We start from the raw sequence: 126,044 nt of genomic DNA, 5'->3' as shown, positions 1-126,044 counted from the left end.
TACACAATAGCCAGCTTTTAAGTTTGGGTTTCAAAGTGAGGAGGGTTGAGTTCTTTGAGATTATCTGGAAGGGCATTATACATGCGAAGCGCTAAGCTAGGATAGCAGTTCTCCTTCTTACTAAGCCTACAAAAAGGTACATCCAGATGGTGCTTCTGTCCTGGTGTTGTAGGTATGGAGTTCGTTTCTTTCAGCAAAGTCTGAGATGTTAAGTTTTAAATTGGTCAGGCAGGAAAGGATGAACCGACCATAGACTGTGAGAGTGCACAGAGCCAATCAGGGTCAAAACTCCCATGAGATTGATATGGGTTGCTACTAAATGAAAGGAGTAGCGTTGCCCTGGTAAACCTGTGATGCCACCTCTCAAATCTGGGCCCATTACTGTACACAGAGATATATACGAAACTAAGGACCAAACCTAAACCAATTTGTCAGATTGAAGAGGCACATTTACCTCCTTAAGAATGAATTACCTTTGTCTTAACCAGTTTGATATAAACTACCAGGAAATCTTCCCCTGCTGATAGAATAAAAGCGAGGGTCTTAAGCCCTATGACCCACATGGAACTTGAAAACTTTTAAGAAAGCTAAGTTATGCTAATCAAATTTATAACTCTGAAATATATTCTATATTATTTAAACAATCTGGGAAAACAATAAACAGTGTTGTCGTTCATTAAAAAAACAACACACACTCACCACAATTCTAATAACTATCTTTCAAATGGAAATTTGATTGAAAATGCCATTATTTAGTAGTGGAACAGTTTAAATAAACCACTTAGGGGACGCCATAGCAAGAAACACCATTGATCTCAATACAGAGCTTTACAAGGAGGACTATTATTTAACTTCTCTTGATTGGGACCTCAAACATTACGTGAACTTCAGCACATTAAGGACCCACCTTTTAGTACGAGGAGCGTTCAGAAACTTGATTAAAAGCTTGAGTATAAAAAAATTCGGCAGGTCTCTCGTTTAATTGTGAATTAGTGAGCCACTAACAAAAATTGTGTAATTAATTTTTTTTTTTACTGAGCCAGACAAGGTTATACAAACAAAGCCATTCATTCCAAGTATCAATCTCCAAAGCTGGTATGTTCTCAATATTGTTTGAGAGTTTTCGTGAGAAGGGACTGACTCTTAACGTGTTTCCAAAATTTCACATTATTGAGGCGAGTACGAGTAAGATAATTTGCTGCCAAAGTAGGCCATTTACCAAGCAATGACCCGACTTACTTAAATGTTTTAGCCATTGAAAGCTCGCCACGAAAATGTCAAAACTTTGAGATTTGTGTTAGCTACCTTAATTTTTGTTAGCAAGCATCATTTGGTTAAAAGAGCCCTCAGGACAAGCAATTTGGGAGATTTGCGGCAAGCCAGGGAAGACACTTACGTGGACTTTCACTTCACCTGAATATATCCATGGCCTACTCTTTATTTTTTGAATTATCTAATATGAATAAGGCCCGCTATACAAAAGGAAAACAATAGGGCACCAAGATAAACAATTGATTAAACTAGGTATTAGACCGTACTCTGAAACCATGAACAGGTAATTTTAATCGTTCGCAAGAATATTACACGGCCTTAATCTTTTTTAAAAGTTTACTTTCCAAATCGCCAATACGTCAGGAATAGGTACTGTATATGGGAAAATTTTCTCTACATTATTTTTAATGTTTTCAAATTGATAAAGCAGAAATATAATGTTGAATAAGCATTTAGTTTTCTTCGAATCACACTGTAAACATTTATTGGCACTTTCTCTATATAACTGCATTTTTTATAAGTAGAGTTTTCAATTTTGTTTGGGTAATGTTGAACCAAGTACAACAACCGCTGATTCATATCTATACAACGCAGTGTTCCGATTTATCCATTGTGTTCATTCCAGCTTCAATAAACTATCAGGTTAGTTTCCTTTTAAACACTTCTTCCCATAAACAAGGACATAGTCAATAATATGTGACTAAACAACAACCCTACGTAAACATTTATTAAATGTAAACAACACATGTTTCAGATCTTGACTATAGGCTAATTAATGGCTGCATTATAAAAAGCGGCCACCACCACATTGAGTATAAAAAACATTCTAATTTATAATTATTTATTGCCAGCTTTTTTTAATCTATCGAATAACAATATTGTTTCAATTTAATTCAACCAAAACAAAATCATTTGTACTGTATGGTATTTGAGTAATGGCAGCAAGTTACAATGGCAATGTACATGTGTTATCTGTGCCACAAGCTGTCAGTCATGCTTATCCTTTAAAATTACTAAATGTTACAGTTTTGTTTGTTATATTTTAAAAATACACAGTCAAATCGTTTTTCATTCATCAATTATTACTTTTTTATACATAAAACAAGCTGAATTATACTATAATTTTAAATACCTACAACATAATTCGGTTTGACATTTTCATTTCATTAGTTACAATAATCATGAATATTGATGGATCAATTGTAGTGGTGGCCACTCATTACACTAAAGCATTTATAATTGATTAATAATTTAAGAAATATAACTGTTCCAGTAAAAGAAAAGAAAATTCTATCATTTACTTTTATATTTTGGGGGATTTATACCAGATGATCTACATTATTCCTTGGTGTTCTACTTATGAAAATAAAGAAGTATATGAAGGTAATGTTTTCTCAGGATCATCTATTTCAATACATACAAGCCTAGTTCCTAATTAGACACTTGTTCTTATCGTCATTTATTGCCCACATACATCCTACAAACCCTTACACATCATTACGCTCTTGCTTTATTAGAAATAAAAATGTCATCGGGTGTTATTATCTCGTTGTGTGCGCTTAAGTGACTGGCTTAATGTTACAGTTCCTTTAACATGCAAAAATCTTGGTGTATTTTTGGCTTGATACTGATTATTTTATCTGTAAGGTCCGTTTTAAACTTTACTTTACAGAATGATTACTCATGAGAGCTGTTTAAAATTTACTATATGGGAAAACTATTAATCAAACAGAGAAACAAAGTGTGCCAAGTGTGGTAAAGAATAAAGAACGTAAAATGTAAAAAAAGAGGTTGTTATTACTGCTTAAGGCAACACAACAACCAGCTGTCTCTGACATTCTGTCGGATGGCAATGCCATCTTAAAAAAAAGGTGTTTTTTTAATCTGTGTTGATGTAAGGACCAGGTAGTAGTGCTATTTGACACTTTCCTATAGCTTTATCATCTTTTCAAAACTGCATTAGTAATTTTGTAGCAAAAATTAATTATAATTGGTTGTTCATTTTACTGCTTTGTTATTTGTTTAGAAACTAGGCTACTTTTTGTTTTGTTATTCTAATTATTATTTTATAGTTGTTTTATTTAAAAAGGGTAATTTTGTGTAAATATCTCTAATTATGATTACATACAATACACTTTTTTTTTATTTTGTTAGTCACAAATTAAATTAATTATATATTTCAGTGAAGTATATATCAGTTTTAGTACATTCTCGTGTATAGTAGCTCAAACATCTGATTTGAATTCACTAATATTACAACTAACTTATACTTATTAAGCTATCTATTTACACGACTTAATTAATGACCTGTGTGAAGCCGAAATTGAACTCATCAGAGAGGGAAAATAGAAACAAAGGTAGAAATAACTATAGTCACTGGCAGATGAATAACATAATAAATTAATTTGACTTTATTTGAGTTTTGAGGCTATTCCATATTGGTTATTTCAAGCTATTGGTAACTTTTCAATTTCCATTGTTTTGAATGCGACCTCGGAGTGGCCTACCTCACTCATTGATTTTAAAGGAATGCGCGAGCGTTTGCACTAGCACTTATAAGGTTCTTACGTTAATATTAATCCTATACGTTTAATGTTTTTAACGCACCTCTTTTCGTAAAATATGTCCATAAACATTCACTCCAGGGGATAATTTCGTCCAGAAGTGAACACGAATTATCCCTGATTAACCCACTTCCTCTCGCACAACCAATCGAACAAACCGATGATTCAAACACTGATCCTAAACCTACACGTCTCGCCAGGACGGGACTCTGAAACTAAAACAAAACGGTTGGCTTCGGTGAACGGGCACACAGAACGCAAAAAACAAAATCACGCTCCAAACAAAACTATGCCGTGCCAGACCACAAATTCAAACACCTGGAGGGGGGTAATTGTTATACTACACAATCTGTACACCCATATGGTTGTTGTACCAATAATTATTAACAAAAAACAATCTCCCCGAAAAAAGTACTCCGAAAGGAGGAAAAATGTGTATTCATTATTTTTTTTCAGTTATTATAAAGATGTTGTATACCCTTCTATTAACAAATATTAGCTATAGTAAAAATACATATAAAAAAAAAATGTTAGGGACTTGGTTCAACAAACAGTAATTAAATAACGTTTAAAATTAACTATATTTTGAAGAAACAAAAAACATTTTGTTGGGGAATACAGAAAACTAGAAATAAATATTGAATTTGTTAATGAAATAAATATTTATGAATTGAACTATGATGACTTAATGAAAACGTTAAAAGGCTACTATTTAAAAGTTGGCCTGCAGTATTTTGATATGAGGTTGATAATTAGTTAAGAATACTTATTATTTTTGCAATACAATGTGTTATTGTACTTCATTAAAATTGAATTATAAGTGGTTACTAAGTGGTTTATTTACATTTTGCCATAAATTACGTAATATCACTGGTTGTGGGGGGGGGGGGGGGTGGGGGGGGGGGGGGGTGGGGGGGGGGGGGGGTGGGGGGGGGGGGGGGTGGGGGGGGGGGGGGGTGGGGGGGGGGGGGGGTGGATTTTTGTACAAAAAAACATTACGTTTTTAAATTTAAAAAAGACTTTCTGGTTGAAAATATTTATGCATGAGCATTTGTGTAGAAAGAGAAAGAACTCAGCTTTAAAAAAATCTCACGATCTTCTTATAATTGGTTAAAAAATTATAGTTATTTGAAAATCATTAAAACAGGTGGCAGTGAAAGTGTTAATCAACATAAATATGACGAAATAAAATAAAAAAGTAATGAAAATTAAAAAATAGCATTTTTATAAACGTATGCACTTGCCATTGAAGTAACCATTTCTATTTCTGGCAATCTTGGCTAATTAAAATAAAAATGACAAACAGTAATAAATAAACCACCCCATCGAGTGATAAGACTTAACTAACGCTCAGCCCACAGTGGCATAAAAATAAAATGAAAGCTAGAGTGCAGAGGCAATGCTTACAGCATCAATCTCGTTCAAGGCCTTCCACCGTTCCTGAGGTGCTGGCACGTTCTCCACCGTCTGTATCGTCCGCTTGAGCCATGAGGTCCAGACGCGCAGCCCAGGGATATCTTGCTGCTGGATATAAGCGGAGAGTGCGGCAGCATACTGCTGGCCCCGGTGCGAGAGATTAGAATCTCCCCCGATACGCCCTTCCAGATTCTGCTCACTCTCCCCATGCTGGACAATACAACATCTCGATTACTTTGTTGATTGATCATTAAATTTCATCCAAGTTGAATTACAATTATTGATTTGATGAATTTATTTATTGTACTTCTTCAATTGTACTGCAGGGTCAAATAATTTAAAATATATACAATTTTACCAATACTTTAAATTTTTTTGGGAGATGTTAGACTTTCCTTTGTGGATGATTGAATAAACCAGATAGAATTTGGAGTTCAAAAAAATCTTCAATCTTCCTGAGAAAACTCAAAACTGGAAAGGATGTTTGCAAAGATCTACTCTAATGCCCTTTCTTTTCATTATTGATAGCCCAAGGAATATTTGCAACTCAAATTTAACTCTCTTTATGGATGAGAAAACAGCTTTGAAGCTTTCAGAAATGGAACCATTAAAAAATCATACAGATGATTATTAAAGCAACAATAAAATCTTATAAATCTCATTTTATGTATATAAAGTAGAACCTTGAAATATATCAAACCTCACACATTAAATTCCTTGATAAAGCATTAAATTCAACCAGAAATTTATTTGAAAGACAAATATACATCATAACTTCAAATAGTGTTTGGCTATTTAATATACGTAACTATCTCATAATTGCAGTTTATAATGTGCAGGCACTTTGAAAACTTTCATCTTTCGCAGCGCCGCCTGGTGGCGAGTTACATCAATAGGCATAGCTTATAAAACCTTCTCCATGGAAAAAATACATACAAAATTTCATAATGATCGGTCGAATAGTTTCTGAGTCTATCAATGTCATATGTACAAACACATTGTTTTATACATGTGGAAGATTAGCAAATATACATTTTTGTATTACACTAGTTATTATTTCTTACTGCATATTTCCCGATAAAGTATTAATAATCAAGCCTACATTATTACTGTGGTAGTTGTGGATCTCTTTATATCGAACAAAGTCTGCTAATTTAACCTTGATATAAGAATCACACAACAAAAATTGTAAGCCTCTATATATCAAAATTTTGTATTTCCCCTTGAAGTTTGACATACCGAGGTTCCACCTATAACACATATTAAGACAACATCCAAATCTACAGGACTAGGAGTGTTTTAGCAGTGCTAGAATTGTTGTAACAACAGATATTTTATATAAACTAGGAATTCTATTGAAAGTCAATACCGTGCAAGAACCAGGCTTGTATTGATATGTCTTATACTATGATCATGTAGCTGATCAAACTTAGTCAGGCAGGTGGTAAAACTCATTAATCAGGTAGGTGGTAAAACTCATTAATCAGGTAGGTGGCCTACTCACCCTAGTCAGGTAGGTGGCCTACTCACCCTAGTCAGGTAGGTGGCCTACTCACCCTAGTCAGGTAGATGGTCCGGGGTACTATGTGGATGTTCATCAAGTAATAAACTATCCGGCTCTGGATGTGACCCTCGTGTTTGTGTACCACCACCTTCTCGCCCGTGTTGTAGATCTTCATGAAGCTCAGTCCAGGCTCCAGGCGCTCCTCCAGCGGCTCGTAGCGTTCCTGGTAGTGCTCAATGCGCTGGAGAAAGTCCTGGAGAGCTTTGTCCGTGTTCATGTTCTTGTAGTCGGGACTGTTCACTTTCACCTCCTGTACAACAGACACAATATGAAAAATTAGATGTCGTCATGAATATGAATGAAGGAAGAGTGACATAATTGTAATTGTTGAGTTATGCAGTCTTGTTATCACTAGGATCAATCGTTTCTTGGCAATATAATTTTATTAATTAATTGCATAACTGCATGATAATTAAATGCAATTATTTTCATAAGTACATTCCATCCTTTAAAACTTCAAATTGTATGTATCATTGGAATGGTTAGACTGGACATCAATGATCCTGATTTCAATCCACAAACACTTCTAAAAATTCTACTCCTAACTAGTATAGGATTATAAGATTCAAGATCTTTATTGGTCTTTAAAAAAAACATTCAATAGTGCAATGGACTTCGTCAAGTTACTAAAATATTCTAAACTAAAAACACTAAACTAAAACTAAAAACAAACTACTCAGATTCTACCTACTCAATCCAGCCTACCAGCAAATATATAGATCTATACAATTAATAACAATAATAACCAAACAACCAACAGATCTATATAAATTAACAATAATAAATAACTATTAACACATTTAACATGGATAAAATTTTAAAAGTCAACAATATTTAAAACTAAATAAATAATAAATAACTGAATAAATAAATAAATTGAGAGACAAAATCTAAAAAATTATTCATTTATGTATATACAGATAAGTTAATAAATTAAAACACATACTATATCACGAATAAATAAAACAAATACAAACAATACAAACAAACAATTACGGTTTATAATTTAACAAATCAATGGGACACACAACGAATATTAATTTTAAAAGCATAAACATGTAATATCGCTGCTTAAGAAATCTGAGGAACTGAGTAATAAATATTATTCTTGAACCAGTGTTCTCTAATACTCTCTTAAAATTGTTTTAAAGGTACAATCCATGCATTTTGTGGTAATTTGTTAAACAGTTTAATTTTCATAAAAAATATGGCTACCTCTAGTTTTTTCTAATCTTACTTGAGGAAGATCTAAAAAATACTTCCTCCTCGTATTATACCCATGTACTTGTTCCCTAATTGTAAAGCTGGGGAGGACTTCTTTTACACTTACTAAACAACAGTAAATATAAAGATTTGGCAGTGTCATAATTTTATACTCTCTAAATAGAGGAACACAAGTTTCTCTGTCTGATACATTTTTTATTGACCTAATCGCTTTTTTTGCCATATGAATGCTCTTTTGTGCACTAGTACTGTTTCCCCATAAAGTTACACCATATCTTAATTGCGATTGAAAAAGAGCATTATAAACTAATAACAATGTTTCAATAGATACATAATTTCTTAACTTTCCTTAGAAGATAAACTATTCTAGATAGTTTTTTACAAAGGTAATCAATATATGATAGGCCCAATCCAACTTACTGTCCAAACAAAATACCTAATAACTTATGCAGTTGAAGTACTCTCTTCTAATAATAGATTGTTTAAAGAAAAAACTATTTTCTCCGTCTTATTACTATTTACAACAAGTGAGTTTGCTTCAAACCATTCTAATGCCATTTTTAATGTTTGATTTTCTTTGTCCATTAATTCATCTAAATGTTTTGTGCTGTTAATCAGAGTAGTATCGTCAGCATATAACACTGACTTACATGTCACATTGAATGAAAAAATCATTGACTGCCATTACAAATAAAAAAGGACCTAAGATCGAGCCTTGAGGCACACCTCTGGTAATATTCTTAAAGCTAGATTTATTCATTACGTTGTACAACCATCTGTTTTTCTGTCATTCAGATATGACCTTAGTAAATTAAGCTCATTATTTCTAATTCCATAACTGTGAAACTTATCCACTAAAATTTTGTGATCTATACAATCAAAGGCTTTAGTTAAGTCCAATTAACATAGCAGATGTTGTCATACGCTCTTCAAAACATCATTAGAATATTATCAATTACAGTCTCTACTGCTTTGATTGTACTTCCCCCTGGAATAAAACCCAAATTGTTCTTGACAGTATACATTATTTTGGACAAAGTAAAAATGAAGTTGCTGTTTAATGTTTAATTCAAATATTTTACCAAGTATAGGTATTAAGGAGATTGGGCGGTAACTTGAGGGATTTGATTTGTCCCCTTTTTTGTAATATTGGACACACTCTAGTTAGCTTTAATGCCTTTGGAAAAATCCCTTGCTCCAACATCTTATTAAAATAACCATGTAAGAGGTGTTACTATTCCTTCAATAACATTTTTTATGGTTTTATTCGAGAATCCATATATATCTACACTACTTGAATTACTTAATCTAGGAGACACAGTTTAAAACTTCTTCTGCTTTAATCTCATGCCAATTAAAAGTTAGGTTTGTATCAATATTTTTTATGTATAATATTACTTATTAAACTAGGTTTAAAGCTTTATTATCAGGTACATTTTTACTCTTATTAAGATTTAAACTACTCACAATATTAACAAAATAATCATTAAAGGTACTAGAATCTATTAATACACTCTGAACTCTGGGCTGTTGAATTAGACTCTTTTTTAATTATCTCCCAAGCAGCTTTACACTTATTACTAGAGTTTTCTATGTAACATTCATTCTCCAACCGTTTGGCTTGATCTATTCGTATTTTAAACAATCTTTTTGCTTTGATATAATCTTTTTTGTAGTCTGGTTCCTGGGCTGTACCTTTGCTTAATTTTATATCTATCGTAGTAGGGCTAAATTTGTACTCATTGATTTGTTTCAGCTCAGGTGTGAGCCATTTTAATTTTACCTTCTTTTGCTTATCCTTAACCTTAACATCTTTAACTTTACAATTTTTCTCAAAAGAAATCGTCAAGTTACATTTCTATTCTTCTAGTTAGGAGTAGAATTTTTAGAAGTGTTTGTGGATTGGAAATCAGGATCATTGATGTCCAGTCTAACCATTCCATTGATACATACAATTTGAAGTTTTAAGGGATGGAAATGTACTTATGAAAATAATTGCATTTAATTATCATGCAGTTATGCAATTAATTAATAAAATTATCTTGCCAAGAAACGATTGATCCTAGTGATAACAAGACTGCATAACTCAACAATTACAATTATGTCACGCATTACATTTCATTTCTATATGTCACACACGATCTGGTTTGAGCATTAGCAAATATTTTTACATTGGCCTTAGAGCAACCATGATGGCAACGAGAAAATAGGACTAATCCACAGATTCCAATCCTATAGTCCTACAGACTTAAGTTGAGATTGAGATGTAACAAAATTAAATACTGGCAATTGTTCAGTGGCTGAGCTTTAGCAAAGCCTATCACTTGGGGGACTGGAAAATTTTCATATTTGTCTGTCTGTCTGTCAAAAAATATCTCGAAAGATTAACTAAACTATAAACCAGGAATTGTGCATTACATTTCATTTCTATATGTCACACACGATCTGGTTGAGCATTAGCAAATATTTTTACATTGGCCTTAGAGCAACCATGATGGCAACGAGAAAATAGCAGAATAAATAATATTGTGAACAAACTTGTTTTGTGGTATGCTTTATGATTGAGTAATCCAATAAAAACTGGTTGTCCATGTAAAAAACATTGTGATGTTTTGAATATAAAATACTGAAACACACACAAAAGGTCACAGAATATTGACAGTTGCTTTTGATTTTTTTTTTTGTTTTTCTTACTAAAAAATTTGAAAATATTACTAAAAAAAATTAAAAAGATTTGGAGCAACAATAAAATCTTATAAATATCATTTTATTTACTGCATATACAGTGGAACCTTGAAATATATCAAACCTCAATACGTCAAATTCCTTAATAAAGCAACCAACACTTGTTGAAGCAACAAACACTACTGTAGAGCAACCAAATAGAATAAAATTTCTTCAAAAATTGACCAATTTATCTGCATCCAAACTCATTCTATTGATATTTTAGTACACACATGCATTGTTGCCAAAATCAATTCAAACATTCAGTCCTAGAGAGGCTAGGTTAATTGCTTCCTCAATGGGTTAATCATTATCTGGTAAAGTTTCCAGCAGTCTGGTGAGTCTGCTCTCAGGAAAGTTCTTCTGACATTCGTTCCTCCCAGAACACTCTTTATCACACTAAATGATCTTCTGTCAATCCATTGTCTCCACTCTAACCTTCTCAAGCCTTCTCTCTATCCTTATCATCCTTACGTTTCTGTAGTTACTATGCTGTTCGAATTAATTGGGACAAATGAAAAAAAACCAATTTTTTCCTAAAACATTAGTTTTTAATCATTAGATACCTTATTTAGATTGAACAATCAATACATTAGTATGAAGTATGTCCTCCTTTAGCAGAAATGACCTCACCTACACGTCTTGGCATTGACTCCACTAGTTTAGCACACATGTTCTTGACTTCATCATCGTGAAACCAAACTTGTATAGCACTTGTTATCATTTTTTCTTTTGTAGTGCAATCCATCTTAGCTAAACGTTTCTTGAGAATATGCCATAAGTTCTCAATCGGATTTAGGTCGGGTGAGTTACCAGGCCAATCAAGCACTTTTACTTTGTTTTCCCGCATAAAAGTCTTGACCAATTTTGAATTGTGGCAAGGGGGCTAAGTCATGTTGAAATGTTCCCATCAAATGTTTCCATAAATGGAACTATCCGACTGCGTAGTATGTCGATGTATTTGGCTGAATTCATCATCCCATTGATGGGAACTAAGCTCCCAGTACCATTTGTGGTAAAAAAACCCCAAAACATCTGTTTAGAAGGATGTTTAACAGTCTGTTGGATATGACCTTCTCGCAAAGGTTCACCTTCACTCCGCCTAACAACACTTGATAGATATCCCTGCACAAATAAATGTGATTCATCACTGAAAATAACTTTTTTCCAGTCAGTCATCTACAGTCCATGATCGGTATTTCTTAGCCCATACTAAACGTTTTTTGCATCATTTTCTTAGTAAGAAATTGTTTTTTCTTCGGTTTTCTTGCCTTTCGACCAACTTCCAGAAGTCTTTTCCTTACAGTTGAAGTACTCACTTCAATACCAGAATCCAACAAATCCCTTCGAAGGTCTGTGCTTGTCTTTCTTGGATTTATTTTGCTATTTCTTATTAGAATTTTGTCAGTTCTTGGAGTTGTTTTACGTTTGCGCCCACATTTTCCTTTTCTTTTTGGAGACAATGATCCGGAATCTTGATATGTTTTTTAAAATTCTGGAAACACTAGATTTTCCCACACCAACTGCTGTAGCTATATCTCTCACAGTCATAGACGTGTGTTCATTAAGAGCAACAACTTTAGCACGCTTCCTAGGTGTTATATCCATCTTTGAAGAAGCACGTAATAAACGGAACACAGTACCACAACCACCGACCGCCACAAAGAAAGGCTCACAACTGAAGGAATGGACACTCCAAAACCAGTCAAACAAGTTTTTTACAGTCAAGGTCAACCCAGCACACTACTTCTATGCAGTTATAACCGGTTTGAAGCGGTCTGGGACATCACCAGTTATCACAAACTAACAAAGACCAGAAAAACATGTTTGTCCCAATTAATTCGAACAGCATAGTATATTAATAAAATGAAGAAGGATACTCACCATTATGTTCGTCTCGATGATAGAGGGATCATCACAGACTGACTCGACAAAGAACAACTTGAAACCCATCTTCTTGACGACAATGTCCTCGATCATGTTCCGTCGCTCCATAGTGGAGTTGGTTGCGTCAAACACCTGCAAGAAACATACCATGTAACAAACCTAGGGGTTGTGTAGCGTAAGTTACAAATGTTAAGTTTTCACTAATTATTAAGAGAAGTACAAAAAAAATTGACACACTTAAACTGAACTTTTCGTGCCAGGCCAAAACTGAAGTCATTTTCAAGAATACCGGAGATTTTTCACCCACAACTACTGAAGGAAGGTCTGGCAACCTATTTATGCCCTTTCGCAGTACTTACTAAAATAATGTAGCTAAAATTACAGATATTGAGATATTTCCTAATTTTTACTCTTTACTTTGCAGCAGAAAAATAATTTTTTTTCATAAAAACTACAAAACAGATATCTACTCAAGGAATACATTTTTTCCCAGTTTCAAATAACAAATAGCACTTTGAAGAAAATACTTCACTATTAAACATAAAACATAACACCGCTTGAAAGTGAAAATTAAACTGAAAACAAGCATAAACAATTTTTTTTTAATTTTTAAAACTGTAAAATTACGTTGATTTTAGAAAGCTACATATCCACTTGTTTTTGTAGTTTTACACTAAATGTTGTATATACACTAGATAAGTTGTATATGCGGACATTAACATTTCTCTGTAGTTTTTCAAACACCTGTATATACTGTAATTACTCTTTTAAGATTTATTCTAAAAAAAATGAAACAATATAGAAAATAATTGATAGAATTAAACTGAATATTCTCAATTCACCCTTTGGGTGCTTTGATGATGATAGTACTTACCTGGTTTTTTATTTTAACTCTAACAAGGTTAGAAAACTAAATTTTAATTTATAGAATACGTTCATAATATATTTATCGTAAGAAATACAAGTCATTTAATTAAAACAATGACAAAATTAACTGAATTGCAATTTTCTTTTATTGTTTTTAACAATGAGTAAGAAATACAAATGGTGCAATGATTTGAAAATGTGCTCTCAAATTAAAGAGCCTATAGAAGTCACAAAACAATGGTGTCTCATTGGAATGGAGACTGATTGGAATAGCGTCAAAAAGAGTGACGTGTTCAGTTGAAAGAGTGGAACTCACAATCACTTAAAGAAATCCGTTTAATATATTCTTTTTAATAAGTCTGATTTCAGTCATCAGAACAAACACACTATGGACAGGGTGTAAGAGAAATATGGATTTACTTTCTCACACTAAAAACTATTTGGCATGATGTCTACCAGCTGTGATACAGTTGATAGGGAAGGTCCACTTGATATCAATGATGACCACATAATTGACTAAATTGCATCCTAGTATAGCTAAAGTATACAAATCTGTTCTGTCATTGAACAATATTACACTATCTAACACATCCTAGTTGGCGTGATGTCTACCAGCTGTGATACAGTTGATAGGGAAGGTCCACTTAATATCAATGATGACCACTTAATTGACTAAATTGCATCCTAGTATAGCTAAAGTATAACAAATCTGTTCTGTCATTGAACAATATTACACTATCTAACACATCCTAGTTGGCGTGATGTCTACCAGCTGTGATACAGTTGATAGGGAAGGTCCACTTAATATCAATGATGACCACTTAATTGACTAAATTGCATCCTAGTATAGCTAAAATATAACAATCTGTTCTGTCATTGTACAATATTACACTATCTAACACATCCTAGTTGGCGTGATGTCTACCAGCTGTAATACAGTTGATAGGGAAGGTCCACTTAATATCAATGATGACCACTTAATTGACTAAATTGCATCCTAGTATAGCTGAAATATAACAATCTGTTCTGTCATTGTACAATATTACACTATCTCATACATCCTAGTTGGCGTGATGTCTACCACCTGCAATACAGTTGATAGGGAAGGTCCACTTAATATCAATGATGACCACTTAATTGACTAAATTGCATCCTAGTATAGCTAAAATATAACAATCTGTTCTGTCATTGTACAATATTACACTATCTCATACATCCTAGTTGGCGTGGTGTCCACCAACTGCGATACAGTTGATAGGGAAGGTCCACTTAATATCAATGATGACCACTTAATTGACTAAATTGCATCCTAGTACAACTAAAATATACAAATCTGTTCTACAATTGAACAATATTACACTATCTAACACATCCTAGTTGGCGTGATGTCTACCGCCTGTAATACAGTTGATGGAAGAATGTCCACTGATTCGCAAGATGGGCACTTAGGTTGATAACCGTTGGCAGTTTACAACTGTAATACAGTTGATAGAGAAGCTCCTCTCAATCCCAATGATGGCCACTTAATTGACTAAATTGCATCCTAGTACAACTAAAATATACAAATTGGTTCAGTTGTTTAACAAATTGCACCATTACACTATCTAACACAGCCTAGTTGGCGTGATGTCTACCAGCTTGATGGAGAAGGTCCGACTTACACTGATGGCAACTTAATTGACTTCATTGGTCTCTGTAAGTATAAAATGTACATACTTGCTCTGTGGCTGATAATAACCATAGCATTACGCTTATCTCGCAGCATTTCTCAGAAGAAGTTATATCTTGAATGTTAATTGTTGTCCGGTTAAACCAATCCAAGACCAGGAATAAGATCTGATGGGGAAGGTAATTAGTAAATACTTTTGAGTACTATAAGTACAAAGATTGAAGGGCACATGTTCGCTCCTCGAATGTCAAAGTTTTAGTATTTAGATCTTGGTTGAATGAGGCAGTTTTATACAAACTTCTCTAGAGTGGCAAGCGCTAGAGACTTTCACCATGGATGGAGGACATATGGTTAGAGGTGAGACGGTATTTCAGTAATCATTACTTTGTAAAAGCATTTTTTTTTTTTTTTTTTTTTTTTTTTTTTTTTTTTTTTTTTTTTTTTTTTTTGTTCTCTTAGGACAAGAAGCTTATAAATTGCACTTAGTCCGCCTCCTATCGAGATCCATGAGGAAGAATTAGGGCACTACATCTCAAAGTCATCCCGGAAGAAGGGAGGCCAGCTGTGAACCAGCCTCTCCAGTCAAAGTAGGCAGGGGGTGGCACACCCTTGTTGAGGTTAACAAGAGCCTCTGAGGTAAGGGAACAAACCCCACCAACTCCAACAGCCATCCTCCACAGTAGGCTAGACCTATCGAATTGCCAATGAACCCCAGAATCTCAACATTTGCGATTAGTGATGTGCCGCTACTGGACATCCATAAGGTTGCCCAGATTGAAGTGGCACATCGGTTTTTGCTGTGCCCAGTGGTGGGTTCAACTGGTAGGTATAAACCAGCCAGAAGTGATCCCTGCTGGGTACTTTGTAACAGTTACTTTTCTTCAGTATCTGTAACAGTTACTGAGAACCAAAAATACTGATGACAGATACTTTGTATCAGTACTCCATACGGTTACAAAATACAGATATTTTCTCGTACTGATTACATTAATAGTCCTGAAGTACTCATATCTTCACTGATACCGAATACTGAAATAATTATCTCAGACTGACAAATACAAAATAAGTACCGCGATCTTAACACTCCAACTGGAAAATATTGCTACTTTACAATGTAAATGTAATGCCACTTACCTACCCCGATGTCATTAATATATTGTTATAAAGAAAACTCAACAGTTTATATAATACATCGAGTTAAAAGTGTTTAATTATGAAAACTATGATTACATATTTTAGGTTTTTACTTCAAATGAGAGTTCATTTAATTTTTTCATAATACAAAACTGTGTTAATGTACCAAAAATACAACAAAGAAAATTAAAATTACTTATAAAATAGAATTTTATTTTCATAACCTTAAAGAATGCCCAGCATAACAGTCCATTGGACTCTATTCAAAGAAGCAGAGGTTCAATTTATCGTACAATTTTCATTAATTACATCTCAATAAGTATAAACTTTCTAATAATAATAAATTACGTTTATACATTTTTACATAATTGCGTTGTACTTATGAATACTATTAATTACATCAAAGCATTTACAACACTGTGTGTTTATTAGGGAAAATACTCAGTATTTAAAACGTTACCAGTACAGAAATACTGATTTCAAGTATCCAGTATTTGTAACCAGTATTTTTACTCAGTATCAGTATCATGTGTATGTACCAGGTAAGAGTATCAGAAGTAACGGTTACATATATGTACTGATTTAGCCCATCTCTATAAACAAAGAAAACTCAAGTACAGTTACACTTGTAAGATGGATTTAAATGAGAATGTTAAAATTAAGGCAAGTAAAGTAACTCACCGCCACTTCCCCGCCATTCTCAAGCCAGGTGCAGACGTCGTTGAGTGCGTTTCGCGCACACTGGGTGCGGATGGCCATGGCCTCCTCATTGTCCTGTCGGAAGAACTCATGGCTCTTGTAGGCGGTGGTGGCATGTCTACGGTACTCCCCAAGGTTGAAAACTGCAGCAGATATCAATTATGAAAATGATTGATTACAAAAGTAAATCCAAATAGAGATGTGGTTGTCTTGCATGCAGAAAAACTTATGATTTATGAGCTGGCAAATAATCACCTTAAAATAGGACTTTCTACAGCCACTGGATTAACCAAATGGGTGTTATTTTGGATGAAAAAATATGCTGTCCAAAGCAGAATTTAAACTAGATTAATATATATTAGATGTAATATATTTTATTCAGAATCCATTACAAAAACAAGTTAGTGGTGAAAAAATTCATCATTGTTGAAATTTAAGGATAAACAAAGTAAAAAGAACATTGTAAAACTGCAGTAAAATCATTTTTATAGCCAAACTGTAATCTAAATCATGTATACCTTTGATAATAAAATGTAGTAGTACTACTAAACGAATAATATGAGCAAGTTTTTGAAATAAAATGGTAAAGCAAACTCTTAAGCATGCAGCAGAATATTTTTGCAGCATCTTTTTGGGAATTGTGATTATTTTTCTGTCCCCTTGAATATCACTTGACTGAAAGACAGGTAAATATGACCTATTCAAACTTTATTAATATTATAATTCTTTTAACCTTTTCACCTTTCATTGGCAATAATAACTTTAAGTGAATGGTTTCTGTTGTATTGTTATAAAAACAACTCTCTCAGCTTAATTATCAGATTGAGAATATTTCTACTTTTATTATTGAAGGTATACAAGACAACCTTGCTCCTGTGCTTGTTTTGTTGTTTAGGTGAAGTTTATTGGCAACTGAATTTCCTTCCATTTGGAGGACAGAATAATTTAAATATTCCACAGAGGTATAATTGTGGAGAACTGTGTAAAATTTTACTGATAAGAGGTTTGCCACATTATCTATCTGCATTATATTCCTGAGAGGTGCAAAATATTACCATAAACTTTGTAATTTTAGTAATACAAAGCAACAAGTTCAAGTTTATACCATCATTCTCATCTTTAGAAGGCCATTGAAAAACTTAAAGAACACCCAAAAAAGCTTTTGGTTTTATCCTGCCTTATTTGCCAGTTTTAATTCAAGCTTTTAAAAAGGACATAAAACAAAATTAAATACAATAGAAATGTTTTTAATTATGCTATACAATTTTTAGATATTATATTAATACTACTCTGTAAACAACTAAGTTTAATATTATAATTAATTTATTCCATTCCATTATTTTCACCATTCAATACATTTTCAGTATTTATTATTCTTATTGATATTATTATTAATAATGATTTTTAAGTGTATTTACAATTATTTTCATTATTTATTATACTTTTAATATTATTACTTTTGTTGCTAGTCTGTATTTTGACAGCAATATTGATCAATTGTTTTTCTGAAATTATTTTCAATTTAACATGTACAGAATACTTTGGCTGTGTATATTTTAAGACTTTTGTTACTAATTTAGGAATGCCTCAAGGCTCCAATTTGAGACCTATACATATTTTTTTATTAATTATCCCGACTGTGTCTAACCTTTCTTGTGTGAAGGATTCACAATATACTGCCAAGTAAAGAGTTACTGACATAACATTTCCTGAACTGTGACATTAAGGTTTATAAAATAATATTATGTCAGCCTGCCTACTGCGATTGACTTGCTATCTACAATTCTGCATCGTCATGATGTTCCATCAGTTAATACGGCTCTAAGACTAATTCAAATTCAGGGTATGTAATCCAGCATGATAACATGAACTAAAAGGACATAGCTCCTTCAAGGCAATCAACTACTTTGCTGCTGCCAAGTTTTATTTTCATACCGTCAGGTATTTACGTAAGGTCAGGAAATAGAAATGGAATCAATCTTCTGAGTCTAAGTGAACTTATTATACATCCAAACATGCATTGTGTAGAAGTATGATTGTTGGCCATTCAGTCTTATAATCACTAATGATAACAATTTACAAAGCTGTAAGTAACAGATAGTCTAAGAGCTAGTGGTCGGCTACCTGTATGTATTTGACGAGACCTGGGTTTTTGTACAGTGAGGCCCCTGTACCCCCTGTACATGAGATGGGGAGTCACTAAGCTCCAGGTGGCCGACTTGGCGGGCTCTCAGGTATTTTTTTGGCCAAGTATTTGATGACGTCTGCCGTTTTATAATTTGAAAATATATTATTATTATCGGAAAATAACAATGGCAGACCATTATCGCGCGGATTTCATTGCGGCAGACAATTTTGAAAGTGCTCAAAAAAATAAAATTTTGAAAGTAATTGACGAGCTCTGCCATTGATATATTTTATTTATTAGGGTCTTAAAAACTTATATTGATCATGGCAGATGTCTATATAGCGGACATACTTTAGTAAAAACGAAAATCTTAGCTACTCCCTGATTAAAAATATTGATAAAAAAAAATTGTAATGGGTAAAAGATCATCAAATTGTTGAAATACCCTTTGGGGCAACAATTTTTTTTGTTGGATGTCAAAATTTGAATTTTATCGCCAAATTTCTTGCGAAGTTTTTCTTCCAAATAAAATGCGTTATATTGATGCTGGGTCTGAGCTTTCACTTAATTCTTTAAATATTTCAAGATACTCTTTCTGCAAATAACTCAGAAAATGACAACGTCCTCGTTTTATCACATCATCTTCAACTAAATGACATATTTCTTTATAAACAGTTTCATGTTCTTCTCGGGAGATGTGCCATGCAGTACGAACACGACTTTTCACGAGTGATATATTTTGATATCTAAAATTTTTCCGACAAATTTCATGGTAATGTACTTCAGATGAGAGAACACTTTCTATTTTTGTTAAAGTTTCTTGGTAAATTGTAGTATCTGGCTTAAAGTTTAATAGGATACTCTTTTTAAATTGATCCTTGTCTGAAGTCCGTAATGGGTCAATTTCATATCGAAATTGTTTTTTTTTTGTTACAAAAAAAACACAAATTTGAGTTTGCAGAAGCTACAGTATCGGAAGTTACAGTATCGGAAGCTGCAGTATTCGAAAATTGAACATTCGATGATTTTGCTGGATCTAAAGATGACCCCTCCTCCAACGAAAGTTCAGCTTCACGTCGATTTCTTTTTCTGCTTCTTTTGTCTCAAGAATGTTTGCATTGTTTTCAAGGGAATCATGTACACGTGTATCCTCAATTATCGAACTATCAGCTGATGTAGATGTCTGTTCAATTGCAGACAAAGACTTTTTGAGACTGTGATAGAACCTTTTTTTCAACATCTGTCGTCAAATACTGCCTTTTTAATGCTGTAAAATGTCTTATAACAACTACTGTGATATGCTGAATCATAAGTTTCGTCCGGTAAAATAATTTCTTTATATTTTAATATGTGGAATTTTCTTAACCTCAAAATCCTTTTACATTTTGATATAGTATCTGATAATGAAATCCGCGCGATAATGGTCTGCCATTGTTATTTTCCGATAATAGTAATAATATATTTTCAAATTACAAAACGGCAGACGTCATCAAATACTTATGAAATTGGCCAAAAATTGATACCTGTCTTACCTGAGAGCCCGCCAAGTCAGCCACCTGGAGCTTAGTGACTCCCCATCTCATGTACAGGGGGTACAGGGGCCTCAGTGTACAAAAACCCAGGTCTCGTCAAATACATACAGGTAGCCGACCACTAGCTCTTAGACTAAGAGCTTTAAGAGTAAAAGTAAACTTGATCGAGAGCTCAGTGTGATCTTTCCAAGTTGATAAAAATAGATTCTGGTTTAACAATAAAAAATATTGAGGACAAAGTTAGATTGCAGTCAGTTATTAATACTGACTGAGTCATAGGTATTTAAAGTAATAATTGGGTCATCTTGAAATCTAGTCCACAGAAAACCAGCTGAAGGTAAAGATATGAAATTTGACAGTATGTATTAAAGTGTAATAGACAATTCAAATGTTGTCTACAAAGAATTAATTTATGACCACCATAATAATTTCTCTTCACTTTTTTGCAGAAAATTTTGAAAAAAAATTTGAATTTGATTCACAGGTGGTATTTGATTTACATCTAATTACAGACCTATCGCACTATTGCCAGTTTTTGGATTCCACAAATGCAAATATAGCTTGGACCGATCATATAAGAACTGTAAAAGAGAAGTTAACACTTAGGCATAACTCTCTGCAGGGACAGGCAGGCAGCAGGGTCAGAAGCAATTCAGATCACTGTGTGACAAAATGTGCACTGAAAGGGTTAAACCATTGACTTCTGAGTAAAATACGACTAAACATGTACGCAAGATACTAACCTTTAGTGTTGATCCCTATCCAGTTGAGATATCTAGAGAGTTTGGTTGCGATGTAAGTCTTGCCTCTGGCTGGTAGACCAACCATACAGATAACGTGAGGGCTGTTGACATAGTTGGCTCTCTCCCCTGCAACACCATGTCCACATGTACCATCTCTATTTGTGAATACATGAAGAACATGTTCACTCGTCAGTGTTCCTTTAAATGTGTGTCTAATACATTAAATCAATTTTACTCAATAGTAAACAGATACAGTTGTGGAAGAACAAGAAATGCATTCATTATCACATACATTTAAACTCACAAGAAGAATTTAGGCTATTTCATTTTTTATACATATTACAAAACAGTAGTATTCCAAAAGAACATGTAAATCTGAGTATAATCAATTTTAATAAGTAAAGTAAAGAAAATTAGTTATTTACGCTTAACATAGAAAAAGCTTGAAATATTATTAATTTGTAGCAGTTATGAGCACGACAGATGTTTTTATTAAAATTCAAAGTAGGGGTAATTCTATGTTGTCCGGGTCTGTTAAATGTTTAGAAAACAGTGCTTTTAAATTCAAGATGAAATTGTAAGTAATTTTATCCTCTTGGAGAAGTTTGTAATTGTTTAAACATGGGGGAGGGATTAATTATTGTATGGTACCACCCTCTTGTCAAGACTTTTGTTTAAATGTGAGGATGCATTCTATCTAGCAAGGACGCATTAATTATAAACTCTCATGGTACCCACTTGAGCGCTCTTGTCCTTTTGGAAGACTTTTGTTTTAATTAGTGAGGATGCATTCTATCTAGCTTGTCTGGTCAAGGACGCATACTCAGGTATTCAATACAAATAATAAAACTCTCATGGCAGGATCAGATTCACCACTTGAGCGCTCTAGGTGTCCTTTTGGAAACCCGAAGTATGAGTGCTGTTAGCAATGAGCATGCAGTACTCACAACACTAATTGAAAAATCGCATGAGCCATGAAATTGTCATCTGGGTAGCTTTTAGAACATGTTCAGTTAATCCAGAGAGAACTTCTACAAGCTATGGTCAATGTTGGATGGAGTTGCAGAAATCTTCACAGTAGGCCTTCTTAAAAATCTTTGACAGACAAAAACAGCCATAATCATTTGCAAATCTTTTTGACAACCAGGATAAAGGACTAAAGGAAATTAAGTTTGTTTAATAATTTTACACCGGAAACGTTCTTTGTGACAACCAAGCAATAGATTCCAAGAAATTTTCAGATTTTCAAGGTTTCCCACATATAAAAAGGTGAAATTAAATATGTAATGCCGGAAAATTTACCTTCTGAGATGGCTTTAGTGGCTAGAGTGCCGGACAGATAATAAAAAGTAATGCCAGTTCGGTATTTACACAGGACAAACACTCTGGTATTATATATTTTTCATCCTTATCTTAATTTAATTTCAATAAACATTGAATCACAAAAAGTACTTGCTCCGCAGGGACTCGAACCCGGATCTCTCACTTGCCGGGTGAATGTCCTACCATTACACCACAGAGCCCTCACTTTTTACGATTCAATTATTTAGTATTTGGCTTTTTCTTTCACATATGAGTTTAAATAACCAAACTAACATATAATCAGAAGACCAAATACCTGTCTAATGACTTTTATTTATATTAATTAAATTTGTATAAGTGGCAATAGCCTAATTTAATTTAATTTCAAAAAACATTGAATCACAAAAAGTGAATCACATTGAATCATCCTTATCTTATTTACACTAGTGTGCCAAATGAAGGAAAAGTTAAAAAAATTATGGTTTTTTTCCATTCTTGAAAGGATCTCCGACAAGTTTAGGTCTATTATTGTTCCAAATGCTTATACAGTAATATTATAATTTAGCTTACATCTATCAATAGAGAAATTGTGACGACACAAAAAAGGCAAAAACAACACTAAAACACAAAAAATTCCCAATCCCAAAAAAACAAAATTATTAACATGTAAAAATTTATATAGGTTAACATAAAATACTTGTTTCTGCTGATACAAATAATATACGAGATATAGCTTACTGAACTGTCTGACTAAATAACATAACACATCAATAAAAACATTACCAATTCTTATGAAATTAAAACAAATCATACAACTAATTTTTAATAGTAATACTCAAATATACAAAAAATTTTATTTGAAAACTGAATTAGGGTTGAGTAAATAATAAGCAATATTGACAATATCAATAATACTACAATACAACTTCAAAACTTCATTAGGGTACGGATGTTTTACAGTAATAAGCATAATTTCTGCGAGCATATTACCAATAATAACCTGTCCTCAAAAAGTAATGTAAAAAATTAGTTTTTGTTATTTGAGGTGTTTACTTTTTGCTACATAATGAAACATTTCTGTTTATAACAAGTATTTTTCAAATTGTATTCAACTATTTTAAAATAAACTATAATTTTGTACACAATAGTGTAATTTAAACGAATGAATTTGGTATTAGTTTCGATTATTGCTATGTTTGTGTTAAAATTTATATCTGTTCCAGTTATTGTGTGTTTTATTATGACGGTTAATGTAGGAGGTACAGGAAAGCACAACCATGCTGTTCAAGATAAACAAACGATATTGAAGTATTTCTATTAGTATAATTAAGTATGATTCATTTCATTTCAGTAATTAACGTTAGTATTATCTTTAAATTGAAACTTTAACCGAATAAACGATTGTTCTTTTGTATAAAGTTTGTTATTAACGGTGGATGATTTGAAAGGATAGTAGGATTTCAGAGATTTGTCATCGTTATACGATACAAAACGTTTAACAGTACATTTCGAGGATTGAAATCTATCCTCTTCTTCAGGCGTAACTAACACTAACACGTTTTGTAACATATAACGATGGCAAATGGCTGAAGTCCTACTATCCTAAACAATTGTCACATCCAAATATTAAAATGTGCAGAAACCATGCCAGAAAAAATGTGGGTAAAGCAGTGGAAGAGGACTTTATTACAGAGTATACAATACAGGCAGAGACATAATACACTGTTTGCCAAAATCATCACAAAGTTACGCTATATTCTGCAGTTCGACTCACAAACACCGAGCAGAACTTTGGAAGAGAGCATTCTTGGGTCTAAAACAAGAAAAAGTTCTGTAAGGATTCTTCCCTTACTTCACATTAAAGTAAAGTAAAACTGAACAGTAACCAAAAATTACCAGCCAAAACGCTTGAACGCCAAGGAAGCGTTTCCATTAAAATCTACTTAACCATTTCACAAATGAAAATAAAAAAACTGGAGTGAGGGCGTTTATAAAAAAGTTAACAAATTTAAATGTCTCTGGTGTCTTTAAACAGGGTAGGAAGACATGGTTGAATTATGTAGCTTAAAATTTACAGATAAAAATCAGACAAAAAGTAACTTTAAAGTAAGGACTATTAGCTTGGAGTTCTTGATACTGGTTTAATTTAACACCAAAAGTTATAAAACTAAATAAAAATTTTGCAATTAAGTGAAGATGGTTATGAAGCTTTTCATTCTGCTTTAAAAAAGTTTACTGATTTACAAATATTTTTGTATACATTTCTTTAATCTTAAGCATGGGTGATTCCTAGTGTAAGTAAATGAACGCTTGACAAATATATGAAACCAATTTAAATATAAATAAATGACAGCAAAGAACAAATCATTTCTGCAACATAAAAAAAACCGTTACAAATAACAAAATTAACTTAATATTTGTGGTAAAATTAAAAATAACCAACCCAACATTGAGACATAGTTTCAAAAATCAATAATGCTGGGCATTTCTCCATTAAAAGAAGAACTTGAAGTACACTCAAGTTCAATTAGCCCAGATCAGACATTAAAATTATGATTTTCTTCAAAAAGAGTAGTTCAAGTTCCTTGGTAAAACACATGTACTGTGTTAACCTAATTTTATTTTCAATTATGTCCTAATTTTTCCTGACAATTTTCTATTCTGCCTAGGAGAGCAAACATTTCACCAACTCGTCTTTCATTGTTTATCTGGATCTACATTATCTGTCCAACAGTTTGCCAATGTTGTGACATTGAGTAAATGTGTAGATGAGTAACAGGTGATAATTCACACTGGAAACCGGAAATTGCACTCAAAAGCAGTATTTTAGACACAAGTCAAAGAAGATAGGGGCCACCTTGAAAAGTACAGGCAATGAGCTGAATGAAGAAACTGGAAATTAACTATGGTGATAGCTGGGAGAAAGGGGTTCTATTCTCTCACAGTTCTGAAAGAGAACTAATAACCCATTACAAACGCCAGACAAAAAAGAAACACTCATAACCTCTACATTGTAACAGTGAGGGATATTTTTTCAACAGTCACGTATATGATGGTTATACTGTTTCAACTGTGTACATTTCTTACATTGATGTTTTTTGAATGACTAATAAACTGAATCTTATAGTATATATCATCCTTATCATGTGCTAAATATTTGCTTTATACAGTGTTATTCCAAGATTCTTAAAAATTTCTTATGCCAAGATTCTTGGCCATTTTCAACTCGTTTGCATTAAATTTAAATCAACCAAAACATAAGAAAGAAGCAAACAAAATTTTAAATTATATTCTTTGGACTCTTTAATGTCACCGTTCGTAAAATAGCCTTTCTAGAATGCTTTGTGATGTAGAAAGTCAATGCATTGTGTATGAAGTATTGGGATACAATGGCAAACAATGGCCTATATTACTAGAGATCAATATGGCTATTAATCACAGGATGCTAACTTTTTGAGAATTTGATGTTGTTTGAAGCAATATTAATCATTGGTCGGTTGAGTTTAAGATAATCACGGTACAGCTCCACCACTTTAAACTCACCTGTACAGGTAGATATGTATTATTGGCAGTTTCGGTTTACCATCTGTTGACTGAAGATGACTCTCTATTGTTAGAACATCTTTAGAGTACAGATGCTGTGTGAACTGATAAACTTAGACGTTAGACTAAGGAGTACCTAAAATTCATCTTTCTTTTTTTATATGTACCAAAATGTCCAGAGAAAATTTTACTACTTGCTAGTACTCACCTATTCGCACGGAGACCTGTCTTTGGAAATTCTTCCTAGGCATTTTACTTCCTTCCGTTGTCTTCATAAGTCACTGATAAAATACTTCACACTCCTTTTATCACTGAAAGTCTGTTCCCTGGGCCCATATATAAATGTTTGCAGCAGAGCTGTTACAATCCTGATGTATCTTCAGAATTATTTCTGATATGTCTTTAAAATATTTCCTGGCTAATATTTCCGATCCTGAATGTCAAAGAGAAAATTTAAGGACGTCACTAGGAAACTGTACGATCATCAGCAAATTTAAACTGATTCCGTTTTTACTGACTTTATCTAGTATTCACATGTTTCGTACGATAGATCTACATTATTATTATCACCTCATTATCAATAAAATTCCTTTTGTTTTAATCTTGTTAAACTATTGTTATTAATTTTTTATCTAGTTATAAATGCATGCTTCGAAAGAAATTAAAACTATGTATAAACATGTTGCTTACGTTGAAGATATCAATTAATTAACTATACTAAGTTATTGGGCAAAATGTTACACATAAAATCCGCCTTGAAAGTTTCAAAACTTTAAAAGAAATACAAATGTTTTCTGATCTCATTGGGTTCAATACTAAAATGTTTAAAACATTAAAAAAAGTATTAGTATGGAATTAGGTTATAAAAGATATCCAAAACATCTATAGTTGAGAAACCTTTGTATCAGGTAACCCGTACAAAAAATTAACAAGTGACTTTTTACTGATGGGTTTCAAGTTTGTAGCTAAACATATATAAGCCAGTTTTAAATTTTTATTTAATTTAAAAGAGACGTTTCTAATAAACACTACTATGCCTGTAGATTTGAAAGTACCCTGTACACTGATACATTTTAAATACTAAAACGATAACGGTTAAGTTAATTCGTTTGAGCTTCTACATATATACAAGAGGTCAGATAACTTTTCTAATGGTGGTATTTGTGTACTTCCAATACCCCCCCCCCCTCGCCTTTTAACCTGTGATTTACACTATATTATATCCTTATGGATAAAAAGTTTTGCAAATTAACACTTTGAGCAAACTTAATGTAGCTATCTATCCCATATTAAACTACCTCAGTGTTTAATTTCACAATTAAACTTTAAGCTATGTAGCTATAATTCTTTCACAGAACCAAACTCTGAAAGTGTCACTTGAATCAGTACGGACAATTTTAGTGAGGTTTGAGAGCCTCGAGAAACTTCTTTAATTGTATGTATGTCAGAACAGGCAGTAATTTAAGGCGATAACGAACGATAGATAAGTGGTCGTAATTTTTACAACCGCAATATTCTTTAACCACCATTACTCAAATTACAGACAATGCAGGCTCACTTTCAACCTATGTACGTTACACCCTATCTTGTTTTAGTGATTGTAATTTCTCATGTCAAATACCTCCTATTTAACAACATAAATTGGTATCGTATAAAAAGATACCTTTATACATCGAAACAAGTTTTAATAATTTGCTGGGTGATTTGATATCTCTTCTGGCACAGTTGGGGGGGAAGGGGGGCTCAAGTTAACTGTGAATATTTTAAGAATTACAGCAGTTAACATGTTCACAAGCTAATTTCACATGTTGCATAAGCCCATATATATACATTTTTGAAAAATGGTGATATTTGGATTCTCTGGATCATGATCAGAGAAAATTCAAAAATTCTCGTGGGTATTCCATCACAAAGGCTATTGCAAATAGCAGATTTCCATGAAATTTATCTAATAACAAAATTCAAACATGTTCTTCTTACTGTACTTTATTGTAATCAATAAAATTATTTATTCTTTCAAAAGATAATTTCCAAAGACCAATATTTAAAAGTTGTTATTTCAAGCTTTGTGCATCCTGTATTTGCTTTAGATAAACTGTTGTGACACTATTCACTAGAATACAAGGACGTAGCCAGCGAGGGGTCCAGGTGGTCCGAATCCCCCCACCCAAAATTTTCAAATTACTTTTTTAGTAAATGATTATTAATATTATTTAAATAATTCAGTATTATTGACATAGACAGCTGAAAGATCGTTCTCAACAAAGAAACGGGTCAAGAACTTTTTAAGGAACAAGATAGGGCCTTACTCTCTGTCCACTACAGGAAAATATCAGTAGTTGTCTGGGATCCCACCCCCAAAAATGTTTCCTGGCTATGTTCTTGCTACAATAAAATCTACATGATCTATATGCTCAGTGGATGTTTTTTATTTAAATGCTAAATTATATAAAATGTTTAATAAATTTATATTTTAGGTTCTGTGTTTATATATTTATTTTTCATTCTTAAGTTAGTAAGTCTGCATTACAAACTGCCTATGCTCATATGTGTGTATTTAAAATAAATTTAAATCTTTTATTAAATTTGAATGTTTGGAGCATATTTCACAAGAACTATTACTTCTTTTAATGGAACTGTAATTATTTCTGAAATACACCACATGTGTGAATGACAACGCTCAAAATGTAAATTCAACAAAAGATCTCTAAAACACACGTTTAATTGGTGACAGTTATGTTAGGAGACAATATGGCAGCGGAAGGTTTTCAAAAGAGAATCGATAATGATAATGAGTGACTTCACTTCGAACTCCTCCTTGTTAACCGTTTGACCTTTACATCACCCTCCATCCACCCACCAACACGACAATAGTCAAATCATCCTCTTCACACATCTTTTAGAGGCCTCTCCTTCACCCGTTATCATTGTTGTATACAACTTCAAACTTTTCACTATTTAAACACTTTTAATTAACTTTGAAGTAAAGCACCTATCCTAAATTGCTTTGTACCACCCAATTGACAGAAAATTTTAAACTGTTTATGGTATTTTATTACAGTATAATTTTAGAACATTTTCACAAAATGGTGGATTAGACACTTAAACTATTGTTGCAGAAGAGAAATTTTCTCAAAGGCCTTTAAAAATCTAAAGTACCCGTATCTTCAGTTGTGAATCCAACAGTTTTATTAAAATATTTATTTCATGACTTAAGTGATTCATCTCCTGCAATAAAAGTCCAATAAGGAAGAGTTCCTCCTTCAATGAAAACGTAAAACAGTCTTATAACTTTTATTTTGATTTATTTATATGACATACACTACGTAAACAAGTTTAGAACATAAAACCAAATTATTTCCTTTACAATTAATTATCTCCTCCAGAAAACAACCTATGTGGAACAGATGGGAAATCTTATTTTGGTATCCCCAGTTCAAATTGAGCATTATTTAATGATCTCTAAACAATGTCACCTGCTATCAAATTTAAATATATTTTGCAAAAGTTATTCCAAATGTATAAGTAATATTTGTTTTATGTGCTGTAGATCAATAAAGAACTGAGAATTTATTAAAAAAAGTATCTAAAGGTAATATAAATGATGTTTCTTTAAAAATATTTTTTATCATCAGATCACCCAGGTGGCAAAATGATTAACATTTTCAAAGATTTCCACTTGAGATAAAAAGGCCCATCTGTCTATGTTAATGGTTCTAAAAAATTCAACCCCACTTTATAGAAATCTCTAGTAACATGGCACCAGTAAATTGCAATGTAGGAGTCGTACGCTTTAATCTACTAGTTGTATGCTTTAATCTAAAAAAACATCTGAAAATGTGGAACCAGTGAGTGGACATACAATGCTTATTATTTTTAAAATCTCAGGCGTTATCAAAAAACTTTACAACCGTACCGTATAGTATGTGCAAAATTCTTGGTACTTCAGTGAAATATAATTTACCATACGTAAAACATATCTGCTGGTATAGAACCTATAGTATACGATGTATAGTAAACAAAAATCTGGTAGTATGGCACCAGTAAAACACAATGCATACATGTATATATAATCCTTGGTAGAATGAAACCATGATATGGTGAAATACAATGTATAATACATAAAGAGAAAATAATGTTTGTGCCATAATTTGAAAGTGTTGTAAATTTTTGAAGAGTCTACAAGAAAAATTATGATTTCCAGAAATTATGTAGGCACATGGAAGCTCTGTAATAATGATCTTGTTAAGTGGAAGACTTGAGCCTCTGATAACTCTTATCACCTCTTATCAGTGAGAGACAGGAACTAAACAACCAGGATTGACACAACAAATGGAATGTCAAGATAAGCTTGTTTGTTCCAGTTGTTAAACAATACTTGAGCAAGGGGTAATTTGTCAGAACATGTAGGCTACTCACATACCACAGGGATTCAAGACACGACCTAAATGGGATAAAATTTTAGTCTGTTTCCGAACAGTCAGATTTACCAATAAGATCACTACACCTAGGCCTATCTGCATAAGGACCTGGCCTAAGGACTGCAAACTTGGAGGTTTTTTAATGCTAATGCCATAAGTAGACAGATACTAAAGATTTTTTTATTCGTTTAGTCATTCAAAGAATTATAGATTTTCTTAGTGCTTTTTCCTAGTGAATCTAATATTGGTTACGGATTTCTTCTTTTTGCCACCCTTTGGTAGACAAAAAATTTTTACGAACTCAAAATAAACTTTTTAGGGGAGGGGGCACAAATTTGTTGGGGGCCTAGGTCCCACTGTGCACAAGTGCTTAAAAAACAGTCTTGAAAAATAATAAATAATTCCTCCAAAATAAATCCTGTTGCTATCCTGAGAGCATGATTTAAGAAGTACATCTTTAAAATGAGACATCTTCTCTATACCTCAACGACCAATAATATGAGAGTGAAAAGCTAATATCAAGATGGCCGCCGGTAAATTATGGACGGCCTTTATGGATAGTATGTGACGTAAGCAGTCTTTGACCTTGAAAGAGAACCACATCCGCATAGCTCGGACAGAGAAGATTGAAATTACAAAAGCCTACGTGTATTGCACTGTACTGTACAATGTGATATCAAGGACGCTTCCGGGTGGGATATAGAGGATGACGCCCATTCCTCCCCCCCCCGCGGGAAATTTTGATTTCTAATAGTTGTGTACCTGTAGCTGACAATCCCGTTTGCTAAGATAGTTTCCTTGATAATAATAAAACCCAAAAAATGTGCTGATTGTTGAAGGTTATCACAGAAGAGGGAGATACTTAATTTAATCTCCATGGAACAACCGCTAATAACGCAATCCAGAGGAGATGCCTGTCAATTTACGTAATCTTTCGCAACACTAGAGAATTCTGCCGCCTGGCCCTAGTGAGACTGGCTGCTTTGTTGTCACCCCTGAAATGAAATTCTAGTTACATCCCTGGTGTACTATTCCTGAACGAGACAATCGTTATTGTCATCGTTAACGTTGTTTCCTACCGCGCGCCGAAGTTGGGTGCATTGTGGGCACCAGAGAGGACTAAAGTATGGGATAATAACGAACCGTCATCGTTTTATTACGTGGCCATATCCTTTTCCCGTTCGCAGGGACGTAGCCAGCGAGAGGGTCCGAGGGGTCAGGAACCCCCCCCCAAACAAATTTTCAATTTTTTTCAATTACTTTTTAATAAACCATAATTATTATGTAAATAATTTAGTATTACTGACGTATATATGCCGGTTATTCAATCATTCAATCATGTTCTTATTAGTTACGGTACTGTAATCAATAAAACTATTTCTTCTTCCAAAGAATACTTCCCATGAGCATTATTTAAAAGATTGCTATTACAATATATACGCATCCTGTATTTACTTTGGATAAACTGTCGTGACACTATTCACTATAATACATGGACGTAGCCAGCGAGGGAGTTCAAGGGGTCAGAGCCCCCCAATCTTCATTTTTTTTCAATTGCTTTTTTAGCCAACGATTATTAGTATTTCAGTATTACTGACATGTACTGCTGAAAGATCGTTCTCAACAAAGAAACGGGTCAAGAACTGTTTAAGGAACAAAATAGGGCCTTACTCTTTGTCCAATACGGGAAAATAGTTGTCTGGACCCCCCCCCCCCCCCAAATAAAATTGTTCGCAGCAACAAATGTCGACCTAAAGGTCTTACTTGGACAGTCAGCACGATGTGTAAACTACGAGAATCGCCACAAGTGGGAGGTGGCACGCGTGGCGACACTACCGGCTCCCGACACGTGCGGATAACGATGACGTGTCAACTTTACCGCACTCGAGAGCAGACCGCTGTGAACGTGGGCTTTGGCAAGACGTTACATCACAGCCCGCCCGCACCAGCGATCCGTCTGCCAGGGTCAAGGACTGGCTACATTTCAAACCAAAAATAGATTTCCCTTCGAATGGGAGTCTTCGTTTTTGTGAAACTTAAACTCCGATAAAATACAGCTTAATCTAAATTCAAATACCATTTCGTTCGTCTGATGGAAACACCTCTTTCGGCAAATTGACGACTTGTACACTTCAACATCAACACACGGTTTAACAATATTGCGCCTTACAGTGGCGTAGCACAACTATCACTTGTCTTTGGGGGGGAAGGCGAATCTTACGAGGGGAGTATGGGTAGTACGAAATAAATTTTAATACATCTAAATTCGTACTATTTAGTTAGGCCTGGTTCACGGCCCTGAATATTCACTATCACCCCCTTCCACCCCCGTAAATACGCCACTGATCCCTTGCATCCGCCCATGTGCTTGGGGCGCGGACCTCCGAGCCCGATGGTAGCGGGATAATTGGAAGAGCCCTTAAATCGTTAATGAGGTACGGCCCTGTTACACACACAATGTACACAGCAAGGCACATTATGGAGGTATGTAGGAAGCAAGGATGGAAAGGGAAGAGTCGCGCCCTATTTTTACTACCTTCTTCCTTCTCCGTTAATCCCGGAGGCTCGGAGAATCCTAAAATAGGCTACTACCAGGAAAACGGCAACGCAGAACAACATCTCTGGAAATACCACGTTACAATACTCCATCCGTAGACGCACACATTAATTTTATAAACATGCACTTGCTTCCCCACAGTACAAGGACGTAGCCATCGAGGGGCTCCAAGGGGTCCAGACACCCCCTCCCCCAAATTTTCAATTTCTTCAATGAATTTTTTAGTAAACTATAATTATTATTTAAATAATCCAGTATTACTGACATGTACTGCTGAAAGATCGTTCTCAACAAAGAAACGGGTCAAGAACTTTTTAGGGAACATAATATCAGTTGTCTGGACCCCGCGCCCTAAATGTTTTTCCTGGCTACGTTCTTATCGTAGTATAGTTTTACCACTCTCTTACAACAAAATATAGTAAAAACTAACTATATTTTACATTATTTCGTTACAAGGCGAGTACTATTCGACAGAAGAGCAATCGATCTACCAATTTAAGTCGGTTTCGAATCATTACACTTTATTCTTAGCCGAATGGTTAGGAAAACGTCTATATATCGAGTAAAGTGGTTTTATAACTAATTGGTAAAAATTAGAAGTGTGAGTTTGACTATGTCCGTTCCAACCACTGGTAATTAATGACAATAAATGTATTTCATTTCATTTTGAGCTTTTTCTTTACCGAATTGTTTTATTTCTTCAGATGAACAGCATCAGACATCCATACAACTAAGAGGAAAATGAACTGGGGCTAAACTCATAATTCACACTATGAAAACCCCTGACTAAAACAGAATCTAACCAGAAGTATGACACTCAGGATCTTACTTATAAAACCAAGATAAATCCAAAAAAATGTATATAACATGCGCGTATGGCCTTTATACAAAATGTAGGCCTACTGCAAAAAGCAACATACTTTGTAGAACTCTAATTAACAAAAAAAATATATAAATTTATTTCAGAAGGAAGCCGACACACTGGGTGGATTAGGACGTATAAAATAACCTTCAAAAATAGGGACCGGGGAACATTCTTCCCCGAGAAATTGTTGAACTGTAAGACCCCATAAATGGGGATTAGCTTAAAACAAACTACTATAGGTGCAGTTTTAATGTTTGTCTGTCAAAATTGGGGGGGGGGGCTTGAGCCTTCTAATATACACTCATGTCAGGAGATGTAAAGACACACATTTTGGAAAATGTTTCGGTTGAAAATGTAAATAAGTGTATTTATTACTCCTTAAATCGAGTATTTTTAGGAGGGCCTAATCATGTTTAATATAGTTTTACAATACACTACTATAATTACTAATATTACGCAAGGACGCAAGTGGCCAGCAAGGGGCTCAAACCCCCCCCCCCCCAGAAATTGTTAATTTTTAAAATTACTTTTGTAGTAAACGATTATTATTATTTAAATAATTCAGTATTACTGACAAGTACTGCTGAAAGATCGTTCTCAACAAAGAAACTGTTAAAGATTTTCAAGGAACAAAATGAGGCCTTACTCTCTGTCCACTACGGGAAAATATCAGTTGTCTGGACCCGCCAAATTTGTTTTCTGGCTACGTTCTTACTATTACAGTTAATAATTATATTATCGGGCTTAGTATGCATTTTACGAGTACAACAGATTCATGGAGACCACAATGGGCCCGCCACTTAATGGATAATAATTAGCTTCATTAAACTAAGAAAATCGTCTTTAGAAATGTTAAAAACGCAATACAAATAAATAGTACAGTAGGATTTATCGGAAACATCTGTTGGAAAACAGCGTAGATGCAGCTAACTATTAGGTTTAGTTAAGTATTCTTGATAAAACCTCATTTTTTACTATAGAACCTACTACACCAATGACAAAACGTTAATTTTACGAATACTTCTATAATTCTGCCTATTTACTAATGTGAACCTTGGACATCAAATGCAAACCGCCTGCCACCCAAAATCAAGGTCAGAGGTGAGCGGTGCTATATTTAGAGTTGCTCCTATTGCAGCACAACTGTGGACCGGCAACACACCGCGGGTCCAGCCAGATATACGTGACGCTAGCCGCCGCGCACAAACACAGACACAACCACCGCACAACTGGGCTAGACCATGGACACGGACAGAATGTACACGACACAGCAGACTCGCACAACCACGAACACAGTGACGGTAGACTCAGTGGCGGTCGCTCGCGCATGCGTCTACCTCCCGCCGTCAATACAGACTACCGTAACAAGGCGACCACCGCGCGTTCATATATCTCTCGCGCCGCGCCGCACCTTGTACTCTGCAACTGTTCTGGGAACGAATCCAAAAACGATTCGGTTCCCTGGAAACCACCAGAGGCCGCTGATAAGATCTGCGATAAAATGTGGGTTCCACGTTATCATTCAGATAAGACAATGTTTATCGAGGGTTTGCTGATGAAAACAAACAAATGCAAAGTAATGGTAATTTTACAAACATATTTAGGATGTTTGTAAATTTAATTTAAAATACAAAATCAAAATAAAACAGAATTAAAATCGTTAGAACTTTTTTATTGTGTAATATATTAAAATGTTTATTTAAAATGTATTAAAACTTATAATAATAAAAATATTATCTTATTACAAATCATGTACGATTAAATCACACCCAATCTCAAGGACGTAACCAGCGAGGGAGTCCATGGGGTCCGCACCCCCCCCCCAAATTTTTAATTTATTCAATTACTTTTTTTGACGATTATTATTATTTAAATAATCCAGTATTACTGACATTTACTGCTGAAAGATCGTTCTCCACAAACAAACGGGCTAAGAACGTTTTAAGGAACAAAATGGGGCCTTACTCTCTGTCCACTACGGGAAAATATTAGTTCCCCCACCCAAAATTTTTCCAGACTATGTTCTTGCCTAATCTCATAGGCTAGACTAATAAATACAAATATAAAAAAAGCTCATGCAGACTTCATCGTGGTTTTATATTGATTGTACACAAGTCTTTAAAAAAGTAATTAATATTATAATTATTTTTAGTTGAGAACTTTTATTATTGGTCGTAGCGTTATATTTTATGTACTTTATACTTCATGTTTTGATGAAGAACATAACAATTTGAGATTTTTATCAACACCCTCTTGAAACACATAAATGTTGAAAATTGGGTGCGTAATAAATATTTTTTAGAATGAGACATCTTCCCGAGTCCTACGACTAAAAATAAGGTTATAAAAGTGCATGAAGTTTAACAGTGTTCTTATGGGTAAAAAAACAACTCAAATCATCGATACTACAGCAACTTCAAATATGACCTTTCTTTCTTCTTTTCAGCATGTAGTAGTAAAACGTTTAATTAATATATCTACGATAGCCTTCAGTATTTTTTATCTAAAAAATTACACATTAGTATTTTAACACCGAAAGAACCTACACAACCTACTATAGTATACCATTTTAATAGTCCAAGAATAAAAAATACAGCTAAAGCAGCCTAATAAGGAAATGCATACGAAGAGTAAAAGAAAAAACACATTGTAGAAGTTTAGGGGAAAAATTATACAGATTACCTATTAAAATCACTAACAATTCTCAAGTCCACTCTTGAAATCACGTGTCATCGACAGGAGATGACTGTTTTTAAAGATATTTCCAGTTCAAAGTGTGTATAGAATAGGCACTCGTGAAATTAACCGTGAAAGGATGAGGTTATACGAATACTATTATCTATTTCCTGTATTAAATACGACATAAAACTTAAAATGTTCTCATCACATCCATGTAAGACAAACAAATATCACTCACTCACTGATTCACTGGTCGTTATTTCTCAAGAACGGACTTAAAACTTGGCATGGTGGTTTCACTGAAGTTCTATATGTACAAGAAAAAGCACAAAATGTTATTTATGCATACTAAACAGGTCAAATGTCAAAATTACATTTTTCACTAAACCTCAAACAAAAGAGAGGTGGAAAACAAACTGCTTACAAGAATTATTTTATGCCACTGGAAGTTCACTACCCATGGCACTATATAAACGTCATTTGTTTACGAGAAACCTTTTGTATGAATGGCTGAAATGAGTGAATTTTGAATGAATGAGTCATTCTTACACCAAACAATTACATGGCGTCAAGCATCAACAATTCTTTGGCCAACTTCCAACTGAGATATTGAAATATCAATCGGCGGACAGAAGACACAGTTTACTAGACATTAACAGCCTCTCCACTTCAAATCGATCTGGAATTCCAATCACAATTTCCAATTTTGAAATTCGGTTTTGTGATCTGATTCCTCAAAAGTTTTTCAATTGAAACATGTTTATAACTATTCTAGCAATCACTGGTCCTTCAGTCAACTTCATGATACGACTTCTGATCGATTGAAGAAGAAGAAGAAGAAGAAGAAGAAGAAGAAGACCTCTCCTCACAGTGGCAATTCCAAAATTCTATTTCAAAGAGGCCCAAATTATTAACTTATATTTTATATGGGAAGGGGGTACTTCTCCAGTTTCTTTTTCAAACATTATTGGCTGAGCTTTAGTATAATAAAGATCCATGATGGAAATGAGAACCCAAACTTATGTATCCGGAGTCTTTATGCCCATAAAACTTACTTAACAAAACAACTTCTTCCAGCATTATATCCCGGTCACGTTAATAACGTGCACGAAGAAGCTATGTCCGCAATCCTTATCTGGACGCGTGCGATGAAAAACGTGAACCAACAAACATATTTACTTTCCATAATCTTATCTGAGAGGCGGAATTCTTTGAAAGTACCTCCGTATCGGAGGCCTAGTTGTAAGGAAAATTCCTAAAGTGAACTCACGCAAGATATATCGACCATACAGGCAATGAATAATGCTAGATTGATAAAAATTTGTCGCGATAGCGATAAACCTATCGTTATTAAGGTTGCCCAATTCTGGTTCCACAGAGTTTAAACTTTATAAAAGGTGTTTGTACTTTGTGATAATCGATGTCTGACCAATTGAATTCTTTAAAAATACAGTACCTCCGTAACGGGCCCTAGCTGTAAGGAACATTCCTAAACTTAACACATCCCAGTTATATCAACCAGAAAGGCAACGAATAATGCTAGATCGATTAAAATTATCGCCATAGCGATAAACATTGTTATTGTTATTAAGGTTGCCCAATACTGGTTCCACAAAGTTTAAACTTTATAAAAGGTGTTTGTACTTTGTGATAATCGATGTCTTATCTGACCAATTGAATTCTTTAAAAATACAGTACCTCCGTAACGGGCCCTAGCTGTAAGGAAAATTCCTCAACTTAAAACATCCCAGATATATCAACCAGAAAGGCAACGAACAATGCTAGATTTATTAAAATTATCGCGATAGCAATAAACTAATTGTTATTAAGGTTGCCCAATTCTGGTTCCACAAAGTTTAAATTGTATAAAAGTTTCTTACAGTTTGTAATGTTTGTAATAATTAAAGCCTTATCTGACCAATTGAATTGTTTGAAAATACAGCATCCCCTTATCGGGCTCTAGATGTAAGGAAAACTCCTAAACTTAACACACCCGAGATATATCAACCAAAAAGGCAACGAACAATGCTAGATTTATTAAAATTATCGCGATAGCGATAAACTTATCGTTATTCCAACTCTGTTCCACACAGTTTAAACTTGGGATTTCGAGAAGGGTTTTCAAAGGAAGTTAAGATATTTTCTAAATCTTGACTTGAACGAGTCTAGAGTGACTTGTCCAGTTCACCACGAACACAGCACGTATAGAGCAACCCGATCTACTGGAAATTATGTGTGAAAGTGTCCTAGATTGTAGAAGACGTCCAAGTCCGTTATGAATAACATTAAAAACGGGCTCAAAACGGAAATGAGAGTCGATAATGATGCTGTAATTGGTATATTAGACATTAAAAAAATATTAAAAACACATTTTAGAGTAAAATCATTGAAATCTTAGAGACACGAAAAAGAAAATTTATGTTCTTATAATATCTTCCGAAATACTATGGAAAATAAAACGAGTGAACGGTTGTTATAAATTTAAAATTTTCATTGTTTCAAAGTGAAATACGAGATATGAGTACACTGCACCAAGTGGTCGCATGCACAATTTTAAACCATTTCATTAGGCTACATGTATCACTATGTGACATTTTAAAATTTCATATCATTTTACTCTGTTTCTTTACTAATTTACTGCGACTTCTCGTTGATATTATGGCTGTCAGTAAGGCCATTTTAAAAGTGTTTAGTAACGCTCAACCAAATTCTATGCCATGACCATGATCAAACTAGATGTTATCTGAATAGCAATAAAGCATCATACAAAATTCCAATTTTATCAGAGTGGAGAGAGTTACGCGGTTACTGTTAGGTGACTTCGCGGTACTCTAGGACGTAATGAAGCACCGAATGAAGCAACAGTTCGCAGACTCATGAAAAAGTTTCAAGAAACGGGTTCAACAGTCGACCTCAAAAGTTCTGGACGTCGTCGTTGTGCCCGAACTGAACAGAACATTGAGGTGGTTCGTGACAGTGTGGCTGTTAGCCCAGCGAAATCAATACGTCGTCGTTCTTAACAATTGGGTTTAAGATGTTCTTCTGTATGGAGAATCCTTCGGTACGATCTCAAATATCACCCCTATAAAATTCAGCTGACGCAACAATTGAAAGTGGCAGATCATCAGAAGAGACGACAGTTTGTTGATTGGGTATTGAGAAATTCGCAGGAGGAAGCAAACTTCGCAATGAATATCATCTTCAGTGATGAATCGCACTTCCAATTGGATTTGTTAATAAACAGAACTGCCGTATCTGGGGTTCAGAAAACCCTCGCATGATTAACGAAAAGGAAATGTATCCACAACGAGTGCCAGTGGCTTTTGGTCGGGTGGCGTCTGTGCTCAGGAAGGGCAAGCTGTGATAGTGAATGGAGACCGATACCGTACGATGATTAGAGAGTTTTTGTGGCCTCATTTGGATAACATAGACATTGACCATTTGTGGTTTCAGCAGGATGGTGCCACATGCCACGCTGCCCGTGAAACAATTGTGTTGCTCCGTGACCGCTTTCAGGATCGCGTCATTTCTCGTAATTCCGACCATCAATGGCCACCAGAGTCGTGTGACTTAACACCTTGCGACTTTCATATTTGGGGTTATCTAAAGTCATTAGTTTATGCCAATAAACCCCGAACCATTAATGAGTTGAAGGAGGAAATTCGACGAGTTGTCGGCCAAATTGAAGTGGAAACTTGTCGTGCAGTCATGGCTAATTTCATGGACAGAGTTGTTGCGTGCCAGCGTAACAGAGGAGGAAACATGCATGACATTATTCTTCATACATGAAATCGGAAGTTTAGATGAACATATTTATGTATTTGATTTCAGATTTTCATTAAAATAAATCTCTTAATTTGATATATCAAAACCGGCGCTCTTTTTGAATCACCTTTTAGTACACGACACAAATTCACTCAGAATCAGCTACAAAAACAATGTGCGAGTACAAATACAAAATTTTGAGCACGACCAATCATTTATCTTTCGTTGTACACACTAACTCCTTTTAATATTAAGAGATCAAAAATACAAAACTATTTTCAAAATGAACATAAATTCAAAACTTTGCGTTCAAGAACGATGCGAGAGACGGTCTTTGGCGAAAACTTGCAGTTGAGTATCACACCACACTTACCAAACACTTTCTCTACCTATTTATAAGAGAGAAAGTGAATGAACATAAACGACATAGTCGTCAATGAGTAAGAGCACTAAAATGAACAGTATATGTGGTGAAATCTCTGAGTACAGAATATTTCTTTGAAAGACTAAGACTTTATTGTTGCACTCTTTATTTCATGAACTGAGAACATCCTTGTCAGCACCACAACATGATTAAAATATTCGCTTTTGTCCACATATTGCACTTTTTGCTTTTTTTAACTCTAGGGACAACATATTGTACAATGTTAAAATATGTGTTTTTATTCTCTTAAAACCATATCATTAAACTTATTCCCTTCGATTTAAATTATACCACCTGCATTAGTATGTAAATGTCTTATAAAAACGATTCTTGGCATATTTGATCAGCATAGGTTACAAATTTAGACTGCTTTAAACATTAATAGTGTATACTGAATCAGCATACTATGTGTTTGGTAATTATTGAAAAATGTACGGCTGTTATCACAGATGAAAGCGTTTTACAGTTCCAATCCCCTAAAAATAGGCGCAAGATAATATTTTTGGAAACGTTAAATTGTTTTTCTCGAATGCACCCACTGATTATATACACAAATCTTGAGTCGCTATTCTAAACAGCCTGTCGGGTTTCATTGCCAATTAAGCCTTTCCCCATGTCTTTCTTATAAAAACATTAGACAGTGCTTTGACTCTCTTAAAAAATTAAGATATTTTTCTGTTACGAACACTACACGCGTATCATTACATGTCGAGTGCAGGATCGAGTATCAGGGGGTGTAAAAAAGACCCCCGAAAAAATATTTAGAAAAAGTTCACTTTTATGCATGTTTTGAAATCTTGATCATATTAAAATTTCTTAACTTGTAACACACTCCTTTTTGCTGTACATAAAATAATGTTTTTTCAAACTTCTAGAGAGGGGGGGGGTAGGATACATTCCGATATCCCCCTTCCAGCTTCATCACTGGTTTAAAGGTTAGCGTGTATAGAAGTACCTAATCTGTTTACATCAGTAGGTGGTGATACAGTCAACACTACCGCTTTACTAAAATAGACGGCTCTTGTCTTTTCATAAGTGTTGATTTTCACAAAGAAACTGACATAACATCCCGCTGGGACCGCGGAAATTTCTTATTTCCAAAAAGTAAGTCCGCAGCGTAGGGTCAGGGTCGGGTTTACAAATATTTTGAAGACTGTTAGACCTTCGGTGTATAGTTTTCCCACTGCCTCAAGAGCCCTACAGAGTCACAAGGAGACCCTTGCACCCAAACGCGCACAAACCGACACACGCGCAGCCCGGTCTACCTCTCATCACGATAAAGAGATTAACGAAATGTTAATCTAACAATGAAAACGATTAATGTATCTGTTTAATATTAAACATAAATGATAAAAATTTTTAATGTACTATTATTTTTAGACACGAACATGACTCCAGATTTCAGGAGTCAAGTCTGCAACAACATCAGACTCCAGATTCTTCACGTAAGAGGAAGATGAACTGGAGCTAAATTCAACATTCATATCGAATCAGCTCTTCCCACCATAGCTGCGTTATGTGTAGAAGACTCGGTTGCTCCATCGCGCTTTGGGATTGTTGTCAGTCAACATCGCAGTGCACTCAATTGTGCACCTGATGAGACAATGAAAATTACCTCTTCACCTAGACTGCACTACTTTTTGTAGTGTGGGTGTCTCTGATGTCGAAACGATGCGGGGGGTTCCTTTTCAGCCCCGACTATTTTTGGATCCCTCCAGACGAACATGACTCCAGATTGAGGAGTCAAGTCTGCAACAGCGTCAGATTCCAGATGCTTCGCGTAAGAAGAAGGTGAATTGGGGCTAAATTCAACATTCACATGTAATATTGTATCGTCTTGTAATTTTTAAACATATATTTGCTTCATTAACAGGTGTTCATTAAAAAACTCTAAGTAACTGATATTATAAAGTTTAGTTGATCATTGACTCATTACTCGTACGTCAAGAATGTCGTAGGCATTTCGAGTTTGGACTCTATTTTCATGAAATAATAAAATACACAATTACAAAAATTACAAGAATATTAACCTAACATTAAAAATGTAAAAAAACAGCAGTTTTGCAGACCAAAGCCTAGTAGGAGTGTCAATTATAATTCACAGAATGTTTCATAAGAAAAACAAAATACACCGCCATATCGGAAAATGGCAGCAGTTTTTAAAAGTGTGATGTAGGCCTATATGTATTTGAATTTCTCAAAAAAACAAGGAAAGTCCCCCCCCCCATTAAAATAAAAACCCAATTTGTATAATGTACCGTTCCCACCCGTCCAAAATAACGTGGGATACATACCTTGAATAGACCGACATGGCTGGAAGACACTCCTTCATATTTTGTGGGAAAACATCAGCTCGCTTTGCTCGACTGTTTTTCAACCTTCAGTAGAGCAAAGTTTGTTCATACTTAGATAATGGCTGACAATATTGGTTCTGAAGTGACGTACGCAATTCATTCAAGGAATGGTGTAGTTTAAGACGTTTTCATTCTGAGATTTCCAAATAAACCATGAGATGACCACGGAAAAAAGGTTATTCGGTAAAAGTTGTGCATTTATAAAATCAAAAACTCTTAATATGTTTTGTGTATTCTTTATATTAACTAACTCAACGAAAAATTATCAAGTGAAATACATTGACGTAACGACGAAAGTAACGTTAATTGTTAAGATAAGTTTGACATTTACATTAACTACCTCAGCAGATAAAAGATATTTACACAAAAATGACGCTCAGCCAAATTTCACGGTTGGACGTGCACCATCATAGAATTTATTCTTGTCTATGTAGAAATAGAGATCATGCAAAATTTTAAGTCTACGGATGAAATCTTGCCACATGATACACTCATTTTTTTCGCTAAGTTAGGTTTCATAGCCTATGAGGGAACTGCAACGCAAAAGAATAAAGAACATCTTGCGTCCGATTTTTAACATTACATTTCCAATCTATTATTCTTTTTCCTTTTTACTTTTCGAATAAAAATGTCGCATGTTAAAATATCATATGATTACTAATCTACCTATTCTACTATCTCTACTTCATCATCATGATTACACATAAGACCATCGTACTCAGTGTATTCTATATACAAGAAATCAAGCTTCATGCGAAATTTCAAGCCTATCATATCGTACATACAGTCAGACAGAAACGAAAATTTACCAGCCTCTGGAGTGATAGGCTTCGTTAACGCTCAGCCAATCAATGTAGTAACACAGAGTACACTAAGTGTACTTTTCGCATGAACAACTGCAGATCTAAAAGATTAATATTACCGGAGAAATGTGTACTAAAACACACGACACTACAAGTACCTTACCTAATACAGGAAATGGTTTCGGAAAATCCCGAACGCCATCTCTTGACTAGCCGACGACATGTGGAACAGGATACACAAGTCTGTCAATGTATTCTCCACCAACAGTAGTCCTCTAGATGTTGAATTTCACTATTAACAAACATACAGCAATATATTCTAGATAACACTGGGTTGGGTGCCGGGTCTTGAGGGCATTCATGAAAATGAAAAAAACAGACATCCTCGCCAAAAAGGGAGCGGAGTCCATAACTGTGGGGCCTCAGCCAGGTTGCGGGATAGCCTTCTCCAACAGCAAAGCTCTTGTTAAAGATTGGGAAAAGAGGATAACAAACATTAATTGGAGTAGAGCTTCAGGTTAAAACTATCCAAAATGTTTATCTCTCCTTACGCAAAAAGGGTGGGCAGCTCTCTTGGATCGGAGTAAGGAGGATATGACTGATATTAGGGATGTTGACAGGACATGGTCCCCTAAGGAAACCGCTTATGAGGGTGGGCCTTAGCCAGACTGACGAATGTAGACTCTGAGGAGAAGAGGAGGAATCAGCAGACCATATTTGGTTAGATTGTCCTGCCAATTTAGAAATTCGAAAAAGATTCCTGGGAACATTCTCCTCAGTCCCAAGGTTATCAGAGAACAGGCGCCCTCAAATGTGATACGATTCTGCAAAAGCCTCGGACTTTGAGGACACAAATTTAAGTAAGGGAGGCGCAAAGGTCCTTTAAGGACTGAGCGCGGAGACAAACCGTCAGTCGAAATGGAGCTGTCGGACGACGAGGACATTGTGCTTGACAATGGCGTTTTGAAATGTTTAGTATTAAGTACAGAAAAAGTTAGAGAAGAGTGGGCGAATAAAACTTTGTGGGCCGAGAAGATGACAGGGAGTATGCTCTATTTTTCCAGACGTGCTTCGGCAACCAGATAAACGTTATGAATATTTTAGGATGACGCCAGCCAGATACATTCTATTACATCTTGGAAAGAATAACTTCAAGGATGCACCCAATATAGGTCTCCTTTCTTGTACTGCACCAATACGTAGTTCAGCCTCCAGACAAGTTCCAAGCAACTACGAAAAATCAATTTAGAACAACAAACAACGTATATGGTGCACTGCCACTGCCCATAAACCAACTGAACAATGGCAAGCTCGGAGGTAAAAAGAAATTGATTTGTTTCCTGGTCAGGAGCAGGTAAGCTTGTGCCTGTTTGCACTTGCGAGTGGTGTCTACTGTAACGAGCACCGCCATGTTGTTTTCGACGGTTCCCTCCAAATTTTGTTTCTACAGGCAAGCTTGCGCCACCAGTCCATAGCACCAGTGTAGCGGGTACAACGGTTATCGCAAGATAACCAGATCAAGCAACTTCGAGCGTGGCTGCTACTTGGATGAGTGACCGCTGAGCAATCCTGTCCTTGCAAGCAGCCTGCCTGCCCGGTGATGGTTCGGAGGTCACCTTTAAGCTGTTCGTCTCCAGTTTAAGTGTTAGAGAGGACTTCTTAGGTCTATCCTGAACTGATAAAATAAGAAATATTTACTTTACTTTACTAGTTTACTTACCCAAGCGTGCTTCTAATGTATACGTGCCCACGTTTTAGTGACAACAAACCCTCGAGATAGTGGCTTCGCAAAAACTCATCGAAACAGTATGCCGCATGTTATATGATTACGGCAAAACTTGTACATAGTGTCACCACATCCTTACGTAAGATTACAAAAACGGCCGACTTCCACTCTTCTATCACAGTGTTACATTTTTTTTTATTCTGGTGTATTTTCAGTACATTCCAGTATGTGCCTGACCTCAAGTTGTTTACGACAACTCCGTCGTGAAGCCAGAGTAAGGCCAAGGACCGTACAGCAATTAAAAGGATTAATTGAAGTCACTCGATGTGCACGTGTCTAGTCTGGCCGCCATTATTGCTACGATCCAATCTTGTGGCTTCCCGCCATTCCGGTACAAAGTTCGTTCCAGTCATTCGATAAACAGTTCATTGTCATCCATCCGGTGTTTTCTATAATGACGTTCTCGTTTGGGCGCTTCATACTGATCGTTGTCAAACTGCGATACATTGTAATTTAGGCACGGTTTGATAAGTGGAGCACTCAAAGGGTTAACCTGAATAATAAATCAAGTGATAATGAGTTTGCAATAATATGAATTTCGAATCAGAGGCCATACCGGTCGATTCTACAATCGTAGCGACACGAGAACGCATTAGTCTACAAGACACAATTAATTATTAATTTCAAAACAAGTGATAGAATTTGACTTTTGACTCACCTGTTCCCCAGAGCTCCTTGTCCAAATGTCTGGTACCGAAACTGTGTTTGTCGGCCATAGTTTCAAGTTCCGCAGTGTTTCTTTTTCAGCTGACGCGACGTACGATCCGGTTTTCCTATAATCTATTCGCTACAAAACCGGTAATGTTCCACGATTACGATGATTTTTGGTCAATCGATTAGTCCTCTTGTGGTATCGAAGCAATAGTTACAACAAACAAATAAAACTGCGCACTGATTGAAAACGCCACTGACTGTTTAAAGTTCACGAGGAAAACATAACCTCTCTTACCGACCGATCGACCGACTGGAACGGTGGAATGTTATCAATCTGACGCAAGGAACAATTGACGACGGACTGGGGCATACCCAAGGGCACGGGAAGGTCGTCAACACCTATCAGCGAAATTACTGCGAACCTTGCTCCGATTATGTGTGTGGCGCACCAACGACCTCACCTCCGGCCTGGGGAACCGCTTTATCGCACACCTTTGCGATTTTATAAATACGAGATCACAAAAATGGTACATTGTTAACCCACGTGGACTGTCTAAAAGCTTTATGGGAACAACAACTAGGTGACGGATTATGGATTTAGGATGAATTAAGGATTTCAGCACACGAAGAATAGAGTCTATACTTAGGCGGCAATTTATTGCTTACAAGCCCGAAATTCGACAACAAAGTACTCATACTTTATTGTAGCCAGTGTAATTGTAAATTGAAAAATATCTCGTTTTACGATTTAAATTTGAACTTAGCCACAGTTTTGCAAATAAAGTTTACATAAAAGCTGATTCTGGCGCTGTTTTTTGAGACAAATATTGTTGAGATTAGAATGGATTAGATTAGAAATTGATGGGATTAGAAATGACCTTATCTTACCTTGCCACAAAACAAAATTATTTGAAAATCAGTGCTTTTATGCCTGCATTCGTCTTTTTAACTCTTTGCCTCTTTACTTGAAAAGTGTTGCTGATGATAGGGAATTTCTGAATAAACTTAAAAGGTCCTTATTTTAAAAGAATACTATAGTGTTCGAGAATACCTAGAAGAGAGAAAAATGTAGACCTCCATAATTAGTTTACCTTATTTTAGGTTTCATGGGTAACTCTGTATTGATTATTTTTATATACTACATCATGTATACATGTATTTTGGCGATTGTACATGCATTTTATGTTTTTTGACAATAAATAAATTGAGTTGAGTTGAGTTTAATTTCTGTCTAACGAATTGTTATCACAACTGTGACGCGGCAATTATTTTAACCTCAGTTTGCCTTCATTAAAACCTAAGTTATGATTTACACTATGGCAACTATTTTATTTTTGGAGGGGTTAAAAATGACAATGTTTTGTAATTTTGAGTGAAATGATGTTCCTCAGAGCAGTGCGTATATCAACTGCGTGCATTTATTTACCGTTTGATTTTAAAGGAATTTTAAATGGTACCCACGTATAAATGTATTTTAGAGGTATATTTTTGGACGCAGTTGTTGGCTGATCGTCAGCGAAGTCGAACCCGAGAGGCTGGAAAGATTTCATTTCTGCCTGTCTGTCCATCCGCAAAGATATGAGTCCATCCAAACGAAATGACCCAAAGAGTAGAAATGTGGGCTATCATGATACTTTATTTCTGTACAGACAACACTAGTTTGATGATAGTGCACATCACACTCCATTGGATTTGGTTGAGCGTTAACGAATATTCTTACATTGGTCTTGTTTTATTTTTATTCATAAGGTAAAACGAAAATAATAATAACGATTGGGAAACCAGTGTTGAAAGATGATGGCAAGGTTTAATTCAGCAAAATCTTGAGTTGTAGTGCCCTTCCTAGCTCACCGGAACTTTTATTATTTGAACACTCCTGTGAACCCTAACTTAATTAACACAAATGGGAATCGTATCATGTGACAAGAAATCTCTCGAAAGCTTTCATCCACAGACTTTAAATATTGCAAAGAAACATCATTTATACTTCGGAAAAATTGGGTTCTATGATGGTACATGTCACCATGGAATTCTGTTAAGCGTAATCTTTGTCTCAATTTCTTTCTGCATGATTTTATCAGTTGTCTATGTACTCGCAGGACATCCCTGCAATGAAATGGGTTATAGATTTGAAATATTGCCTTATAATATTAATGTTTGTATAAAATCCGGAGCACGTCATTCTGTGCACGGGTAATTACAATGTGATAGCTAAATGTCGATAGTTAAAGTCCCCCCCCCCCCACCTGCAACAATGCCTGAACATTTTCGGAACCATCTTCGTAACACCTTAAAACTCTTGCACTTTAAATTACAAATTTGACGATTAGCTTCCGCTGCATATCGAATTTCAAGTTCTCGCAGCTGTTCTAAATATCCTTCACATAACTTTAGTTGGAAACGTATTTCTAAAAGAATTCACTTCATTTATTCGTTTTGTGTACTTAGACTTGGCCACACTAAGCATCCAAGGCTTGTCGGTGAGGACCACACATGCAAATCAATATTATTTATTGATAATTTATTAGTCAATAAGTTTGATATTTTATTGTGGAATAATTAAAGGTTATGGTGGTTTAAGGGCAGGCACTAATGGCAATCTTAAACATAGTGGTTATTATACTAAGTTACCTTAAGACGTTACTATACAGTTACCATACATGTACGGCTACTTACAGATCCCCTAAAAGTGAGATTCTTAGACCAACTATAACGTATCATAAATCTCAAAATCTTTTGGCACTCCGATGATATTTTTGAGCCTATGAGAATTGAAAATTTCAAATGTTCAAAAACATTTGCAAGTGAGTAAACCACTACTGACTGGGATAAAGTTTATTAGTTAATTCATTTATTCCCTCAATAGAATTTGTGACAGATATTAACCGTGTTTCATTCAACTATTTACTTTAATACGGATGTTGAGTTTGGATCCAGTTCACCTTTGTCTTATTGCAGCGTCTAAAATCTGACGCTGTCACAAACTTGACTCCATTTTGTGCACCTGATGAGACAATGAGAACACTTCTTCACTTAGTCCACACTAGATTATATATTATCAGTGTCAGCTGTCGAAACGAGTTAAACAGTTTCGATTTATATTAGCTTCTTTGTTTTTTTTATCTCTTCAGACGAACATAGCTATCAGATTCTTGGAGTCAAGTCTGTGACAGCGTCAGATTTTAGACGGTGCAATAAGAGAAAGGTGAACTGGAGATAAACTCGGCATTCGCATTGATTCGACTCTTCCCACTATAGCTACGTTATGTGAAGATGTAAATATCTTACTTCAATTAATTTGTCACCAAACAAAGTATCAATTTATCGTCATTAATTATCAATTTATTTTTCAAAAATACCGCCGTAGAAATCAGTGCAGTCAAACCCCCCTTCCAGCCCAATAAAAGGTTAAAATTATGATCTCTAGTAAAATCTCTGGACAAATTAATTATACACTGATTAACCACACATTATGTATAGTAATTCACTCTATAATTGATTTGCTAAATAATAATATCGTAGTACTATACTCAAATGAAATTACTACAATTCAAAAGAACATGATGTTGAGATCCTATTATTAAGTAAATTGTATCACAATAGCTGTGTATAGAGAGTAAAAGTAGCTTATTCTATTAAAAAAAATATTTATGTACATTACACAAAAACAAGAATTAAGAAATTATGTTCGTATTTTTATTAAACACTAAATTTATAATCCGTATTTAAAAGAAACAGCTATCACAACAATCGCGAAAATGTTCATCTGCAACGGAACCATTTCTGCATTGTATACGAAAGGCTGAGCGCCTTCAGCGTGAGCGGCGGCAATACTTGCACACATCTGTTGTTTGTTTGCAGTGACGAACTTTGAAGGCGCTTTTGCTTGCAATAAATTACTGTACAATAAAATTAACAAGAATAGAATGTGTTTTATCATTCTGGGTTTAAAAACTTAAGATTTAATTTTCTTAAAATTTGACAGTACTATTCTTATTCCTACCTTTACGACGCCATATTGGATCTTCAAAACAATTAGGCTAGGATATAAAAAATAACTCAAATACTCCAATTTTAGTTTTCAGAGGCGTTTATTGTGTTAGTATAAAATTACACGGCGTTTATTTGTATTGATATTTTTAGAGAATAACAAAATAAAACGTTAACAGAGACGACTGATTGACAGAATATTCAAAGCGGGCCCACCTTGTAACATGTCATTTTTACAGGGGGTTTAAATAAGGCATTTTAATTTTTTTGAGAGAAAATATGTTTTTAGTTTAATGACATGTTATGATTTTTTATTTCTTCCACCTACATTTATACTCCAGTAGCTCAACATCAACGCAGGAGACGTCAGCTGACGAGGTCCGGCTCGACCGGGTAAAGACACAGAGTTTCACGATACATCCGCCGGAGTTCGCTTCAAAGGGCTGAAGCGCCTTACAGCGGACGACTCCAGTACTACAGTACGTAAGTACGCTGTGCCTGGCTTCCTCGCGCTCTCTCGGTCGCTGTCTCTCGGTCGCTGTCTTTCGGTCGGTGATTGCAGTCGAAGTCGCCGAGTCGGAGTCGCCGCCCCCACACACGCCACGATAAGGTGCAAGTAAGTACGTACTTATTTACCTGCCAAAACACGCTTTTACCTGAACTTGCCTAGTCACTAACGATAGGATAAGTACGCGATATTACGTACTTAAGCTGCTAACGGAATGTAATTATAGATATAAAGCGTAGCAAGAAAATAGATCAGTATTATCAGTAAATAATAGATCAGATTAGATTCTATTACTAGTAAAGAAGAGTTTGAATTTAGTTACTTAATTTATCGTTTCTTTTCGAGGCCGCTGAGTCGCTTGACGTACGTTGGCACCAGCGTTCCTGAGCTTCGGGCTAGGCGTAATTTAATTTAATTTTACTTAGTTTATCGTTTCTTTTCGAGGCCGCTGGGTCGCTTGACGTACGTTGGCACCAGCGTTCCTGAGCTTCGGGCTAGGCGTAATTTAATTTAGTTTTTACTTAGTTTTATCGTTTCTTTCGAGGCCGCTGGGTCCGCTTGACGTACGTTGGCACCAGTGTTCCTTAGTTTTCGAGCTCGAGTCGAGCTAGGTGCGAATTTGAGTGAATTAGTGTTCGCATTTAGTTTTTTTTATTTAGTTCATCGATTCTTTTCGAGGCCGCTGGGTCGCTTGACGTACGTTGGCACCACGTTCCTTACTTTCGAGCACTAGTCGAGCTATGTGTGATTTCGAGCGAACTAGTGTTCGCATTTAGATTTATTTAGCTGTCATTTCTTTTTTTGGCCGCTGGGTCCGCTTGACGTAAGTTGGCTCCAGCGTTCCTCGTTTTCGAGCTTCAGTTGAACTAACAACTGTCGTATTAGGGGCGTTTAGGTGGTGGAACAGTCATCCTAAAGCAAATGCTGACGCCTTCCCTTTATTCCCTTTCGTTTCCGAGTCTGCGATGATGAAAGCATGTTGATCCGTTGATCATCGGTGCTGTATTTGCTTCGGCTTTTGGTTTTACATTAATTCGGTTCTGAGCTGAACTTGGAAACTACCTCTCCCTTTCGAACCCTGGATTTTACCCCTCTCGACTGTTCTATCCGGTGTCTTAGGGTTATATATTTTTATAAACTATCCCTGACCCGATTAAACGTTATAAATTTGGCGCCCGAACAATTGGACGAAATTAAACGATTAAATTTTCTTAAAATACTGTTATTTAAGGAAATTAGTTTAAAATGTTTGAAAACGTTATATTTTGCAAGTTCTTTGCAGTTTTAACGCTGGCTGTTGGGAGTATTTTATATTTTTGCCAACCTCAAACAAAAAAGGGCCGATTTAGATAAGGCTAACGGTACTAAAGGGTGATAAAGATACGCCTGTACCATTGTCTACAGAAAACTCCACCTTTGGCAACGCTTAATGTTCCCACTAGGCAACCGGAAACAATAAAAGATAAATCCCCAACGGAAAATGACCCATATGTTGGATGGGTCTATCGCTTAGACAAAAACCCAACTACGCAACGAATTATTAAAATTCAATCTTGATATTGAGGGAAAGGTTGACGAATTAAGAAAACGATACGTAGCATATTTACGGTCGGATAAATTAACGACTTCAGAGCGCGAGGTCGGAGAACGAAAATAATAGGATGGACTATGCGGGCGTATTAGGAGGCAATTCCGTATCTCACACCCACAGGGTACTGAGCAGCAACGAGCAAAACGAAAGCATGGCTCTTCGTGAAATTCTTGGACTCCCTCCTAACGCTGACAGCAAAACTCTAAGGGAAAAGATTTTATCGTTAAAAACCACTAGAGAATCCCAGCCTTCAGCTAATGGCACGGTGGGAAACTCCGCACACAAACGTAGTACATAGCCAACAATCGATGTTACCGGACTATTCACTTCCGACGTACACACAAACGAATCCGGTCGGACTACAAAAACGATCAGGTTGTTTCGATCTGCAGAATGACTCGCATAACTTATGCAACCTAGTAAGGAAATGGAATCTTCGTTTTGACGGAGTGAAAGGACCGATCTCGTTCCTAGAGAGATTGGATGAGCTACTCGACGCGTACGGCATTGAACGAAACGACATCCTTACAGCCTTGCCAGAGATTTTCCAAAACTCTGCACTTCTGTGGTATAGGAACAATAAGGACTTATGGAACAATTATGTGGATTTTCGGAGGGACTTTGAAACACAGTTTCTTCCTCCTGGATACAAACAAAATCTTGACGACGAGATCCGGAAAGCGTACACAAGGTCAAGAGGAGCAATTTAAAGACTTTGTGGTAGCTTTAATGACATTAATGCGCAGAAGAGGGTCGTTAACACTAGAACGAAAAACTCAATATTTTATATTCAAACATGCGTCCCGAGTATAAACTTACGATGAAACGACAAGAATGTAGGACCATATCGGATATGATTCACCAGGCTGAGCAGTATGAAGAATATTTGAGGGCCCGAAACACTTACCGACCTCCTCCACTGCCATCACTCGCCCTAGTGCCAGAGACGGCATACTGTGCAAAGAAGAAGTGTGATAAATCTCACGAAGCGTCTGCGGTTTAGCAAGAAACGGCGTTACAAAGACAAAACCCGCTCAAGTAGAAAATGAAATGAGTTGCACCATTCATGGCGAGGCGAAACCACACGCAAAGGCGGACGACAGAAACCAAAATTGTCAAACCTAACGTTCAAAAAGATAAACGTGAGCTTAACGTGAGGTTCCAGACCCCAGTTAACACGGTGAGGCGTAATACGCGACGACAACATATGTTGGAACTGCGAAAAAAGGGGGCATTTTTTTTCGAGAATGCCAGAGGCCCAAGACCTTGAGGTGTTTTTATTGTAAGCGGCAAGGTATAGCAACTACCGCTTGCAATTGCCAGACGGGAAACGGTCGGTGGACTCAGCCGAGAAGGGGTCCAACTGAGTCCCAACCGAAGAAATTAAGAACGACCCCAGAAGACTGGCAGAGTTGGCTTCGCACAATAGCGAATTTTTCTGGATCAGTACAGAGCAGCAGAAACATGGACAGCAGACCACACATCGAAATAGAAATCTACGGTAGCATATTTTCTGCCCTAATAGATACTGGAGCAACGATTTCAATGGTGGGAAAGAGACTAGCTGAGCATTTGAGAAGAAACGGAAATGTACCATTTAAACGCCCAATGAAAATCCGGATGGCTGATGGCTCACAGACATCGTTAGAAGAATATTATACGTTCGAAGGCTTGATCTCCTATAGAGATACGACGCATACGTTCGAAGCACTTTGCGTGCCGTCACTTACTTCGGACCTGATAGTTGGTGTCGATTCGATTGAACCGTTGGGGTTGCTGACATATGATTTCCCTTCCCAGACGCGACATGAACGTAATATCTTCTTACAGAAGAGTGATGAAGGGGATGTTAGCGATTGAACCAGCTTTCAGAAGATGAAACAAGAGGTCTTAGAAACATTTCTAACAGAGGATTGCCTAAATTTAATGATGTTAGGAATAAAACAACACTAGTTGAACACAATATTCGCTTGATCGATAATACACATATTAAACAAAGAAGCTATACGAGAAACCCGATATATGAGCAGCAAATTGAACATATAGGATCCTTTAACGGCTGAAAATTGTTCAGCTCAGAAAAGAAGGCAGGTAAACAGAAGACCACGTCAGGAAGAAATTACGGATGAATCCAATGATGTAGGGATAGTTGATAGGAAACCTATGGTATAAAAGGCTATACAAGATGGCCACAAAGGGTGACTCAAATCTAATTATAAAAGATGGGAACCTCTATCGTCGAATAGTAGTAAAAGGAAATAACGGACGCAGACAGGCCCACTGGAAAATGTGCGTTCGCGAAGAAGACCGCCCGAAAATACTGCAAGAAAATCACGATAAAGAAACTGCAGGTCATTTGGGGGTTAGAAAAAACCGCCTTAAAAGCTCTCACAATGTTACTACTGGCCAGGTTGGTTTCGTGATGTGAAGGCATACGTTAGAAAATGTCTTACATGTCAACAATATAAAGTTGAACAAACCAAGCCCGCCGGGAAGATGTATTTACGTAAGCCACAAGGTCCGTGGTACACGGTTACCGCAGATATAGTGGGCCCCTTACCACGATCGAAGAGTGGAAATCGGTTTATACTAGTGTGTGTCAAGATTACTACAGCAAGTGGTTAGAATTTAGTCCACTTAGATCGGCCACGGCAGCTAATGTGGTAAAGAATTTCAAAGAGATGATTTTGTTCAGATACGGTGCACCCAGCATTTTAATAACCGATAATGGGTCACAATTTGTTTCGAAAATTTTTCGGGATCTTTGTAGGGACTGGAACGTCGACTGTCAACTGACGGCCCCTTATAGTCCTCAGAGCAATCCAGTAAGAACGTTCTAACCGCGTCATCAAAAACCTTGATATCGCAATTCGTTGGTGAAGACCACCGATCGTGGGATGCTAAACTAAGTGAGTTTAGGTATGCTTTAAATACAGCGAACCATGAATCGACAAAATTCACGCCAGCCATGCTTAACTTTGGACGCGAGCTGAGACTGCCTAAAGCAATATGTGGACCTGCATTTGAGTACTCCGTCGACCAGGAAACGACTACACGAGAAGAACGACACGAACAACGAATGGAAGAATTTAAAAGGATTTATCAAAGCTGTCATCGCAATTTAGCCCGTGCCTTTCAGAGGCAGTCACGATATTATGACCTCAGGCTGCGAGATCATAATCTCCGTGTTAGACCAGTTGGTCTGGAAAAGACATCACACCCCTATCTTCTGCTCCTGACGCGTATGCATCGAAGCTAGCTCCCCGTTTTTGTAGGCCCTTTCGAAGTAATTAGGTTTAAAGGCCCAAATATCGTCGAGTTGAAAGACCGTTCAACAAACAAAACTCAAACGGCCCACGTAAAAGACGTGAAAACGTATACGGGATCCAACTGATAGAAATCGAAAGTTTAACTTTGTTTCTCATTTTGTTTCCCCGAAGTGGGTGGGGGATGTAACATGTCATTTTTTACAGGGGTTTAAATAAGGCATTTTAATTTTTTTTGAGAGGAAAATATGTTTTTAGTTTAATGACATGTTATTATTTTTATTTCTTCCACCTACATTTATACTCCAGTAGCTCAACATCAACGCAGGAGACGTCAGCTGACGAGGTCCGGCTCGACCGGGTAAGACACAGAGTTTCAGGATACATCCGCCGGAGTTTCGCTTCAAGGGCTGAAGCGCCTTACAGCGGACGACTCCAGTACTACAGTACGTAAGTACGCTGTGCCTGGCTTCCTCGCGCTCGTCGGGTCGCTGTCTCTCGGTCGCTGTCTTTCGGTCGGTGATTGCAGTCGAAGTCGCCGAGTCGGAGTCGCCGAGTCGCCGCCCCACACACGCCACGATAAGGTGCAAGTAAGTACGTACTTATTTACCTGCCAAAACACGCTTTTACCTGAACTTGCCTAGTCACTAACGATAGGATAAGTACGCGATATTACGTACTTAAGCTGCTAACGGAATGTAATTATAGATATAAAGCGTAGCAAGAAAATAGATCAGTATTATCAGTAAATAATAGATCAGATTAGATTCTATTACTAGTAAAGAAGAGTTTGAATTTAGTTACTTAATTTATCGTTTCTTTTCGAGGCCGCTGAGTCGCTTGACGTACGTTGGCACCAGCGTTTCCTGAGCTTCCTGAGCTTCGGGCTAGGCGTAATTTAATTTAATTTTTACTTAGTTTATCGTTTTCTTTTCGAGGCCGCTGGGTCGCTTGACGTACGTTGGCACCAGCGTTCCTGAGCTTCGGGCTAGGCGTAAATTTAATTTAGTTTTTACTTAGTTTATCGTTTCTTTCGAGGCCGCTGGGTCGCTTGACGTACGTTGGCACAGTGTTCCTTAGTTTCGAGCTCGAGTCGAGCTAGGTGCGAATTTGAGTGAATTAGTGTTCGCATTTAGTTTTTAATTTAGTTCATCGATTCTTTTCGAGGCCGCTGGGTCGCTTGACGTACGTTGGCACCAGCGTTCCTTACTTTCGAGCACTAGTCGAGCTATGTGTGATTTCGAGCGAACTAGTGTTCGCATTTAGATTTATTTAGCTGTCATTTCTTTTTTTTGGCCGCTGGGTCGCTTGACGTAAGTTGGCTCCAGCGTTCCTCGTTTTCGAGCTTCAGTTGAACTAACAACTGTCGTATTAGGGGCGTTTAGGTGGTGGAACAGTCATCCTAAAGCAAATGCTGACGCCTTCCCTTTATTCCCTTTCGTTTCCGAGTCTGCGATGATGAAAGCATGTTGATCCGTTGATCATCGGTGCTGTATTTGCTTCGGCTTTTGGTTTTACATTAATTCGGTTCTGAGCTGAACTTGGAAACTACCTCTCCCTTTCGAACCCTGGATTTTACCCCTCTCGACTGTTCTATCCGGTGTCTTAGGGTTATATATTTATATAAACTATCCCTGACCCGATTAAACGTTATAACCTTATTTATTAATATTCATAATATTCACGCATAAGCTCCGTACGTGACTAGGTGAAAAATATGTTTTAATGTGTAAGCTTAGTGTTCGAACTTCACTGAAGATGATAGAGAGTGCTTTCAACGAATAAACCTACGAAATATAATATTTCTTTCTTAGTTAAAATTACAAAGTAAGACCCAACGTAACAAGTAATTCCTTGCACTAATGTGTAAGGAACTACTATAATTAAAACTTACTTATTACTTATACAAATTACTTATAATTAAAGACTACGAAACTAATAGTCTTAATACTTAGAAAAATGTTTCAATTACTCCTGTTTTTTAGTTTTTTTTTCAATTTTGGTACAGGTTTTCTACTTTTTATAAAAGTGCCGTGTTTTAAACGAAATTAGGGCGATGTAATAAGGCAATCTAAGGCAATATTCATTCAAATCTCGTACTTTCAACAATTTATTTATTTCAATTATATATAAACAGTAGCCACAGATGCAATATACTTATAGCTATTGTGACATTTTATATAACTATCCAATGTACAATACATTTCAGTACAACGAAAATAAACTTTAAATAAGAATATTAGATTAAGCAAAAATGTATATATTAAAATAACGCTCTGTACAAGTTCAGACACTTGATATACCTAACTAAACAAAAGAATAATATTTATAACAATACAAAATTGAATGGTTTTCTTCATTAATAAGTCAAGAAACTTTGTCAATTTGGGATTTGAACTCACCAACTATGTCATTGAACACATCTACCTCCTGCTTGAATAAATTTAAAAGTCTTAAGGCTTTAAAAAATGAAAAAATGATAGTGTTGGACTGTGTTACATCTGGAGACAAAAAAAACCAAAAAAAAACAGGAAAAAAAGAAACAAACAACTTAATCTCATTTAAAAAGAATGTAGCTGTCTATTGAAGTAGGAATAATTTTGTCACTAAGCGTAAGACCAGATTTATTCCTCCTCTATGTAAATGTATCAAATAAAATTTTTTTTCCAAGAATCGACGTTGAAAGGTCTTGATCACAAGGTTTATGAATATGTTTGAAAATGAATTCGTCCAAAAATTGTTGTGATGTTCAGGTGTTATCGTTTTTTTAAACATCTAAATTGTCACCACCTCCACGCTGAACGATATATGGTAATGGGCAATACATAAAAACACATCTGAGCGTTTACATATTTAAAGTAATTTCAAATCATTTAAAGCGGATATAAAGTGTTTACTTTGGATAAAATCCGACAAAAATGGCATTATGCAGAAACAAAGTTCTTAAACTCATCAATATTATTACAAGGAAAAACGCCTTCAAAGTTTGTCACGGCAAACAAACCACAGACGTGTGCAAGTATTGCCGCTCTCACGTTGAAGGCGCTCCGCCATTCCTCTAGAGTCTAGAAAGTGGTGTCGGCGCAGACGAAGGTTTTCGCGAATATTTTCGTGATGGCTGTTTCTTTAACATGGGGTTTACCTTCACATTCTTAATATTTTGATTGAATGAGGCTTTTCTTACGGCTTTAACGATTGGTGATTAACATATGCAGTTAAGAAATACGTAGTTCTATTGTATTACATTTAAATTATTTTCCTTTCCCTAACACACGTAATACAGTGCAAAGAAACCAGAAAAGAAACCAGTGACGTCATCAGCAAATGCCAACTTCCCTTACATTACTGAGAAAAGTAAATAAACAACTGTTTCCTGAAAACATTATTTCCCTCCTGACTTCCATCGGTAGCAGCAAGGACGTAGACAGCGAGGGGGTCCAAAGGGTCCGGACTCCCCCCCCATATTTTTAATTTACATTTACTTTGTTAGTAAACGATTATTATTATTATTTAAATAATTCAGTATTACTGACATGTACTGCTGAAAGATCGTTCTCAACAAAGAAACTGGTCAAGAACTTTTTAAAGAACAAAATAGGGCCTTACTCTCAGTCCACTACGCAAAAATATCCGTTGTCTGGACCCTCCCCCCCCCCCAAGTGTGTTCCCTGGCTACGTTCTTGAGCATCAGGAGTGGAAAATTTGTATTAGCTTTTCTCTGGGTACCATCTCAACAAATTCCCCTAATATCAGTATTTTGATCAAATAACTCAAATTATAATGATGTAACGGTACCATAGCAGTTTTATTACCACTTTTAACATTTATCAAACATTGAGCGGAATGAAATATTCTTGTCGAGAAAAAACTTATATTCAACAAATATTCAAACTTCACAGTTTTGGATTTATAAAGAACCTCAAGTTGTTAATGAAAGTGTGATTTGATAATTTTTAAAACATCTACAAGAACTATCCCGAATTTCAAACTCATCATTTGCCTGTTCCTCTTTGGGAACAAACTAATATTTTGAAATTATTTTATTGCTGATTTTAAGTTTCAATTTTAACATTTAGACTTCGTTTTATCTAATGTGCATGCTTTAGATTGAAAATATCATCCAACATTAAGTTGGGCTCCAGCTCGATCAACGACTCTCTGGGAACTCATTGTTATTACATTTCACAAATTTGATTATCAGCCTAAACAATTTCTATCCAAATTTTCTGTATTCCCCTTTTTACAATTTAAATGTTTAATTCTTTAATACTAGTAAAGTGGTAATTTCTTTAGTTGTAATAAAAGGAAACTTGTGTTTTCATTGATATAAGTTATAAGTTAATTTTAAGTAGATATCAAATATCTCAATAAAACTCTTCAGTCTTCAATAAAAAATATATATTTTAAACGTTTAATCGGACAAGCGAAAAAAAACCTTTAAAGTTTTTCTGAATATCCTTTAACAATTTTGGAAACACTAAACATCGTTTAGACGAGTATTAATCTGATCTTTAAAAATTATGTAAATTAATGTTAAATCTACAACCACAAATAAGACCTTTGAATGTCTGAAGTATAACATTGTACTTAAGGAGCTCAAATTGAAATGTTGAACAATGCAGCAGAGGATACCTATGGGTATGGATGATCTGAAAGTATACCTCGGAATCGTTTATCACGTTTCTTCAAGCTAAGCTTATACGATCTTTTGTTAGTGTGCAAAAACGGCACGCCCATACTGGGATTCGAACCTAGGGGTGATAGGCCGAGATGCTAACCACTCGGCTAACACCGGGGACGTCACTGCTGCTGTTAAACTTATATCTTTTTTTTTTTGCAAAAAAAAAGGAGAGGATTATCCCCTTTTTAAGCCTTATTCTGTCCGTCCTCGTGGGCCACTGGCCTGTGCGAGCGAGGATCTTATCAAACAGAATAAGAGGGAATGTCAATACAGTACAAGGTCGATGGTACTGATAAAAAGTGCTTCGGTCACATACAGATTTGAACCTGCGCTATCTCTAACTCAGACCCAAAGTCCAACGTCTTAGACCACTCGGCCATCGGCACTCCTAATTACTGCCTCACTCGTGTTTCTTTAGGACAAGAAGCTTATAAATTGTTACATCCTAGTCCTACTCTGGATGGGTAAGGTTGGGGATAGGGGTCACCTCCTGTCAAGATCCACGAGGAAGGACTTTGTGTATTAACCTCAGTTATGGCTAATTGGAAGAAGAGGAAGCCAGCTCTGTACCATCCTCTCCGGTCAAACGGGCAGTGGATGGCACACCCCTATGTTTAACACTTAGGGTGCACCAGTAAATCCAACAGCCATCTCCCGCAGTAGACTAGACCTGTAGATCTACCCTTGGCATCCCAATTGCGGTTGGTGATGTGCCGCTCCTGGAGATCCAAAAAGGTTGCTAGTGTGCAGGTTCAACTGGAAGATATAAACCAGCCAGACGTGAACTCTCTTGTGGAGGAGTTACATGTTTGGTCAACTGACAATGCATCTCTATCACGGATTCCACGGTGAGGACTGATCAGAGATTCACTCGATTTGTCTCATTCAAAGCTCGCTCCATTGATCCGTGCACGAGATGATCTGAACTATACCAGCGGCACGGTGGACGTGCACGTGTGTACGTATGTACGTGTGTACGTGCGTGGCCGCACGTGTCATCAGGTTGAGACACCCACCGCGCGATCGACCTCACGTTCTCCCTCCTCGGTTTCGCCCAATCCTTTCTTTGCGCCCAGAGTAAATATTTAGAGTGGCAGCACTCGAAGCGTGCCGTCCAGCGACACTTGAGACGATGGATTCTATCAACACGTTGACGATTCTCTAAACACACTGATTCTACAGATTAATCGTTTCCTTTCCGAGAAGGGTACAGGATCATTATGCTTTGAGTAATGGTTTTCAGACAAGCGCCATTGTCTTCATTAACCAAACAAGTCCTTCGACCACTCAATCAACAAGAGTACAAACTTTTATCTGTACCATAATTCAGCCTTGTGGGTGACCGCGTCATTGTTTTGTACATCTGTAAAGACTGTAAATCTCCACACAGAGTCATGTGTGGGTGACATGCGTGCACAGCGAGTAACAAAGCCACCGTCTTAGTAAAAGCACAATAATCGCAAGTTTGTTTCCATTGTATCTATCAAATAGCACCCACTCAATAGATATACTCGTGATGTAACGCGGATACATTTCCATTTCAGAACGACCCACACTATTTACAGAATCAAAGAAAATAAGTCTTCTAAAATGCATTAATCTTAGTACAAAAACACGTTGCGGGTTAAACTGAATTTTTTATTTGTACTACTTATACTACTATTGAAATAAGTTATTACAATTAGTCATACTTCACAAGAGAGTCCCTTTTTTACAAAGAAACCCAAACTCAAATCTCTATTTTTAAATTACACTAAAATCTGTATACTCCAAAAAAATTCAGTATTAACTTAGTCAAAAATACAAAATTATACTATAAGAACAAACCATTTTGGTAACTTAATGTAGATTCTACAATAGAAGTATAAGAGTCATAATTAAAATATATATATAAAAAAAAACTGAATAAAAATCCTTACAGGCGTTGCCTGAATAAAGGTATGACCATTTCATAAATAAAAGAACACAAATCAGCCATACCCAGTTCGTTCCAGAACTAACACTGTGAAAAGATTATCGTCTATTTTTTTAAATATACTTCCCTATTTTTGTTTCAGAGTATGAACATAACTAAAACTAAATGATACAATACTGTACAAACGAAAGTATACAAAATTATAAACTAAATGCAAAAGTGAAGAGCATTCATCGTTAGATTCGCTATTCCCTAATTAACAATCAACAAATAAAAATTAACACACAATCTTAGAAAAACGCACAGTTTTATAATATGTAAGTTCAAATATTTAAAATAAATAATGCTCTATGCTTTCAAATGAAAACAGCCACAACTTAACCAATGTCAAAAATGAAGTTCTACCATTTTGTGATCGTATACTTAATAAAACTGTTAACTGTTTGTACAGTCTTGGACCCAAGGATTTTCTAATGGCGTTTTAGAAATGCATACATAACCATTCAAAATACAGATGTCGGAGGAAATTCATGTATCAAGCTAACACAGGCCTGTTGTGACTCAGTTGCTGTTTTTAAACACTGAGAAAATATAAATTGTGAGCACAAACAAGAACGTAGTGAGGGAAACAAAATTGGGGGAGGGGGATCCAGACAACAGATATTTTCCCTTAGTGGACAGAGAGTAAGGCCCCATTTTGTTCCTTAAAAGTTCTTGACCCATTATTTGTAGAGAACGCTTTTTCAGCAGTACATGCAGTAATGCGAATTATTTAAATAATAATAATCATTTACTAAAACAGAAAATTTGGGGGTGGTCCCCTTGGCCCTCCTTGAGCACAAATAAACTCTACATAACTAAATCACAGGTTACATTATAATGTTTTAAGGATAAAAGTTTCCTTTTTAACATAAAAATAATGACTTCCCGTTGATATTTACAAATTACCCATCTTTATGAGTACATACGTAGTACAAAGCTACAAACAAGCGTCAGCTCCCTAACATTCTCATTTATATTCATTATATGACTACAAGTTTACGACTACATATATGAATTTATGTATCAATGTTTTTATTGCGCTACCACGTTTTTAAGTGTGATTTCAAAAACAATTGTTAAAACAAAATTTAATGTTTTGTAAAATAGAAACATATATTTCTATTGTGAGAACCATAATTTCTACAAGTGACTGGATGTCACCTGGTAGACATTACAATGTGTTAAAACACGTCACGTAGCTATTGTAGGAAGGGTTGATTGAATGTGAATGTTGATTTTGGCTCCAGTTCACCTTCCTCTCAGTGCGTATGGATCCACACGTAGCTACGAATTTGTAGACAACTCGGAAGCTCCAGCATACTTAGAGATCGCGTCTAAAACATCGTAGTGCACTCTAATTGTGCACCTGATGAGACAATGAGAATCCCTCTTCACCTAGATTACACTCTATTTTGTAGTCTCTGATATCTAAACTATATAAACAGTTCATTTTGAGCTTCTTCGTCGCCCGACTTTTTTTCATGGATCTCTTCAGACGAATATGACTCCAGATTCCAGGAGTCAAGCCTAAATTTCACAAAAGGAGGACTTTTGGGGTTGACAAAGAAGGAAATGAAAGCAAAAAGGGCAGTATTAAATGTTCTTATTAACTTTGCGAAAAACATTCATTCATATATTACTAAAAAACGTACATTTTAAATTAGTACTGTATTTAAGCATATTACAATGCAAATAAAAAACTAAAATCGGGTTTGCTTTGACATATAAATCGAAATATGAAACATCAGTAAGGAATATTGATGGATAAAAAAATTATTTGAACCTATTAATTTGGAATGTGGCATGATATTTCATTAATTATTGTTTAAATTTTTCTCTTTACAAATTGTGACTGATTTGAACCCCAATTTTTAGAATGATATTAAAAAAATAATGTGAAATAATTTGAATTAATTCGTTGTATCGATTCATTAAATTTCAGTAAGATATACTAATAGACATATATAAAAATCACAAAAACAGAAAAACATATAACGTACTATGTACTATGTATAATCTATCATTCATAATTTACTTAAATATAAAATCAAGCGGTAGTAGTGCCATTGCAACTGAGCGGATAGAAACAACAGTGAGTCAGTGACACTATAGACAACACTCAACACACAACTGAATCTAACAACAGTTCACATGCCATGGCATTACGTGTGCGCCGTAATAACCTTTTATGGTCTATCTTCGGGAATTCGGAAATCGAATTTTAATGATGTTACTAGTAACATATTTTTGAACTTTTCAAAAGTGTTCACCAAAAGGCCGGACATGTCACGTGACTTTCAAAAGCCGGAAGGTTAGGAGGACAAACATTAAAAAGGAAATATCACAACACATTGTTGCTGCTTGTATTTGATAAGGACTTAAATATATCACAAAGAGACGACGAGAATTGGTACATCGTGGTACAATTACCGCCGCTGTAGATTCGAACGTCTGTATTAGCGGACGTGATCTGCGCAGCGTACGCACGCACGCACACGCCCCCGCCACTGTAGTGTGTGTGACCGTGACCGTATTGCTGATAGACCTATGACGTCATCGCTGGACCGCATGCCGGTGTCTCCGCGTGAGGTAGGACCGTTCCGGTTCACTTCGGTAATGAATCGAGTTTCTTACATCACACCCGAACGTGAACCTGCACCATGCACGTAGGAAACACAACTTAATGCACGTCCACATAATGGCGCAATGGGTGTTTCTAACATTTCAGAGTTTAAAAATTCGAGAACTAAAAAAAGAATTTATTGAAAAAAAAACTCGATTGATCGCTTAATTTTTAATTTTTTTAATTGATACCTAACCTCTTATGGTTCTTTGTTTGAAGTTTATTTTTGACCATGGAAGGATTTTGAAGGAAACAGGATTTTTCCGGACATTTGCCATCGTTCAGTGAAACAAAAATTCAGTAACGCTACGTTTCGAGATCTACAATCTGATCTCTTCTTCAGGTAAAAAATACGTATTGTGACCTATATTCTGTAGTTAAGTTTTAATCATTTAGTGTTGTGTTTAGTGTTCTATTAAGTAGATGTTTTGGAGTTAGTGAAGTTGACACACAACGTGGTGGTTTTGATTCCTGACTTAGGCGTCTCACAACGCTCTGGTATGATTTTAGCCTAGTTTGTAATTATGTTTTAGGTTAGTTATTTACCTGAAGAAGATATCAAATTCCAGATCTCGAAACGTAATTTTAGTGATTTTTCGTTTCACTGAACGATGGCGAATGTCCGGAAAAATCCTGTTTCCTTCTTAGGGTATGAGTGAAATTCTGAAATCCATCACAAATATCCCTTGGTGATGTTACTACACAACCTTAAAGGTGTTTTGAAAAGTCGTTTAAAAGTCGCGGTGGAGAGTGGGACCTTTTGGACACACTGTATTTTGTCTTATATGCGGTCAGGGAGACCAAGCGAATACTCTTAAGAGGACTTTTGAGAGTGTGACACAAAGGAGGACATTAAAGCAAAAAGGGGGACAGTATTAAATACTCCTACACACATTACGAAACACATTTTTTATACATTATTAAAAAACGCACATTATAAATAAGTACTGCATTTAAGCATATTATAATGCAAATAAAAAAATCCCAAACAGGATTAGTTTTCACATATAAATTGAAATATGAAATATCAGTAAGGAATATACTGATGGATAAAAATATTATTTTAGTTTATTATTTTGCGTGTGGCATAATATTTTACTAATTATTGTTAGAATTGTTAAATATTTAAACATTAGAACTGATTTGAGGCCAAATTCTTATAATAATATTAACAATAAATTCATATAATTGGAATAAATCCATTGCATTGATTCATTACATTATTAGTTAGCTATACTAACAGACTATATCAGAAATTATCACAGTAGTAACATAATTAACCTGTCACTTATAATACATAAATATAAAATCAAGGGGTAGTAGCACCAGTGCAGCTGAGCGGATAGAAACAACAGTGAGTCAGTGACACTACAGACAACACTCAACATACAACTGGATCTAACAGCAGTTCACATGCCATGGCATTACGTGTGCGCTGCAATAACTTTTCATGGCCTATCCTCGGGACTTCGGAAATCGGAAGAATTTTTTAATGTGATGCTAATACTATTTTCGAACATTTAAGCGTTCCCCAAAAAGCCGGACATTTTGCATAATTTTCAAAAGCTGGGAGGACAGGAGAAAAAACATTAAAAAGGAGGACATGTCCTCCTAAAGCCGGACGTCTGGTCACCCTGTATGCGGTACATTGCAAATAATTTATCTCCTCGGATACAAAGATCATACTCGCTCATGCTTAGCTTCCTGTTCAGGAACCGTCGAGACGGAAATTTGTAGAGCACGAATTCATAAGCATCGGCTGAATCATACAACTGATGCAAACGCAGGACGCATTACGACGGTTGGCGTCCCGCTGGGAACACAATAATGCGTCATTGTCCTACTAAACCTCGGATGGAAGCAACCAGGAATTGTGCAACTTTCCGACCAAATTTCGTCATTCAAAACGTGAATCGTATTCACACAGATTAAATTAGTAGGCTGAAACGGGACATGAATTCTCTAAGTGTGCAAGTAAAGATAACAAAGGAATAGTGAATGTGAATCCCAGAACTGTTCATTTTTTAAAAAGCTACAGGACAGACAGAGATTTCAAGGGCCTATTTTTAGCGAGAGTTATCGCAGAGGGACAGACAGACAGCTGGACGAACAGCCCCATTTCACTCCAAAATCAATAGGGTTCTTCCTTAGAAGAAGCGCAACCGATGTACAAAGTTTCAGACTTCAAGGACCCGTCTATCGAGAGTTTTCGCACATACGGACAGACAGACAGGCGGACGGACAGTCCCCATTTGACTCCAAAATCAATAGGGTTCTTCCTTAGAAGAAGCGCAACCGATGTACAAAGTTTTCAGATTTCAAGGACCCATCTATCGAGAGTTATCGCACAGACGGACAGACAGACAGGCGACGGACAGTCCCCTTTTGACTTCCAAAATCAATAGGGTTCTTCCTTAGAAGAAGCGCAACCGATGTACAAAGTTTCAGATTTCAATTACCTATCTATCGAGAGTTATCGCACACAGACGACGGACGGACAGTCCCAATTGACTCTAAAATCAATATGGGTTCTTCCTTAGAAGAAGCACAACCGATATACAAAGTTTCAGATTTCAATTACCTATCTATCGAGAGTTATCGCACAGACGGACGGACAGTCTACTTTGACTCTAAAATCAATAGGGTTCTTCCTTAGAAGAAGCGCAACTCATATACAAAGTTTCAGATTTCAATTACCTATCTATCGAGAGTTATCGCACACACGGACAGACAGACAGGCGGACGGACAGTCCCACTTTGACTCCAAAATCAATAGGGTTCTTCCTTAGAAGAAGCGCAACCCATATACAAAGTTTCAGATTTCAATTACCTATCTATCGAGAGTTATCGCACAGACGGACAGACAGACAGGCGGACGGACAGTCCACTTTGACTCTAAAATCAATAGGGTTCTTCCTTAGAAGAAGCGCAACCCATATACAAGGTTTCAGACTTCAAGGATCCATCTATCGAGAGTAATCGCACAGACGGACAGACAGACAGGCGGACGGACAGTCTCCTTTTGAGCCCAAAATCAATAGGACTCTTCCTTGGACAAAAATTAAGCTACGTGTGTAGTTTCCAACTCTCTACACCTTTCTACCAAGATTTATCGCACAAGCGGAAGGACAAGACACCCTTTTTAAAAAAGGCCCTACGTCGGGCCCTTAATCCGGACTAGCTTTTCAAAGGGCTTTCTCTTAACCCCTTTAAACACAACACCTAAACACAAACAAGAATCCAATCCAGATTTCCAAAATCTAACAGCTTTACAGAGAAATAGAATCGATTTCAAGTAATGCAGTGTTCATCACCACGAGTCCCCCAACCTAACAACTAATGATTCACGGCAAGCGCTGGACACACGATCTCGATATTTCCTTTACAGTAAGCCTGCATCATCAATCGGAAGCTGATTCGATTAGTACATTGCGGTTACGGAAATTTAAAACGGAGACCACCGACAACAACCGCCGCCAAGCGGACCGCGGATCACGTGGTCACGGCCGGGTAAACTAATCATGATAAGTGGACGATGACAGGGCCTGGCGGTACGAGCGGTACAGTCAAGTCCAAACCGACCGATACCGGTCAGCTGTCATGGTCGAGTACGGGCACTCGTAACACGATCTCTCCGCAGTCTTTTTTACTGTGGTGCACGCACACTTAACTACTGTACTACTACTACTTAACAGGAGCTACAGTCAACCCATTCTTTGTAATTTTCTGTTATCTAAAAAATTGTACTAAGACTAAGTAGTTTTTAACGTAACAACTTGTAGTTCAAGTTCCCACCATGCGGATATCCCTGAACCAGTAAATAGATCATGCAAGCTGTCTTTTAAAATTTAAAGCCCGCCTGATTCGAAGACTTTAGCTAATTGCCTTTGTTTAACACGAATTTATTCGTGACCATCAAATAGCAGGAAATCATGTTCAACAACAATACAGAAAGATTGAATTAAATTTTGGGTCAAGCGCAATGAAACCGTCATAGACAATCTAAGTATGGTTTTATGAGATTCTGTAAGTACAGTCCAATCTTGATAATCCGACATTTGCCAGTCCGACACGCTCGAAAAAGGCTATCGGCAGTCGGCTACCGTAATACTGTACAAGTGTACAGAATCTTTAAGTAAGAAGAGGCAAAAAACTGTTTTTGATTTTTTTTTAAGTGTAAAGATGGTATTTTAAGAGTATTCGCTTATGTATTATGTTTGCACACTTTGTTCATTCTACTATAATTAGGTACAAACAGCAAAAAAGTTTGTTCTTACAGTATAGTGTTTGCTTATTTTCACGTTTCTTACTGATTATAGGTTATTTATGCATTGTGTAAATGGCACCCTTGGTAATCCGGACTCCTTGGTAATCCGACAGTGTGCTGGTCCCATATCTGTCGGATTATCAAGATTGGACAGTACTCCTAGTTTACAAAGATCCCCCAAACATGTTGATACTGAATATTTTAAACCCAATAATCTGGGATTCTGGACCACAGTCCGAGGAAATTATGCGAGCAGCGAATTTTGGTTGTTGCAAAGGGCACACAAATATTGCGCTAGAAACGAAGTAAAGTTTTCAAGACTCGAGGATTCGTCAAGTGCAGCTAACTCTGGTCCGCAGTGATAAGGGTTAAGATATACATTGGTACATTCCAAGACTGGAGATCTTTGAAATAAGAGAATGCATTGAACAAGGCTCGGAACGCAAGGTCGCACACTCCATTGCATCAGGTTTACAGGGCGGTCATTCATACTTTCCAAGAACGAAAATCTAGGTTACACACAAGCACAGCGAGTCAGAATGACGCTAAGAATTGTTAGAGGATTGTTCTAATCCTTTAAATATCATATATGTGAAAGTTTGGATGCTCAAATCATGCAAAAGCTAACAAGTACGATTGTGTTGATATTTGGCATGAATTTAGTTCAAACACAAAATGATACCCTGGTCTCAACATTGATACAGGAGTCAATTGTACGTTAATCGCGAGAAAGTACTGCGTATGCCTGATTTCACCTGGAAAACATAAGGAATTCGATCATTCATCATAGTTACCCACAAGACCAGTATAAAAATATTTGCTAACGCATATACGAATCCCATGGAGTGACATGCACCATAATCGAATCAGTGTTGCTAATATATAAATGAAGCTTCATGCAACATTTCAAGTCTGTAGGTCTGTAGGATATTTTTTCAGCCCCAAGAGTGAAAGGCTTTCCTAAAGATCAGCCTATTGCATCAAAGCTAAGAAAAGGTTCATAGGTTCAGGGCTCGCTTATAATGGCCTCGAATTCAAAGGAAAACTACTGAATCTAAAGAGCTACTCATAGACTATACAAAAATTCAAGTTTTGTAAAAGCATATACAATCTAATACGCGACTGTAGAAACTGTTCATCTCTAACTTTAGAGATACGACACACAGCCCTTTACATTATACTTAAATAATATCCAACTACTGAAAGTAGAGATATCATGAATTAGGAAAGTCTTTGTAATGACAACCCTTCATCTCAGGAGTGTTTAGAATTCATTCTAAGAGGGTTCTCCATCCCCAAATTAAAATAATAACCTATCCTTAGTTGCTTCACATTTCTGTTCGTATTTATGAAAATAGATACGTACATACAACAACGAAATTATTCAGGATGTATTGAATAACTTTTGTATAATCTTTGGAACTGGAATTTAAAGGGATAATTGCAAAACAAATATGTAAATATATAAATAAAAAGCTATACAATTCCACTTACACTTAAAGTTAGCAAATTTTGGTCCCCGACGTTGTAGCAAAATAATTTGGAATGTTTTGATCACACCACATTTTACACATTACGTAAATATGATAGGAAAGATTAAATCTGAATGTTGAATTTACCTCCAGTTCATCTTACTCTTATTGCAGCGTTTGGTATCTGACGCTGTCTCAGACTTGACTCCTGGAATCTCTGCCTGAACAGACCCAAAGAAAGTTGGGCGACGGAGAAGCTGAAAACGAACTTTTACATCGTTTCGACATCAGAGACACCTATAAATAGTTGAAGTGGCAGTCTCATTGTCTCATCAGGTGCACAATTGTTCAAAGCGGCTTGTGTGCAAAACACCAATAAGGCAGATTAAATCTACTAGTAATAAGTTCAACGAATCATAATTTAAGGAAAATGTTCGATCTGGCATGTTCCAGTATATGGCCCACAGAACAATGGTTTGTTCTCCCATAACATCGCTTGACACGAAATAATGTCAAGAATCGGGCTAAACAGAACACAGTCTAAAATAACGCCCTCGTTTCCATTTCGAAACGTGAATAAAGACGCCATAAAATATGAACTTTACTAAGCAGAAATACATCATAGCTGCGTGTTGACTCGACATAGTAAACACTGCAGACTGAGCCAATTCAACTTACACGCCACAGATGAATATAGCAGAGAAAATTACACTTGTTAATAGCTGAATGAAGAAATCGTTCCATAAAAAACACAGCCACGCGTGTAACAACTACCTAATACAAGGCCAGTTGTATTTCTTTATTGCGTGTATTCCTGAAAGTTCCTTCATTTCGTCCATCAACTGTATGGGCTTCCCGGAAAATATGAGAGAAACGGGAATTTCAACGCAAATGCGGTCTATTATGAATGAAATAGTGTTTTATCGCCTTCTATGTTAAAAATGAAAGAACACTAGACACCGTGACATTCTATACCTGCATTATACAGGGTGTCCGGTAACTCTTGGGACAAAGGTATACCACTTCATTGCTCAGGTCAAGACAAGCATATTTCACCATAAGAACTAAAATGGTATTCCAAAATCGAGCTTACATTAAACTTGGTTTATATTAGACCTGGGATAACTTAGACCATGGTTAATGGAGGAGGGAATTGTAGGGAATTCGTGCCGTGAGGTTGGTAAGACCTACCGTCCTACCGGCACTCTTCTGTTAGCCAACAAAACACTGTTTTACAAAACAAGGCGTACTTTTACTTGTGTTACCGGTACTTTTTATAAGTTGCGAAAAGTTTAAAATCTCATGAAAAGTTATTCATTGCTGGGAAACGACTTCAGAAGATCTATTCGTTACGCCTTTCGTAACGGTGACTCACCAGCACTGACAATAGAGTTAGTTCCACCGCTGACCACCAGGTAGCAGGGTGGGTTAGATTATGACGTTACTTCTTTCATTAATGTAAAATACAAAGTTAGTCTTTAAATGAAGAAAATCAATATTTTTCAGACCAAACGAAATGTACATCTATAAAACTATACGTCGAATATTTTATTTAGTTCTGTATACATTCAATCAGAGAACAATGATTAAATTTAACTTTGACTCATTCTCGTATGTTGAAGAAAGTGTTCCGTTGTTATAAAACTCATATCCCGCGACGTCAAATTTGTAAAGAGTTGTTTGAAAACTGTGGTCAGTCACTCTTACCTGTATGGTGACATGCAGCTATTATGATAAAAAACATTACTTAAGGTCGTATCTGTTACTTGTTTGCCCGTACCTGTTACTTGTTTGGATCAGTGAAAAAGGTCCCAGTGCAATCCAAGTAGCAGTGAAATTTAACAGTGAAACCAGTGAACTGAAGCGATGAATGGTGAAATGCGGCGCTAGCAGTGAACTTAACTGTATTTCAAAGGCATTAAAAACCGAAAAACCTGTTATACCACTCACATATTTGCAAAGGTTAAACTTAAATAGTTATCTAAAACATAATATATAATTTAGTACACTGGACAAGAAACATTACACAATAAATTACTGCATTTCTAAGTTATCAAATAATAATAACATTTTATTTATTACGAAGTGGATTTTATTGCTACATTATATCCTATTACTGTAAATACATAAGTAATAATTATTAGCTATATATTTTAAAATTCGAAAAATTGTCAGATGTATTATAATATTTGCGGTTATTTCTAAATGTGATCGCAGGCGCTGGCCATTCGCAGAACACGACGTTTATTGCAGTGGAACTAAAATCCAACGGCGAATAACCGGAAATAAACCAGTGATCAACAAGAACCGGAAAGAAACCCGTGATCAACAAGAACCGGAACGAAATCATTGATCAACAAGAATCGGAAAGAAACCCGTGATCAACAAGAACCGGAAAGAAATCATTGATCAACAAGAATCGGAAAGAAACCAGAGGTCCACAAAAACCGGAAAGAAACCGGTGATCAACAACAACGGAAAAGAAATCAGTGATAAAAACAGAAAAGAAACCAATAATAAACTAGAACCGGAAATAAACCAGTAATCAAGACCACTGGTCACCGATAGTGATATTTCATTGCTTGCATTTCGCCAAATTAATTTCACCTTTTCACCGTTGTTAACTGAGAGAAGAGTTCACAGGTTTTGCAGTGAAATTTCAATATTAATTAAAAAGCACCAGTTCCTCATTTTACTGCCCACAACTAACTAAACCATAGAACACTCTGTGACACTATATAGATCACCCATCTTTCGTTTATCATCAATATTATACAAATCACTTAAAAATATAACAATATGATCAATTTTTAGTTAATTTTGAGATATTGTTAAAATTAATATTGTGTTCATCCTCCTCATAATCATATTATTAATTTTAATCAACTTAATTTGAAATATATTAATTAATTCAACCTAAATTCATTTCCCTCTCCCATAATTTAAGCAAAATGAATAACTCATTTTCAATACGTTACTATCAAAATTCCCTTCAACCAATATAGTGATAAATGTTAAGAAAACAAGAAGACACACACAATAAGGCTGTGAACAACATCACTGTTGAGAACTACCACTTGTGTTTCCTGCCACCTCACCTTCCTTCTCTAATTGACTGGACTAGTGTATAGCCTAAAATTTGGGAACTGGCCCAAAATTTGTTTTATCCCCGTAAAACCCAGTGTTTGGACACCCTTTTAAAACCATTTTGATACATTCTCAGTGGTGAAGAGTATACACTTTTGGGTGAGACCCAACCTTTACTACTTAATCAGAACTTTTCACCACAACGTTCAACTTTTAAGATTCCAATTTTCAAGAAGACTTATCAGTGTTTAACCCAAGTTTGACTTTTGAAGAGATAGATTTGTTTATTACTCACACTTATGTACTAACTATTTAATAAACTTATCACAACATCAGAAAATAGCTGACACGATCAACCACCCCCTGAGCGAAGATCTTGCTGTTCTGCCCCCTAGCTGTCACATTATAATTAAAATGTGAATTTATTTCAATATTTATTCAAAATTATTAATTCCCATATTTCAATGCTGTACCAAAGCCCCCATCATTTTAATTGTTACTTTTTTTTAATTTTAACCAATTTAGCTATCTAAAATAAAATTGAAAAATCAATAATCATTGTATAGAAAACAAAACTAGAGTCTACGGTAGTACATGCAATAAAACATAACAAAACAATAATTTTACAACTCCACATAGAGAACTAACTGATGGGAATTAACGAAAATGCAAGGGGAGAATGTTCGTACTGGAACAGTCCATGTTTATATCCAACAAGCTTTTATTCATACAAGTGCATTTGACTTGAAACGTAATAAAGACATTTCTAACATAAACATGTTTGTTCGTCATATACAACACGTATGTGTAACAACATATGTGTTTTAAGAACACGTTTGAAACAATTAAATTCATTAAACAGTGTATTTAAACAATGTGCGGCTAATGGACAGCATTTTTCTCAGGTGTTGTATTTGAGATAAGTAAATGAATTAGTATTGTACTTTGAGAATCCCCACGGCAGGGAAAGTGCTAACAGAAAGTTGACACTCCTGCAGAGGGATGCATATGGCTTGGAAATCTAAAGGAGTGGCTCTACAAACGTCAGGGTGAGCCCTTCCTTTACCTAAACAGACCATAGACCCCCATAGCCTTCGCTGGATTTCTGCTACATGGACCCTCCAAAGATCCACGTGCGAAAAGGGAGTTGTGTGTTCGATAGGTAAAGACCCAACGTGCTCCGCACGTTACGGTTACACGTTCTTGCGCACCATAACGTGGGGCACGTGTACGTGTACACGATAACAGTCAGATAGTTACGTTCGTATAACGTAAGTATACAGTACAGATCCGGCCGGAAGAAGACCTAATTACGATCGCATTCGTGCCGTCACGGCCGAGTACCGATAATGATTAAGTACACTGTACTCTCCTGCCAGCACTGCAGTACCCCCCCCCCCCCTTCCACCCTACCAAACAACGCATTTCCTGCATTTAAAGCCATTCGTGTACACAAATTAGGTGAATTAACTGGTATATAATCACTAAGGAACTGTTTGTGTTTAGAATGCGCAGTTCCCATAATAGCGTCTCGATTTAGAAGCACGCTCGGATGGCATATAGATGACCAGGTTAAATTTCAAGAAAGATGGAGGGAATTTCCTGAGAACCGGAAGATGCATCCACTTGGACAGGCCAAGCAGCAATGGACGACCAACAACTTCCGCTTTGGAACTTTTAAGGACTCTACGAACAGCACCTTCCGCTGCTTGGAACTTTTAAGGACTTTAAAGCCAAAACCTTTCACTGCCTGGAACTGTTTAGGACTTTATGACCAGCACCTTCCGCTGCTTGGAACTTTTAAGGACTTTAAAGCCAAAACCTTTCACTGCCTGGAACTGTTTAGGACTTTATGACCAGCACCTTCCGCTGCTTGGAACTGTTAAGGACTTTAAAGCCAAAACCTTTCACTGCTTGGAACTGTTAAGGACTTCATGGCCAGCACCTTCCATTGCTTGGAACTTTTAAGGACTTTAAAGCCAAAACCTTTCACTGCTTGGAACTGTTAAGGACTTCATGGCCAGCACCTTCCATTGCTTGGAACTTTTAAGGACTCTAAAGCCAAAACCTTTCACTGCCTGGAACTGTTTAGGACTTTATGACCAGCACCTTCCGCTGCTTGGAACTGTTAAGGACTTTAGGACCAATTCTTTTTTTTACATTTTTATTTTTGACGATGGAAGGATTGTAAATAGGATTTTTCCGGACATTAATTTGCCATCGTTCAGTGAAACAAAAAATCAGTAACATTACGTTTCGGAACTGCAATATGATCTCTTCTTCAGGTAAATAACTAAACTAACACATAATTACGAAATAGGCTAAAATAAACAAATCATGGCAGAGCGTTTTGACACGCCTAAGTCAAAAATCACAACCACCATGTGTGTCAACTTCACAACTCTAAAACATGCGCTTAATAAAAAAATAAACACAACATTAATTATTAAAACTTAACTACAGAATACAGGTCACAATACGTCTGCATTCGTCATTATAGATACATAGTAGATAGAGATGAGTGCTAAACAAACGCGAAATAAAGTAGAAAAAGCTGTAATCAAGAAAGATAATAGCTTTAATAAACATATAGTGTCAAATTGTCAAAAAGTCGGTTGATTAAGCATCCGCCAATCACGTACAGCCCCGCCCTCTTTCCAGGCGGATGTATATTATTGGCAGTTTCGGGTTTACATTGTTCTATCCACAAAGGTTGTTCACCACAGTGAACAATTCTGTTGATAAGTTAGTAAGTGAACATCGGTTTAGTCTGATTCATTTAACCGCTTTTGTAAAATGTTTGTCAACTTTCCAAATCATCCTGTACATTTAATATAAAAATTTAATCAAAACTATCCCCCAACTAATGAAAGGCCGCCCTCAAGTCAACTTCTGGATTCGGCATTGGACCTGGGGTAAAATGTGTTCCTTGAGGAACACCATTCGTGTTTCACTCTTTCGGTGAAGCGTGAATTCGTCGCTGATATCCTCGATCGCCACTACTGTACCGTTGTTGGTTCAACAACAAAACTTCACTTTCTACGGACACTTCGAACCGTTTTCCAGCAAGGACGTGCATTGAGAGCAATTAATTTTCAGTCCTCAAATCACATTCAGGGTGATCTGATGCCGCCAAAGCCACGAGCAGAGAACGTGACGACTAAATAGTGTTGCAAATCTTGTGATCTGTCGTCGGAATTTTGGCAAGTACCGACGACCGCTTTACTGTCCAAGTCTGCAGTGGCCAGGGAGGACGGGGGAGGGTCAGGGGAGGGGGGAGAGTGGCGTGACGAGCCCTCTACCACGTGACTAGCAGATCTTGTGCGTCACTTTTTGGCACCAACTGTAGTACTCGTCGATAGTGAAAACGGAACATGTATCACTCAAATATTACAAATACTTACATCACTGTTCATAAAGAATATCAAAATACTAGTCATAAATATTGCTATATGCTATAAGTCTATTATTTTGTACAGTATGTTTTATGAAACCATACCCTGAAACCGTTTGTTTCCTGGTTTGAAACCACAATTATTTTAGTCTTGACAATTCAGGGTATGTTTAGGGTTTATTATTGACGATGGAATGTTTGATAGGACTATGGACATTTTCCATCGTTAGTGACAACGCCTGGACTAAAATCCAAGCAACATTTGAGTACATTTGAACCTCTTACTTTTCTTCTTTCTGTTCTGTATTTGTATATGTACTAATACCTCCCCCACCTGACGAAGAGAATAGATTCCAATCCTCGAAACGTTGTTATACCTCTTGTAACACAATATAACGATGGCAAATCCTGTTATCCTGTAAGGTAGAGTAAATTTACACTTGAATGCGACATTCAAACAGTGCACGCGCCACAACAATTGGCGTTTCTTACATGTGTGTTTTCTAAATCCAGACCGATAGCTATTAAACTCGATCGACTTATCCGCACAGTTGGCAACACTGGTACAGAGACGGTTCAAAAATACCCGCCTGCGTCGCGGACAATATCGCCAGAACAAACACGTGGCTCGCAGTCAAACCGAGTACTTGCGGGCTACATGTACTCGTACAAGGCCCGCCACACCTGCCTCCCGCCAGCCTTGCCTTCAGGTTCTGGTTCAAGAACGGCTGCCGCGCTAGCCGCGGCCCTCGAGGCAAAAGCATTATCTGTGTTACTGGGGCGGTTGTTTATTTCTGTGAGATGACAGGAACAAATCGGGACGACATACGAGTACTTTGGGTGCAAAGATTGTACAGTTTCCCATACGCTTCATCTTCCATGACCATTTATTGGCTGATCCTTTTGAAGATCTGCACCCTTAGAATTATTAGATTATCAAGAACTGCGTATAAACTTTACAACTTTCATGTTTGCAGAAGTGGAAAGATGGTCAAAAGTGTCTAAATTGTTTTATTAGGTTCACATACAGGGTGTTCCGTAAAAGTGTTCCAATACTTTGGGATTTTGTTCTACACATAAAATGAGCAAAAAAGTTCGTAATGAAGGTATGTCCTAAAATCTTTAGTATTCCTTCTATCTGGTCTGTATGTGTTTATTGCCAAACAAATTATATCTTTTGAACCAGTAAAGATAAAGTTTTGAAACTTGAGAATTGTACTAACCTTTGTTAGTTCTTTTTGAAAATTAAGTATTAACAAATCCTTTTACCCGTTTCAAAATGGCGGACGTTTAAATTATTCCATCAAAATAACTGAAAACCTATTATCATCCGCTATTTTAAATCGGGTAAAAGGGTTTTGTTAACATTTTATTTTCAAAAAGGTCTACCAAATTTTAATACAATTAATTCTCAAGTTTCATACCTGATTCTTCAAAAGATATAATTTTTAATAATAAACATATAGGCCTGCAGATAGATAAGACAGAAAACTAAAGGTTTTAGGACATACCTCCATATGAACCGTTTTCCTCATTTTATATGTAGAACAAAATCCCAAAGTATTGGAACACTTTTACTGAACACCCTGTATAAACTTAACGCTTCAGATTTTTTTTTACCAAATAATATCGATTAAAGGTTGATTGTAAACCCAATTTATTAAAATTGAAACCTATCCAGAGTGACATACTGGTAACAACAATAAACAAATGAATCGTAAACTCTTAAGACAGATCTGGGTTATCCACAGAAATCCGTCTTCGATAACGCTCACTATTCCGATTCTGCGAACAGAGTTGAAAATTGTACACAACATTTTTTATATCCTAATTAAAAAGCGCGGAAAGTTTCAAAATGATCGGCCGTTAAATGGGCATGGCAAGTAAGCTTAAACGCAAACACCTCTTTGTGGGACTCTTGTTTCTTTGGGAATATCAAATTTACAACAAATTTAATTTAATTTTAAGATTAAAATTGTGTAAATACGTCTAGAACAGCTTTAACAACTGGAATTTTATGGTCCTTTACACAATTTTACATTACGTATAAAAGCAATCAGCTATTTACACCTCACATTTAGAACTCAATCCGTACAAGCAAAAACCAAATCCAACCTTCCAAAAAGTGGAATACGTTAAGTTCAAAATTTGGCCTTACGTATGTAACAAGCGTACTCATACATGACAAGGTACTAAATGTCTTTAGCACTTTCCAAAAGATTGACTTTCCTCGTTGTTCCCATAGTTTTATTTGGTGTTGGATCAAATCAAAATTTGTTTTCCATCCCTAAATTTCACACTATCCAGCACTTGCGCCCTGCGTTGATGATGTCCCATTTTGCAGCCAACAGTCTCTAGTTTAATTTATATTACCTGTAAAGTCAAAATATTCCAAACAAATTGTTTTTATTTTAACTTTCAACAAAAACATGAACCCCAGCTTCTCAAAACCACTCCAAGCGTCCATCATCAATATTTTTGATGACTCTGACTTTCATTACACGTCATCATCAAAATGTTTGATGATAAACATTCATGTCTTTAAACTAAACTCATTTACCGACGCTTTTACCGATCAAATCCATTATAACCTATACCGTTCGAAAGCCCATCATGAGTTTTTTCTTATACGTTAGTGGTCTTTCGATTTCTCGTATTCTGTACCAAACATTAGTCCACATAATTTTCATCAGCTGATGTTTCCGGCGAAATGTATTTGCATTGTTTGTTGTTGCTCAGATACGAACGTGTGAATTTCGCTGTTTACAGTCTATTTTGTCCTTGTTTTCGTTTCAATTCGTTGCTATGTAGTTACCAATTGTTATAAATGATACTATTGTATGTAAATATTGTTTATGTTTTTCATAAAAGATTATCACTGTTTTGACTTTCCTCTATATACGTTCATATTATGAATTATTAAATAAACTTAATACAGCAATGTATATTTCTGTGTTCATGGCAAATTTGCTACAAGAAGGCTATTCTAAATCTCGTATTGCTACTATAATAATAGTATAATATAAAAAGTAAGAACATAAGCGACTACCGCAAATTTCCAAATGTGCAACTATTTATAGAAATATTAAAAAAATATATATTAATATAAACAGTTATACATTTTTTAATTCATAAAAAATTCACAAGTTCATTCTTTATTGCAAACTTTGTTTTCATTTTTATTTTTTGTTTAACTTTTTTAATTTCTAAACTAAGAAAGTTGTTTTTTCTAACTTCGCAGTTACACAGCATGAAAGCATAGTTCTTTGCAAAAAAAGGTAGCATACAACACTTTATATTTAAGTTACTATTTATATTTATTATAAATTTTACAAGAACGGTATGCAAAACCTCACAAAACGGGTATGCATTGTGCAAAGTATGATGGACTCTCGGAGGGTTAAAGTAACAAAATACGATGAACGAATTAGATTTTGCATGATTTAGTTTAACCGCATTCTTCTCAGAGAAGGGATGTAGTTGTGCATCTCTTTATGCTGAAACGACTGGTAATACAATGCTGTAAAAATGCTGTTTACTTCTGGAAGCAAGTCATGAAAACATTGTTTTCAGATCGTTTCTCAATTATTTCTGTTTCACAAAAGATGTCCTTGAAATATAAAAGTAAAATACGTACTCTTTTCTGATGGTCTAAAGCTAAGCATACTTTCCTAACGTAAAGTTTCAACGGGTATAAAACACTTCATAATTCAAGTACGTTAGTGGATCAGGGAGCAGTAAGTCAATATTTAGATCAGCACTGCTTTAAAATTAGATGCGGTAACAAAGCAAACAAAACATTAAATTCGGCAAACATTAACACCCAACGTCATCAGCCACCTGCCCACGCAAATTCCAAGCCCTCGTCGCTGGTATTACAGGGTGTCCACAAATTACTCTAGCAAACTTCATGATTTGATTTGTCAAGTCAAAATAAATAAGAAATCTCACATAAAGTATAGCCCTACCTTGCTTAGTTTACCGTTTATCTGTCAGTTTCTGTGTTTTAAGAACACTAAAAATTACACATATTTAAACACAATAAAGATATTAAGTTCACATTTTCCAAAATGTTTAGTCTAATTAAAAGCTGTTTTCAAAAACTGTTTCAGAAAATATAATTATTAGGTTTCAAGATGGCGCCCATACAAAATGTTCAAACTGTAATAACTAAAACACGGGAGATTTTATGAAAAATTTACAATAGTGAAATATGAGTTACTCTAATATTAATAATTTTATACCAAGTTTTTCGACAAATCACTCCATAAAACTTCACCATCTGATTTGTAAAGTTAAAATAAGTAAGAAATTTCATATAAAGTATAGTCCTCTATATTGCTTAGATATAACGTTAAAACTTTTCAAAACGTTTATTCTAATTAAAATCTGTTTTCAAAAACAGTTTCAGAAAAAAACATTATAACAAATTACAAAATACATTTCTGTAATTACTTGAAACCTGATATAAAATTTCTCTGAAACTTTTTTTGAAAATAAGTCTTACACTAAACATTTTGCAAGCAAAATAGGACTACACATTAAACGACATATTTTACTTATTTTGACCTGAAAAACCAAATGGTGAAGTTTGATAGGACACCCTGTATGCAAGAGTAAAATTTTTAGATATCACACGCCTTGTACGTAGTTAAACGTTACACAAGAGTCCAGGCGTTTTCACTAAACTGAAAGCAGCTTTTGGGTATTTTTCTTTCCTTTCTTTACTTCTTAATGTTCTTTATTTTTGTATGTACAAAAACACCCCCACCTGACGAAGAGAACAGATTCCAATCCTCGAAACGTTGTGTTGTAACTTTTGTAACATACAACGACCGCCATTTCAACATCCAATGGAGAAAGTTTGCCTTACGCATTAACAAGACAGCTGAAATGTATTACTATTTACAACATTAAATGTGTAAAATAATAGTGTAACGTTTATTTTTGTTGGTAAACTCAAATTTCTCAAGAATCTTAAAAAAAAGCGATCCGAATAATTGACAAATTGCGTAGTAGAGAGTCGTGTAGGCAAGCTTTTAAAGACCTAAAACTGTTGACATTGCCCTCCCTTTATATTTTAGAGACTTGTCTTTTTTTAAATCTAAATGTAATGCCATAAGAGGTAGTATATTTTAGAGACTTGTCTTTTTTTTATCTAAATGTAATGCCATAAGAGGTAGTGACATACATTTTTTACAACACGGACGAGTTTATTGCATTTAATTTGGAGATTCTCGATTGGCAGACTGACTAGGAACTAGAGTTGGACAATTCGAATGAGTGAGAGAGTGTGACAGCAAACTACGTATGTATGTATGAAAGAGAATTTTGTGGTAGTGTATGGACAATTTTAGCTCTCTAAATTTGACGATTCCGATACATTTCCTGTAAAAATGTCTTATGGAATAAAATATTTATTATTATTATTATTTAGGTCGTAAAAATTATTCAAAAAGAATACAAACTGTCACGTGAATAATGCTAAAATTAAAAATGTTGTTGTCCAAAATAGGTTTAAGGCCCCAAAAACCAAAATTTGTTACCCGCCAAAGGGGGGTCCTAACATAATCACCGCAGTGTATCGCTTTATGTGCACTTCCATTATCAAAGGCCCCATAAATTACTGCCATCGCGTAATCTAAATTATTGGGGGCGATCAACAAGTGGATGACGTAACCCGGTTGTTTACTCTGTTCGGGGGACCGTAGCCGTGATCTTGAGATATCTCAGTCAACTGCTAGGTCACGTGACCCTAGCACGACCTAACACGCTGGTGTATAAACAGCTGTTAAGACGACTAATCACCTGTTCGGCACCTGTACACTGCTGACCAGCTTAGAGCGTCTCGATGTAAGTCGTTGACTTTATTCACACCTGGCCAACGGCGATCGTTTCTATTCTGTCCGCTATACAGGGAATATATTGAGGGAAAATTAGCTTACAATAAACACCCCCCTCCCAAGTAAAACAGTGGATGTTCAAATTCGTCGCCGACTTTTCTTTTCGATCTCTTCAGACGAATACGATTAAGATACCAGGAGTCAAGTCTGTGACAGAGTCAAGTCTGTGACAGAGTCAAGTCTGTGACAGAGTCAAGTCTGTGACAGAGTCAAGTCTGTGACAGAGTCAGACCCCAGAAGCTGCGCTAAAGAATGTGAATCGGAGTTAAACTCAACATCCACAATGAACATCACAATGTTCCTTGTGCATGTCGAAACACACAAACCCTTTAACCTAAAGATGAAACTCATGACAATAAATCTTAACTGAACACATCAAGATAATTAAGTGGTTATAAACTACTGAGATGCTGGGTTCTATCTAAACAGACGTACTGCCTCCATGAGCTCCTCAAGGGCCTCCTTAAAACGATAGAACGCCCTTACAGATAAGTATATCCTCGCCTTACATTTGAATAAATCGATAATTGAAATTTCTCATCTGTTCTGGAAGTATGTTGAAAGATTCAGGACGGCAATGGAAAACTGAATTTTAATAATTGAATATTTAATTTTTTTTTTTGTAACACCAATGAGAATGTTGAATTCGCATTAGTTCACCTTCCTCTTAGTGCAGCGTCTGAAATCTGACGCTGGCGCAGGCTTGACTCCTAGATTGTGGAGTGTTGTTCGTCTGAAAAGAGATCCAACAAATTCGGCGACAAAGATGCTCAAAATAAACTCTACATTGTTTGACACACCTTGACGATAAAATAAATAGTGTATTCTAGGTGAAGAGCAATTCTCACTGTCTCATCAGGTGCACAATTGCTACGTCATGTATATGAAGATCAAGGTGTGATAATTTAGAAGGTATGTCATACAACTGGAACGGAATCACTCTCTGCAACTGCTTTGTCATCTCAGGCCTCAGACAGTCTTCAAGGTTCTCTTCTGCAGAAGAAACACTCTGTGAAAGTGTATGGTATTACAATAACTGCAGACAACCAATACATAGATCGGTCATGACCCAAACAATCCCGTAAAACCCACCCTAAGAACATCCTGACTGGCGAAAGAAGACAAAAACAACAAAGCATATCAAAATTAATTGAGTTATTAAAAAAGGTATTTGAAACGTTTATTTCAGTTTAAATCACAATCAGGATGAACACTCAAGAACTGGGTTAAACATTCCATATTAAAATGTTTATGGTTTATTGAAAAAAAAACAGGTAACTGTCTGTTATTTTTGTTTGAAGTGGAAATCCATAACATGGGTGTTGGATGGATAGAATTTGTTTCTAGAAGATCAGTCCGAGAGTTTTTATGTCACAGTATAAAAATTTACAGATAACAGTGTTGGTAACTTGTATAATTCAAAATCAACCTAGTATGCTCGGCATAAAGCCGAGGTCAATCTTGAGCTATTGGTGGCAAATAGAATTTAATGAAGAAGGAATACAACCGATAAACAGAATGCAGGATAGGACCAATGCTTATAACCCAACGAACTAAACGATTTTAACCAAATTTGCCACACAGGTATATTAATGTGGTCCGATAGGTTGTGTGTTTAATTCTTAAAAACACTCCCCGAAAGAGGACAGGGACTTTTGATCACATCAAAAGAACCGTTCCCTGTTTTAAATAGTCACTTTGGGCAATTTTGTAACCAAGACCACCGAAACCGGCTGCAGACAAGGATATGAATTTGTACAGCATGTCAATTAAATATGACAGGATGGAATGACGTATTTTAATATTTTTTTATACGGGTTTGATTTCAAATGCTTCCAGCAATGTGCTCCCAATCCCCAAATGCTCCCAATCCCCAAATACTCCCAATCCCCAATGCTACCAATCCTCACAGTTTAAATCCCTACTCTTACCCGCGTTATGATTAAAAATGCTTTGTATATTTTTCCAATTTTCAGTTAAAATAACCTAAAAGGCTTTGTAATACAAGTTTTTAAATTCAACACAAATTAAACCAACCTTGTTGCAAGGTAATTCCGAACACTATAAATTTAATGCTACAATGTAATTAATTATTAAATACTGTCATACAGTTATATTTATTTTTGTTTTATAAATATAATTTACATATACATTTAACTTGCCATATTTGATCCTTATCTAAAGCTAGGCATATTCTGATGCTAGATATAAAAAATAAAGTGCAATTAAGATATAATTACAAATACTGTCGTTCAAAAGTTTTAAAAGATTGAAATAGTGATAGAAACGTACAAATGGTTTTATTTTTTTATAAAATTACATTTAAAATTTTGATTTTTTAATATTACTGGAATTCGTTTTTAATTTTCAAGCCACAAATCCCAATCAATTATTATTTTCATCTAATAAACTGTTCTTAATTAAGTTTTCTTGTAAAACATATTAACAGCTTGAGTCTGTTTGCACTTGTATATTACTTGTAATATTGCACTTGTGCCAGATTTGTGGACCGTCTAACAATTCCAATTAGAATATTTGCACGGACCGTACTAGGCGCTAACCAGTGTGCAGGTCATGTATTGTCCTCGTGCGTTAGGCGCAAAGGTGTGGTTGGCAGGTGAGAGACCATTGTTAATGTACTGGTCAACAACATATGAACCATTTACCCTGTCATCTCTTGTTTGTCTCCCCCCCCCTCACCCCTCATCCACACAGGTATGTATATAAATACGTTCAATGTCAGAGAATGCGTCAACACCCAATCCACTTGCTGCAGGCTGGAGTAACGATGAGAACGACATCCTACCAGTTTTGGGGATTTAGACAAAACGATAGGTTTTTCATAAGAGTAGGAATTCTGACATTGCCATCGTTATATGTTACAATATGTATAACACAAAGTTTCGAAGAATGAGAAGACGATTAGTACATACAAGTTAGAACGTGCGCCAATCGACTGCCACTTCTCACCTGACGAAGAGGATAGATCTAAATCCCCGAAACGTTGTGTTTTATATTTTGCAACATATTATAACGATGGAAAATTTCCAATATCCCATTATCCTTTCATTCCTTCGATCGTCAATAACAAACTTTTAACAAAGAGGAGAAGACAAATCTGTTTGTTTTTTTTTTTTTTTTTTTTTTTTTTTTGGCACAGAACTTCCAGATCACCTTGGCTCCCAATACTAGGTACAAACTTCCAGCATTTCTATATTTTTCTCGTCTAGGTAGTTTTGGATTGAGTTATTTTTTTTTTTTTTTAATCCCCTAAAATCCCGATAGAACGTTTTTGAAAACTCCACAAGGACTTATGGACATCAATAGTAGGATTTTTTTGGCAATTTTGTATTCATATTCAAGGGAAACGGCTTCAGATAAGATTGTTATTTTTTATTTATTGAATTTTTTTATTACTTATGGAAATTACAGCCATATATCGTATCCATGGTGTGCACATTTCATGTATTTATTTGGGCCTCATTACAATATATCCCTAAATACTACTCTAAATTCTTCGAGGATATATAAAAGCATTCCCTATTTTCTCGGCCTTAGGAAAGGTATCTTAATGGACCATGACTAAATCATTTCAACAAATTAATCCAATCAAAAGCCAATGCGCCATTTTTAAGGTGTTTAGGAATTTTAAAACTGTTCAGATGAACATCGACTATACAACATGATTTAATATATCAGCTATATTGTCCTTTTGCAGATTAAAAATACCTCTGAAATGCTTTTCAACAGTACACGAGAAATGCTTTAGATGCATTGTACACTATACGGCAATACAATTTAAATTATAACACCGCAATATAATTCTACTACTAGTAATACAAGATAATCCCTAAGCAAGGCAAAGCGATACACTCTGGTTTTACAAAAAAGGGATCTTTACTCCGTTGAACCTACATTTCTAATTGTACTGATATTTTGAAAATGTGGAAAATGTTGAACGGGATATAGATTGAGCACCAACTTAATACAAAATCAAAAATAACTATATACTGTATATGACCTATCAAAAAACAATTTTTTATGTTAGTATATTATGTACTTCTCATAATTTCTTTACGCAATGTTTCATATTGCATTGTTGGAAGATGAATTCTGTTTGACTATTCTGTCAATTTTTTTTAAACACAATTTTGGTACACGCCCAGGGACTCAATATTAAATTCGTGGGTTTCTGTTAAAATTGCTCAAATTGCTCAGCGAGAGGTAGTTGTTGCATAGAATTTGTTGGTAAGAGTACTAACTTTTTTCTAATTCAATAATTAAATTCTACATACTTTTCAAAAAATAGAAATATATAATAAGTGTACCTTTGCACAAAGTATGTACATTTTATAAAAGTTTAGAGAATTCTTGGTGTAAATTTTGTTGTTGACGAAGGAGGGTTTGACAGGATAACAGGATTTCGGACATTTGCCATCGTTATAGTTAAAAAAAGGTATAACACAACGTTTCGAGGATTGGAATCTATCCTCTTCGTCAGGTGAGGGAGGTATTAGTACATACAAAAATCTTTCTGTTCCTTATTGTTCTATGTACTAATACCTCTCCCACCTGACGAAGAGGATAGATTCCAATCCTCGAAACATTGTGTTACAAATTTTGTAACAATTTAGAAAACCCATGGAAATCGGAAAAAATGGGCTTCACAGTACATAAGTTACTACAAAAAAACCAGTTGGGAGGGCTAATAAAATTAAATCCGTGTAATACCTCAGCCCAGCTGTAGAGAGTGATCTTTATTCAACAGGTGTTACAACAGAAACTGTCAGTGTAACACGTCATGTTACAGGTGAGTCAGAAGGGGCACACCTGTAACTAATAGGCCATTTCAATAGTGTGCAAAATACAATGCTTAAAGTAACATAGAGATCTAGGCAGCAAACAAAATTCAATAAATAAATAAAACAATAATATTAACATCATTGGTACGAAGTAACAGTGAAACACAGTGTAAAAAAGTCCCGCACGGGCTTGATTGTTTCCGAATGATTACAGGTAAAGCAATAAAATTTGGTTCATCATCACTCCACCTATAAATAAACTTTTTGAAGTAACTATCACTTCTTTATCATGTCAGGGGGATAGCCCGCAAGGAGTCACAAGGCCACCTTAAATGAGAGCATAGGTCGAGTAGTACATCAAATTAAAGGTCTTTATTAGTAGAGTGCAATGCCGCAAATCCGATCTCAAAGGGTTCATTCTATAAACAATTACACTGGTTTAAAGTTTGAAACATTTACAATGTAGGTCTTGTTCTAGATGGGTTAATATTCTTTTCTTGGCTCAAGTTGTGAAAGTTAAACGTAGTAAATGAATACTGAACTTAAGAAATAATTTTTAAGGTAGTTAATGTCTCTTCAGATCCAATAGAGGTTGGTCTATAAGGATTTTGGCAAAACGATTTAACGTAAGCATAGTACATAAAGTATACTTCACTATAAAGGGGTTGTTTAGCACATAAGATTGTTGGAATGTTGAAGAGATAAACTGGTATCAATTATTATTAAAGAAAATTCTTATTTAGGTTGGGCTTTGGACTTCACTTGACTTACATCCTACATTACACTTTAAAACAATGTAGATCTTGAGCTATGCTTACGTTAAATCTTTTGCCGTACTCCTTGTAGACCATCCTCCATTGAATGTGAAGAGTCACTAACTCCAGTAAGTCCAGTATTCATTTATTCATTTACTTGCACAACTTGAGTCAAGAAAAGAATATTAAACCATCCAGAACAGTACCTACATTGTAAATGTTTCAAACTTTAAACCAGCGTAATTGTTTAAAGAATTAACCCTTTGAGGTCGGATTTACTGCATTATACTCTACTAATAAAGGCCTTTAATTTGATATACTACTCAACCTCTCATTTAAGATTTCCTTTTGACTCCTTGCGAGCCATCCCCCTGACATGACAAAGAAATGGTAGTTACTTTAAAAAATAGTTTTATAGCTGTATTAATGGTGAACCGAGTTTTATTGCTTTACCTGTAATTGTTCGGGAATTATCAAGCCCGTGCGGGACTTTTTTACACTCTGTATTTTTATATAGTTCACAGACGATCAATTGGTCAGAAACGATGTTGGCCGATTTTAACCAATTTTTACATGCACGCAACGGCTGCTCTAGCAACAAAAACTGAACAAAATTGTTAATCTTGAATTACTAGCTCACAATGTTAAGTAAAACAAAACCGACAACCGAGATATAATCTCAACAAACAAAGCACGGAGCGACGCCCGGTGGCTTGAGACGTAACAAAGCTGTAACAGTGGTAGTCTCTGTCTCAACCTTGACTCTGCTATTTCCGAACAAACATTTAGCCTGTTATCTCCCACTCTTTAGTACATCTATTAATTAATTATACAGTAATCACCAACTGCCTCCGCTCTGGCGGTATTACGCAATGCACTCTTGGCCGAAAACTTACATTGAACTTCTAACGTGATAATGCGTTTTTATTCAAAATACGATTATGTTCATTTGTATAAATGAAAATATTCATTTACAAAAAAATGCAATTATATATGATTATCAGTATTTTTTTTTAATTTTTTGATCAACCCCAACGAACACTAATTTTTAGATTTAATACACGTTTTAAAGTATTCTTTCTACGACGACAGCATTTTTAATTAAATTAAGTACACTCATCACTCATTTAAAAGGTCATAATCCACGTGAATATTTTTATTGCAAGGCCCTCTGCAAGAATCGAACTTGTGATTACGTTTTGTTGGCGTATTTTGTTTTTTTTGTGTAATGTCTCGTTAATTGTTTCGTTGTTAAACATTCAAAATCGATCTACATACGAGACTATAGTCCCTAGAGAAGTTAAAAATCTTTAGAATATGTAGGCTCTGCGCAAACCAAAGGCACAACGATTTACCCATTCGTTATCAGTGAGAAATTAAATTTCATAATTTATTGTCAGCTATGATTATGATTGCCATATTGCGTAGGGGTAGTTCAGTGGTGACCGAAGAGGAAGATTGGATGGCAGTGGAAATTACTTGAGAATTTCCTATATCAGCATGACAAAAACCACGTGGCTTTGTTTAAAAATTGGTACTTTTATAAAAGCCAAATGGTCGAAGTATTAAAATTGATTGGCTAAATTTGCTCTATTTTGACAGTATCTAAGAGTGAACAATAAGTACAAAATTAATTGGCCATTAGGTAATGCTTGATCCAAAAGTCAAATTTTACAATAGCCTGTTTATGGAAATAGTCTCATAAATATTTATTTGCATTCCTGTAGCCATTTACAATGCATAATTGTAGTACCAAATAATAAAAAAAATTAATTCAAATTTACTTAACTTTTATCTTAATTATCCATCTCATCAGTGACCAACGATGAAAGGAACATGGACTTTTTATCCAGCGCCAAAGCGCAGTGTAGTGACGTAATATGGGTTTCACTTACGGTACCTAGTGAGTTTCTACAATACTGCATTGTTTACAGTGGTTTTGCAAAAAGGCAAACCTCTGTTTCGAAAGGCAAGCAAAAGAATGGCATTAGAGTCGGGCTTCGGAGACTAGGAACAAGAGCGACTCGGTCCAACTAAGGATCTTTCAAGGAACAGCAGCCCTCCAGTGCTCTTGCCCAATGCTTCATCGAACCTCCCCTTTCTTAGTCAAGACAATAAACTCCATTTCAGGTAACAATACACACTGCTTCAGCCTGCTACCCACTGTTTGGAACCCCGAAGAGGAACAAGCTGAAATTCGTCCAGATAAAGGCTCTTGACCACAAATAACGGGTTTTCAGGAATATGTTGCTTCGTTCAAAAAGCAACAATCTAAAACATTGCCAAGGGAATAATTGCATCATTGCAACTGCTTTATCTGGCCGATTTCCTGGAATGGCATCATATCCAGAACTGATTAAGCGGAAGACCATTGCCCTGACTGCAGCATCTCACAATTTTCCAAGACTCATTTCGCTTTAGCTGAAAAACACTTGCTGACATAACCTTACTCAATTCTTATCAGCCTTATTAGGCAGATTAGAATTCAGGGTGACACAGGTTATTACAGCAATGATTAATGGATTTCATCACTTACTATCAAAGGACAATCTTTTTCAACACAATATTTGCACAAAGTCCAGACCAAGTACACAATTTGCAGATGCTGCTGGTGAAGGATAAAATTCAGGCTACAAAGTCCATAGCTTTGTTTGTAACTAAGGGAATTGTATTGGTAGATTCTACTAAAACATACATTTCACCTAAGAACGAATTCCGATAAGGAAATACTATCACCCTTTGTGGACAATTTTGAGAATATAAAGTGCTCTTAAACTTCAAGTCGGGATTACAGTAGCTTTTGAACGATTGAGTAACACATCAACTGAGCAGAGATAAATTTAATATCAACAGGAAACAATCAAACATTCAGTACAGAGTATACGAACTTCTTTACGGGAAAATAATATTCGGCACCATGTACTCATCCAAAAAAGAAAAACTTGAAAACTCACCCAAATTCGAAGGAACAACTTTCGGACAATGGGAGTTCCTGCGGATCACTTCAGGGAACTTGTACGCGTCTTTGTCCATCTCGAAGGCTTGTTCACTGTCCAGAGTGCAAAAAAGAACTGAGCCAGTCTTGAGTGATGTTTTTATCACCAGTGATAAGACCGATAACCTCTGTTAAGAATCCGACCAACGCAAGCACAGCAGATAGTGGCACAGAGTATTGTATTGATAGTCAATAGGGCGATGCAATAATCTCATTGTGAGACTTGGCAATTTTGAGATAACCACAATGGCACTCCACCTTATCTCGCAGTGACTTACGGTTAACACCCTGTAATTCACCAGACCCTAATGTACAAGGTAATCTAGATTAATTGACAATAGATAAATTTTATGACTTTTCTTCCCCAAAATAAGACTTCAAATAGATTCTTTTTACATCTGGATGATCCACAATAATTGTTTAATCGGAATTTTTGCATCGTAAAAATCTTTTGTGGTCGACTAAAGGTCGACTGTAATAGTGGGAATCAACGGTTATCAGCCAATAACAGACATAATTATTTGTTATGGTAGGCATTCACAGGATTACTGTCGATTATTCGTTAATATATTTTTTTATACAGCTCGAAATCGATGTTACGATATTATTTAGTCACCATATGATGAAAAAGACAAATGGTCAGGCACTGCATTTCAATTCAGCTGTTAAACTTAATACCCATGATTTTTTCGACTGAATTATTTATTTATTTATTTATTTATTTACGTCTTATACTGCGAAAAGTACTTTTCGTTAAGCGCGTGTAAATTATATAAATAGTGAAAACAATTATTGTTATTTTAGTGTACTGTGTATTAGAGTTCGTCTCTGTTCTAAATGCCCATTTGTAGGTTGGTGCACGTTTTCAAATGTCCACGCACAACTTAGGTTTCATTTCATAAATTCAAAACTAACGTAGAGAGGAAACTGAGCGAATGTAGAGAGGATACTGTACGATTGTAGAGTGGCGATTGGGAGAAAGTAGAATGGTGATTGGGGAAGGGGTAGAATGGCGATTGGAGGAGTGTAGAAAGGAGATTGGACGATTGTAGAGTGGTGATTGGGAGAAAGTAGAATAGTGATTGGGGAAGGGGTACAATGGCGATTGGAGGAGTGTAGAAAGGAGATTGGACGATTGTAGAGTGGTGATTGGGAGAAAGTAGAATAGTGATTGGGGAAGGGGTAGAATGGCGATTGGAGGAGTGTAGAAAGGAGATTGGACGATTGTAGAGTGGTGATTGGGAGAAAGTAGAATAGTGATTGGGGAAGGGGTACAATCGCGATTGGAGGAGTGTAGAAAGGAGATTGGACGATTGTAGAGTGGTAATTGGGAGAAAGTAGAATAGTGAATGGGGAAGGGGTAGAATGGTGATTGGTGAATCTAGAATAATGATTGGGGGAATGTGTAGTAAAGATTAAAATAGAGTGTGGGGAAAGAAATTTCAACATAAACCATCATAGAGCCTTAGTGATGTTTTAAATTCCAAATAATACTGCTTGTTAATACATGATTTGTATTTTATTTTTATTAAATATCTTAATGTCATTGTGTTAATTAAAAAATACAAATACACATTAAAAGTCTTAATAATTTTTCTACTAAGAAGAAAAAACAATATCTTGGAATGTCATCTTAGAGTTTTAAGCCCTACGTCGTGCACAAGTTTACTCCGTTATTACATGTTAAGCCAGTAAAAAGTAATTAAGCTTAAATGAATTAGATTTATGACCTATGTGTATAATTAATGGATACATACATTGTTTATTATAAAAAATAAAATAAAACGGTAACGGTAAAATCTTTATTTACAACTAATTATTTAACACTTTGACTACCAGGCATTTAAAGTGTACTTTTACCTCCAGCCCAAGTGGCTTTCATCATTTTAGGCGTTCGCTACCATATGTATATATTTGATACACACAATAACTTTTACTCAGCCCATGTGTATTTTATTTATACACACGAAATGGTCATGTTTCTGCTGCTGTGTATAGCTTATCTGCACACCTATCATTACAACTAATGGCTCTTTTTGTTGGTCTGGGCCCAGACTGCCACTGGTTGCAGTGGTCCGGGGATTGGCCACCAGGGGCAGCACTAGTCATTCAATGTTTTGGTTTACAAACAGAACAGAAAGAGGTTAGGTGAAGTGTGGTTTGTGTAACTTAGTGCTTATTTTATTTGTGTTCATAATGGATTCGGATACAATTCGTGATGAAATCTGCACAAGTGAAAACGAAATGCAATCGTTGTTCCAGTCAATACCTGTGTTTGGAATGTTTTTTTCAAAACTCATAAATCAGTGCCCAAATATACTCAGTAGGCCTTTACAAGTGGTTTTTTTTTCAAAATAAATTTTGTGCTGTAATGTTTTTTACTACTCTTATAAAATTACATTTGTGTTGTAGATTGTTTACTTATTTTCCTACATTGCACAAAGAAATTCAGGTTCTTGGGGTTTTTTGTCCCAACTTGCGTACATGATTTTATTACCCAGGCCCATGTGTATCATATTTTTACACACTTCATAAACAGCTCCCTATGGCCATTAGGCTATTTTTTCATGTATTCACATATTCCTGTACCCATTACCAGTACAATGAGACACTTGGACCATATTGGGTAGGTACTTAAATTTATAACATTTTTAAAGTATAATTTCACTGTGTATAAAACAAATACACATGGGCCGCCCATAAACTTAAGTGCGTATATAAATAATACACATGGGAGTTAAAGTGTTAAGTAGCACAGATTGAGAAAAATCATTATAACTTGGCAACACTACACTAGAAATTGTTTTTGTTGAACTTCTAATACAGAAGAAAACATAATTTATTACGTGCAGTAATTTCTTTGCATTTCCACACAATTCTCGTACTCACGTTTATTGTAGAGGATCATATTGCAGTCTCCTTACCTGAAAACAAAAATTATATACAATTACGATTAAATATTTCGTATTAAATCAACACTATCAAAATGTAATTGTTGTGTATTGTAAAAAACAAAGTTCCTACACAAACCATTGTGACCTCATTTCGTAACATTTATGATTTTTGTGTTTTCAAATTCAAACTCAACGTTCACCGCTTTGTACGGCTACCGGTACAGTTCGTTTATTACGCAAGGAGAGACCTTCAATGGTTGCACAACCGCGGTTGTCAATTATCAGCGAACCGTCAAGGGTCCTTTTAACCACATGACGTCGGTATATTGTGCAGCTCACAGCGCCATTGTGCAGTCTGACATCAATCGTTAACGACGCATTAACAACAAGCGCAGCGGTCCGAGAAAATGCAATTAAATAGTAATTTATGGTTGGTTAAACGACCAACCCTTCCACGTTTAGGCCAACAGGAATCCTCACTTGTTTTGAAATTTATTCTCACCTAAAGATAATATTAACAGGCTTTTTTGAGCTATACAGGGCGTTCAAAAAATGTAGGGACATTTTTGGGATGTGGTGCAACAGCTGAAAATAAACAAAAAAATTCCCCTAACATTATTGTCCATTCAGTTTCTTTTTGCCTCTGTTTTAATTAACATCAACTATAACTCAGAAACTGTTTAAGTTAAGGTGTTGTAGTTTTGCATGTTTAAAATTTGTAACGAATTTTACCTTCTGTTCCATGAAAATTGTTTTCATTAACAGCTTCAAAATGACGGCCTTGAAAAAAGTGTAAAACAATATTTTCGCTAAACCGACATTGTGATAAAAAAACTATTGTTAAAATACATAAAACGTACCTTGTGAAAAGGAGAAACTTTTGGTTTCTTATTTATTGTGAATTGGTGATATACAACGGATTAATTGTTTACATACTACTTTCGTACAATTTGTATCTAATCAATGAAATAAATAAATACAGTAAAGGAATTTAGAACCTAGCGGATATTTCAATACATTTATTTAGGTGGGAGAGAAAATAGAAAAATCTGCTCTTTCCCATACGAAGCCTGCTCTAAAACACCTCTAGCAAAACATCCTGGCAAAATGACTGTCGACACCTGAAGAAGGTGTGATATAATACTTTTTGAAACGTTGCATTTAATTTGTGGCATTGAACGATGTAAAACTTTGTAAACCTGTCCCTTCAAACCATGTTTCTTATACGGTAGTTCATTCCTATAAGGATACTACTTACTATTATCATATATAGGCAGATACAACTACTTCTTGAGAAACAGTAGTTTCCATTTATTTCGACACTCGATGATATGTAAACATTACCATGTAGCGCTTCAAATACCGTATGGTAAATAATAATTTATTATTACTGCTCGTATATTGGGCAACAATACTAGATGCCTTGTTGGGAAGTTACAGATTGTCGTTTTAACCAGGCGAAGTTAGGGCTAGGGCTAGGAAGTCACCTTGAGGACCAACGGGTTACAGGTGACTTCCGAACCACCGGTAATGGCCGGGCAGGCGGGCTGCTTGCAAGGACAGGATCGCTCGCTCAGCGGTCACCCATCCAAGCGGCAGCCACGCTTGCCGTTGCTTGACTCGGTTAGCTCGCGACAACCGCCGTACCCACTGGTCTACGCAGCTGCCGGCAATGTTCAGGATCAAGATGGCCACTAATACAGTTGGCCGGGGGAAATGTAACAGAACGGAGTGCGCAGCAGAACCAGCCTTGTCAACTCAATTATACACTCTACGGCTTCGGCTGCAGACCACTCAGCACTATCCCATTACTGCACATCACTTCCTCCTCTACGTTTTGTTTACTTGAGCACACAGCTGACAGTCGCATGCGAAGTGTCCAACTTCGTTACAATATCGTTTGGAAATTAAACAAGCTATTTTTTTGCTTTTATATCAGTCCATGAAATATAAAATATTATAAGTAAAATATTAAAATTATTCATATACTGGGTGTCCCAAAATTACAGGACCAAACTTCACCAAATTGTTCAGGAGGGCAAACTGAACGAAAAATGTTATATACTATATAGTCCTATCTAGCTTCGTTTACCTTAGATCGGCCATTTTGTTTTTTACATACAATTAATTTTATTTTTGTTGTAAAAAAATATTTTTTTTTAATCTTATGTGTATTTTAAAAATGGCGGCCATTAAAAAACTGTTGGTTTTCAAGTTATTTAGGTTTTAATATTTTAAAATTTAGGTTTTAGGTTTTAAAATCGGTAAACCCGTATTGAAAATAAAATTACTTGTATGTAAAAAACAAAATGGCCGATCTAAGGTAAACGAAGCTAGATAGGACCATACATTATGACATTTTTCGTTCAGTTTGACCTCCTGAACAAGTTGGTGAAGTTTGGTCCTGTAATTTTGGAACACCCAGTATAAATATTAATTATTATTATTATTATTTATCAATATAATAAATATTAATATTAATAAATAATATTTATATAGTATTAATATACTTATAAATATTAATATTAAAATAAATGCATGGGTTATAGTAATACGTGATACAATTAGAAGCAAATTTAAAAATTGTATAAGCACAACACTGATTTTCGTCAACATCTCCACTATTAATTTTCCGTAGGAACACACAGTATTTTTAGAATATCGTAATTCGTAACGGCTTAGAAAAATTAAACAATAAGTGCATAATAACTAAACCGGTTTGGCTGCAATCGATTCGGAGCTGGTTGTTGTTAAATACTGAAGTTTCCTCCTAAGAAATATGTTAACGTACCCTCATAATTTTGGTTCTCTAGTTTTCCGAGTTCTTTGTTTGACTGTGACGTTCGTGTTGTCATGTTTACGTTCTTGTTGTAATGTTGGCGTTCTTTTTAGAACGTAACATGAACGTGAATTTTGTGTTTTGTGTTCTATTTAACGTGATTTTGCATGTATTTTTGGGCCAAAACACGGGTTTTTGTGTATTTTGGAAGTATAATGTCGATTTTTCACCTTAAAAGTGTACAATTTACCCAATTTTTTGTAGAATTATTCTCGTATTATTAATTTTTTCGTATTAAATAGCACTGTTACAAGAGTTGAATGGGTTGGCGATTTAAAATGCAAAGAATATAAGAAATTAATTGATTTAGAAGACAAAAAGAAGTATAAAATCATGAATTTGGAGAAAATTAAAGATAAATTCGGGTTCACAACCAAAGCAGAATTTTAAGATTTTTAAGTACATTTACCTATAAGATTAATAAGCCTTTTATATGAAAAAAGATTAAAGAATTGAATAAAAATGATAAATTACACCTGAATTTTACTGGAAAGAAGACTATTAAAGATGAAGAATGTGTTACAATTAACTTTGTAGAATCAAGATTTTTCAAAAGATTTCGAAGATTTTTCATTAAAACAGCTTAAGAAATTAGAAGCCAACAATTAACAGTAAAACACCTATAGATTCGGTTATTTTTCATTCGTGATTTACTGTTTGATTTCTCAGATTCATTTATGGTACATTGAACAGGACTTATGTTGAATTACGGTTTGCCTCCAAAAGTGCGTTAGAATCGGAAAATACATACCTAGGTACTTGATGTAAAAGATGTAAAATATTTTTCAAAAAGCATTTAGTTGTATTTTATATATATATATATATATATATATATATATATATATATATATATAAAATACAACTAAGTGCTTTTTGAAAAATATTTTACATCTTTTACTGAATAACGAATAATAATATCATTGGACAGCGTAAAAGTAGTTTCAATGTTAGATTTATAAACTAAAACTGGAACACCTTAGATAACTCTGCGAGCAAAATGGTAGGTAAATTGGTTGAAGGTTTATTGCTGTTGTTACGGGGGGGGGGGGGGGGGGGGGGAAAGATGGCCGTGTGGTACAGCCAGCTCTTATGTGTTATAGTTACTATAATTATCATCACAACCCCTTAGTTATATACGTAGTTGGATATAGAAGGCTACATGTACTGTGTAATTTACTATAGTAGTTTTAGTATGTCTATGATATGACAAACAAAAACACTTATGCCACTTGTAGATTTCTGATCGATTCAAACTACGATCACGACGATAATACGCAGAATATGACAGGATTACTCAAATCAAAACACAGTAGTGTAAAAGACACTCGAGTTTGATTTAAAGAAGAAACTTCAAGAAAACACCCTTTTAGATTGTTTATTGCTGAGTGGGAGAAATGTTTAAATATACCAATGCAGAAAATTCAAAGTACATTGACACCTGTTGTTGAATGAATCTGTGGTTTTTATAGACAAATATATAGGTTTTAAGGGTCAATATATGGGTTTGAAGAGTAAATATGTAGTTTTGAGGATCAATCTGGAAATTAGAAAGGCAATAAACCTTGTTTTTATTAACACTTTTCGTTACAGAACGATGCAATTTCCACCACCTTCCTGTAAGTTCTTTAATGCTCCATTAATAAAAACATAAGTAGGCATAACTTAATCTGAAAAAAACCATGCATGTTCTTACAGAAGGTGGTTTATTACCTGGTATGAATTAATACATAACATGATTTCAATGTTAGGTACAGTGATATTGTGTTGTTTGAGCAACGCCCTGAGGTCGATTCTTTTAAAATCATTTACGGATTAAAACTAAAAATTTGATGACTCACAGTCCCGGACTGAAAATTGACACGAAATTCTCTCATAAGAAAGTACGCTCTGATATATATATATTTACAGTTGGCTGAGAGCAAATCACATGTCAACTTGCAAACCATATCAATCTTCGACGAATGAAGGTCGACTTCAAAGTATATCTACAACCCAATCAAATCCACGTGACTGAAGAAAATAACTCATCATCACCAATGATGAAGTTCAGAAAACTGACTTTTTAACCCGTTGTGATCTTAACTTGCAAATTTCAATTTTACATAGAGGTCTTGTGTAGAGTGTAAACATTATAAACAGAGTTAATTCAATTCGGGAACATGTAAATATTCTTTTGCTTAATGCACCTGATCCTGGATTTGTAACTGTCACACGGACGCCATATTTGATAGACCAAACGTTTCTTCTCGTAGGTACGAGACAGGTCAAATTGTTGGTTGCCTTTCACAATGTTTTTAAGGGGCTTACAGGCCGAGTGACTCCATGTGGTCCTTGGCCCGACGATGCGCAGTAGTCTACTGCTCATGTGGAGTGGAGGGGGAAGTCCTTACCAGCCACGCTTCCCCTCTCACGCATCTAGAAGACCACATGGAATCTCTCGGCCCGTAGGATGTAAACTTCTAGATTTTAGAGTTAATCATTTGTTCTTTCTAAATTCTAGAGGTAATCATTTGTTCTTTCTAAATGTAATCATTTGGTCTTTCTAGATTCTAGAGTTAATCGTTTGCTCTTTCTAGATTTTAGAGGTAAACGTTTGTCCTTTCGTAGATTCTAGAGGTAATCATTGGTTTTTTTCTAGATTCTAGAGGTAATCATTTGTTCTTTCTAAATGTAATCATTTGGTCTTTCTAGATTCTAGAGTTAATCGTTTGCTCTTTCTAGATTCTACAGGTAATCATTTGTTCTTTCTAGATTCTTGAGATGATCATTTGTTCTATGTAGTTTCTACAAGTAATCATTGTTCTTCTTCCTATTCCTGTCAACATCTTTAAAGATTGTTCTACAAAGGCCTACGACTTCCAACCTCAACTTCATGAAAAAGGTAATGGTTGTAGTGGTAATGCTTCTGACATGAAATTGTGGTATTGATATCTCAGGGAACATGCCATTCAGCAATGATTACAAATTCAACATTCTTGCACCGATTAACAACAATAGTTCTAAATCCTTACTTTTCTTATTAAAGTTCACAGGTGTCAGGTTAAATTCATGCACGAAATAAGAATAAAAACCATATATATTTGGTATTGGCAATAAGCAGGTTACTTTTTTGACCAGCAAAGTATCAAATTGCACTTGAAAATGCAGTAGTTTCTGCAGAAGGCGATACAGATGGAACACAAGTAAAAGTTAGCAATGACTGACACATAAATGGTTATGTACATCAGCGTCGACACACGACCACATAACATGCTATCATCACTGTTGATAGATGAGGAGGAAAACTTTGCTAACATTTGATTAGTCACTATCTACACTGATTTGCATAAATACAATGAAGTACCACAGTACTTTAGTCATGGGTTCAAGTACCTCTTCCGTGAAATATAACATTTCAAGAGGGTTTTAAACAAGGAAAAGAGTGCAAATTATCATATCCATGGTGGTATTTTCAATCACGAATGTGAAAAGATCAAAGTAAACAAATAGTGGCAAAATATGACACAATGTCCTTGAATTTCATTAAAACATTTGGTTTTTACACATTTTTTTACTTTTTTGGCCAACATTCTGAATTATATAAATAAACCTATTTGTATGTTGATAAACATGTATGACGTGTATGTAATGTATTGCTCGATATCTCACCTTTAAAAGTTCTTGAAATTTAATTCAGTGTTCTACACTGATTTGTAGGTTCAAATTTGAAACCCAGTACCATAGACCATTCTGATTCAAAGTGGAGATCAAACTAAAATAAAACCAAGTTACGTGTTGTTCGGCCAAAGAAATGTTTGGCTATATTATTCCATTTCACAAAAATGCTCAGCATATTTATCAAATATGGTCAAATATTTTTTTAAATGGGAAATTTCTTCAAGTTCTCGCAATTTACTGAAAATGCTCTGAGTTTTATGTATAGGCTATGTATTAGCGTGATTAAATATACTTTTAAAGCACCTAGAGTCCAAAGCAGTTAGTTAGCCGTGTGAACGTGACCTTAAAACGTAATTAAAACAAAATACATTCAATACACGTTTTTAAACTTTTGCATATTTGATTGTAGACACTGGATTCCGGAACGTGAAGTAAGCTGCTAGCAGCTTGTTATTGTATTTTATTGTAATTGGTTTCAAACAGTCTTAATACCCAGCAGGGATCACTTCTAGCTGGTTTATACCTACCAGTTGAACCCACCACTGGGCACAGCAAAAACCGATGTGCCACTTCAATCTGGGCAACCTTATGGATGTCCAGTAGCGGCACACCACTAACCGCAAATGTTGAGATTCTGGGGTTCATGGGCAATTCGATAAGTTTAGTCTACTGTGGAAGATGACTGTTGGAGTTGGTGGGGTTTTGTTCCCTAACCTCAGAGGTTCTTGTTAACCTCAACAAGGGTGTGCCACCCCCTGCCTACTTTGACTGGAGAGGCTGGTTCAGAGCTGGCCTCCCCTTCTTCCGGGATGACTTTGAGATGTAGTGCCCTAATTCTTCCTCATGGATCACGAAAGGAGGCGGCACCTACTCCCTAACCTTAACCATCCTGAGTATCCTGTCACTCCGGAAGCAGCGCAAAGGTTCTTACAGGACTAAGTGCAATTTATAAGCTCCTTGTCCTAAGAGAACAAAAAAAAGAAAAAAAAACAGTCTTAAGCCTTTCAACTAAATAAAAGTGGACGTGTGTTACGTTATTAGATAAAGATTTGTGACAAAAACAGTGATATGGAACAACACGTGTAATTATATATTACATCCGACTATTATTGATCTCTTAACACGGACGTTGGTTTCAGACTCCAGGAGTCAAGTCTGTCACAGAGTCAGATTTCAGACGCTGCATTTTAATAATATCCCATGTAGATTTGTCACAACTTTTGGACAGTAAATTCAGCGAAATGAAAAATCAAGAACGTTTACGCCCAGTTTAGGTACTATCAATTTTTACAAAGCTTTTTACAACTGCAATCGCTCATAACTAAAATATAAAGTGTTATTTGTGGGGTAAAGTGCACGGAAAACAAAAACACGATAACGTAACAAAACTGATGGGTAGGTAAACATTATTATCACCTATCCTTCTTGGCTATCAGTTCGTTAACTTTAGTGTTACAAACAAACCTCTTGTGATGGAACAACTAATGAGTTGTAATAACTTTGAAACCATTATCTATAGTATCGACATGATATCCTTAAAATTGCAACCAACTTAAACAGAAACCAATTATAAAACTGCCAAATGCTAATAGAATATATTGTAACCACTGAGAGACAGGGTGTCCAGACATCCGGCTTTAGGAGGACATGTCCTCCTTTTTAACGTTTGCCCTCCTGTCCTCCCGGCTTTTGAAAATTACGTAAAATATCCGGTTTTTGGCGAAAGCTTAAATGTTCAATAGTAGTAGCATCGCGAAGATAGGCCATGACAAATTATTGCAGCGCACACGTAATGCCATGGCATGTGAACTGCTGTTAGATCCAGTTGTATGTTGAGTGTTGTCTATAGTGTCACTGACTCACTGTTGTCCGCTCAGCTGCACTGGCGCTACTACCCCTTGATTTTTTTATTTATGTATTACGAATGATAGGTCAATTTTGTTGTAATAAATTATATATTTTTCTTCTATAGTCATAATTTTTATACATGTCTGTTGGTATAACTTACTAATAATGTAATAATTCAATGCAATTAATTAATTCAAATTATTTCACATAACTGATTTTTAATGTCATTTTTAAAATTTGGGTTCAAATCAGTTATAACTTTTAAAGAGACAAATTCTAACAATAACTAATTCAATCTTATGCTATTTACAAAATAAAATTCTCATTAATATTTGTATCCATCAATAAACACTTTAATAATATGAGTTCTTTTTTAATTTTCGATTTACACAAAACAAATCTAATTTGAGTTTTTTTTATTTGCATTACAAGAGTAACCGTACTAATTTTTAACGTGCGTTTTTTTAATAATATATAAATAAATATTTTTCGCAAAGTTTATAACAATATTTAACACTGTCCTCCTTTTTGCTTTAATGTCCTCCTTTTTCACCCCCAAAAGTCCTCCTTTTAGGAATTTTCGTGTTGTCAACCTGCTCAGAGAAAGATTTCCCCAAAGCTTCATATTCATATATATATATATATATATATATATATATATATATATATATATATATATTATATATATTCAAATTATAAATCAAGAAATGTCAGTGGACAGTGAAATAATGATTTAATGTCCATTATGTTTGGCTTCTTAGATAGATAGACTGACAGATCAAAAAAACAATCTTCTTGGGAGACACAATACAGCCAGCTACATCGTTATTAGTCTAAATATTAACAATTAATTATTCTCAATAATTATTATTCTCTGTTGAGAATTTAAATACATGATGTTAAACAGCTGATGACACCAATGTCTCTAACTCAGACTCAAAGAGACATTGGTGATATGAAAGGAGTTCTCTGCGCGTTTTACCAGGCAAACGGATTATGTTTTATGGATAAAATGATATTGGAATATGTCAAGAGGCCAATGACAAAGTAACAATAAATGTTACCCACGCCATTGACTATAGTTTGTTTATCTAAAGAAGATCCCTGACGGAGCCGGATCCCGGCGACCTCTCTCACACGCTAAACATCTCACTTAAAACGTCATCACAATAAAATATACACCTATATTACCTTGGAAATAATGTTTTACTACCTGTGTAGTACTGTTTACCCATGTATTCGAGTAAAAGAAAAATACGTTTGTGTTTAAGTGGATTGCTATAACCAAACATATGGAGAAAGACACAGTTTTCTGTTTAAAATCTAAGGTACTCCACTTAAACTCATCATTATTTAAAAAATTAATGACAGTAAAATATTTGTATACAGCATGTCTTCTATGTCTCTTGAAGAATTACCTACTAAAAATTGACAGGTCTAAGTTAATAACTAAATGCGTAAATAATTTTTTTGTAAACCCTTACGAAATCGGTTATTAGCTATAATTTTGACATTTAGAAATTTCTGCATGATACTACACGTTCTGCATGTGAATACTGATTTGGATTTATATTCATTAGAATTCTATTTATTTTTTAAATCAGGGAATACTGTAAATCTGCCAAATGGCCCACTTCTAACACTTTTATATTTTACTCCTTGTATATTGACGATTGTATACGATTTTCTTAAATTGTGAACGCAATAAAGATTTATAATTATTATGTACCAACTTTCACGGCTCTAGGACATTTCTATCAAAGATTTATCGCACAGAAGGACGAGCAATCTAAATCTCTTTTCTTTCCCTTCTGTTCTTTATTTTTGTATGTATTAATGCCTCTCCCACCTGACGAAGAGGACAGATTCCAATCATCGAAACGTTGTGTAATACCTTTTGTGACACATAACGAAGGTGAAGTATGTTGGTAGTTGTAAAGCTTTCTCAACACAATTGCGATACACTGTTCGCATAAAGATCTTTATTCAGCTTTAACACTCATGACAAGCGTGGATATGAGATTAGTGGTGAGTGGTTTGTTATCTTTTTCAAGCACACGTACAGACAACAAAGCAAGAGAAACTAATAAATAATTTCAAACCGAAAAGAATATAACTCAATTGAAGTGAGGGATCGATTTGAATGTCAAGGTCCGTTTAATCGGCCGCCAAAAAATTTTGGCACAGACGCACCTGGCATTGCAGCTTTGCGCTGTGACGTAGCATTTTGCTGATCTCATCGGATAACATAACCTCAATCTTGGACAAAGTGATGAAATGTAATGAAAACACGTTCAATTACATGCGAAGTTACCCGCGGTTTCGCACGCAATTATTTAGGCTTTGCACGTATTTGAGCAGTTCTGGTTCTAATTAATTATATTTCCGACGCCAATGTTGAGTTTAACTTGTTTCCGCGGTCAAGAAAATCTTCCAAAACGAGTATACTTATGGCCATTGTAATTTACTCCGGTCTTAGTATTTTTCGTTCCATAGTCGATTTTGCTTGTTTCCCAATCAAGAAAATGTATATCAATACACAGGTCTCAGAAGACCACTTCTGCCAAAATACAACTGAGGTGGTTTTTAACTTCATAGTAAAGATTAGACAGCCTAGTAATTTTGCCATTTATATCAGCGGTAAAAATAAGAAGTGTTGTTACTAGGTACCAAACTTACTCTATGCTTTCACACTATGGGTGTACATACATTGAAAATATGTTTACTCAGAGTGGTTGATTACATTTAAAAGGCTCATTCAAATTATAATATTTGCTGTAATGCAACATTAGAGACAATATGGAAATTTCGAAACCAGCGCGGCGTCTCTCTGAGGGATTTTAAAAATAAGAATATGCCTAAGAACCTTAAGGATGTCCAAGTAAAATTCAATGATCGGTTGAATATTTTACGTGAAAGCGAAACAAACTCACTTTCGCATTTATAATATTATTTAGGAGAGTCTATACGAAGTATATACATTAAACTGAAACTTTGTTTTCTCTTGATAGCAATAGAAACTGATAATTGTCCTATCTCTAATCATTCCTATTTTGTTCTCGATTCAATCAACTTCGAATCATACCTACGCAGTTGCCTTAGGTATGACCACAAGAACCACCAACCCACCACACTCCCGCCTAACTCGCAGTGGATAGGCTCTTATTTTAACCACAAAGCGATCACGCTTATCAATGTTTCTGTTATTATCTGGGAGAGAGTTCCCGGAAACGACTTACGCAAATGTGAAAGATAAAAAGGCTGCCCGATTGATTGGAATTGCCGATAAAGATGCATCCTACAAGTTCTGCGTGCCCTAAAGACACGCAGACACAAAGATGTAGTTTTGGAACAAATAACTTGGATAAACAATATGAATTATTGCGTGCAACAGGCTAAGTAGGTGAAGATTTCAAAGTTGTTTTTATCTTAACAGTGATATATTGCTTAATACAATGACATATTTGAATATTATGTCGTAAGTTGACGCAAAATGTGAAAGATAGAAGGCTGTCCGATAATTGGAATTGTTGATAAAGATGCACCCCTACCAGTTCTGCGTGACATAAAGACGCAGACACAAGATGGAATTTTGGACCAAATATCTTGTATAACCAATATGAATTATTGTGTGTGCAACAGATTAAGTAGGTGAAGATTTCAAAGTTGTTTTGATTTTAACAGGGATAATCGCCCAATACAAGGAGAAATATGAACATTATGTCGTAAGTTGAAGAACCAGCTGCAATATTCTGTGCATACTGAATTTTATTAGGATGGCAACAGTCATGTTGTTGATCACCACGGCACAGTAATTGAAGTCAGGCAGAACTATATTCTTCACTACATCACCACCACTAGAACCAGCCTATACCAACCAAGTTGATATTTGTTCCCACACATTTTACCTCCCACTATAAAACATTTTGTTATTGTTGAATATCAGTTTTGGAGCTCTATTAGTGTTGAGTTTAGTATAAATCTTGGATAGCCTAACACAATAGTGCAGTTTCTGGTTCACTGAACCATGCCTGCAAGTCCAGTTCGCATATTGACTCAATATCGAAGAAGTTTATTAGTTGTACATTCCTCGATGATAAGGAATGGTGAATTATGTAAGCAGTTTTTTCCGATGTCCGTCTTTAAACAAAGAATTGCACCAAGGCCTGTCCGTGGTCATGGTCTCCGACAGTTGGTAGTTTTGTCCTTTTAATGAAAATGTCCATTCACTTACTTCATCTACATAAATTCTCACTTTAATTTTATTTTTCATTTCTATACAAATTTATTTTGACTTTATTTGGTTTTTTTATTTAATTTCCTTTAAGTTTAAAGGAAACTTAATTTTTATTTTTATTTTCCTTTAAAAATTAAAATTTTACGGTATTTCAAACCTTACAATTTTTTACGGTTTGAGATAGCAACTGAGTACTTTGTGGTGACTCGTTCTCACGCACAGGCTGTAGTAGCCCATATGAGAATATTTCTCAAATAATTAAACTAGAAATATACATTTATTTTACACATTACACTTTAAAAACCAAATATTTAATAAAATATTTACTAATATTTAATAAAAATATTTAATTGTATATTTTTAAGACAATTTTTCTGAGTAAAAAACTATTTTGATTTGATTTCTTGTATGTGGAACTCGCTCAGAGCTTGTAGAATCCAAGTTTGGTGTGCCTCAGGGCAGTGTTCTGGGCCTCTGCTCTTGATCATGTACATTAATGATCCAGAGTTTATCCCTCTCGAAACCCGTAATGTTTGCGAATGACACCACCTTATTGTTTGGTGGCCCGGAGCATAATTTGCAATCCAAGTCTCTGAATCGATCTCAACACTTCAAATACGGTTGACAAATAATAATCTGTTGTTAAATGCAAATAAAACTTCTTTTATTCAGTTTTTAACTAAGAATATAAATCCAATAATAATTCTTTGTTTGAAGGTTATTTTTGACGATGGAAGGATTGTGAAGGAAACAGGATTTTTCCGGACATTTGCCATCGTTCAGTGAAACAAGAAATCAGTAACACTACGTTTCGAGATCTGCAATCTGATCTCTTCTTCTCTTCTACCTGAAGAAGAGATCAGATTGCAGATCTCGAAACGTAGTGTTACTGATTTCTTGTTTCACTGAACGATGGCAAATATCCGGAAAATCCTGTTTCCGATGATAATATCACAAAAAGACTTTTGTATCACTGACAGCTCTTCGGTGAAGTTCTTGGGGTTGAATTACATTTCCTAACTTTGCCACCAACTAAGCTGAATCAGTTTTGCTCTCAGAACATTATATCCTCTTTCACATTCGGACGCATTGCTAATGGTTTATTACAATTACTTATCCTCTGTAAGGTCTTACAAAACTGAAGTATGGGGAGGATCACCCCATGCATCCAGAGTCTTACTTGAATAAAAAGAGCAATTCGGATAATTAATGGACAACCACCTTTAAGTTCTTTCAAAGGAGTCTTTGGTTCACATGTAATTTTAACCATTACTTCTCTTTACATTTATACAGCAATTCTTTTTACACTGAAAAAACGAAGGATCTTCATACTGTTGGAGAAAATCACAGATTCCCCAACAGATAGGGTGGTAACCTCCGCTCCACCGTCCATGGTGGTGAGACTCCAGCACACCGTCTTGCACTCTCAGAGAGGAAAGTATTTCATACTGGAGGAACCCTTCACTTCCATCTGATTTAAAATCAAGCAAAAGAGAACATTTTAAAGGTGCTCTGAAAAAATATTTATTGAAAAATTAACTTTACACTTTTTGACAGGTAGGCTTTTCAGCCCTAAGTAGGTCCTATTTCTTTCATCAGAACAATGAGGTAAATTCAACTATGGCACTGGTAAAGTATTAAACCGTAAGTAGATCACAGGAGCTGGAACTAAGTGGTTTTTTAAACCAAAGTAGGTTTTTGAAACCTACGTATAAATTTTCTTAACCAGGCAATCAAGGGAATCACAGCTGTGGCATCGGATATATAATCATTTGAACCAGATATGAATCCTATGGCACAAAATGGGAGTCCCTCAACCTCAGATCATCTAACCGTGAACAGTGAAATAATACAAACCTCATTGTATGCACACTTACGTTTGTAAAATATTATAGAGGACCATTATATTACATCATAAGTGCTTTGACTAAGTCGACTACAGAGTTTGACTTTGAAAATTGCGGACGGAGCTGCAGGTAACATCTAGTTAATTGACAACAAACAATAATGGATTCTTAAGATTCGTCAAACACTAAGCAATCTCTCAAGGGGAGTAAAAAAAAAACATAAAAATTCCTTTTTTTAAATATTATTCTGTACCTCTTTAGTTTTAACTTAAGTCTAACATAATGCAATTCTGATAATTAAAACTCATAATACAACTCATTTAGTGAAGCACTACATATCCAATTTTTATAGAAGTTCATTCCAGAACCACTATAGTAGTTTATTATGCCCCAGGGGGGTTCACTCTTGGCTGGTTTATACCTTCTAGTTGAACCTCCACTAGCTACAGCAAAAAGTGATTAAATCTGGGTAACCTTATGGATGTCCAGGAGTGTCACAGCACTAACTGCAAGTGTCAAGATATTGGGGTGCAAGGGTAGTTCAATAGGTCTACTGCGGGAGATGACTAGAGTTGGTGGGGTTCCATAAGAGTCAAAGGTTCTTGCTAGCTTAGACATAAGGGCGATCCACCCCTGCCTGCTTTGGCTGGAGAGGTTGGTAGAGAGCTGGTTTCCACTTCTTCCAAGGAGACATGACAGATTAATACCCAAAATCCTTCCACGTGGATATCAACAGAAGGCAGCCCCTACCCCTAACCTTAGCCATCCAGAATATCCTGTCACTCCGGTAGCAGTATAAGTAAAAAGGTCCTTTTAGGACTAAGTGAAATTTCTCAGCTTCTTGCCCTAAGAGAACAAAAAAGTAGTAGATTATCTAATGCTTCTTACAAACTTTAAGTGGGGTTAATTTATTTTATGCTGTAGTCTAAACGGAGCCAAATATAATTACACCCATTTAAGGAATTATCTGCAACGGAACTAAATAAACCACATATGTCACTAAATAACATGATTTCGGCTCATTTACTCAAATGCACGTATATAATGAAAAGTGGTCCATTACAAAAGTGGTTCTCTGCAAGTATGAGATTATGATGCCACTTATTTAAACAAATGAAATATCATGAGATGTGTGGTTTACAACATATGTGTACAACATATGAGAATTGTTCCCGGAGTAAAAACATGAGAAAAAATAGGAAGAATCTGACAGGTTGAGGTAAATATGCTAACAAGGCCATCCAAGAGAAAAGTGTAGACAAAGGAAGCAAGGCGACTGCAGGATTGATATGAAGCAGAAAATGAAACTGAAAAGCAAACTTATGGTAATCGTATGCACTACAGTTAAGTCAACTTGAAATATTGTGTAGAATTGTGGAGGGTATTGTTGACTTTAAAGATGTTTTTGAAGAATTTGTTTTTTTAACAAAACTACATATTTTTTTATTTTATCTTTTTTATTTTGTAATTAGAGCTAAGGAGCATAATTTAACACAGGGATTTTGAGTGAAACATTATATATTTTAAGCTGTAATAGTTACAAAAGATATTTTTACATTTTTTTATTTTAACTAGAAAAATAATTATATTTTTTAGAGTAAATATGATCCTCACGTAAAAATTTAAAATATACAAACTAAACAAAAAATGCTAAAAAACTTACCTTGTATAGTTTATGAGAAAATGTAACTTACTTTTAAGTTGAGCCAAATTAACATTGATCAGTTAGGATCATATGCACTCGCACTTGCTTAAAAATTGTTTAGTGTTTAACTTCGCTTTGCTTAGGTATCCTTGCCCTTTTGTTTCAGATACACAGAACTGTAACCCAAAGAAGGATCTCCAGGAGGGTTCACTTCTGGCTGGTTGAACCTACACGAGGTACAGCAAAACCCGATGTGTCACTTAAATCTAGACAATCTTAAGATGTCCAGGGGCGACATATCACTAACGGATGTAAGGATACTACAGTGCAAGGGTTAGATCAAAAAGTCTAATCCTAGTCTACTGCGAGGGATGACTATTGGAGTTGTTGGGGTTCCCTAAGTAGTAAGGGTTGTTGTTAGCCTATACATCAGGGTGAATTACCCCTGCCAGCTTTGACTGGAGTTGTTGGTACAGACCTAAAATCCTTCCTCAAGGATCTCGACAGGAGGCGGCCCCTACCCCCAACCTTACCCATCCTTAATATTCTGTCACTGAGGAAGCAGCGCAATGGTCCTCTTAGTACTAAGATTAATTTATCACCTTCTTTTCTTAAAAGAAAAAAAAAACCCATAGAAAGACTATGCTCTACTTGCTGCCCCATAACTTGGCTATTTAAAAACCAGTTTTGGCAAAATATTATATATATACATAAGTAATACATATATATATATATATATATATATATATATATATATATATTACTTAGCAAGTCTTTGAGCTTTACTAGCATTTATCACCTTAAAATAATTTTAATAGCAATGAAGATTAAGAAATAGTCGAATGTATTTGTAGAACAAACATGTGTTGTCCATATGATACTCTGATTAAAATTTCACAGTCGACTGACTTAGGATCCATTTTTCACTTGCAGTTGTGTTTCTTTGACAACTGTTGAAATAGACCTTTCAGAAATTCTTTTGAGGATAGATTATGTTAACTGTTATCAGATTAAGCCTTGACAGTACTAAGTAGTCTTTTGACTCCCCAGAAGGGCTCATTTTTGGCTGGTTTATCCCTTCAGTTGAACCTACATTGGACACAGCAAAAATCCATGTGTCACTTAAATCTGGGCAACCTTATGGACGTCCAAGAGCAACACATCACTAACCGCAAATATCGAGATGTTGGAGTGAAAGGGTAGATCGATAACTCTTGGAGTTGGTGGGGCTCCTTAAGTGTTAAAGACAGTTGCTATCCTAGACATAAGGGTGCGCCATCCCCAGCCTGCTCTAACTGGAGAGGCTGGTACAGAGCTGGCTTCCCCTTCTTCCAAAGAAACATGACTGAGATTATATCCGAAATTCTTCCTCATGGATCTCGACAGAAGACGGCCCCTACCTCCAACCTTACTCATCCAGAATATACTGTTACTCCAGAAGCAGCATGGTCTTAGTAGGACTAAGTACAATTTCTTAATTTTCTTGTCTTAAGAGAACAACACCATTTGACCATCAGGTAATATATTTTAGATAATGTGCTTAAAATATTATCATATATTTCAAGACTATCTTTATTTCGAGGAGCTAATATAGTTTTATTAGTATGACCCATGTCCAGAATGTTACGTTAAGTTATCTTCAATTACTGACCCAGAATATCATCAACTTCTGCGATACTTTAATTACATCCTTATCGAAAACTTTAAATTTAAATATCACTATCAATTAATTGATTTAAGAAACACAACCGGATCTAAACTTTCCAACCTAAGTCAATTGAAATGTATCATTTGTACTAAGTGACACACACAAAGAAAGAAATTTGCTTTCATCATCAACTATTGTGAGAAGCTGTGTTAAAACTGAGCCAATGGAAACCTTAAGGTGGCAAATTTTTAAATACGTAAATATATTTTAGTGGCAAAACTTTGATTTTACAACAAATAAATGTATTGTGACATTTCCTAGCACATTATCTTTTTACAAGCAAACAAGGCTCGTAGTTGGTTCACTTTCAGCTGTAAAACAAAGCAAATGCTTCAAACAAAAATGTTGAACAGTTTAGATCCAAGTTGGTTTTACCACACAGATTGAGTTTAAAAATTAGAGTATGCGAAAGTCTACCTAGATATTGATCACAGTAAGTGGTTTATTAGATGAAACAACCATAATGATTAGAAATATGTTTGAGAGTAACAAGGAAGAGAGTGTTCTTTTGCTAAAGATCAACCTTTAGTCGGCTCATACTACTCTTTGTTTAAAAGTCGACAGGTCTCTGTTACCCTAGGTTTTGGTATTGTAAACAAAGCTCAGGGACAAACTGTAGACCATGTAGGAATGTTCCCACCAGTTGTTTTGTTGTTGAAATGTACTGACAACTGTACATTTCAATATCCACATCACACTCATTAAACCCATTGTGCTTTCTTTTGTTAACATTAAGATGGGTCAACAGTAAAACTGGTCAAAACTAAGATGCTGGAAGTGCCGGACATTTACAAAGTTGTAGACATCTTTATTGTAAATTCTCTATTGCTCTTTAGCATCTGGAAACGGTCAGTAACATGTGAAACTACTATACACAAGCGCTGTTGAATTTCAGATCATCCTGGTGATGTGATAACAGTTCCGGTGAACATGCAAGCTATCTCTAACAAAGTTTTGTTCTGTTTTCGTCATTTTTTTATAATTCATTAACATTTCATTGTGGCTGACAAGGAACTTAATTCTGAAGGCATAAGAAATGCCTTATAATCAAAAATGTCAGAATATGAAAGTTTTACAGGCGATGATACCTACTTTGAGTAGGTTCTTTGTTTTTATTGCTACCCCCTCCTTATCACATTTCCTTGTTGCATGATAACACAAATCATAAAGTTCACTGTTAAAATTGTTATTTATATAATTTATAATTGAATATTTCATACAGCTTTATCTTTTATATGTTAATTATTTAGTTACAACATTTTCTATTATATATTTATAAATGCTATGCTGTGTTTTTTATAGCATATGATAACCACTATACCATGTAGTTTTAAATTTTCTTTTTTCTACTGTTATATTGATAATGGTAGAAAACAGAAAATTGAAACCTACTGTACATACAAGGATAAATAGGTTTTTCCTCAGATTATAACAATTTAAATATGCTATTAACAATTTGGTTAGTGAAATTATTGTATTTTGGAATTTGGAAAAGTACAAGAAGAAAAAACTATTTTCCAAAGTATTATAAGATAAACATTTTTAGTAAATGAATTAAGAAACGCAAAACCATTAAAGTTTAAAAACCGTGCCTTGTTTGCAAATTTTAATCCCAGACATAGGGGAATCATGGATGTAAAGGAAAGTGGAAGAGTACTGCCACGCCAGTAATACTGGACAGTAGATATGTGAGGACAAGCGGAGACTAGACAATACGAGTTTACAAATAAAACCGCCAATGTAATATTTCTTTAAACAGCAAGAAAATCCTTGAGTTCCTTCCCTATCTTCGAATATTACAGTCTGTTACGAGGAAAGTGAATATCCAAATATATTAGTGTATGTACAATGCCTATACTCAAATCTGCCAACATACGGTAATATCCATTTAAACAAGAATTTACCTCATCTTAAATCAGCTCTCTATTATTGCCTTTAACGTTTCTTATATTGCACAAACATATACTTTGTACACATATTTGTATATATAAATTAGCTTTTTACCGTTCTGCAAATCTATAACACTTAAATAATACCTAAAATTGTTCCAAGAGATAAGAAAACTAAAGATAATGCACTACTAAATCTGTTATCTACTGTATACTCTTGAATATAAATTATATATACAGGACTTATACAGGACTTTATATACAGGATATCAGTTTACATTATCTTTGGTGTTGGTGTTACACTTCTCTTAAATACTGCTTTGATACACTTTAATAAAACCAAAAAATAATTCAAATTCAGAATGCCAAACGATATGTAAATCATGTGATTTTTAACTAAGATATACAGAACCGGACGCTTACGCTGGTTCGGAATTTCTATATAAATACATCATTGAGTGTATAAGATGGTTTTTATCCTGCTTTGTTCATATTCTGTTTAACTGGAGCATCAAAATGAAACTCCCTGGAACTCACTATCCCGACCATCGCCTTCCTGTTCTCTTGGTCTCATCTGAGACCAAGATATCACAGGATACGCTGACATTGAGTTCCTCATCGTTGCTTCACCTTTGTTAGATCTGGTGTGATATGTTGGTACTCTGCTCTTGTGCACTAACATCACTTAGGTTCACTCTCACCAGTCTGGATTTCATGCAGTTCTCAGGTATTACTTAATTGTTTTAATTTTGAGGGGCAGTTCATTGCCACATTTTTGAGTTTTTTAATTTCTTAAGGTATTTTTACATCTGGAGAAGAGGGTTGATTTCAATACTCAAAACACAGTGTTATACCACTAAAACGACGGCAAACGTCAAAAATCCTATTGATTTTTCAAACCTTCCATCGCTAATAACAAACTGTACTGCTCAAGCACTCGCACAGCTGAATTAGATTTCAAATAAGCTGCTTCTCATGGAACCATGTTTTAAACTAGTTCAGATCAACGTGAATGACCATTACATCAAGATAATACCTGGTATATTTTTGAAGGTAAGTCTATAATGTTAAGGTATAGCACAACACATAGATTAGTTTCATTGATGCAAATACATTGCTGCCATATTGGGTAAGCCCTAGATGAAAATCATGTGCGTAATAGATTGATAATTGTCATCTAATCCCAAAGTGACGACTTGAGCATAAATATCCAAAGGCGAACTCCTATAAATTGCTAATACATGGCTGGTGGAGTTTCCTCTTCAGAACGGAAAATTGTAGTGACTTTCAATTGTGTAACATCATTATGAGTACGCCACACCATGTGTTAAGTAACACGTTTCAGTGAGGTTTAATACAATACGTCAAGTCCATAGTTCATTTCATTATTGATAGATCGAAAAAAAGAAAATCATACAGAAAAATGCTTGGAATAGTATAGGCTTCGATGACACTCAGCCAAATTCCACGGTTGGACATACAACACACATACGGCTCATTTTGTCAATGAATAAACTGAAGATTCAAGGAAAATTTCAAGTCTCCAGATAAAATCTTTCTCAAAATATCTTGCTACAAGGTGTATTCAAATTTCTTTCAAGTTGGGTTCCTTAGCAAATTTTACCTAATAAAGGCTTACACACCAAATCACCATAAATTGAAGGTGTATACAATTAGATATAGTTTTATAATAGTTAGGCTATAAGTGTTAATACATCACATGTTACAATCTCTTACCAGTGTACTTTGTTTACATATTTATTTATTGTGCTATTTTCGTTGCCATCATGGTTATGCATAAGACCAATGTAAAACCTCCGCTAATGCTCAGCCAAATCCTATGGATTGACATGCACCATAATCGAATTTGGTGTTCCTCATATACAAATGAAGCTTTGTGCAAAATTTCAATACAATAGGTCAGTTCGTCCTCAAGATATCATGTGGAAAGACAAGTGATAGGCTTAGCTAATGATCAGCCAGGAAATGTACTTGATATTCAGGATTACATTTTTTAAAGAATAAAAATTAAGAATGAAAAACTGAAAGAACTGAGTTGCCATACAAGAATATTCTATAGCATTAAAACTGGTCCCACACTAGAATAAAAAGTAGCAGAGCTGTACGGACGTCATATAGGAAAAATTGAGCACATCTTGGAATATTACCAGAATTAAAGTTAAAAAGTGTCATGACTTTTAAGACACATATGTATAAAAAGGAACCTATTATTGAAAGGCAAAATTACTGATCGTTTATTGATCATCTCTTTGCTACTTGACCTAAGGTAGAATCCAGCCTAATAAGGTTTTCAATAAATCAGTGATATTTTGTAAGATTAATCGCATCTTACCTTTTCAACAGTAAACGTTTAGTCTCAGTTTGATTTTGCCAAATTTAAAAACAGATTTAAAAGAACCAAAGTCAAAAACATCAACTTTTCTGGCTTTCTCACCTTTGGGACACTTGTATTCACCTTAGGTGAGTTGTTTGATCAAAAACTAGTTGTATTTCTTTTTGTTTTTGTTCACTTAGGACAAGGAATACAGGAAACCTCTGATTGCAGTTGCCCTAGAAGGATCTTTGCGTTTGCTGCTGGAATTTTCAGGATGGGTAAGGTTGAAGGTAGGGATCATTTCCTGTTGAGACCCCAAAAGCAGCTGATTGTATCATATTGGTCAGCATAATATTCATACTGTAGAGTACAATTTGATTGTCTAGATAAAGAACTTGTTGTTATTCCATTTATTAGTAAAGAGTACAACAATGTTTAGGCAGGTTTCGCGAAAGTGATTTTTGTGATTGTTTAACAATATAAAACACAACGGAACAAACGATATTGTTAACTACTTGTGGAATTCTATTTTCCTTCAATATGAAACTATCACCAAAATTTATTTGGATATACTTCAATAGAGCTTTCAATAGCTGCCTAAGAGTAAATGCTAAATGTAAACAAATTAAAACTGCACAACTTAACTCATTTTAACTGTCCCCATTCACACAAAAACTAATTCTCATTTTTGCTCATGCTTGACCACAGAGGAAAAGCTTGTCGGCAAAAACATATTAGGCCTAGGCCTAAACAGACTGTATCAGCTGTTACTAACAGTTCAATGTACCTATCGTTTTTGTTTATAAAATGTGATTATTCCAAAGTTTACACTCATAGGATAGTGTGGTAATTCTAAGCAATATATGGGTCAACCTCGATTTTTTCTCATATTACAATATAATGTTCCAATAGTCAATTAGAAAAGGAAATGACTAGAATTTCTTGCCGGAAAGCAGTTATAGGGAGCAGGCAACTCATATTACAATATAATGTTCCAATAGTCAATTAGAAAAGGAAATGACTAGAATTTCTTGCTGGAAAGCAGCTATAGGGAGCAAGCAACCGCGAGAATTACCTATTAGTGATCAGGGGCACTGACGTGATCTGGGCTTCAAATTTGGAACTACTCGAGTTAATTTTTTTTCTAAAAGAGCAAGCAGCGCGAAGCGCTGCGCAGCAGGCAAGCATCGTGCGTGATCTTCATCTATACTGAATTGATTCAGGCCAAAGGAATGACACAGATTCCTTTACCAGATTTTTACGGAGATTTTGTATTGGGCGGATTATATTGGTTTACTTTGCTTTCCAGCATGTAATTATGTGTTTAAAATTGTTTTACATACATTACCTACATTATATTGTAATATGTAATAACAATTTATCAGAAATTTTTAATAAAAAAAAGGATCACGCACGATGCCTGCCCGCTGCGCAGCGCTTCGCACTGCTTGCTCTTTTAGAAAAAAAATTAACTCGAGTAGTTCCAAATTTGAAGCCCAGATCACGTCAGTGCCCCTGATCACTAATAGGTAACTCTAAGCAATATATGACCGTCTGGCGGTTGCCTGCTCCCTATAACTGCTTTCCGGCAAGAAATTCTAGTCATTTCCTTTTCTAATTGACTATTGGAACATTATATTGTAATATGAGAAAAATCGAGGTTGACCCATATATTGCTTAGAATTACCGATAGTGTTAAATGTTAGAATGTATTATCTAATAATCATTAATCATTTCTAAGATTTGAAACTGTTTCTGCATATCTACAGATTGAAACTCATTTATTGGCACCCAAGTATTAAATTCAGTGTAGTACTTTACTGCGATTTCATTGGGACAAAAAGAAGTACATAACTTAGATCAGCTTGAAACAGGCTAAATCCTAGATTCTTTAAAAGTATGTATTTAGCATGTTAACTACATTCTAATGGGATTACTTTAATTAAGTTACCTTAAACACATACAAGCAGACCTATTATGCTCAATGGTATCTTAATCAAATTAGGCGACCTATTTAGGCAAATCTAGTTACCTAATATTGAAGCCGAGCTAAGAAATCCTCTTTGCTGTAGCTTTAGAATAGAGTGTAGATAAATAGAAAAAGGTTGAAAGACACATTGCTCTTGCCTAAATACTCTTTTTACCTAATTCATCTCCCTTCAAAAACATTACACCTTTGATTTGAAAGTTGGCAACACGTGAATCATTGAACAAAGGTCAAAAATAATTTCTACATTATTAAGTTCAAAAGAACAAATTAAAACAAAAGGTAGGTCTATGAACATCAGTTTCAATGTTGCTGTTGTTTATGTTTACAATAAGCTTATAAAACATGTTGGAATTAATAAACCAAAATGAGATGATGATTTATTACTTGCTATCAGTATAAAATATCAATAAGTTCAGATTTTTTTATAAGTTTCAGATTCAGTTCTTCAAATGATAGGATTTCATATTAAAATTTCTTTTGATGAATAAACGTCCAGTAAATATCTAAATAATAGCATATACCGTACAAGTATATACAGCCTAGTCTTATTAACAGCTTACTTTAATTTAATTTTAGATCTAGGTACATATTACTTTTAGCATATAAGTAGAAAGAGCAGCCTAATCAAAGAACTTCCAACAAGATTGACAAAGCGCTCCTAACCTCACTTTTAATAAAAACTAACACCAATTGCCAACAGATTATTACAATTTATCCGATGTTATTAATTTGAGCACTGAAGGCTCAAGCCATCATAGCGGTTAATGTATAATACTCTAAATATAGGATTATAAATAAATTCAACACCTTGATAATCCATCTTATGTTCTAGCAGACGACATATTAGTAACTCACCTCTTATAGGAAACGGCTTGGTTTGAATGGTGTCCGTATTCGGTGGAGCATGTCTTTTCGATTCGGGAGACATGAGACTGTCAGTTCGCCACAGCTTTCCACCAGGAACTTTAAAGTTTTCACAAACACATACAGAGTCAAGCATTGCCATCCCCACGCGAACTCATATCACAATTGACAACTAAATTCGGACTGAAGTGACCATGTTACATTTTGACATTTTGTACCATCTGGTTAAGGCTATTCCAAGTGTGGATGGTCAGGAGTTTCAGCCAATCACAGGACAGCTCGAGTTCCAAAGAGAAAATAAGAACAGAGACATCACTACACACAGGTTATATCATTCAAGTTCAAATACACTATAACAAATATGATACCATTATATTTCATATTGTTTGATATGTACAATTCAGAAAATATGTTTTAATCAAACTATGAATACTTATAAATAAGCTACATGCTAATTCATCGTATTGCATTCAATAATGCACCACTTGCACAAAAACCAATATAAATTCATAATGTATATTAACATAAACTATTTTCTCACCACGTTGGAAAATGAAGGCCAATTTTAAGAAGGTTTTGGGTTCTGGAGGACATGATCGAAGACAATGCAAACATCTACTGGAGATTAAGTAATGATGGCGATTGCAATAGGCTGACTTCTGCAAAATCTATCTAAAATCGAATTGATTTGATTTTAATTGGCCGGTGTAAGAACACTGAATTTATTGATTCTACTTTTTAGATTTCACTGTACTATTACTTAGTAGATATCCCTTTTTAATTCCTTTACTTTACCGACTAACAAATTGGTTAAGTAGTCCTACTCCAAATTTACAGGAGACTGTAACTTATGAAAAGACGTGTGATAAGATATTTACGACGAATTGGGGGTATGCCCCGTATTGGCCAGTCAGAGGTTAGACTAAATACGTTTTGCTTCAATTAAAAGTATCGGTTAACTAATGAAAAACAACGGTTCCTTTACAGATTTTCACTAACAATTTACACATGATGTATTCTTTAAAAAAGTATTTATTTTAAAATCTGTACAGTTATGTATTTTACTAGCCGACCCTTAGTTTGAAACCCGTGTTTTAAAAGACACGCCTGTCTGACCTACGTTCTAACACATAGGAATACAATTCCATGGATAACATTCTATGTTTATTATTAAAACTCGAATTCGGTAAAATAATATTCAACTTTCTTCTGTATTTACAATCTCTTAAAATACAACCAACTATTGGTTATATGATATAACTTATCTAGTGTCAGTTTTTCAATCATGAACATTTGCAGTGCTACCGTATTATCTGCGTCGGTAGATCGGAAATTTAGAGAGATTTTGAATAACTCTCTGGCCTTAAATAAAAAATGTTAGAATATGAATTTTATTATAAAGGAGTACAACGTACATTTAATTATTTATACTATTAGCCGCAAGGTATGAAATGTTAACGCACATCGGCGGTATGCAGATGCTTATGCAACATTCACCGACCCTTCTCCTTAGTGATGCGCGATTGCGAGAGGTTAATACAATCGAAATGTTCCTTCTCGAGAGGTTCTGCTTAACGATTGTTTTTCGATTGCTTAGCGAGAGGTCTTTACAATCGAAAGGTTTCTCTCGATTGTTGCATTCGTTAAGCCAATTTGTTATTGTTTACTTTTCACGAGCCTGTCTCAAACTATTTTTCATACTTACGTTCCATATATTGGTTTGCACCCACTCTCCTCTCCATTAATTCCAGTAGTTTACTTTATAGTGTCTAGTCAAAATGTAAATTATAATTCTTCAAGCATTAAGATTGAGTATATTATCTTGAATTATAATAAATAGCTTTTCTTGGTTATTATTTTAAAATATTAAATGTTTTTATTTTGTACCATGTTATTTTTTGGATGTTTTACCGTTCATACGTCATTATTGTAACGTGAATAAGCGTTTAATGTAGTAAATATAATGTTAAATGTAGCTGCTAATATAATAATTCATTAAATAAACTCGGAAGTCAAGTCAGTAAAAAAAAGTAACTGAATTAATTTATATTTCAGTTAAATCCTTCTGTCGATCGGCAAACATATCTCCCTTAGAATTTCTATTGCCTAGTTAAAGAATGGAATAGATCAGGGGTGCCCAACCTTTTTTACCCAAGGGCCACATTGTAAAGCCCTTATGGCCAGGCGGGCCAACATCCCAGGGGATTTGGAACCCCAAACAAAACGTATTGCCCGGGGTTTGTTCCAGAAATCTTGTGCAAAATATGAGTTTTAAGGTTATTTGGCCCTTGTTTCCTGATTATTGTAATTTCTTATTATTTAATTAGTTGTTTAGGTAAAGGTTTATAATATATTAATGTTTTTAGGTTATTTTATTAGAAATAAATATAAACCCAGACTTTTGGATGTTTGCTCTAATTCTGAGGGAACAATAAAAAAAGTCACCAATAAATTGAATACATTGATTTTAAATTAATCCTACTAGGATACTAGGACATACAAATTACGTGGCGAGTGGTGACCTTGAGTTGGGTAGGGGCTACGTCGCCGCACCGCGCGCTGTGCCGTGCTTTACGCGCGCTATATTCGCCAGCCGGCAGCCACCACCGTAGTCAGTGAAATCTGTCTGCAACTACTTTACTTCTTTCAACACTCATACTCCACCAAAATGAATACGTCTCATTCTACGTGAAATCGGCTGGACTGCTTGGTTCTCAAAATTTGTATTTTATTTAATATTTCAAATGCTTGTAAAACAAATTTGGTTGTTTTGGCAACAAGGCGGGCCACATAAAACTGATTCGAGGGCCGGATTCGGCCCGCGGCCGTAGGTTGGGCAGCCCTGGAATAGATCGTACACGTAAACGAAACAATCGCTAGAAACCTCTCGGTTGGAACCTCTCGTTAAGCGTGTATGGTGTATCGCAAAAACAAAGTTATGGATCATGGAATCAAACATTTCGTTTTCAAACATTTCGTCAAACACTTCGAATGCCCGGTACGAGAAGAGATGTCGTGTCGCAATGAAACAATCGCTAGGAACATCTCGGCAAAAACCTCTCGGTAAGAACCATAGATTACAATAAGACCAAATAGATGGGCTATGCCTATCTTGCCAACATTGGGGCAGGTGAAGCCAGGTCCGCCATGTTGTCGTGGGATAGAAACTCAAAACTACGCTCCGATTAGTGTAAAAATTCAGTTCTCCCGTTTTCAATCAACTCGTGATTTACCCTACTTAGAACAAAGAAAATACTTTGAAACTTTGTATGAGTGAAGTCAATAAGCTATGGATGCCTGTGGTATCATTCAAATGTTCAAAAAAATTAGTTTGCAATTTAAATAATTAAATAAAGTCGAGAATTAATGTTTACATTTTAAAACTTGACATAAAAAAGTTAGTCGGCTGCTACTTTTGCCGTTTTTTTTGGTCAGAGCAAGTTTAAAAAACGGTGGAAAATGTTGTTGAATAGTTGAAGTTTTCAGAACATATTTTCTTTTTTAATTAGCTCTTATGGTTTGGCCAGAAAGTTATTGTTTGTGAGCCGTTAGTTTACGAGTGCCGCGACCGCTTTGGAGCTCAACGCTCCGTGCCGGGCCATCTGTTCCTCGTATCGTACATTATAGCATATTATAAAAAGTGAGTAGAACACTCTTTATTTGTACTTGTTTACAGTAATTACTTCAAATAAAATTCACATAAGTTATGTAATAAGGAAGGAATTCAATCTGAGTCAATACTCTAAACTAAGAATAAACTAAGAGTTTATTTGCTATTTATCTTTTGCATATATACTATAATATGAGCAAAGTTTGTATATGCGGGTAAATTATTAGATGAGGGAAACATGACTTTAAACCTTATAATCCTTCAGCTCAAAATATCCCAAAATACAATATATAAAGTTTTATGTTTACATATTGTAACAAAGTGTATAAAGGTTTTAATAAAATATGTTGTTAAGTCTGTAAACATTTATTATACAATTAGTAAGGCAATAAGTTAGATTTTAAGATTTATAGATGAATTATAATAAAGTATGAAAAATTACGTAAATGTACAATAAAATATAGTTTCAACTTTACAACTCAGTTAATTAATTGTAACTAATCTGTAATACTCAGTTGAGAAGAGGAGGAAGTTTTAAGTCATATATTATAAATGTTAGTTTATTGACCTTCGTTTATTGACGCTTTATCAAACAATTCCGAATTCTGAGAAATTGATCCTGAAGGAACAATCTTCGGTGTTGAAAGTTTAATTTTTCCTTTTTATTGAAGCATCCAAAAGCAATACATGACATAGGCATTGTGTGTTTGTGAAGACAACATCATCCACAACATAAACAAGTTAAACAAGAGTAAACACAACAAGATGTTTAGCAACACGCCGGAAGCACACGCGTCAGTAAGCAGAGTGTATAGCAGGTCACTACAGTAAGCTCGACAAAGGCGAAGTGAAGAGCGGGAGTGCAAGGCGACGCTCCTCAGTAGGTGACTCACGCCCGCGCCGCCATATTGTTGAGTATTAGCCGCTCCGCAGTGGCTTCACCTGCGAGCACCCGATGTCCCTATCTATTGGTCTTATTGTAATCTATGGTAAGAACCTCTCGTTAAGGGAATCACAATCGAAATGTCTCGAGAGGTCCAAACAATCGAAACGTTTCGATTGTAACATCTCGTAATCGCGCATCACTACTTCTCCTGAGATGAGAATACATGCCACCACCGGGAAATGCATTCCATTCTCGGAAGGCAGTAGCAATGAACGATTTTATTGTATAAATTGTAACTATGATAGACATGTATAGAATAGATTGTTCATTGATATTATAAATAAAAACTAACGTTTCGAACTGATAAGTGGTAAGTAAAATTGTAGTGATTATTGCTTAAACAAGAACAAGAATATGATAGTTCTTTAAATTTCATTATATGGTTATTTCTTATTACAGTTAGTGTATACAGTTCAGAAATCACCCAATAACTTTTCCAAGCATTCAGAAATTCTTTACCCTCAAAATAATATCTCACAAATAAAAGTTTAAATGTAAATATTTGTTCTCTTTTTTTGTTCTACAATCTACCTGCATGCAACATTTCACATTACTGTTACAGCCAAAATCTAAAAGCAGCAATAATAACTAAACCTTTTAAAAAGTCCATATGTGGAAATAGTACAATATTCACTGCTTATCATCCAAGTACATTATACTGTCAGTTAATTAGTTCAATCATCGACCACTAGTAGCGCAGCACAAATGTCAATTGCCACCAAGTGAACGGGTCCGGCGGAGACCCGGAGTTAGTTCACCCTATATATCGGCTAGCAGCGCTGTTGTCATGCCTTGTTTTATCAACTTCAGTAGATATTGAGTAATTTAATGGAAATAAAATAAATATAGTCATGTATAATATACTGTAAATATTTGTATTTATTCTTTTTTAAATAACAGGTTTGCTGTTTTAGCGTAATAACGCACATATAACAAAATTATTACAAAGATCCGAATTCATTCTCGTTTATAGAATAACTAATATAATATAGTCAGCATATCCAACTCCTCGGTCCTGTTGATGTCTTCAAAATCCATAACAAACAATAGTATTTGGAGACCCTAAATCAGTTATTCTTACCTGAATGCTGACATAGGGTTCGTGAATCGTGACCAGATTGTAAGTGTAAAGTTACAGTGAAACAGTTGTCTGTTTTAATAAACTAGGTCCTTATTAAACTAACTTTGGATAATAAAATTATAGACAACCTGCGTCGGAAGTCAGAAGGTTTGCGTGTTCAAACAAGCAGGCACCTGCCGGTAGCGGTAAATTAAAAATAAGCTCAATCAGATATGATTAAAAATTAAGCGTTTTAAATAGTGGTTTACACACTGGATATAATGACTAACTTGCAGAATTACAAGGTTAAACGTTTTATTTCACAGTGTTCATGTAAGTTATTGCAAATCTATTTCAGTGACTATCTTGTCAAGTTTAAATATGAGAAGTGTAGCTTCTATACATAAATTGTAAAGTCACAACAATTAGTAAGGCACAGGAAAGAATTCAAATTTATATTCAGATGGAAATGAAGATTTATTTCGTTTTTGAAATGGCACACACCGTTTTTCAAACACTATTATTTCCCAATTAATTAGCTCTAGCCCAGTTAAAAATCAAACTATTCAACTTTCTTAAAGGAATTAAAATTAAAACTATTACAAATAAATTGTAAACACTTTCTTAAAAGTAAAAATCCAATTCTTCAATATTGCAATAAAAAAATAAAATTAGGCTACAATATATTGCTACACTAAAAATACTTTGAACTAAAACAATATTTTTCTTCATTCAAGTAAATATAAATCATTACTTTATTATTAGTTAATGCTCCCATTCATGTTCACTCGAGTTTGAATATTCAAGT

The 126,044-nt window shown here is 35.4% G+C and overlaps 1 protein-coding gene across 5 annotated transcripts; it reads right to left on the bottom strand.

The window, feature by feature from the left end:
• Window positions 1-5,204: 5,204 nt before the first annotated feature.
• On the bottom strand, window positions 5,205-119,848 carry LOC124365775 (6-phosphofructo-2-kinase/fructose-2,6-bisphosphatase). Of its 5 annotated transcripts, none has more exons than XM_046821782.1 (7): window positions 119,612-119,848; window positions 24,500-24,538; window positions 21,424-21,549; window positions 17,003-17,163; window positions 12,649-12,783; window positions 6,809-7,066; window positions 5,205-5,462 (listed from the first exon to the last, which is right to left on the bottom strand). In XM_046821782.1, the coding sequence occupies exons 1-7, from the start codon at window positions 119,760-119,762 to the stop codon at window positions 5,220-5,222; spliced, it is 1,113 nt and encodes a 370-aa protein (XP_046677738.1). In that variant the 5' UTR covers window positions 119,763-119,848; the 3' UTR covers window positions 5,205-5,219. The 5 variants fall into 5 exon arrangements, with proteins under 5 accessions (XP_046677738.1, XP_046677742.1, XP_046677741.1 ...); XM_046821786.1 differs by lacking the exons at window positions 24,500-24,538; window positions 119,612-119,848 and adding exons at window positions 26,477-26,701; window positions 35,185-35,323; XM_046821785.1 differs by lacking the exons at window positions 24,500-24,538; window positions 119,612-119,848 and adding exons at window positions 26,477-26,701; window positions 35,165-35,319.
• Window positions 119,849-126,044: the final 6,196 nt, after the last annotated feature.

The sequence above is a fragment of the Homalodisca vitripennis genome, chromosome 7, assembly GCF_021130785.1.
Source record: "Homalodisca vitripennis isolate AUS2020 chromosome 7, UT_GWSS_2.1, whole genome shotgun sequence".
Classification (NCBI taxonomy): Eukaryota; Metazoa; Arthropoda; class Insecta; order Hemiptera; family Cicadellidae; genus Homalodisca; species Homalodisca vitripennis.
The sequence above is the reverse complement of the archived record's forward strand: the minus strand, read 5'-3'. Positions and strand labels throughout refer to the sequence as shown.

Coding starts and splice junctions, on each gene's coding strand:
- LOC124365775 (XM_046821782.1), bottom strand. CDS start 119,762: ATGGCAATGCTTGACTCTGTATGTGTTTGTGAAAACTTTAAAGTTCCT. Junction 7,067..12,648: donor TCATCGAGACGAACATAATG/GTGAGTATCCTT, acceptor TCTGTTGTACAG/GAGGTGAAAGTGAACAGTCC. Junction 5,463..6,808: donor GGACCATCTACCTGACTAGG/GTGAGTAGGCCA, acceptor TGTATTGTCCAG/CATGGGGAGAGTGAGCAGAA.